The 144,179-nt window shown below is 42.8% G+C and overlaps 2 protein-coding genes and 1 pseudogene across 6 annotated transcripts; all 3 read left to right on the top strand.

The window, feature by feature from the left end:
* Positions 1-35,472: 35,472 nt before the first annotated feature.
* Positions 35,473-105,679, top strand: IL33R (interleukin 33 receptor). Of its 2 annotated transcripts, none has more exons than XM_045771735.2 (13): positions 35,473-35,612; positions 83,081-83,209; positions 84,508-84,617; positions 85,421-85,629; positions 86,393-86,603; positions 87,844-88,018; positions 88,111-88,273; positions 90,891-90,962; positions 92,413-92,554; positions 92,648-92,793; positions 99,245-99,391; positions 100,381-100,548; positions 103,058-105,679. In XM_045771735.2, the coding sequence occupies exons 4-13, from the start codon at positions 85,569-85,571 to the stop codon at positions 103,441-103,443; spliced, it is 1,671 nt and encodes a 556-aa protein (XP_045627691.1). In that variant the 5' UTR covers positions 35,473-35,612; positions 83,081-83,209; positions 84,508-84,617; positions 85,421-85,568; the 3' UTR covers positions 103,444-105,679. The 2 variants fall into 2 exon arrangements, with proteins under 2 accessions (XP_045627691.1, XP_045627692.1); XM_045771736.2 differs by lacking the exon at positions 35,473-35,612 and adding an exon at positions 69,254-69,372.
* A 394-nt stretch (positions 105,680-106,073) lies between these two features.
* On the top strand, positions 106,074-141,284 carry IL18R1 (interleukin 18 receptor 1). 4 transcript variants are annotated; one of them, XM_045771769.2, is made up of 12 exons: positions 106,075-106,779; positions 114,073-114,158; positions 118,024-118,267; positions 122,444-122,609; positions 125,574-125,724; positions 127,565-127,627; positions 130,763-130,883; positions 132,492-132,631; positions 133,789-133,950; positions 138,429-138,587; positions 140,554-140,641; positions 140,754-140,897. In XM_045771769.2, exons 2-12 carry the CDS (start codon positions 114,101-114,103, stop codon positions 140,758-140,760), a joined length of 1,359 nt encoding a protein of 452 aa, XP_045627725.1. In that variant the 5' UTR covers positions 106,075-106,779; positions 114,073-114,100; the 3' UTR covers positions 140,761-140,897. The 4 variants fall into 4 exon arrangements, with proteins under 4 accessions (XP_087719371.1, XP_045627725.1, XP_045627723.1 ...); XM_087863245.1 differs by having other exon boundaries at positions 106,074-106,779; positions 133,792-133,950; positions 140,554-141,284; XM_045771767.2 differs by having other exon boundaries at positions 140,554-141,284.
* On the top strand, positions 128,747-128,816 carry LOC123776088 (small nucleolar RNA U3; annotated as a pseudogene).
* Positions 141,285-144,179: the final 2,895 nt, after the last annotated feature.

The following is a 144,179-nucleotide window of genomic DNA, read 5'->3' as shown; positions in this document are numbered from 1 at the left end:
TAACTGACATATAACATTGTATTACTTCCAGTACAACATAATGATCTGATATATGTACATAGTGTAAAATGATCATCGCAATAAGCAACATCTGTCACCACACATGGCTATGATTTTTTTCTTGTGTTGAGAACTTTTAGGAGCTATTGTCTTAGCAACTTTCAAATATGCACTACAGTGTTATTAACTATGGTCACCGTACATCACTTCCATGGTAGCGTAGCGTTCCACTGGGTGGATGGATTACACTTTATTTAATCCTTGATTTATGGATGTTTCGGTTGTTTCCGATTTATAACTTTGGCAAACATGGTGCCTTCATCTGATGATTTGCCTTGGATAAATTATTAGAAGCAGAATTTCTAGATTAAGACATTGGTACATCCTTCCAAATTCCCTTCCGGAGAGCTTGGACTAGTTGTGACTCGCGCCATGTTGATTGAACATTCCAGAAAGTGAAATAGTCTAAGGTGCCTCAGTGAAAAATTTCAGGCTCATGTTCGAGTTCCTGTGTTGGTAACGACAATGGGAAACATATTTTTGTACATTTCATTTTTGTACATTTCGAAGAAATGGATTGACAAGATGGGGGGCATGTTTTTGATCTGGCAGGACCCAGTAACACACGTCCCCGTGCTGGGCTGTGGTTGTGTAATTCGCAGGCCTGTCTCCCTCTAGTGCACCTGTTGGATGAGCGTGCTGTGTCCCCGGTGACTGCTTCATCTTCTCCAGCAGGATTTTGTCATGGTGGCTGGGGCGCTCCTGCAGGTTTGGGCTCTGCTACTGCTCCATCCAGTTGAGGACATCTTAAAAACCTGACGGGCCACACTACAAGGTGAGGAGAAGCCCAGGCTCCACATGGAAAGAGAGAAACATCCAGCCTCCCACTACCCACTCTGGTAGAGTAAGTGACTTCAACAACAGCGGTGACAAAACCCACCCAGGGCAAAAGAGGCTGATGTTGTGTTTTGGGTTCTTTTGTATTAACGGCCCAGTGGGGAGGACGTCTCTTCCCAGAGAGGAGGAGGATAGAGATTGGAGTCAAGGCAGGCAGGAGGCAGTGGAGAGGTGCTCCCCTGTGGGGATGTTGAGATCCCCTCAAACTGAGAGAGAGTTTGGGGTTTTAAGATATTCCTGGCCCTGCTTTGATGTTACCCTCTTGATTTCATTTCCTATACCATAACTGATAGGGCACAGATATTCTTTTTTTTTTTTAAGTTTATTATTTTTTTTAGTAATCTCTGCACCCAACAAACTCACGACCCCAAGATCAAGAGTCTCGTTGTCTTTCCACCTGAGCCAGGCAGGTGCCCTAGGGCACAGATATTGTTGGGAAGAGATGTTTAAGGCGCTGAGAAGGTCTTCTTAGTAAGCATTCAATGTCTGTTGGAATAAATCTTCAAAACCAAATATCTTGAGTGTGGGTAGCCAAGAGCTAGAAATTCACCCCTAACCTCCATGCTTGAAAATCAATTCCCTACTCAGCTTTCCAACTTTTCTGCTTCAAGCATTACCAGCTAGCTTTGCAAATCCCGACAAAGGACTTTGTGAATGATAGACAGGCTTTGTCTATCTTATTCAAGGTGAAAATAAAGCATCGTATCTCTCAACTCTGATAAGAGACAGTTTGCGACCCAGTGAGTACAGCCCTTGCCTTGCCTGGAGTTGAGGTCTCCCCCCCCCCATGGTGCCGGCTCCTTCCGGTCCCTCCCAGGGGTCTGCCAAATGAATGAGCAACGGGAACATGGGGTCCAGGATCATCCGTGACATTGGATCGAGGTCTCCTTCCTGTCCGAGTTTGATTTGTGAATCCACATACTGGCTTCCAAGCAGAGTAAGGATAATTTGGCCTATTTGTATCTATACTTTGAGATTGGCGTTTGAAGGACAAATATCAGACGGGAAGCAGATTTCTGTTCTACTGCGGCGGGACCTGGTATTTCTTCAGGACTTTGCGCAGTGGGCTCCGGGGAGAGCGGGAGGGAAGCCCAGCCCTGGGGCTGTGCCTGCCGCACATCTCAAGGGTGTGTCCCGAGACAGAGAATCCAAAGGATGTGCTTTACTTGGGTTCCTGGAATTTCTTTAAGACCCGCTGCAGAGGAGCAGCGGGGATGTCCCAAACCCATAAACTCAGTGAGGCCAGAGGCTGCCTTAGAGGCGCCCGCGATTGCTCCAAGTGTCCTGCAGAGGGCGCCCTGGCATTTTTTCTTCTATTTCGAAGGGTTTCTAAATAAAATTGATTTGACGCAAAGCTGTACAAATCAATAGTGACCTCTACCCCTGAAACCAATAATACATTGTACGTTAATTAATTGAATTTAAATAATAATGAAAAAATAAAAAGTACACTTATGCTGGAAAAATAATAAAATAATAATTTTAAAACGATGAATAACTTCTGAGTATCTAATGTATAACAGGTGACCATAGTTGGTAATACCATATTGTATAAATGAAACTTGCTAAGGGATTACAACTTAAAGGTTCTTATCCAAAAAAAAAAATACGTGAGGTGATGGATGTATTAATTAACTCAATGGTAGAAATCTTTTCACAGTGTTTGACAAATCATCACGTTTACTTTAAATATCTTACAGTTTTATTTGTTAATTATACCTCAACAAAGATTTAAAGAAAAATCTATAGTGGTGAATAGTATACAGTGGAGTGGAGACTGGCACCTGATCCTACATTCCTCCTTCTTGCACCAGAAACATGCAGCCTTGGGCTTCTTATATGATTGAACGGGTATTTGGCTGTAAGACTTTTTTAGAGATGTCTCAACAAGGAAGGAAAAGTGTAAAATGAAATCTCACTTTATCATTCCAACCACTACGTAAGGCTGCTTTAGCAGGTGGAAAACAGGGCACCCAGGTCATTGAGCTCAATGAGCACAGTACAAACATATTTCCCCCCAATGCTGAGTCCCCTTTCCCGTGAGGTCCTTTAATGATAATTTGGCTAGATTTTATAGCTTTGTAGTCACTTTTGGTACTTTGGAGAGTCATTTGGGTTCTTTTCCTTTTGCTCTCTCAGAGGAGATAGGAGATGAGCCTCCGGTGGCTGGAGTGAAGGTGGGGGCATGGGGTGCTGTCATGCACCTGTCCCCTTGCTCTGTCTCTCTGACCCTAGTTAGAGCAGTGAGAGACAGAAAAGAAAGGTGTCTATATCTTTGACTGCACATGGTGGCAGCCCCCTCCCTGGGGCATCTCAGCTGCTGTCCTCGCTCATTGCCCACGGGCCTCAGGAGGGCTCTACCTACCAGGAGCTCACAGCTGTCTATTTTTCCCATTGATGAGCCCCGGGGACCTTGTACCATGTAGCTATGATGCTTGTGTTCTCTATACCTGAAGCTCCCAGCTCAGCTTCCTGCCGCAGTCTACTCTCAGAGTTGCAGGTGCATGCGGATTCATCATTCTTACTTCTTGAAACCAGCTCACGGGAGCCAGCGCGGGAGCGTGCAGCCATGCTCTACCTGGCAGCGCTCACCAAACCACCTCCTCTCAAGTCTACTTTTCTCTGGTGCAGAGGTTCAGGGGCAGACACGGCAGGAGTTGAAATCCCACCCCCCCGACCTCTCTCCACATATGGCGCGGTTGTTCTTTGATGAGGGGTGAGGTGCTGGGGCTGGCGAGGGGGTAGGACCAACTCCTCTGTAGTGTCCTTCTCCATGGGCCTTTGGCTGGAGCTCTTTGTACTTAGGTTATGGGGAACTAAGCACATTGTCAGTCTCACCCTCAGCTGAAAATCAGGAGCCAGACAAAAAAATCTTGCGTGGGTTCCTCGTTCCTAGATCTTCCGATGAGAGAGAACGGAAGATTTTAGGTAACATGGTTGGCACTCCCTGAAATGAGAGTTAGGTCCCTTGATCCAGTGTTCTTCGTGGTATCATGCGGGGAGGCACGATGCCAGAGATGGCTTCTCTTCTCCTGCTGTGCACTGGACTCTGGCCCTGCACGCCTACGAATCAGTATCTGGACAAGAAAGGAGATGGAAAGGGCCATGAGGGTCAAGGTTTGGAGGGAGTCCTGACATAGGTGAAATTCAAAGCAACGTTTTTTTTCCTTTTTAAAAAAAATTTAAATTCAATTAGCCAACATGTAATACATCATTAGTTTCAGATGCAGAGTTCAGTTAATCATCAATTGTCTATAACACCCAGTGCTCATCACACCACGTGCCCTCCTTAATGCCCATCACCCAGTTACCCCATTCCTTCACCCACCACCCCTCCAGCAACCCTCTGTTTGTTTCCTAGAGTTAAGAGTCTTCAAAGCAATGTTAATGGGAAGTTTTGGAAAGACACCCACCATAGTTATACTAGTTAGACACAGTAAAGATACAATAACACACAAAACACTACTATGTGTTATTTATGGCTATGCACAAATGTTATGAAATTATGAACGTAGTGGCTACCTTGGGGGTGGAAGATAGTGAAATGGGCCTGAGTGGACCACATGGGGGTGTCTGGTTGCATCAAAAAATGTTCCACTTTTTTTTTTTAAAGATTTTATTTATTTGACAGAGATAGAGACAGCCAGCGAGAGAGGGAACACAAGCAGGGGGAGTGGGAGAGGAAGAAGCAGGCTCCTAGCAGAGGAGCCCGATGTGGGGCTCGATCCCATAACGCCGGGATCACGCCCTGAGCCGAAGGCAGATGCTTAACCTCTGTGCCACCCAGGCACCCCAAAAATATTCCACTTCTTAAAAATAAAATATAAAGAAGAAGGAGGAGGAGATCTGGAACAAATGTGACAAACTGTAATTGGGGGAAACTGAGTGGCAGGTGCATGTGTGTTTGTGATATTATCCTGTGTATTTTCACATGCTTGAAATATTTATTATTAAGCTAGATTTGGATGGGTGCAGAGTTTCAGCTGGGGAAGATGAACACGTCTTCAAGGTGCACGGTGGCTATGGGTTGCACAACAATGCAAGGTACTTAGTGCCACAGAATCACACCCTAAAGAATAGTAAACTCTATCTGTACATTTTGCCATAATGAAAAACTTGAACTTGGTCTGACTGTGTGGTTCTTGCATTCCTATAATACACTGATGAGACCAAACAAAGGGTAATCTTAGTTGTGAGCTTATCGTAATCTTATTCACCTCGAACTCTAAGGCAGAATCTTTTGATTGTCGTATGTCATTGTAGGCTCAAGCTTTTGAGAACAGCACGTCACTGGACACCACAAACCTTTGGCTCTATGCTTGTTATTGACTTGAATGGTCCTTGATGCCTATTACGTAACCCTGTGTGTCAATTAGATCTGGCTTTCTGCATAGGTGATTAGTGACCTAGTAACATTTAAGAGATTCTAGAATGCTGCATTGATCCAGAAACATCCCCATCAGTCTGCTACCACATACCTTTCTGGAACTAAATGAAAAAAAAAAAACAGTAAATGTATGCAATGTCAACAAGAGTAGGGTTTTTTGTTTTGCTTTGTTTTTAATGAAAATACCTCCAACAACTCCATTCACACACTTGCAGGGGTACACTGTGTTACAGTGTGATGGCTAGCTGAGACAGAACAGAGATACAGGGGCGCCTGAGTGGCTCAGTTGGTTGGGTGTCTGCCTTTGGCTCGGGTCGTGATCCCAGGGTCCTGGGATCGAGCCCCACCTCAGGCTTCCTGCTCAGCAGAGGGCCTGCTTCTCCCTCTCCCTCTGTTTGGCTCGCTCTGCTTGGGCTCTCTCCCTCTCTCTCTGTCAAATAAATAAATAAGATCTTTCAAAAAAAAAAAAACCAGAAATATAGCATGGAAGCTTTGTTACAAGAAAAGAACAAAGAGCTGACATTTAATACGGGCCGCTGTGGGGAGAGGGTAGTAGTGGGTACCACACTGGAGGCCGTGTATATGCTCTTTGAAACCAGGAGACAGCAGGACAAGGTTGCGTAAACACATGAACATGTCACAGGGAACGGCACCTGGTGTCCCCAGTGGTAGGGGATTCACATTTTGTTGGGCATTTACGGCGTGCCAGGCACTTAGCATCCGACTCCTCACACCACCCTTCCGAGGCACATTTTGAGGACACATCAGTTGAGCTTCAGAGAGTTAAAGCACCTTTTCCAAGTATACGCTACTATTTGACTCCAAAATTGAATAAGCCATGATGGCCCTAAGTGACGGTTTTCTTCCTATTTTTGCTTTAGCCTTGACAGGGTCCAGGTCTGTGATGGACTATGCTTGGGGTCTGATCCACACATGTTCCTACCCTTCTTTCGATTCCATTAGGAAACTACTTCTTGTATTCATATGGCTCCCATGGGCCATGATCCAGGCTTGATCAGTCCTAACACGGTACGGTCTGCCCATCATTCAACCACAGCCTTGTGCCTCAGGATGGGTAAGCCAGAATCATTCACGGATCTTTTCAGCTGGCCTAAGTGGGGAAATCGTAGGCTTCTCTCTCATTTTCCACCCCCCTCCCCCGCCGCAACACCACTCTCTCTCAGAAGTAGATTTGTCAGTAGCATCTTTTCTTTCCACGAGCTTAGAATTTGTCAGAATCAAGAAAGAATCATCCCCAAAAATGAAGAGCTGGACAGATAAGCACAATCAGAGAAGGAGAGGGAGCGCTAGAAGGAATAAGAAAGCCCTATGACATTGTTGGCGATCTTGAATCCTGCCGTGCCTGAATTCCCTTGGAATTCTCAATTTCAGAAGTTAACTCTTCCTCATTTCTGCTGTTGGGTTGCTGTTTCTTGCAGTTGAAAGAATTTTGAGAAATAAAAGCCTTCTCAGCATTCAGTCTTTCCCTTTAGATTTCCTTTCTGATCAGTATCAACCATCAGCAATGCGGATATTTCTCCAGAATAATCTTGCAAGTTTCTTTTCCCTTGGAAAAGAGATAAAAGAGGCATATTAAGTGTGGGGTTTCTATGATGAACGTGTTTTGCCTTAAATTATACAATGACCCAGTGGCTCAGAAGCAACTTCTTATGTATCTATTTCGTGTAACCTAGTCAAATACATGCTTTTAGTCATCAGTAAAATGAAATTGAAGTTGAACCAACAATGTCATGCTTCCCTACCCCTCCCTCACTGCCCCCTCCCTCCACAAATCTTGGGTATCGGTGATAGAGTGAGGGCTGATCCCTGCTTCCAATGGAGCCTCTTAGAGTAGACTGGCTAGTTCTCAGCGGGTCTCTTCTGGGGGCCGGTGGGCTAGCGAGGGAGACTGGGGAATGGCATATTTGGATGGTTGAAATGATGCTTCGGGTCACAACAGCTTTCTTATAGGAACACGCCAAGCAGCCACAAAAATGGGGCTGAGCAAGGCACACATTGGTGTAAGGGAGGCTTGCCATCACATGCCTACCTTCATCCGTCTCCAGATTGTGAGCGTAGCCCGTCTTGGTACCACCTGGGGCCAGGGGGGACGCTTTTAGGTTTTCCTTCTTATATCTGCTACGTGCAAATGGAAAGAAGTCCTTTTCTTTTTCTCTCTTTTTTCCCCAATAGCTAGTTTAAAGACTCCTAAAGGAGAGAACATACCATCCCCAAGTATGCCATTTTTGGCATATTGATTATTTTGAATTACAGATACTTGAGAACCAACCAGTATAAAGAGGAAACTCTGACCTTCCTTTGTCCCCCTGAAAGTGGGAATTACATTTCCCCTGTGAAAGGTACCCTCTGTGCACAAGGGTAGAAGGCATCCTTACCACCGGGGGCAGGGAATTCGCAGCTGAGAAAGCTCTGTAGACAAACCTTGTTACTGCCGCACGACGTTACCCCTCCAAGCCCAGACGCCTTTGTCTCGTTTGCCTAAAAGGCATAAAAGCTGCTCCCTTTGATCTCTTCTTTGGTTCTCATATTTTTAAGGGGCTCTTGCACATATGAAATCAAATTTGCTTTTCTCCTGTTAGTCTGTCTTATGTCAATGTCATTATTACATCAGCCAATGAACCTAAAAGGGAAGAAGCGAAACGTTTTCTGCCCCCACGCAGCCTGAATCACTCCGCAGAGCTGGGTTTAGATGCGACATTATGTGACAGCAGCTTTTCCATAAGGAGGCCAATTCTGACTGTGGCGGGGGCTTGGTGCTTTGGGTTTTGCTCTGGTTGTTTGAAAGAAGGGAGCCGATAGGAGTGGACTCCTGGGACCGTTGTAAGAATTGTGCCTTTTTAGCTAGAATCAGGAGCTAGAATTATCAGTGCATAGCCAAGTCGGTCTGTCTGTCTTTTTCTCTTTCTCTCTCTCTCCCTTTCTCACTTTGTTTTATCCTGCCACCGAAGACACGTAGGATAGACTATAGAAACATGACAAGAAAATTCTGCTGATGATATCCACTTGTTTGTTCTGTCCAGGAAGCCCTGATTTGCTTACCACCTTACCACCTTTACCATGTGTGAATTCACATGTGGACAGGGAAGTTTGTTTACTCCCGGTCGCTCCTGAACAAAAGAGCTGGTTTTTTCAGTGGTTACAAACCACGGGGCTCACTAATTAGGTGTCCCTCTTTAAAAAAAAAAAAAAAAAGAAAGAAAGAAAGAAAGAGAAAGAAAGAAACAATAAAGTTGACAAGTAGATACTTTAAAGGAGAAAGAAGAACCACGAGGTACCCCTTGGGGGGCGTTCAGAGGAAACGGTTGAAGACCAGAAAGGTCGGAAAGAGATTTGGATCACTGATGCTTGAGATAAGCAGAAGGGCAGAGGCCACAGACTATTTTGAACGATAAAACAGGGAAATGTAGCAAAGGCCACTTTCAGGAACCTCTGTGTCTTAGAAACCTCAACAGAGGACCGACTTTATGACTTTTGAAAGTCTCTGAATTTTAAGTGTCTTTGTGCACATTTTCTAGCAGACTGTTGGAACTGACTGAAGAGCAAAACTCTAAGCATTAAACATCCCTAGTAATAGAACCAGTTTGTGTTTCAAAGGTATTTTGAGGTTGAGATCAATCAACTGGTTTAAAGTCTAAGGATTGAAGGGTTGTAGAATGACCCCTCCCTCCAAACATGCTTCGTGGGCATAAGGATTATTTTGAACTGATTCTTTTTAAGAAACGAGAAAAGGGCTGAACACAGTAGAAGTTACCCTTTTGCACGGAATATCTGCATTTATAAGGGGAACGTTGCTTTGTAAGTTTCCCTCTCTGTACCAGGAAGAGAAGGATGACTCTAAATCATTGGAAACACTCACCATGGGGAAGACCCCCTATTTAAGTCTGCATGGCAACCTACCCTTGTTTACTGTGCTCTTCCTTCTAATCTCCCATAACTGCACCCCACCCCCTGCCGCCCACCAGCCCTCAATATCTATTTTCCATCTTTAGCTGGAGACAGTATTGGGCCATTCAGGGAGTTCTACTCAGTTTCCTGGTATCTCCCATGTTTACACGAGGTATACAGGTTACCAAACTTCTGTTTGCTTTTCTGCTTGGGCTGCATTCCAGAAATGCGATCTATGACATTCTTCTGGTTATGATTGTATTAATTTGGGGATCTTCGAGTTTTGATTTTCATTTTGACCAATATGGTTGCCTTTCTTTTTCCTCAGTGGTTCACTTTGTTTGCATATAACATTGCTAATTATTTCTGGCTTTCTTGCATCCTGGCCAGAACATTTGTTAAATAATCTCTTGGCACTTATCGTATTGGTTTTGGAAGCAAGATGATAATTTTTCTATGACGACTTTAGTGCCCGATTTGCACATTCTCAAATCACTTTACTCACAATTGTTAAGTCTACAGTAATTCCATGTTCAGCCAAACATCCCTGGGACACAGGTCCAAGTGCAGTAGGATACCAGAGCCAGAAGGCAAACGTGAAGGGGACCCTCACCTTTAATGTCTGTGACCCATGCTCCTCACTGCTTAGGGACTGGGAGGGGTGTTGTCACCTCCGGGGCATGAGATGGTGAGGGTTTGGGCTACAAAAAACTGGCATTTTAGGGTCTGGAGTGAGTACAAGGTGGCTGGGATGACTGGATGGTGGAAGACGCAGGACAGCCTTGCAGGCAAGTGAAGTGCTCCCCACGCAAGCAGAGCTGCCCCCTCAGGACGCATCCGGAATATCACAGGGGACGCTGTGGTCACTGTCCTGGCCTCTCCAATGGACGCTGCATCAGGTGTCCTCCTTGTGCAGACCACTGTGGACCACAGCCACCATCTGCTCTGGTCTCTTTGGCCATAACTCCTCCTCTCAAGTGGGGTCACCCTTTCTCCCCCAAGAAAATGGCTCCTCCTTTCCTGGGACCTACTCTTCCAAGGTCAGTGCGTGAAAGGTGACAGGACTTTCTAAATCAGTATGGCCTTGCAGGGAATCCCAGCTGATTTCTTATCCTCCCTTACATTACAACATAATGGAAACGTCTCTCAGTGAAGAGAGCTATTCCTTGCACATACACCCAAGTTTAATTTCTGGTTGGGTGTCCTTCTGGTATGGCCATTTATTATAAAGAAAAAAGAAATATCCCCTGAATTTCTACTTTCTCTCTTCTAAAAATTTCATGTTTTTATCTTTCAGCTTCTAACTGGGTTGTAACTAGTTGCTTTGCTAGGACTCTGTTATCCTTTCATATTGTCTGGGCCTTTTAAATTATCCCTGAACATTTTTCCCCCTAAAATTGACATTCTGGCTCAAAGCCAGCATCCACTGCCTATGAAAAAGTGCCCAAAATAGTGACAAGGACGTCACTTGCGTTAAAAAAAGCCAGTCGCTCATTTTGACAATCAGGCCCTTTCTCGTGTGACCCCATCTTACCTTGTTCTGTTCAAAATTCCCTCAGTTGCTCATGAGTTCGATACCTTGTGATAGCAATAGAAAGAGCATGTGTGACCCGGTTCAGATCCCAACCTGGTGACACAGTGGGTGACCGTAAGAATTAGCTTTTGTTTTCTGCTCTGTAGATAGAATAATGCCTGTCCGTGGACATGTTTGGGGATGAGACCACGAGCCCGGGACACGGTATAGTCTGTCCCACTGCAGCTGCTCGTGGCGTGAGAGCCAGCCAGCCTGCTCTCCCCGTAAGACCGCAGACAACCGCTCCGTTCTCCAGTCTATGCCTTTCGTAGGTGTCCCTCTCTGACGCTCTCCGCACCTGCCCACGTGTAGAGCGGCCAGGGATGCCGCCAGACACCCTACAATGCATAGGACAGCACCCCCAACAAGGAATTACCAGGCCCCAGTGTCAATCGTGCTGAAGTTGAGAAGCCCTCAGAACCAGCTGGGGAGGGTCCTCTGGGTGCGATCACCTAAGGATCCCGATGTGCCCAAAGTTTATCATCACTCCCCCAAAACAGGAAAAGATCATCTCCTGGGTGAAGGTGTCCTGGTTTCTCTAAACACTTAATGGCTTGTTCTTTGGCCTAATTGCTCCCGCCAAGTGGAATGGCTTCTGGGGATGTCACTATTCTTGCTCTCCCATAGGAAGCTTAAGGGAAGTGACAATCTTGCCTGCGCGGTGAGATGTGAACCCACTCTCCCTCCCCGTTCTGTAGCCCAAGCTCTTTGGGTCCCGGCCGGCTGGCCGTGTCTGGTGCCACTCCTGAAGGCAGGGGAGGGGGCACCCATTTACAGAGTTGCTCCCTGATTGATCAACTCCAAGGGCAGAATTCTTTCCATTTCACCAGCGGGAGGGGTAACGTGGCTCTAGTGACAGGCAACTCAGACTTTCAAAACCACAAGCTGTGTATCTCCTGAGAACAGTAAATAACAGAGCGAAAAGACCTTTTCTTTCCTTTCTGAGAATGTTTCCTTTCCCAGAAAAAAAAAAAAGGTGCTACAATCACTTTCTTGTAAAGTGGTAACTGGGAGCAGCCATTGGTCACGATTGCTAATTCAGCTGGTCTCTAAAAGACAGTGCATGTCAGGCACAATTCCTCAGCTCTCCTGCCCATCACACACACACACACACACACACACACACACACACACACACACGCATACACAATTCTCCATGTGCTCACGTCTGCAACAATGACATGTCGCACGGTTTACAGTTCTTTAACTTGAGTTAAATGTAACCTAAAATAAATACAAAATCCAATTGTGCCCTCCTGCCGCTCACCGAAGACTCTTAAAGCCACAAAGCTGTAGTATTCCCCCGCCCCATCCCTCCCCCCCCTCCCCCCCCCCCCCCCCCGGAAGTGTTTTCATTTGCAAGTGCAGGGTTTTGTTTTGTTTTGTTTTCCCAACAAAAAAAGAGTTACTTGACCTGCACTATCAGGGTTGATTTTTGTTTAAAAAATAATTTTTGTGTCTTTTTTTTCTTTGTCTTGACACAAACATATTCACTTGGAGCTTTTGTAAAAATAAACTTTACTTATTTTGTAAAAATAAATTCATGCAGAGTTTAATCTGTGGGAGTCCATGCTCCTTTCCTCCCTTTCCTTTAAGGAGAGACTTTAAAAAATTCAGGTTTTAAAATGAGCAAATGGGGGCGCCTGGGTGGCACAGCGGTTAAGCGTCTGCCTTCAGCTCAGGGCGTGATCCCGATGTTCTGGGATCGAGCCCCACATCAGGCTCCTCTGCTATGAGCCTGCTTCTTCCTCTCCCACTCCCCCTGCTTGTTTTCTCTCTCGCTGGCTGTCTCTATCTCTGTCGAATAAATAAATAAAATCTTTAAAAAAATAAATAAATAAAAGAAAATAAAATGAGCAAATGGTGATGAACAGATTTTGTGAGAATGGTTTCTCCATGGAATGGAAGAAAGATTCGCATTCCTTCCACTCTATGTTTTTTTTTTATAATAATATTTTATATTATATTATGTTAGTCACCATACAGTACATCCCTGGTTTTTGATGTAAAGTTCCACTCTATGTTCTTAACTAGTCTGCAGACTTAGCATAAGATTTCTAATATAAACCCCTAGGGACTACCGCTTCTCTTTTCCGTAATTAACTACAAATGATCATCACTTTATTTCCCATCTAAAAGCAGCATTTTCTTTTTCTTTGTCTTTTGGATACATTTTCATTTTTGTTCTGCCAATGGGTCACTTAAACAACTTACAAACTTTCTCTGACCCTTAGTTCCCTCAAACCTGGAACGTGGGGTTTGGACTGCGTTAGTGGTTCTCAAGCCTGGCTGCTTGGAAAAGTCACCTGGCCAGCTTAATAAATAGGTAATGTCCCGCCTGGCCCCCGTGATTCCAGTGGCAGACAGGGATGAGACCCTCGCCATGGATCATCTCTTAGGTTATTTTCAGCTTTTAAACTCTGTGATCTGAAGCATCCATTTTGGTGAGGGTGGTGAAATTGGCAAGTCATTGATCTCAAATAGGAAGGTGGGGTTGGTATGGTGATTCTCGGGGCCGGTTTAGTTGCAAATATCAAAAGCCTTTAACATGTACCTGACCTTTGACCCGGCCTGTTCAATTTCTAGGCATTTATTCTTAAGAGAAAATTTATGTTGTATCCAATAATTAAGTACAAGGATGTTGACTGCAGTATTACATAAAGAAGAATGAAAGTCTACCTATTTGGAGAATGTTTAAATAAATTATGGTACAATTACCCAGCAGGATACTATGCGGACATTAAAATATTATTTCCATAGAAAATATTTTATATCATCAAAAATGCTCATGATATGCTAAGAAGTAGGTAATGCATAAGTCTCATTTTTAAAATAAATCATCAATATATAATAACATCTATAAAATTATAGAGTGAAATGAGGACAATGGTCATCTGTGGCTGGAGGGATTAGGAGTGATTTCTTTTTTTTTTTTTTTTAAGATTTTATTTATTTATTTGACAGAGATAGAGACAGCCAGCGAGAGAGGGAACACAAGCAGGGGGAGTGGGAGAGGAAGAAGCAGGCTCATAGCAGAGGAGCCTGATGTGGGGCTCGATCCCATAACGCCGGGATCACGCCCTGAGCCGAAGGCAGACGCTTAACCACTGTGCCACCCAGGGGCCCAGGAGTGATTTCTAATTTACCTAGGGCCGTTGTGTTTGATGGCTTTAATTTAAAAAGCTATTTAAAATCGTTCTCTAACCTGGCTCCTTCAAAATGAGCATGTTTACTCCTTCAACTCTGCTCGATCCTTTTGTTTTCCAGATTGTAACCTAATTGTACTTAGCGACAAATTCAGGTTCGCCGGGAATACCGAGCTCAGGAGAGCAAACGAGAATGGGCTCCGCTCTGGGTTTTGCTGTCAGATCAGCCAAAAACAAGTAGAGGAGGTAGATTCCCAGCCAAAAGCACAGTCTAAGCCAGAGTGACATAGTCCCCAATAACTGTGTTACCAGGGTGTAGATTAAAGAGGAAGTTCCCTGTTGGTGGGATGTACAGAGCCTTCCCCGACAGAGGGGAATTAGAGAATGAGCTTTTCCCCAGGTGCACAGTGGGGAACAAATTGCTGCAGACATGATGGAAACACTCCCTGGGCTGTTCAAGTACCTGGTATATTTGGGAAAAATAAGAGATTTGAGTCTGAGTATCAAGTAGCAGCAGGAATATATATGTATTGCAGAAGAAATCTGAGAAGTCCCAGTCCTTACTGAAGCATTGGGGAAATTAGGGAGAGGCTTCTTCCAACCCTGACCAGACTGAGACTCAGACTAGGCCACTGATTTGGTGATTACAGCATGAGTTGGATTTTAGTTTCAACCTGTTCCATCATCTAGGTACACTTGAGCAGTGTACAACCTGAGCAACTGTTTCTACAACAATGCTGTGAGGCTCAAAGAAGACAAATAATTTCTCCATAGTTCTGCCTCTCTTTTGGAGTAGGGACATGCTTCCAAAGTGAAGATTCTTAAGCAATAAACTTGGACACTATTCTGTGGGGGTATGAACCAGTTTTCTAGAAGGAAACTAAATTGAGTGCACTAAGACGACAGCAAACAAGGATAGTAATTAGGAAGCCGGTATAGTAGTCCTGGTGAGATGAGGAAGGCCTGAATCGGGGTAATGTCAGCAAGTACGAGTACTAAAAGAAGTGGGTAAGCACAATGCATATTGTGAGTGTGGCATGCAAGAATTTGCAAGTAAGGTAAAGCAAGGGAGGCTGAGACAAAGGTCCACCTGGATGTGGGCCTTAAAAAGCTGCTGGTATGTGTTGATGGTTGCAGTTAGGGGAACCACGAGAGTCCCCGGAGAGAGAAGTGATGGCAGATCTTGAGAACATGCCTGCATTTGAGCTGTAGGGGGAGAGAAGGATCAGAGTGGGAATCCAAAAAGAGCCATCGGTGGTGGGAGGGAGGGCAAGAGAGGAGTGGGGTGTGGGTTGGAGTTTCGAAGAGGAAGTGGTCACAGCGTCAAATGGTCCCCGTGCAAGGTAGATGAGAATTGAAAGCATGCTACTTGAAAGGTCTTTCAGTTACCTTTCAATTAGCAGTTCACGTAGGACTCTAGAAACCAGAACCTAAGGGTTCAAGGGGTGGGTGTGCAGGGGGGTGCTGAAGGCTGGACTAGGGCTTTGGCAAGCACTTGGGCAGGAAGGAAAGAGAGACGGAGGGCAGCAGTTGCATAGGAAAGTGATTGTAAGGGAAGGCTTTCGTTAGGGCGGGGATTCCGCACCACCTATAGAGACTGGTGGGGGTACCCGTGGCTCAGGGCGTGATCCCGGCGTTATGGGATCGAGCCCCACATCAGGCTCCTCCGCTATGAGCCTGCTTCTTCCTCTCCTACTCCCCCTGCTTGTGTCCCCCTCTAGCTGGCTGTCTCTATCTCTGTCGAATGAATAAATAAAATCTTAAAAAAAAAAAAAAAGAATGAGACAAGGAAGAAGCCTTTAAGAGGTAAGATTGCACTCAGGGCTGGGGAGAGTGAGAGATCACACAGGGGGGAGCACCCAAGCAGAGGGGCTAGCTATGGAAAAAAAAGGACACCTTTCTCTGGGAGGAGAAGGAATAGGGGGAGGGAGCACATGAAAATCCTGGAAATTCTGCGTGGCAAAGACAGGTGGTGATGGCCCATCAGATGGTGTCTGTTTCCTCGGAAGCGGGACCAGTGACGCGTTGTGAGAGATTCCAAGATGGATTTTCAAGCCAGACCGCGGGTCTGGGAAGATGCTGTGGGCGGACATAAGGGAAACAGACTTGGGGGTGAGGTGGGGTGTGGGGTGGCTCCGTCAGCGCTGTGGCAGGCTCCCACCGCAGCTGGGTAATGTGCACATGTGAATGCTGTGAGAAGAGCAACCGCTGTTATCTGGTCGATAAAGAGAAACTCGTGTTTCTCTTACCGTTGCATTTCAGTGCACTTCTGGGATGTAATAGTACCTGGCCTGAGCAGACGCCAGGCAAAGAGCGGCTTAGTGACTACAAATTCTGTCCCTGCGCTCCTCCGAGCTGAGTGCCACCGCGTTGATTCACTAAGCAGTACAGAAAACAGGATTAGGGAACGGGAAGAGGCGTGACCACATGGGAACCCCACCCTGTGTCCACTGCCAACGTCAAGGTCCCTTTGCTGTGGATGCCCATGAACTTCCCCATTATCACTCGCAGAGGATTAAAGAGAGCCATATCTTGCCCAGGGCACACGGCGATTTTCCACGGTCTCCTTTTAGTTGGTTTCCTCTTCTCCAGCCTGTCCACCAGCACAGCGCAACCCATGACAGCACAGATGAGCCCTGTTTACTCCGGCAGTGCCTACCTAGGGCAGGTGACTTGGGCTGGCATAGATCAGGGCCATGGGGCCGCCTGTAGCTTGGCCACGAGTGGAGCCATCTGTCACCCCAGTTCTGGGAATATCCTTCATTAGAGGCTGCAGCTGCTGCCTCTGGCGTGATCTTTTTGCATGAAGATGTTCCCTTTTGATTTTCAGTTCATCTTTAATTGCTATCCTCCAATCACACACCCATCTATTCTCTTTAGCCTCCTTCCTACTCCCTGCACCTCACCCCTGTTTCCTCCTCTCGTCCTTGAAGCCTGAAGACCTTTTTCCTGCCTGGAATCTCTGCCTTGACCCTCTTTGGCTTCCGGCTGAAACATCTGTCTGGGAACCCATGGCCTCACCGCGTGGCTGATGTTCTCTTCTGTCATGACAATTCATGAATCTCATTTTCGGTAATGGGTGTTCTCACTCTTACTCAGTTTCCCTGTGTTGGATCATATATTCATTCCCAAGACCGCTTGCGGGGTGTTATTTTCCTCACTGAATTTCCTGGGTGGCCCCTAATGACACTCTTCCAGCAACTGCTTAGTTCTCGTAGTATCTTCTCTGGATAAGATCTCTGGCTTTCTCTCCCGCTCCCTGAACTCACACTTCCACCCCCAGCTCTCTCTACCCTCCAGAAACTTCTCTTAGGGCCAGCAGCTTCTCCAGACCATCCGGAGGCTGTGTTTTAAAATTTGTAGGTCTTAGAACCAAAACAAAACAAAACAAAACCACTTGTTTTGTTCAAAAGCAAAATGACACACAGATGATGGCACGGGAAAGTGACAATTTCAAATGCAGAGTATTGAAAAGTATAGGAGAAGTACTCTGAATGTAAGGCCAAAGAGTCTCGTCATTTTATGAAGGAGACGAGAACTTTCCTTCCAGGACGTGGAGGCTCATTTCTCCCGCTACACGACACTTTCTCTGTGAGGGTTTTTTGTGTTTTTTTGTTTTTGTCCCCTGCTGGCGTCCCAGAGGAGCAGGCCGTAGGGGAATGAGTCACAGAGCTGGTGAAGCCCTGACGTCTCTGTGGTGCCGTGGGCCTTGGGAACATGTAGCCCTTGGTGAAAATAAGCCTACCGGGGCCACTGAGACCACTGCCACGGGGCCAGGTGCGGTGCTGGCAATGGAACGTGTTGAAAGGTCATCCACCGCCGCTCCGGGGCAGGCTTAGAAACCACATCCCTCTCGGTATGAAACGTAAACGTAGCCGCCAGCAACCACTGCGCTCCATGCCCACAAGTCAGACCGGGGAGGGACTGCTGCCAGCTGGAGGAGGCCACCGTGTGACCCCGGCCCCCCGTGTCTGCAAACACAGCCAGCCATGTCCATATTAGCTCTGGCTGCCATAACAAAATGCTGCGGACTGCGTGGTCTAAATAAACAACAGGCATGGATTTTCCGACAGTCCTGGGGTTTGCAAGGCCAAGATCAGGGTGCTGCCCCCTTTGGTTTCTCCAGGAGCCATTCTCCGTGGCTTGCTGATGGCCGCCCATGGCTTTTCCTCCACATGCATGCATCCCCAATGTGTCTCTTCTAACAGTGACATCAGTCCTACTGGGTGAGGGCCCAACCACATGACCTCGTTTAACCTTATTTACCCCTTTAAAGGCCCTATTTCCAAGTACAGTCACATTCCAAGGTATACTGGGGGTGGGTGGGACTTCAACCTGTGAATTCTGGGGGGACACAATGCAGCCAGAATACTATCTCTAGCAAAAGCAAGAAGTTGGGCTTAAGTGGCAGACAGACACCGAGCAAGAATGCTGGGCCCCTGGGGCGCCTGGGTGGCACAGCGCTTAAGTGTCTGCCTTCTGTTCAGGGCGTGGTCCCGGCGTTATGGGATCGAGTCCCACATCAGGCTCCTCCGCTATGAGCCTGCTTCTTCCTCTCCCACTCCCCCTGCTTGTATTCCGTCTCTCGCTGGCTGTCTCTATCTCTGTCGGATAAATAAATAAAATCTTTTAAAAAAAAAAAGAATGCTGGGCCCCTAACCCAAGGGTTGTGGGATTGAACCCCCCCCCCCAGGCTATGGTTCTGCTTTACCTTGGAGACTTAATGCCCAGTGAAATAAGCCAGTCACAAAGGACAAGAACTGTATGACCCCACTTCTGTGAGGGACCTAGAAGTGTCAGATGCATAGGGACAGAAAGTAGAACAGGGTTGCTGGGGGACGGGGAGGTGAACGGGAAGGTATTGTCTAATAGGTCCGGAGCTTGGAGGTGAGATAATTCGGGAAATGGATGGTGGTGATGGTCGTACAATAGAGTGAAAGGACTTAATACCACTGAACCGTACTTCCAAAAATGGCTAAAATGGCAACTTTTACATTATGGATATTTTATCACAATAACAAGAAAGGCTGTGAGCTGAGGAGACCAGGCTTTCAGCCCCTGTCGACCCCTGCCCCGTCCCTGCCCCCATCATTATTTCACTGGATGAAGCCGCAGCTTGTGGACCTGCAAAATCAGGATAATGTTTCCTACCGCGTGATAAAGGAGATAACGACTAGCTAAGGGGCTAGTAAAGACTTTGTCCTATAACGAGCATTCCGCCAGCGATAGCTAATAGTAGTTATGGTAATAGAAGAATAGAATGTGCCGTGTTCAAGTGGGTGGCGGCATTTACTTTTGAGTGATTCGTTGCAGGATGGGGTCATAGCAAGCAAGCGCCCCACGTGGGCTCGAAGACAGAGGCAGCTCTTCACGTCTGAAGCTTCTGGGCCTGGGTGGCTCTCCAAACAGTTGCGAGGGAGTCATATTTTCAGCATTCTTGCCACTTGATCGTGCATGTGGCGAAGTCTAGCAGATGCAGGAAGAACATGCCAGAATCATAAAAACACAGTCAGCCTTCTCCTTGTTTCTCGGCATCTGGCTTCTGTCATGGCTCAGGGTAGATCCTTGAAGGCCCTGGCCTAGCTGCTGGCTGCCAGGCCGGTCCCGAGGCTGACTGTTCATGTGGACCTGGCCTCCTGCCCGTATATAGCATCCTGCCAGCAATTGTGGGCGTTTGGATGGCGTTTCCCCCCAAGACCTGGGCCCGGCTGTCCCGCTCCCCTGCCCTGTGGTGGCCCACATCTTGAACCCTGGGCTGCTTCACTGTCTCAGGCCTATGCTGACAGCTATTACTGTCACCTCCCCCACAGTTCCCTGAAAGCTAGCCCAGGGCCTAGACACAATTCACTCGTAGACATTTATTGGGATGTAATGATATTTAATTGCTCTTAATGAGAATACAACCCAGAGTGATGGACATTTTCCATTAAGGAGGGCACGTGGTGTAAGGAGCACTGGGTGTTATGTAAGACTGTGGAATCACTGACCTCTACCTCTGAAATGAATAATACGTTATATATTAATTAATTGAATTTAAATTAACACATTAAAAAAAAAAAAGGATACAACCCAGAGCTTCCACCTGGTGCCGGAGGAGTGGTTTCCAAACATGGGTATCGAGCACCTGTAGCAAAGCGTGACGATGGTTGGCCCAGAGGCCAACTGGGGGAGACCTTCCTGGGGGAAGAGCCGTGGGGGGCTGGATTGCGCAGTCGGGCTTTGCTGAGATCTATCTCACGGTTGTCTTCTTAATTGTGGCAGGGATGTGAGAAATCCAGGGGAGCTGGTGGCTGGGCCTTCAGGGCTCAGCCCTGCTGCCCATGCTCAGCCCTGCAGGGGGTACGCAGCCCCCCTGAGCATCACCCCCTCCCAGCTGCTCTCATCTGTCCTGATTTCCCTTCTCCATTCAGGGCACGCTGAGCCCAGCCTAGCCCACCTGTTGCAGATTGGTTGGTCCAGGGGAATCTCCAGTTTTCTGGGTCCTGTTTACTCTGCCTTCTTTCACCTGTCTTCTTCTTCACGCTTCCCAATGCTGCCAGCTTCTCACTTCATTCACATTTTCCTTATTACCCCTTTTGGACTGGGTAAACTGGCAGGGACTAAAAGCACGACCGCTTTAGGGAATACTAGAAGAGGCTGCATTTGGGACTGAACCCCAACTACCACACCTGACAATGGCCCTGACAGCTTCCGCACAGCCTTCTGGGGCAGTTCCTATAGGCCTTTCCACCTCCTGACCTCCTTGGGTCAGGAGTGACCCAGTACCTCAGGGTAAGTGTACCCACCCAGGCCCATTGACTCCCACTGCCAGGGGTGAGGAGGGGATCCATGTGTTTAGAGTAAGACTGTCCCTCCACCTGCCTCCAGGCCTCCTCTGGAGGCCTGGATCCCCCGTCTCCCGTCTCCCTAGTTCAAGGCCTCACCTCCATCATCTGCCTTGGGACCTCAGGTCTCAGCCTCTCACCCCTTTACCCCAACCTGAGTCCATTGCTGGAACACCACGTACCCCAGATCATGCCTTCTCCCACAGTCTGCCTTACCCATGCTCCCCAAACCCCCATAAATCTCCAATTCTGTTTCCATCTCTTGCCCCTCCTTAACCCTTGAAGGCCTTTCCTGGTTTCTCTGGAACTCATTCCCTCTCTTTGTTAAAGAAAAAAAAGTATTGAATGGCGCTTGTTCAAGATGTAAGACAGACTTTATTCAGGACCATCGAGATAGGTAGAGGGCCCAGTGCAGGGGGAGTTTGCAGCGGCGGGGAGAGAGAGATGGCACTTGGCCTCTCACACAGCAAGGGCAAGTGGGAGCTTAGAGCCAACAAACAGCATTGGGTGAGTGGGTGGAAAATTACTGGGAGGAAACATCAGGGCTAAGCGGGGGTTCTGGCTAAGCCCAGCTAACAGGAATCTTGTTGAAGGCAGGCCTGCGGGGGTCAGACATCACTTGGGAAAGGGTGGAGGGTGACAAAGCTGGTCAGACATTGAGGTGATCAGATATTGAGGGTGGGGGTTTCTTGCTAAACTGATGAAGCCGGGTTCTTGCTGAAATTGGATTTTACGGGGAAGTGTACAGACGGGCCTAGGAGAAGGTTCAGGAGCCTGACTGAAGTTGAATCGAACAAAGAGGCTTTCTCAGCCTCAGCGATGTCCCCTGGATCGGAAGCTCCTCTGTGATCTCACTCATCATCAGGGAAATGCAAACCAAAACCACACTGAGATACCACCTCACTCCTATTATGACGGCTGTTACCCCAAACAACAAAAACAAGAGAAGATAGGGGCGCCTCGGTGGCTCAGTTGTAAAGCGTCTGCCTTCGGCTCAGGGCGTGATCCCGGCGTTCTGGGATCGAGCCCCACATCAGGCTCCTCCGCTGGGAGCCTGCTTCTTCCTCTCCCACTCCCCCTGCTTGTGTTCCCTCTCTCGCTGGCTGTCTCTCTCTCTCTGTCAAATAAATAAATAAATAAAATCTTAAAAAAAAAAACAAGAAAAGGTAACGTGTATTGGCAAAGATGTGTAGAAATTAGAACCCTGCGCGCTGTTGGTGGGACTGCAGAATGGTAAGGCGCCATGGAAAATGGCATGGAAGTTCCAAAATGAAAAAAAGCTTCATGACTTTAAGTCAAATCAATAGGCTGATAAACTCCTAAATTTATATCTCTGGCCTGGACTTCTCCCCTGAGCTCCAAACTGTCTACTCAACCCTGCCACTTGGATATTTAATAAACGTTTCAGACTTACCGTCTTTAAAACGGCCCCTCCCCAAACCTCCCCTACCTACAGCCTCTCTTACCTCCTGGCTGCCTGTTCCACCTTTCGGGCTCAGGCTGAGAACGTGGGGTCTCCCTTCTTTCTTCTCGCCCTCACACTCAAACCCAACCCAATGGTGTATCCTGTTGGTTTACTTTCAGATTCTATCTGGAATGGAAGCACTTCTCGTGACCCGTGCCACACCGGCCTGATCCCAGTCTGCCGTCTAGCTGACTGCAGTCCCCAGCTGCCCCTCCTGCTTGCACTCCTGACCCCTCCCCAATCTGTCAGCCGAAGTAACAATTTTAATACCTGGTTAAGAGTTTAGATCACACTCCTCAAGCCTCTAAAGGTCCGCTGTCCCAACCAGAGTAAAAGCTAAGCAAGTCCTTACGGGAGCCAGCAAGACCTCCCCATTGAGCCTCCCACGGTTTGTGATACACTTCCTACTTTTCTCTACCTTTCCCTGCCCCCCCTCCATCCTGCTCAGCCACACTGGATTCCTCCCTGGGGCTTGAGCAGTCCAGGTCCCCTAGCGTCACGGCTTTTGCAGATGCCATCCTCCGGCCTGGGGGGCTCTTCCCCCAGCTCTCCCTCCGGCGTCCTCCCTTCTTCTCTCTGGTCTTGCTCAAATGTCACCTTCTCAGGGGAGGCTTCTTTGGCTCTTGTATTGAAAGTGTATCATCTCTCCCTAGGTTCAACATCCTCTCTCTCTCTCTCTCTCTCTCTTCGTCCTTTCTCACTGCTTATACTCATCTTACTCCTTAGTACTCATCACTTTACAAAATTCCATCTATCTTATTTATTGTCTTTCCACCAATCTATGAGGGGGGCATTTTTGTGTCTTGAATTCACTGGACTCTCACCAGCCCCTAGAATAGTGCCTGGCCCTCAGTAAGTTTTGATGAATAAATAGGTGGGATGGATGGATGGATGGATGGATGGATGGATGGATGGATGGATGATGGCCCTTAACTTGCTACCCATGCACCAGATCTGAACCTCATCACCAGCTTGCTGTTTGGATGCCTGAACAAAGGTTTAGGATGCTGCCTGCCCCATGATTAGTGGAATGCTACTCAGTAAGTATCGAACACAGATTTTTTTAGACCGGAACCACAGGCAGAGTCCTGCAACTAGTTTTGTTCCTCACCCAAGTCCTTCTTCACAAACCAAGACCACATACCTCTGAGTGACCTGCTTTCTCCGGCTCACTCTTCCTTATTCTACCTCTCTGTTCTCTTTTTCTCCCCCTGTTGCCCCCGAGACGAACCCTTTTCACTGTGAACTCTGGATCCCTAACCAGAGAATGATTAACTCATTCATTCATGCCACACATCATTTATTGAGCTCCTGTTATGTGGGGATACCGTAGCAAAGATAGTAACTACATTTCCTAGTCTCTTGGAGCTCTCAGTCTAGAAGAAAACAGATTTTGAACAAACTATATATATGAAGAGTGTCAGAAGAGGGAAAGTATCCCGGGCTCTACAAACAAGGGAATAGTCTGAGTGTAGGATTGCTCAGGAAGTCATTTAAGCTGAACGCTGAGGATCTGAGGAACGAACTAGCCATGGGGTGCTGGGGGAATGGGAGGGAGGGCAGAAAGAAGGGTTACTGTTCCACGGCTGATAGACTGCCTTCCCCCCTAAATACTTCAGAGAACATTCTTTATAGTTCCTGGACTTAACTGATACCTGATTCTCCTCTGAGTACACCCTGTCTCCTGTGGGGGCTTCTTCATCTCCCCCTCCTCATGGCCGCGAGAGAAGAAGATCGTGGTTTTTGGCATTCAAATGGCAATTTACCATTTGCAAGCCATCACATGTTGCACTTCACGTTCTCACTTCCCTTAGCATTTCTTTCCAACCCACTGTGTCCTGCCCATGCCATCCTCAACACCTCTGAAATCACTTTCAACAATGTCATTAGTGACTGCCGGGGTTGCTAATGGAAACCCCTCCGTCCTTCTCTGTCTCTCCCTTGCCTGTGTGAGTGCCATTCCCCCTCTTGCCCACCAGGAGTTCATGCTCCCCAGGGCTCCAGACCTTGTCCTTGCCGCTTGCAATTCTCGCTCTGCGCTCTCTTCCTGAGTGACCCCAGTCATCCCCATGACTTGACTACAATTTATACACCGAGAAATCCCAAGTTCACAGGTCTAGCCCATAATTTTGCTGACTTATATTTCTAACATCTTGATGTCAAGACAACACCACAAAATTAACATATCCAAAGGCAAAGCTACCATTCGTTTCCCACTAACTGGTCTTCCTCCAATATTTGGTATCTCTGTGAACGGTTCTCCACCATCCCACCCTGCTTGAGGAGTATCCCCTAAACCCCTCCCCTCTTTTCCTTCCAATGCAAAATAAATCAATAAACTTAATTAATTCTACTCTTAAACATAGAAATGCAATTTGCTCCTCCTTCCTACTCCATTCTAAAATACATTTTATAAATTCAAGCCCTTACTACTACTTGGTGGGAGTGATTGCAGGAGTCTTCCAGCTGGTATCTCACCTTGTCGTTGGTTACCTCTGATCTTCTATGCTGTTACCGTAAAAATTTAGACCCTAAACTGACTCTTGTATTTAATTACAATAAAGATGGGGTTTCATAGAGTTACAGGATGGTGTGAGAACACTTCCCTGTTTCTCCTTTCTTCATCTACATTTCTCCTCTTTGCACAGCTCCTTCTCTTCAACCATAATTCCTTGGATCACTATTATTCCCCGAATATTCTACTGATCCTTGTGTAAACACAGAAACAAATAATGCCATAGATACGTACCCTCTGAAAAATATTTAAAATCAAATTAAAAGGAAAAAACTTAAATTTTGTGTATGTATTTCTCTCTGTTTTAGATGACCTAACTCTAAAGAATGGGGAGCCATTCCTGAACACGCTAGGATTTGATTTGGGGATGCTGTCAGGCACAAACGTTCAGACTGTCACCTGCCCCTATTCCAATATACTGTTTTCTTTCTTTCTTCTTCTTCTTCTTCTTCTTCTTCTTCTTCTTCTTCTTCTTCTTCTTATTTTTAATATTTTATTTATTTATTTGTCAGAGAGAGAGAGACAACACAAGCAGGGGGAGTGGGAGAGGAAGAAGCAGGCTCCCAGTGGAGGAGCCTGATGTGGGGCTCGATCCCAGGACTCTGGGATCACGCCCTGAGCCGAAGGCAGACGCTTAACGACTGAGCCACCCAGGTGCCCCCAATATACTGTATTCTTCACGTACCTTTTTATGTTTCATTCTTTGTCATGGTATTTCAATATGTAGTTGTGATGTTTTATTCTTTTAACAAAAAAGTGACAATTCATCTAAGTTTTAAATGCTGTCATAAAAAACTGTAAATTAATTTTTCAACATTTCTTACAGTAATTAATTCATCTGTAACATCTTGCCTTTGCATTTTATTCTAAGCATCAAATATCTTGTATTCTCTTACAGCATTGAGTCAATGTATTATTATTTTCTATTGTTCTGTGTTTAAGAAAGCTCAGAAAATGCTGACTTAGAGAACTCCGAGACCTTCTATCATTTCCAAAAACATGTTAACTTTTTGCTTCCAAAAGCGTTTCTTGAATATCCTTTCTGTGGGGTACATATTTATACTTCTCTAAGCATATGTGTTTGCTTTGAGACAGCTTATCTGTCTCTGCAAATGCTGTCAATACATCTGTCTTGCCACAGAAACTTCTAGAGAGCAGGAAGCTTACGTGTGGTCTATTCTCATAACATGTCTAGATCGGTGACCTTTTCAGGGTTACTGGGTGTCAGTTGCAAGCATAAGGCCAACAAGGTGCAGAAATAGCATTTTGTAACTGCTGACATTGCTGATTAGACAACGCCCTCCTTCCTTACTCTATAACCAAAGGCACTTACCTAAAAGACAGGTGAGAAGTGGACAGTAAACACAAAGATTTGGGGGACAGTGTCAGTCATAAGAGCAGAAGTTGGGGCCCACTTGATTGAGTCTTGGATCCTGGCTTTCCCACTTATTAATGGTGTGACTGCTACCTCTATGTGCCTCAGTTTCCTATCCCACAACGGTGTTAATAATACCTTAATCTCAGAGTTGTCTTTAGCATACACATGGGCTCATATATTGTAAAGAGCTTAGCTCAGGGCCTGGCATATAGAAAGGTCTCAAAAAAAAAAAAATGGCAGCTACTCCCTGGCAAATGTTAACATCCTCCTTCTCCGTTGATTTATTTTGTAAGAACATGTGGAGCTATCTTTGTGCTTAACTAGTGCGTGTGGAAATATTGAGCGTATTGATTTCAACAGCTGCTGTGATCACAGGGGCAAGTTAGTTCCTCCCTCGGGGCTCTGCTGAATACTCAGGTGTAGCCTAGGAGCCAGCATCTCCCGTTTTATAGGAGATGCTCCCAATGGCAGTGGATCTTCTCAACTTTCCCTGGAAGGTCCATGTCATGGTTGTCAGTGTGCTGATGGCACAGTATATCAGCTGAAAATTTGTCTTCAAATCGAGGAAGCCACTCGCCCAATTCCCCAGTTTCTAGAAAGACCACTTCCCCGGGTGCAGTGACTGGAAGATGGACCTGTGAGACATCTATACTCAGACCTTCCTTCTTCGCAAGTTCTCAGATGAGTTTGAATCCGTGGAAAGATTGACCTGGTTGTAAATCTCTAGAACTGACTCTTCTAGTTGATCATGAGGTGATCTGTTGAGAATTAAGAAATGAGGACAGCCTTTCTGTCCATTCCCTAGTAGCTTTCTGCCTCCTGGCTTCTGGAATGGTTTGCCTGGTGTTTTCAGACGGATGAGTCTCTCTGAGGCTGGCAAGGAAGAAGAGCTTGGCTTCGGTCAGGTCGGATGCATGTCTGGATACTCTATCTGCAAATGAATGGCCATTGTCAACAATCTTGCTCTAGTAATCTGACGACAGGTGCAAGACTTTGTTGCATAAAGATTCTGAGAGTACAGCATTCCAAGAGGCAATACTCCCCAGTGGACCTCCCGTTCAATGGCTCCACAAAATCACTATGGATTTTTGCTTTTTGGTCAAAATTAGGCCCTTAAATAATAGCATATTTCTCATCATTAAAAATCCTTTCCAGTTACTGCACGTACTATCTGCTTCATCAGTTCAAGGCGGTCTGGAGTCTGATACCACAGGGCTCCTCTCTGCACAGTCACTGTTTGGGGTGCCCATGATGTCCTCAGGATGCACTTGCCAGGAGGGACTGACCAGCCTCAGACAGGCCCTTTTGCAGGTTGCACTCCTCGTTACCCAGTGGACGACCAATGTGTTGAGAACTCTGGTCACCAGTCTATACTCACAACTTGAGGGTCTTGAGTAGGGCCGCCCGACTGCTACCACTATGCCTCTCTACCTTGGAACTCCAGGAAGAAGTCCTGGAACTTCTGATTCAGAGAAATCAGAAATGCTTTCTCTGTAGCAAAATCTATTCCCCCATAGAGGCAGGTATGCGAAGTCCATCAAAAAGAAGTTTCAGGGGCTCCTGAGTGGCTCAGTCGGGTAAGCATCCAACTCTTGGTTTTAGCTCGGGTCATGGTCTCGGGGTCATGGGATTGAGCCCCGCGTCCAGCTCTATGCTCAGCAGGGAGTCTGCTTGAGGATTCTCTCTCTCTCTCTCAATCCCTCTGCCCTCCCGCCATTCTCTCTCTCTTTCTCTCAAATAAATAAATCTTTAAAAAAAGGTTTCAATTATATTGTTCTCTGAGGACAGTGACTGCGAACTCATCTATGTTTCATGCCTAAGAGCACACGCAAGTGACCTGACTCAAGGAAAAATAAAAAGGTCTGTTCCACAATAACTATCCGTCTCGCAAAGGAAGTGGGGCTGGAAACTTCTTAGGAATCAAAGAAAAAAAGGAAAAAAAGAAAGAAAAGAAAAGAAAAAAAAAGAAAAAGAAAAGGCCATGCATTATTACACATAAAACGCTACTATTTGTGGTACTTTTATTATGGACCCAGCAGTTTACATTTACATTTTCTCATGTAGCATTGCAATAACCTTAGGAAGTTGTCAATAGTTACCTCCATTTTACAGATAAGGAAACTGAGGTTTGGAGATACGAAATAACTTGCCCAAGATTACACTGCTGGTAAGCAGTCGGGGAATTTCATACACAGGTGGTCTGGCCTCAAAAGTCCGTTCCTAACCGCTGTGCCTGTCTGGCTTCTGGGTCCCGATGTGGCTAGCCGAGGCCTTGAGTTCCTTAAAACATTTCCTGTTAAGTTCTGCATTGTATTCTGTTACTTGAAGTAACAAACAGGTTGGGCAGTTTGCTGATCTGATGTGATCAGGGGATATGACGTAGTATAATTTGCATAGATAGTGGGGACATTTTTTTAAAAATCTGAAAAGGGGGAAAACAAACAAAAGCTCTCTAAGAAGTTTGATCTGTGCAGGTAAAACCACTCTCCTGAAATTTCTTGGTCTGTAAACAATCACGCAAGTACTATTACCAGCTCATGCAGCTGGCCCTCTAGTGTCTTGACCCTTGGAGGTTAAGGGCAGCTCCAGCCCCGCAAGAGGACACGTCCGTGTAGGAAGGCCTTATGTTCATTGTGCAGTTCAGTGACAGTTTAAATCACTATTAGATGAGGTCAACTCCTAAAAGCACCTTTCCCTACTAGGAAAGGAATGATATATATATATATATCGTGTTTATATACACATACAGAGAGAGAGAGAGATATGGAGTCAAATAGCCCCAATGGGGTTTCAAGTTCTTGTTTTATTTTTGGAGTGCATGTATCACGGAATTCCTTTATTTGAAGGGGCTGAAGGTGTAGCCTAAGGAATTTCTTCTTCTTTCTGCAGGTACATATTGCACTAAAGCAGACCAGCCTTCCTGGAGTCCCTTTGTAGACGGACGCTTTCCAGGACAGCAATGCCGTCCGTGGGGCATGCCGGGACCTCGTGCCTGGTTGCTCTGCTCGCCCCTTGGGGATTCATTTCATCATCTCTGGATCTTCCCTTGAAGACGTCACCCCACTTTCCTCTTGGCATGCTCCCCCAGAGGTCGTGCCATGACCATCTTCTGTGTTCTCTGGTACCATGAAACCCATCAAAAAACATTTAAATATTCTACCCCGACCCTTTAGATCTGTTTATGTGTGCATAAACCGCTTCATCGGTCTCTAAGTGAGGATTTCCCAAACACACCGTTGTCCCCGTCTAGAGTTTAGGAGAGCACCTCTGGCAGGTCTGAGCCTCCTGGGCTCCCTCCTGGGCAGCCACCCCAGTCCACTCTTGCCTCTTCCGTTTCTCCCCTTCGTAGTTGTCTCCGGGTCAAGAGCTCCTCTCAGTCTCCAGGAATTGTTAGGTCCGCGCCTCTCCCTTTCCCTTTTCTAAAGGTCTCTCCTATTCTTCAAGGTCATTACTTCCTTCTAGCAAAATTCCTCTCTTTTCCAGCCTGATAGTCATGTGTCCTCCTTCATTTAAAAAACAAAAATTCTCACACTACACCTGTTTGGACTTAACAGGACCAACCCTTGTTTTTTGTTTGTTTGGTTTTTGTTTCTCTAAACAAATGTCATTCTCTTTGGTGTCAAATCAATAGCATTCTTAAAGATAAGGCATATCTTTTGAAATGTCCTTCAGGATTTTGTTGAAGTTTTGTTTGTTTTTTTGTTTTAATCTCAGTTCAAAAAGGTAGCTGACTTACTCTGTGGTAAGATCATCCATCCTTTTCATAAGGACCCTCTAATAAAAATCAGCCACTCCTTTTTTTGTGGGTTTTTTTAATAATAATTTTTTATTATGTTATGTTAGTCACCATACAGGATATCCTTAGTTTTTGATGTTACGTTCCATGATTCATTGTTTGCGTATAACACCCAGTGCACCATGCAATACGTGCCCTCCTTAATACCCATCACTGGCCAATCCCACCCCCCGCCCCAAGCCCTCAGTTTGTTTCCCAGAGTCCATAGTCTCTCGTGGTTCATTCCCCCTTCTGTTTACCCCCCCTTCATTCTTCCCTTCCTTCTCCTACTGATCTCCCTGCTATTTCTTATGTTCCATAAATGAGTGAAACCATATGATAATTGTCTTTCTCTGCTTGACCGATTTCACTTAGCATAATCTCCTCCAGTCCCCTCCATGTTGCTGCAAATGTTGGGTAATCATTCTTTCTGATGGCTGAGTAATATTCCATTGTATATATGGACCACATCTTCTTAATTCAGTCATCTATTGAAGGGCATCTCGGCTCCTTCCACGATTTAGTTATTGTGGACAATGCTGCTATGAACATTGGGGTGCATATGACCCTTCTCTTCACTACGTCTGTATCTTTGGGGTAAATACCCAGTAGTGCAATTGCTGGATCATAGGGTAGCTCTATTTTTAACTTTTTTTTTTTTTAAAGATTTTATTTCTTTATTTGACACAGAGAGAGAGTTAGCTAGTGAGAGAGGGAACACAAGCAGGGGGAGTGGGAGAGGAAGAAGCAGGCTCCCAGCAAAGGAGCCTGATGTGGGGCTCGATGCCAGGAATCTGGGATCATGTCCTGAGCCAAAGGCAGACGCTTAATGACTGAGCCACCCAGGCGCCCCTCTATTTTTAACTTTTTAAGGCACCTCCACACTGTTTTCCAAAGTGGCTGTACAACTTGCATTCCCACCAACAGTGTAAGAAGGATTCCCCTTTCTCCACTTCCTCTCCAACATTTGTTTCTTGTCTTGTCAATTTTTGCCATTCTAACTGGTGTAAGGTGGTATCTCAATGTGGTTTTGATTTGAATTTCCCTGATGGCTAATGATTTTGAACATTTAGCCATTTGCATGTCTTCTTTGGAAAAGTGTCTGTTCATACCTTCTGCCCATTTTTCCAAGGAAACAGTAAAAAAAAACTAAGAGGCAGCCCACGGAATGGGAGAAGATATTTGCAAATGACACTACAGATAAAAGACTGGTATCCAAGATCTACAAAGAACTTCTCAAACTCAATACATGAGAAACAAATAATCAAATAAAAAAATCAGCCACTCCTCGTGATTGAGCCTACATACAGCCTGCATCCCACACACTTCACCAGACTTGGTGCAATTACTGATCCAGAATTAACATGAAGCTTTGAAGCTGAGAGTCTTTCCCTATGCTTGAGGGATTGCGTGCACGCCCCTTGAATCCAAAGTTAGCCCCGTCAGCAGTAAGTTCCCATCAGCGCCTGGTGGGTGGGCACGAGGAGGGCACGTGATGTGATGAGCCCGGGTGTTACACGCAACTGATGAATTACTGAACACTACAGCTGAAACTGTAGTGTACTATAGGTTAATTGAATTTAAATTTAAAAGAAGTCATTAAGTTCCCCCTGTATTTTATAAAGAGGAACAGAGCATGGGCTGCAAATCTGGTGCTGCCACAGCCCCCCCCCCACCCCGCCCTGGTAATGACACCAGAACAAACCATCTCATGCACACGTGCCCTGGAACTTTTCCAATTTATGCCTCTAGATTTGAAACAGAACGAAGGGGAGAAAAATAGATGGGTTTCTACTTAAAATCCTACACACTTGAGATGCCTTGTCTTTGCCTTCCAGTCCCTGGGGCTCTAGCCTTTAAGGCACCTAGAGACCCACCCCTCATGTTGTTTTTGAAGCCTGCAGATGCACCTGGAGTTAAGAGGTGAGGTCTTGCTAGAGGATTGGATTTCCAGGCATCCACTTAACCAGAGCCCTAGAACGCAGCTCAGCTGAGCGCTGAAGCCAAGTGGCTGCCGCCGAGAATCAGAGGGTTTGGTGTCCCAGTGTTGGACTTTGCCTCTTAGAGGTCATATGGCTGCTGGCCTGGTGGTTTCCTGAAAAACACAGTGTGTGCTGCACATTTGGGAATGTTCCCCCCCAGACCTCCTCCTAGTAGGTTCTATGTGGTGGATAACGAGACCCCAAAGACCCAAAACTCCCTTGGTGAGAAAGCGGAGTACAGAGGAGGATTTCTTTTCCTCCAGGACGTGGTGAACACAGTGCCATGATTATCTTTTAGAGGAAAGCTTCCGTCCACACGTGAGGAAGTTCAGAGGCCGAGGATGCTGAGAGTCACAGACTAGCGGGCACCTTGGTAAGGCTAACAAAAGACTTTCTCCTTTTCTTTGCATTTCCCTGCCCATGCTCCTTCCTCCAGGCAAACTAGATATCTTCTGCGGTCTTTGCAAGGCTACACACACTGGTCTAGAATGTATTGTGTCCTGGGCACTGACAATATGCAGTTTCCCCCTTATTCACGGATTCCGTATTTGTGATTTTGCCTATTCGCTAACATTTTTTTGCAACCCCGAAATCAATACTCCTGGTACTGTTGCAGTGTTCATGGACATGCACAGAGCGGCACAGATTTGACTTACCCACTCTGTATGCTCCCACTTGATGCTCTGCCTTCTCGTTTCAACTCTCGTATTGCAAACAAGGGTCCTTTCCGCGGTCTAGCTAGTGCCAAGATCTTTGCATTTTTGTACTTTTTGTTGGTGATTTCAAGGCTTAAATTGGCCCCCAAGCCTGATGCTGATGTTGGCTAGTGTCCAAACCACACGAAGTATTTGCAAATCAGTGTTCACAGTGACTTTCTAGAACATAATTACTGGGAGAAATGAAAATCAATTGTATTTGATTAGGAGATGAGTTGTAATGGCTGAGATTTGTTTTTCAAATTTTATGACTATCAGTGGGGTTGGTGACGTAAAAATGCTATGACCTTGGAGCATTTTGGGAAAAGAGATGCATGAAGGATACCATCGGATGAAATAAACTCGGAGGGGCATCCGGTAGGATAGGATCAAACTGTTGCTAAAGGAATCCAGGAACCCCTGGCTGAGCATCAGAATAAAAAAGGGAAGTAGAAAATGATTCGGATTTTTGGTCTTCACTTCAGGGCAAATAGACATGGAGGTCAGTTTCTTCTTGAGGTCTTAATAATGGAAACCAATTTAAATTGGGGAATTTTTGTTGCTGGAATTGGGCTATGATTATATTATCATCCTGATTTATTGCTCATTTCCTCTGGTCTATGTGGATGGATATTGTATTTCGCACAACGTAAGTCTAGAAGGAGATTAAGCCATGAGTTTTTGTCCTCAGTTGAGAAATGTATTTAATGTCCTGTGCTGACCCTTGTAGAGCTATTTCAGGGCCTAAACTGAACTTCTTTCTCCTAGGAACAGAGGGTAGTCGAGCAGCCTCAAAACAGGAAGCAAGACTCCCCTAATCAACCACAAATCTCTTCTCCCAAAGAAGATATCAAAAGAGTAAGTCACATGCTCGATTGCTAAGCCTGAGGAGTTAAGAGAACTAATAGCGGGAGGATGTTAGAAATTGTCTTATCCTCCTTTCTTCATGTTTCCCTTAAGGGGTTTCTGTTACTGATGAGACTGGGGTCTAACTTTCTTCTTCTTCTTCTTCTTCTTCTTCTTTTTTTTTAAGATTTTATTTATTTGAGAGAGAGAGAGTGAGCAAGAGAGAGAAAGAGCACATGAGCAAGGGGAGAGGCAGAGGGAGAGGGAGAAGCAGACTCTCCACTGAACAGGGAGCCCTACTCGGGACTTGATCCCAGGACCCCGAGACCATGAACCGAGCCACAGGCAGAGGCTTAACTGATTGCCCCACCCAGGCACTCCAGAGACTGGGGTCTAACTTTCAAGCAGCACCTTATTGAGAGGATGGACCCGTGGCCCTGAAAGTCTGTCAGGGTGGGTCACTTTCTCTCCCTTCTGTCCCCTCCTTCTTATCCTTAATTCTCTCCTGCTTTTTATATAGCAGACAGGCTTCCCTTGCCCACGGAGTCACGAAAATAAATCAGGGTCCTATGGTTCCAAGGCTTGTATTAAGGAAGGAGGTAAGAGGTTCTGCTTCCCCCCCTCCCCCCAATCCAGATTTACTGTTAGGGTTGGCTATATATCTTGATCCATAGCCGAAGTCTTATATGTATTCATCAATGACAAGACCCCAGAGAGCATTAGTATCCTAGAAACCCCATCAAGAAGGAGCACAAGGTTGAGCCAGAACCGTGATGTCAGGGAATGACTCCAAGGGTGGTCTGAGGGGGTTGCCTGCGTGGCTCAGTCGGTGAAGCATCCGGCTCTCGGTTTCATCTCGGGTCATGATCTCAGGGTCGTGAGACGGAGCCTTGTATTGGGCTCCACACTCAGTGGGGAGTCTGCTTGAGATTCTCTCCTTCTCCCTCTGCCTCTCTCCCTGCTCACACATGTGCTCTCTCTACAATAAATAAATAAATCTTAAAAAAAACTAAAAAATCCCAAAAGTCGCCTGAGGAGTCCAATATCACTGGTCAAAGGTGTAGAGGGCAAACTCAAGTTCAATCTGCATCCGATTTAACTCATGAAGACTGTTTGCAGAAGAGGCGGAGCTGTTTCAAAACTTCTGCGTGCCACCTTATTTTCTTAAAGTAGGCCTCTGGGTTAGCGGTTCATAGATATCTGAGAACTAGAATCTAACATGGGAGAAGGGGGAAGTCAGCAATGAAGCAAGGCTCAGACTCCTTGGCCATTGGTGCCCTTGAGGGTTAATCTGAAGGGGAGACCTGAGGAGGTCTCGCTTCCCTCCATTTCTGCAGGTGCTGTGAGGGGTGTGGTCTTGTAGGATGTCAGCCCAACAGGTGCAGACACAGGGAGCTGCTCCCATTGGCATGCTCACCGTGCACAGGGACAGAGATTTTCAGATCCTCTCTGTTAAGGAAGAGATATAGAAAAAAATAGCAATTGAATTAAAAATTGTCAGAGGACTTGATTCTTGTTTTTCCAAAGAAGACATATGAACGGCCAATAGGTACGTGGAAACATGCTCAGTATCACTGATCATCAAGGAAATGCAAATCAAAACCATAATGAGCTATCGCCTTACACCTGGAAGAGTATCTATTATCAAAGAGAAAAGAGAGAACAAGTGTTGCTGAGGATGTGGAGGAAAGGGGGCCCTCGTGCACTGTTGGTGGGAATGTAAGTTGCTGCAGCCACCGTGGAAAACAGTACGGAAGTTCCTCCAAAAGTGAAAAACAGGACTACTCTATGATCCCGCAATCCCACATCAGGGTATATACTTAAAGGAAATGAAATCACTACCTTGAGAAGATACCTATTGCTATGAAGATGGAGATTCATGGGAATCGAGGCGAATGCAGGAGACGGCCCTGACTGTGTGTGCACATGAGAGGCAAAAAGGCAAAGATGAGTACAGGAAGCCAGGAGGTAGCAAAAAGCAGAAGGTGACGTCAGAATTTGAGATATAGGGAACTAGAAATAGAGAAGAACCCATGGCAAGAAAAGTGTATAGGACTAATGTAATTGAACTTTGGGTATGAGCCATTGTTTGCTTCAGCAACAAACTCATCTGCATTTCGCCTTGGAAACAGCCAGAAAGAAAAGCTTGGGCACAGGAAGAAACACCTGGGAGGGAGATGTGCGTCTAGGCCGCCATCTTGCAGGCAGGTGCGCAATCTCGAGGTAAGCGAGGGAGGAGCCGATGGGGGGAACGTGGATATGGGGCCCGGCCTGCGTCAGGGGGATGCCCGCAGGTAAGTGGTGGGTGGAGGAAGACAGCTAAATGAAACACAGAAGAGGCTTTTCTGAGAAGTATATGTTTGCTGAGAAATTTAAAATGTGCTAGAGCAGAGTTATTTTGTTTACACGAGCAACAACCACCACCAGAAAAGGAATGAGATGATTCAGCACTGCGAACAGGACACTGCGTGTGAGTGCTCGGTAGGTCTGACAGGCAGGACTAGAGGGGCTCACCGAGAAAGCCTTCGCTTGCCAGCGTGCCCGTTGCCGAGTCAGGGTCACTTAGCCGACTTCTGGTTAGGGTCTGCAAATCAAGGATTACAAGATTGAAGGACGGTTCACTCTTGAACAACGTGGGTTTGAACTGCTGGAGTCCATTTATATGCAGGGTTTTTTCTGTAAATACAGTATGGTAAATGTATTTTCCTAAAGAGTTGCAACATTTTGAAAAAAATATATATATGTATATATAATCTACAACTAACAGCCTGGAGAACACCGTAATATTGTAATAATGTCGGGGGGGGGGGACAGAAGGGGCCACACCTGTGGCGAGTGCCGCATAATGTGCAGACTTGTCAAATTGTTATGTTGCACACCTGAAACTAATATGACATTGTATGTCAACTATACCTCAATAATGAGAAATATATATAAGTAAGTAAAATTAAAAAAAAAAAGAAATATAAAACGTAAACAAAGAGGGGCCTTCTGTGGTAAAGAGAGATTATGGAGGCAGAGTGATTAATGTGCCAACAGTGGCAAAGTCATTCACTGGATTTGACCACATTGAGGTCATCGGTGATTGTAGAATGAAAGTCTTGGGTATGTCTCTACCTCCATTTCAGAGAGGTTTCTTCCCATTTTCTCTGATGCATCATAACTCTATGGAATAAATCTCACAATTGACAATAATCACCTCCCTGCACTAGGTCCTCAGACCTCTTCTCATCTAGCCTCTCATCAACATTTGACACTGTTGACCACTCTCCTTTCCTTAACTCCCCTCTTTTCTGAGCTTTTGATGTGCAGTCTACTCTTTGTTTTCTATTAACTCCAAAACTGCTCTTCTGTCTCCCCTCCCTGGCTGTTAATGCTAAAGTTGCTCAAAGACTTATGCTTGTCCCTCTTTGCTTTTCACTGTATATTCCTCTTTGATCCCACCTGCATCTGTGATTTCAGTGACCACTGAAATCATAACAACTCCCATAGCCAGTCCCAGTATCTCTGTTGAGTCCATACACTTGGCTGCTTACTTGACTTTCATTTGAGTACCTCAAAGTCCCTCCCAACTCAACATTTCCAAAACCAAACTCAAGTTATTCTCCCCACAAACCAGACCGTGCATGCCCCGGTCCTCTTCCTCTGTTCCACAGCTTATAAGTGGCACTACTGTCCATTCTGCTGTACAATCTGGAAGCCTCTGCTTTTTCCTCATATCCATTCTATCACCACATCCTGCTAATATAACCTCTTAAGGACTTTTCTCCCCCTCTGCTACCACCACATTGGTTTAAGCTACCCTCCTCTATCACTGTCTCTACTGAGATGACTTTATTACTGCTTTTGTTATTTTAAACATTGCCCTGAAGTTCTTTGATGTATCTCTCGTTGACGAGTGAGGTTTTATGTTCTGTGCCCTTGAAATTGGCTGCACTTGGGACTGCACTGACCAATAAAGTCTCATTAAAGTAGCACTGTGTTACTTTAGAACCGGGTCATAAAAGGCAGTGCAACTTTATCTTGCTTGCTAGAATGCTCACGTTGGAGCCCTGAGATGCTCAGATTACCGCTACGTTCTTAGGAAGGCAAGCCACATGGAGGGGCCACATGGAGGCATTTTGTTGGCAGTTCTCATTTTTGCGCTATCTCAGCCAAAGCCCAGACAAGTGAGAGACCAAGTCATTTAGATGATTCCAGACCCTGGCCATCAATTCACTCCCAGTTTTTAGACTTCCCAGCAAAGGTCCTAAGCATCATGGAACAGCGGCAAGTCTCCCTCTGCCTTCTACTCTCTCCACCTCCCACCTCCACCCCTATCTGTACAAGTTGCAGAAGCACTAAATTAATCAGCATAATCAAAGATTGTTCTAGGGGATGAAAGGTACAGCGTAGGAAAGATAGTCAATGGCATCGTAATAATTGCATTGTATGGTGACAGATGTGGTGAACGTAGCCTAATATACAGACTTGTCCAATCACCATGTTGTGCACCTGAAACTAATGTAACATTGTGTGTCAACTATACTTCCCTTAAAAAAAGGCTGAGAAATTTAGGGGTCATTTGTTGAGCAGGAATAGTAACTGAAACACTGATAGAGCCCATCTAGGTCTGCACGTTGCCACTTTGTTCTTGACACTGCAGATTCAGAATAATCTCCCTACTTAAAACCACTCAGTTGTGTCCTCCTGGCTCTTAGGCTAAAGATGGAAATTCTTTTTTTTTTTTTTAAGATTTATTTATTTATTTTAGAGAAAGAGAGAGAGCACGTGAGTGTGCAAGCGGGAGCAGGGAAAAGGGAGAGAGAATCTTCAAGCAGACTCCCTGCTGAGCGCAGAGCCCAACTCAGGGCTCCATCCCAGGACCCCAAGATCATGACCTGAGCTGGAACCAAGAGTCAGTCACTTAACTGAGTCACCCAGGCACCCCTAAAGATGGAAATTCCTAATGTGACCTCAAGGACTGAACCAGGAGTCCCCGTCCCCATCTTGTAGCACACACACAATCTTTGTCCCCTGATTTCAGTTCTCTGTGTCCCCCACCCTCCTTCCTGCCATGGTGCTCTGCTCAGTTTCCTTTGCCCGCCCTGCTCTTCCCCCCTCTCTTCCCCAGAAAAGGGCAATTCATGCTGCAGGTCACACAGCAGTTCTCCTTCCTCAGGGAGACTTCCTTTGGCTGCACAACTCTAGGTCACATTTCCTCATTGCATGCTTTCACCGACCCCATTCCCTTCGGCATGATAGTTCCCACTATCAGAGAGTGTGCACTTTATTTGGAAAATAATAGGAAGCCACTGAATGATTTTGAGCGAGTAATTGGCAATGAGATGTAAAATATATTGAAGTGAGAAGCATGGATACATTTTACATATTGTGTTGTGGTTGTTGGTTTTTGGTTTTGGTAAATATCCCATTGGTGTCTGTTTCCTGCCTTAGACTGTCAGCTCAACTGGGGCAGAGACCATGTCTGTTTCTGCTCCCAGGAGTAGTCTTGCTGCTTTGCATAGATATTTGGTCTTTAATTCATATAACGCTGAGGATATACTCGTAGGATGAATGAACGAACCTTGGGGGTTTAGTTACAAGGTCAGCATTTTTAACCATTATGGTTTATGGCACAGCTTCAGGTTATGGGAACAGTGAAGAGATGAAGTAGTTATCAGTCTGTTCTTCAGAAAATTACAGTCCACGTGGGGAGAGATGCTTTACTAAGATATGTATGTCAATACCTCCATTATAAGAGAGACACGATCCAAGGTGCTTTATATAAACTATGCTATTTATTCTTTACCACTCCTATTTTATAGATCAGGGAACCAAACCTCACACAGGACTTGAACTAAAGACTCTGATTCTAAAAACTAGGCTGGAAACATGAGATTTTTCTTGGTAGAAAATACTTTAAGAACAGAAGTGGGAAATAAAGTAGATTGAATCTGATTTTCAGGTTAAGTGATTTTGGGTCTATTCTGTAAATAGTGGTGATCTACTAAAAGATTTTGAGCAGGAGACTGCTGTAATCAAACTTGATTTTTCAGTACCAAGACAGAGTATCTGGTGTTGGGCTAGCCTTCTTACCACAAATAGAGAAGTGGACAATACCTATTAAAATTTTTGTCCAGACTTTGGACAGCAGGCACTGTAAGCCTTGAAAGAAGGAAAGCTATTTAGGTAACTCCCACATTGTCTGAGATTTTCGCTTGCAGGCACCTTCTGAACTGTGGTGCAGGGCAAGGAGCACAAGCATTACTGTGGTCATACTTAGCTGAGAGGACGGTGATCTGAGTTTGGAGATGTCTTGATGTGGAAAGAATACCGGAGAAAAGGGAGCTATACAGAGAAGCACCGGACTCTGCAAAAGAGTTCTTTTGGGGATTTGGCTAAATACTGAGCTGCACACACACAGAGCGAGCAAAGAACATCTGCTAGGAATCTGTGAGCTAAAAATGAGGTCCAAATCTCTCCTAGACATAGGAGATACTTAAGTTTTAATCAGCCAAGCTGAAGTGGAGAGACCTTGTTGCAACTCTGAGTAGTACGTAGAGCTGGTCTACCATGAGTAAAAGCTACTCTAAACCCACCCAAGTAAGCCTTATAATAAGCTTTCAAAGGATCAAGTGGATCCACAAGTGAATTACTTCTTACTAGAACAATAGTCACAATTCAAGGAAAGTAACAAAATCCAGACACAAAACAACACAGCACCCCAAATATCCAACATATGATAACAAAATCACAAGACATTCAGAAAAGCAGGAAAATGTGACCCCCAAACCAAGAGAAATAGAAACAGATATGAGAGAGATGATGGAATTAGCAAAGATTTTTTAAATAGCTATTTTAATTATTTTCAAAGCTTTAAAGAAAATGTGACCATAGTAAGGACCAAATAGGACATCTAAGTAGGGAAATGGTCATGAAAAAGTAAACAAACAAACAAACAAACAACAACAACAAAAACCCAGAAACAAACAAACAAAAAACCAAATGGAAATCCTATAACTAAAACAAAAAACAAAAAAATCTGCAATGAAAAGGTCTCTCAGTGGGCTTAACAGTAGATTGAATCATGCAGAAGAAAAAAAAATTAGGGAACTTGAAGACAGGGTAATAAAAACAAAGAGACTATAGCATAAAAAAGGGGAGAAAAGGTGGAAAAAAAGAAAAGAGATTCAGGGACTTGTGGGACTGTAAGAGTCTAACACAATATTAAGAGTCTCAGAAGGAAGGAAGATTTAAATACAAAAATTATTTAATGAAATAATCATAAGAACATTTCAAAAGTTGATGGAAAGGGGCGCCTGGGTGGCACAGTCATTAAGCGTCTGCCTTCAGCTCAGGGCGTAATCCCGGCGTTACGGGATCGAGCCCCACATCAGGCTCCTCTGCTAGGAGCCTGCTTCTTCCTCTCCCACTCCCCCTGCTTGTGTTCCCTCTCTCGCTGGCTGTCTCTCTCTGTCAAATAAATAAATAAAATCTTAAAAAAAAAAAGAAGTTGATGGAAAAAAATCCACAATTCTAAGAAACTCACCACCCACAGACAGAATAAATAGAAAGCAATGGCATGCATCATCACACTGCTGAAAACCAGTGATTACAGGAAAATCTAAGCCAGAGGGGAGGAAAATATATTACCTATAACAGAATGATAAAAATGATTGTGTTGTCAGAAACTGTGCAAGCCAAAAAAAATGAAACAACATCTGTAAAATGCTGAAAGGAAAAAAAAAAGGGGGGGTTAACCTAGAATTTTATATCCACGGAAAATATCTTTTAAAAAGGGAGTTAGGTGTTGTGGTGAGTGCTGTGTGTTGTGTAAGACTGATGAATCACAGACCTGTACCCCTAAACAAATAATATATTATATGTTAATGATTTTAAAAAAGGAAGGTGAAATAAAAAATATTTGTATGCAAAGCAAAGCTGAGAAAATGTATTACCAGCAAACCTTCATGAAAAGGCAGGTTAAAGGCAGTTCTTCGGGGTAAAGGAACGTGATGTGAGATGGAAGCAAAACACAAGGGAATGAAGAGTGTAGAAAACGGTAAATATGTGGGGAAATACAAAATAATTTCTTTGTTTGATAGTGGATTTAAGACATCATTTACTGTTTAAAGTAAAAAGTCACTAACCATGTATTGTAGGGCCTTAATTCATGGACAAGTAATAGGCATCACAACAATAGCCTAAAGGGGAAGATAAAACAGACTGCTTTAATGTTCTTTCATTTTATTTATATGGTATAAACTACTGGAAGGTAGACTGTGAAAACTTAAAACACATCTTGTAAACCCTGGGAACCCGTAGCAGCAATAAAAATAAAGAGGTTGAGATAATAAGCCAATAGAGAAAAAATGCAATATTAAAATAATTATTCCAAAGGATGCCAGAAAAGGATGAATAAAGAATAATAAACAAATAGCAACCAAACAGCAAGATGATAGACACAAAGCCAATATTAATATTTACATTAAAATATTTACTTCGCTAATTAAAGGCGGAAATTGTTAGACTGGGTAATAAATAATAAATAATACCAATACTAATAATGCCAGTTTCTGGTGTTATTCAGGTAATACTGGGCTACTTACGAAGTAAGTCAAGTCATGGTTGCACTTACGTTCGCACAGTGCTTCTCTTGAGGAAGGAAATCTCTGTGCTAACAATGCTTTTGATTTCCTCTACAGCATATGGAACTTGCAAATTCAAAACTAATCTCCTGTAATTCAATTCTGCAAATATTTGAAAAAAATTAGGAATGGTTATAATTCCATGTAACTACCACTTCTGTTTTGAAATAATGTTTCAGAGAATGAGAATGTATAAAGCAAAGCATTTGGCTATGGAAACATTGGGAAAACAGAAGTTTAAAGGATGTTGTAAATTCTAGATCTTTATCTGGGAAAGTTAATCATTTTGAGTACGACCTGAATAAACATTCATAGTGGGTTCAATAATGTGGAGCTAGTAAGTGCCTAAAGAAAGGCTTATGGAGGTGGGAGGAAGTAACGGGAATTCAGTTCACTGTGTGCGTGGAGCAAATACAATGTGGACATGTGAGTGTCTAAGATAGCCTTGACATTACCAATGAGTAGGATCCCAATCTACTCGAGATAAAGTAAATTATACTGCAGAATCATAGAATTTTAGAGTTGAAAAGAAGAAAGGAAACGGACTAAATCCCCCAATTAAAAACAGAAAGTGTCAGTTGGGATTATTAAAGCAAAGCCCAAGCATATGGTGTTTACAAGGCACACATTCGGTAAGAAGACACAAGTACAATGAAAGTGGGGAGTATGCCACGTAAACTCTCTCCAAAAGCTGGAGTGGCTCTATTAATATCAGACAACATAGATTTTTAGGATAAGGAGTACTGCCAAAGGAAGAGACATTTTGTAATGTTAAAAAAGGCAATTCATCAAGAAAGTATTATAAAGTATATGCACCCAATAACAGAGTTTCAGATCATAGTAAATAAAAATTGCCAGAGCTAAAGTGAGAAATCACCAAATCCACAATCATAGCTGGAAATTGCTTTGATTTTCTTTCAGTAATGTACTCTTTTTTTGTAATAATTTTTATTATGTTATGTTAGTCACCATACAGTACATCCCTAGTTTTTGATGTAATGTTCCATGATTCATTACTTGCGTATAACACCCAGTGCACCATGCAATACGTGCCCTCCTTACTACCCATCACCGGTCTATCCCAATCCCACACCCTCTCCCCTCTGAAGCCCTCAGTTTGTTACTCTTAACCATAAAACTGACCCAAAACACCCCCAACCTCTTTATGATATAAAAAAAACTCAATAAACACAAGTGGTTGACCCAAACTTACTGACATTTACAACACTTCACCCAATAACCACAGAATATTCTTTTCAAGTGCATATGGACCATTCACCATGGTAGACTATCTTCTGCATCATAAAACAAATCCCAACACTAAAAGCATTAAAATCATATAGAGTGAATTATCTGACCAAGAGAGAATTAAACCGGAATTCAATAACAAGTAGATATCTGAAAAATTCCCACATCATTTGGATATTAAGTAATGCACTTTCATATAATCGGTGGGTCAAAGAAAGAGTTACAAGAGCAATTAGGCAATACAGGGAACAGAATGTGTGCACATGTGTGTGTGTGTTTATATGTATATATTTGTGTGACAGAATTAAAGCAGTGCTCAGAGAGAAATACATAGCTCTGATTTATAGTGCTCATGAGTTAGAGAGGGAAGGATTAAAATCAGTGACCTAAACATCTATCTTGAGGAAGACAGCAAAAGAACAACATTACAGTTGACCCTTGAACAACATGGGATTGAACTGCCTGGGTCCATTTATACGTATTTTTTTGATGATAAATACAGTATAGTACTGTAAATGTGTTGTCTCTAACTCCTGCATTGTTTAAGGGTCATCTGCAATCAAACACAAACTTTAGGGGCGCCTGGGTGGCACAGCGGTTAAGCGTCTGCCTTCGGCTCAGGGCGTGATCCCGGCGTTATGGGATCGAGCCCCACATCAGGCTCCTCCGCTGGGAGCCTGCTTCTTCCTCTCCCACTCCCCCTGCTTGTGTTCCCTCTCTCGCTGGCTGTCTCTATCTCTGTCAAATAAATAAATAAAATCTTTAAAAAAAAAACACACAAACTTTATACTTATAGGTAAAAAGCTGAATATTTTCTCCTTAAGAACAAGCAAGATATCTGCTCTTCCCATTTCTACTCAATATTATACTAGAGGCCCTAGCCTGTATAATAAGACAAGAGATAAATAGACGTAAATATTGGAAAGGAAATATAAAATGATCTCTGCTTCCCAAAGAAATAAGTCTGTATGCAAAAAAAATAATAACTGGGTGTTATACACAAATAATGAGTTATGGAACATTAGATCAAAAACTACGGATCTAGGGATGTACTGTATGGTGACTAACATAACATAATAAAAAATTATTATAAAAAATCACTCAAAGGAATCTAAAACATAAAAGCTTCTAGGGCTAATAAGTGGATTTACAAGGTCGTAAGATAGAAGAGCAATATATGGAAATACTTTTTTTTCTATATTAACAACGAATAGTTAGAAAATAAAAATTTTTTAAAGAAAATGACTTACAATATGTGTAAAACATTTACATTGCTAACTGCAGCACATTGCTGAGAGAAATTGAAGTAGATATAAATAAATGAAGAGATATAGAACATGTTTATAGGTTGAAAGGCTAGGGGGCGCCTGGGTGGCTCAGTCGTTAGGGGTCTGCCTTGGGCTCAGGGCGTGATCCTGGAGTCCTGGGATCGAGCCCCACATCAGGCTCCTCCGCTAGGAGCCTGCTTCTTCCTCTCCCACTCCCCCTGCTTGTGTTCCCTCTCTCGCTGGCTGTCTCTCTCTCTGTCAAATAAATAAATAAAATCTTAAAAAAAAAAGAAAGTCTAAATAATTCTAAAATGTCAATTCCCTTCAAATTGATCTACTGATTCGAGGTAATTCCAATCAAAATTCCAGATTTTTTTCTTTTGCAGAAATTGTCAACCTGATTCTATAACTTATATAAAACCATAAAGAACCTAGAATAAGCCAAAATAATTCTGAAGAAGAAAAAGTTAGAAGACTTAATACCTGATTTTAGTACTTACTATAAAGCTATGGTAATCAAGACTGCATAAGACCAGCATAAAAATAGACAAACAAATGAATGATGAAATAGAGTCCAGAAATAGACCCACACGTATATAGTTTTGACTAAGACACAAAAATACTTTATTGAGAAAAAGATAGCTTTAAGGAATAAGAATACGTATGAACAATGGAATATTACTCAGCCATCGGAAAGGATGAATACCCACCATTCGCATTGACAGGGATGGAACTGGAGGGGATTATGCTGAGAGAAATAAGTCAAACAGAGAAAGACAATTATCATATGGTTTCACTCTTATGCAGAACGTAAGGAATAGTGCGGAGGCCACAGGGAAGGGAGGGAAAACTGGGAAGAAATCAGAGAGGGAGACAAACCATGAGAGACTCTGGATAATATAACAGAAAGCTTGATGTTTTGCATTGTTAAGTTTTGGGGGATAACCCGTTATTTAGCAAGATGTAACTAGTACAGGTGGGCATAGAGGACCTTTCAGAGGTAAAGGAAATGTTCCATATCTTGATCGAGGTGTCGGTTATGTACATGTTAAAAAAACTCATAGTGCCGTACTCTTAACTTCTGTGAATTTATGTAAATTGTAACTCAAGACAATATATTCTGTATATAAAAACATTTAGGTGTAGGAAGTTTCTTCCAGTGAAAGAGTACGTGAAGAGGTGAAATTGGCTTCCTAGAGATAAATTTGTAAAAAGTCTGGCATATTTCAGAAATCTTCCAGAATATGGTGTGAGAAGTTTCTCAAAATATATAATTGAGGGGTGTTTATGTAAATATCCAACAGTCGGGCACAATCCTGGGAGGATGTGGACCTGTTGGCAGACACTGGAGACTCCTGCATAGTAGATACTGTTGCTTCTCGTGGCTTCCACCAGACTCCGTGATATCTGAGCAGACTCTTCAGTTCTCTTCTATGGCTGGAAGTTGGGTGGTGCGACTGTCTCTGAAAAGAGGTGCCCAATATGAGAGTATAATTCTCCAACTGTTAAAATCATTATTCTCCTAGGAGTAGGTAGCATCTGTCAAAATTTAATTAATGGGGGAAACAATAGAACATCAGACTAATTCCGTCAGGTTATGAGAAACTGGAATGTTGATAATATTGCTGAATTGGATACAAAAGTGCTTAAACCATGTCTGTTGTGTTATCTTATGTGCCGGACAGGAACCAAAAACTTGTCCAGCTTATCAGTTTTCTGCAAAGTAATCTCTAACTTTACAGAGTTGCAAAATAGCTGAGCTCTAACCAATTTTGAATCAAAATTACATTTTTTTTGAGAGAATATGACGATTTCCAGACTGGCTTGTTAGAAAATGTTCTAGACTGGTGATGGGTAGTAAGGAGGGCACGTATTGCATGGTGCACTGGGTGTTATACGCAACTAATGAATCATCAAACTTTACATCAGAAACCGGGGATGTACTGTATGGTGACTAACATAATATAATAAAAAAACATTAAGAAAAAAAGAAAGAAAATGTTCTACTCTTTATTTTTTTTACATTATTTTCAATATACCTTAAACACCAGTAAACCTTATGTTGATTTCAGATTGAGGATCTCCAACTCATTTTTGTCTTTTATCTTCAGTGTTCCTTGGAATGAATGTGTTGGGGAACCAGTCAGTTGAGCAGAGGGTGTGCAGGAAAAAGAAGAGGCCCTGGAGATGGTCCAGGTTATGGGCTATGAGTGCCTGAGTAGATATTGGTGACGGAAAGTAAGAGGACACGTGAGAAAGATACTGTGTTGTTAGAATCAGTGAGATCTGGCACCTGGTTGAACATGGAGGGCAAGGGAGAGAGCTCCAACGTGTTGAGCCAGGGGACCAGGGGCCCATTAAACACAGAAACCTTCTGCACTTGGGGGCCGAAGGAGAGGGAGTGAGAGCTGGAAGGAGGGGTCAGTGAGGCAGGAGAAGAGCCAGGCAAAGTAGCAACTTGACTTGGGGCGCCCTTATCTGATGGTTCGGAGCATGGCGCTAGACTCTCCTGCAGATAAGGGTTTACATTTTAGCTCACGGCCTACGCTTAGACAAGTTCGTCATCTCTCCAAGCCTGTTTCCTCTTTTATAAAATGGGGAAATACTAGCTCCTTCCCTGGCTCGTCACGAAGATTAAAGTACAAGAGAGTGTCACTGTTCAGTGCAGTGCCTGCCACGTGATAGCAGTGCAGGAATAACGCCACTGCTGGCACTGTTCTCATGGAGTCCGGCTGCCTAGCTTGGAAGGGGTGTGCCAAAGACGAATTTTGGAGCCAGGAGACTGAGAAGAGCCCACTGGATTTGGTACTTAGGGCACTGCAAACTTCAGTGAGAACAGTTTTAAGAGACAAGCAGGTGGGGGTAACCGGATTCCAGGGTTAAGCAGCGAGTGGGGTCTTGAAAAGTTGGACACAGTGAATGTAGGGGTTATTTATTTTTTTTGGTGGAGTTGAGCACGCAAGCCTAGGGTGTAGATCAGGGAGTGGCAAGGCTGTGAGGAATGTTGTTCGTTCTAGCTCTTCTGAGATCAGGAAAGACCGGGATATGGTTGCAGACTGAGAGGAAGAGCCTTGTGGAGACCACAGGGAATGACAGCTGGCATAAGATTTTGGGGAGATGATTCTCAGAGTCCATAGTCTCTCATGCTTCATTCTCCCTTTTGAGAAATAAACTGAGGGCTTCAGAGGGGAGGGGGTGGGGGAATGGGGTAGGCTGGTGAGGGCACGTATTGCATGGTGCACTGGGTGTTATACACAACTAATGAATCATCGAACTTTACATCAAAAAACCAGGGATGTACTGTACGGTGACTAACATAATATAATAAAAAATATTATTATAAAAAATTTTTTAAAAAAAGCAAATCAAATGATGAAATCAGAAATAAAGGACCACTAGAAGTCTAAAAAAAAAAGATTTTGGGGAGATGAAAACAGAGTGGGTTGAGAGAAATTTTTTCCCTCAGCACAAGGAGGGAAGCAGGAGAAAATGGAAGAAGATAAAGGGAGCTTGAGTTGAAGAAAAGTGCGGTGAAGTATATATCCGTGTTTTCATCATAGCGGGGTGACAGGCAGGTCTGGGGAGACTGTGGAAGTAGGGTGCGCACTTGAGGGAGCTGGGAGCTGCATGGTGTGGGCACACAAGGGGGAGAATCTGATAGGGAGACCATGCACGAATTGAAAAGCTGGCGTGGGGGCTGGGTAGGAAGGAAGGAGGGGTGACATGGCCTATGTGAACAGGGATGACTGAGGACGAGCATGGCTAAGGTCAGGACAAAAAGCAGCTTTAGGAAGAGCGAGTAAGGCATGTGGCAGGCTGGAAGGAGGCAGAGAAACTTCTAAGATCAAGTTTTAAGTCCAAGGATGATTGATTACAGATTGGTTGCAAGGTATGTCTCTGCCTAAGCGTGGCTGAGGACAGTGGAGGTGAACCTTGTTCAAGTGTAGGAACTTGCAGGTGGGAAATAAAGCCAGAGAAACAGAAGCAAGAGAAGTGGGGCAGCCAGCCCAGGGGCTCAGCACTCACCGTTAGTGGGGGCGTCCAGACCAGAATCACCTTGTGAGAGTCCTGTCAAGAGGTCAAGGTGGGACCAGTTCCTGAAACCCAGTCTGTCCCCTGGCCTGTACGCAGAACAGCTTCGGAAGGCCTGTTGGGTACAGGGAACTTTTGGCTTGAGTCAGGGAAGGAGGCTCCGTTCTCTTGTGATTTAGCTTTGCTCGGTGAGAACTCTCTTGAAGGGTCTGGGATACCAAGTTGTTCTGCCAGCTGATGCTCCCCAGAAATAGAAGTCTTTTGTGTCTATAGTACCCAGAAAGCCCAAACCCCGTGTAACCACCATTGCAGTGGGGGCTGGGGGGGGGGGCGCAAATGACTGTGCTTTCCAATGAAACAGTGTGGGTAGGAAGGCTGGGAATTTCTGAAGAGAGGAAGTTGGTTTGGCCTCAGAGTTCCTTTCCTTTTGTTTGTTCAAATTAACATTTCAGTTTGAAAGTCTTAAACCTCCTAGCATTATGATTTCTATTTGTTTCTGACAGGACTGTTTTCACCCTGGAAACAGAAGTATGGGACAGGCTTGAGTCAAGGTTGCCAAGCAGAAGACTGCCAGGAATCTCTTTTTTACTGATAGTCGCAGGAGATTCTAGTTAATTACATATGGGAATCACAATTGAGAAATACTGCTCTAGGTGCATATTCCAGCTAAAACTCCTCTCACCTATGTGATAGGCCAGGAAAGAAATCTGTACTGATTCATACTAGAATGTGAGTGACTAATAGGAAATTACTGCATTCAGCCTCCCGTACCTCAGGATACAGTTACATCTCAGCAGGGACACACACAACTCAAAGGAATGACAGTGGTGGTGGAGTGTCTTCCCAGGTTCTGTGAAGTCACATCACATGGCAGAAGACTATAAAGAAACACGTCCTCATAAAGAATGGAATGTGTTCTATAAATGATGAATGAGTCAGTGTTCTCTTGACTGCGAAGAGTTTATGTGGGTAAAGACTTTTCTACCACACACATTCTTCCAAAAAAAAAAAAAAAGCACATTCTTTGTGGATTTACAAGTCTTATAATGAGTTCCGGGCCAGATAATAGATCAATGAGATGGGAGCCACACCTCACGACTGTGTAACTGTCATTTTTTAAAGTGCTCTTCTTACTAAATCCCCCAACAATTCTATTAGGACCATGATTATCTTTATTTCCTAGGTTAGGTTCAGAAAGCCTGCTTTGCTCTAAGTGGTAGAGCTAGAACCCAAACCATGTCTTCTCACTTTAGCACCAAATCTTTCTGGTGCTTCCCAGTGGCCCCTGACATCATAGCTGACCCCACAGAACCTTCCTCAGACCTGTCCTCCATCAGCGTGGTGCACCTGTCCGATATCTTCTGCTCCCCAGGAGATCATCGTGTCCCCAGTGTTTGTAAATATCCACCCAGATTTGTAGCAGATATCCGGTTTCATGTTGAGAAAGAACAATTTTTTTTTCTGTTAGGAAAATAGATCTCGATGGAGAGCAGTAACCGCAGTGTTCCTCAGTAAAGAGCATGAGGCTTGAACTTGAATAGGAGAAGCCAAGCAGCACAGCTGGCAGGTCTAGGAGTGGAGGAAAGGGGTGCTAAAATGTCGGAGAGAGGAAAAGATGCACAGAGAATGGCGTGTGGGAAGTAGGTGAAAGAGAAAGGAAGGGAGCTAGGAAAGAGGAGTGATTTCTTTCAGGAAGGGGTGAGGAAGTATAACCTGCTGGATGGCAGCTGGATGACTCCAAGGGCTTTAACTACTTCTTGGGGGACATAGTGACCTGGGGAGCGTGATGTGGGAAATGGGAGGTGCTACACCTTTGCGGCTGGGATAGAAGCCATCAGCCGGAGGCACTTCTTGGCAAAAAAGCTTTCAGAACCCTCTTCGTAGTGCCCCTTGGAGCTATGTCACCAAAGCAGATCCTTGCAGTCTGAACATAAATAGTATCCACTCAGAAATACAGTGCGCGTGAACTTCCCCCGGAGTCAACAAGGAAAGATTCATCACTGAGACTAGTAGCAATGCTTTATTTCTATTTTTTTAAAGTTTTTATTTAAATTCCATTAGTTATCATACAGTGTGATATTAGTGTCAGGTGTACAATTTGGTGATTCAACACTTCCATACATCACAAGGGCTTCCTTAATCCCCATCCCCGTCTCACCCTTCCCCCCACTCCCCTCCCCTCTGGCAACCACCAGTTTGTTCTCTATAGTTAAGAAGGAACCAAGGGGCACTGCTGAGCTGTCAGGACTGGTGGAGCAATCCCACCGGTAAATACTGGGTAAATACTGGTGACTTAGGTTTATCTTCGTATTCTTAGTGATAGGAAGCGCGTCCTTTACAATTTTGTCACATGAGTTTTTAAACTGCCTTCGAGGGCAATGTTTCCATGGGCAGAAAAAACGATTCAGAAGTGGTTTTTGGTTTTAAAACTAATATTCAATTTGTCAAAGCTAGAAATTTTTAAAAATCGACTTTATTATGGGTGGAGTTCACTTAAAAATCATATCATGCCACTTGTGAGTCTAGCACATTTTAACAACCTTTAACACCAAACTTTTATTCCCTTTACAAATTTAGAAACCAAATATCTTCAAATATTTTCACACTGCATTTATAAATTTAATGTATTTGATTTTTTTGCTTTCTTTTCTTTGGCTAAAACCTTTCTAAGTATTGAATTCTTCATTACTTCTCATATGTTTAAGTTCTCTCAGGGTTTCCAAAGCTACATATAAACTTAAATTGTTATGTATAAATAAGATTAGTAAGGATTCTATTTAAAATTGCAAGTCTAGGGGCGCCTGGGTGGCACAGCGGTTAAGCGTCTGCCTTCGGCTCAAGGAGTGATCCCGGTCTTCTGGGATCAAGCCCCACATCAGGCTCCTCTGCTATGAGCCTGTTTCTTCCTCTCCCACTGCCCCTGCTTGTGTTCCCTCTCTCGCTGGCTGTCTCTATCTCTGTCAAATAAATAAATAAAATCTTTAAAAAATAATAAAATAAAATAAAATTGCAAGTCTAACTCAATTGCTCAATTACACTTCTTCTTCTTCTTTTTTTTTTTTAAGTAAGCTCTATGCCCAATGTGAAACTCAGGACCCAGAGATCAAGAGGTGTGTGCTCCACCAACTGAGCCAGCCAAGTGCTTCTTAATTATATCTTCTAAAATAGATTTATAAGACTGTCATTCTAACAGGTTGATCTCTTAGCATTCAAAGTACACGATTGCAAACATGCTGATTCCTTAACACACAAAAATCATGCTATGGTCATGATTCTCATTACACTGATGTGTGCATCTTCCTCCCCAGGTCTAAATACCAATGAGCCCAGCATGGGTCCTGCATTTCTAGTGTCTCAAAACTTTTAATGATTATTAAAAAGCGACCCAGTTATTTATGGATACACTTTATGAATGTACCCTGATAGGTGGTCTCAAATCCAAGGTCATTCTATTGACAAATTGTATAAAAAATATGTAAAATAAATTGCATAGACTTCTCATTTCAGGATGTATGTTCAGATTTTGTTAACGAATCCATTTGAATTGTACATAACGTCCTGACTTAGAGAAGCCAGGATGGCTACATAGTGATACTTAGTACTGCCAAAACAGTATTCACATCTTAGGGTCACCATGCTCATGCCCAGAGCAAGCAAAATGAGGCAAGCAGCCTCCCTTGCAGACTGATGTCTGGAGTGTTACAAGCCAATAAAAACATTTGAGGTTTTACAGTGAGGATTAAATGAAATGATCTATAAAGCCACCGAGCCGAGATTCTGGTAAGTAACAGGTGTTCAAAAAGCTAGCTGTAAAAAGCAGGGACTGGACAGAAATTGAAATAGAAAATTAGGGATTTTAAAGTTGTTTTAGTTCCCTGTTATGATCATCTCCTTTATCTCAGTCCTTACCTTTACTCTTTGGGAAGAGATTGTAAACATTCCCAGGCAAGCTGTGTTTCAAAGCGTGAGTCATGATCAACATGGCTTAGTCACTCTGCGTACATGATGCCTTTCGCAATAGTCAGGATGGAAAAAACGAGCTCAAAAATAGAGTGACTCAAACAAGACACGTATTTATTCCTCTCTCATGTAACAGCGAATGGGTAGCCAGGTGCTCTGGGGCTCGCAGATGGATCCACTTCAGGAAGTCATTCAGAATCCTGAATTCCATCCCACCGGCATCCCGGTCATTCCTGGTCTAGTTCTCATCCCCGCGGAGGGAACTGATTTGCCATTCTTTCTACACTGTAGCCCATCGAGAGGAGAATGTATACTGTTTCTGTTCGACTTGTGATATGGATACCAGATGCTTGTCATACAGAACTTAGCCAAGAATTTTGGTATTTATTTTATAGATAATACAGCACGTCTTTCTATAGAAATATTTAGTTTAAAATTTTACTCTGTTACTGTTTAAGCATCAGGGTGAAGGGTTAGTTTGTAGAAACAGGAATTATCCTATGTTTAGGCAAATCATGCCATCTGTGTGTTATAATTGGAGAGGACACCAAGAAGTGATTTCTTCCCTAAAATAGCCCCTCTATATGAATTCCCACCATTAACTGTGTGTTCAATTCTCCCCATTTTTCTTATTGCTCCAATGGAGGCAGTACATGTAATTACCAAGTTATCTTGTATAATCTGTGCTGCAAAGTGGTTAGTCTTCCGTTGTTTGGGAATAATGTTGTTAGGGTTGGGAAGGAAACTAACAGTTAAGTTTCTACTATTGCCAGACATCGTGTTAGCTTTTTTCACATTATCTTATCTATACCATCCAACAATTTGGTACTATCCCCTTTTCACAGGTGAGCATCTGTGACTTATATTAGAATTTAAGTGACTTCCTCCAGATTAGACAGTTAGAAGGTTCCTGGGGGGAGCAGTGGTCCTAGAGAGAAAAGGAAGGTCAAAGACATGTGTCAACTCCTTTGAGTAAAGAGCTCTGCTCAATGGCTTCATTGGGTCTGCCTTTGAATTGGTCACAAATTAGTTGTATATGGCCTAGGACACATCCTATCACATCATCAGGCTTCACTAGAAATGAGAGCTGGGTGTAGATATTCTTTAAATTATCTTTTGTTCAAGATTTCTACTTCATTTTCTCAACTTTGACTTCTACTGAGTGTTTTAGGCACATGTTAAACTGATATAATCCATTTTACTAAGAAAGTTATCTGATGACACTTTAGCTGAGTTTCTAAAAGTGCAGTGTTGTCTTTTTGGCAGCCTTTTTGAAACAGTGTTCAAAATCTCCTGTTTCATTTTTACAGTTGGACTTTCAAGGTTGTTGAGAAGCTCAGAAGCTCTCTTATCTAATGTCACTCAGTTGATGGAAGATTTGGTGAAGGAGACACTAGGCTTCCTCTCTGAGCTGGCCCTCTACCCAACTATGGAACCTGGAGAGTTAACCCGTTCACTCTTAAGCTGAATGTTAAAAAAAATTTCTGATCTTTACCAATTCAGTAGTAAAATGTTCTGGTACGGATCAGGATTCTGCACCCAATTCCAATGGGTGTGTGGGTGGGTGGCGTAGGAGGGGGTGCGGTTCCCATACCAACAAACAATTCTCACATAGCATCAGATCCCACAGGTTAAGGGCTCAGTCCCACCCACCACCACTTCAAACACCAGTTGCAAATCCAGGTGTGTCCCATGCTTCTGACCAACTGGCTATAGATCAGAGGTTCTAATGATCCCCTCCTTGGGTTTGATTAATTTGCTAGAGTGGCTCACAGAACTCAGAGAAGCATTTTACTTACTAGATTACAGGTTCATCACAAAAGGCTATAACACAGGGACATGGTGGTGGGGGGGTGGGTAATGGGAACAGGGCTAGGAGCTTCCATGCTCTATGAGTGTGCCACTGTCCCTGAATCTTCGTGTTTGCCAACCTGGAAGCTCTCTGAACCACCTATTATTGGGATTTCATGGAGGCTCCATTTCCAGCCCCTCTCCCTTCTCTGAAGCCTTGGGAGAGGGTGGGACTGAAGATTCCAAGCTTCTGATCCTGGCTTGATCTTTCTGGTGACCGGTCCCCATCCTGGAGCCCACCCAAAGCCACCCTCAATAGAACAAGAGATGCTCCTACTTTTCCTTTCACATAGGAAATTACAGGGGTTTTAGGAGCTCTGTGCCTGACACCAGGGGCAAAGACCAAAATATGTATTTTCTCTTATCTCACAGATAGATAAAAAATGCAGTAATTCCTCGAATTGCATTTTTCATAGCATGGCTCAAAACCTTTATATGCACTTGTCGGTCATTGGCATTTTTCCTTTGTAAATTGTGGAGTTGATTTTTTAAAAATCACTTTTCTTACTGACTGGTAAGGTCTCTTAATGAATTAAGGGTGGTAAAGACTGACATAGAAACTTAATCTTTTTTCCCCAGTTTTCATTTGCCTTTTAATTTGTTTAAAGATTTATGTATTTATTTAAATTATAGATGAGAAACAGTTAACATTTTCACCATGGAAAGCCTCAAATTTTGGGAGCCATCACTATTCATAAGGTTTTATTGACATATAAAATTTAAAAATTTTATGTGATTATAGCTATCTTTTCCTTGATGCTTTCTTGTGCATTTTATCATGGTTACCAATCTAGATATGTCTCCATGAAGATAGGAAATGCCTGTCATTCCAGCTTATTCTTTTAATATCTAATAGTGACCTGGAATATAGAACATGCATAATAAAAGTTTCTCTAATAAATAAATAGAAGGCGTATGGGAAACAATTGTCCTAGTTGTTTCCCATACAATTCCATACAATTGAATAGTTAGGGTCTGTGTTCATCCTTGTCTTGGCCAAAGTGGGCTTGGACAACCTGGAATGGAGATGGTTGACCACTGGTAGTCAGGTTTTAATTCCATGTGGAGACTGGAGAACAGAGGTTGTAAACTGGTTTTAAATGATTACAGAAGGTTACGGGAGGAGGAATTTCCCAGCGAGAGACAATAAACCCCTTATGCCATTACTGAGGCATGCATACGCCATGATTTCCTTTTTTTGAGTCTTTAAAATAAGGGGATTTGTTGTCTAAATTTAGGCTAGGTGTCATTTTGCCTGGACTTAGAGGGAGGATGGAATATCCTCTTCTGTTTATTTGGGACATGCCCTTCTGCGGACCTTCCACATCTCAGAGCCAAACTTCAGAAATTTGCCAATGCCCCGTCATTGAGAAATTGAGAACATCATAAAAGTGTGTGTGTGTGTGTGTGTGTGTGTGTGTGTGTGTGTGTAGGAAACAGGAACCCTCCTGATGTAAACAGGAGTATCTAGGGTTCTCTCTTGCTTTAGGGTATGTGGTCTTGCATCACCTTTTAATTCATGTGATATCCTTGGCCCACAGCTATATCCTTGACTTTTGAACAGCACAAACTTTTGGATTGGTGTATATTCTGGGGTCTGCTTTTGCAGGAATAGAGTTGTATTTTCCCAGAGTGGAGACCAAAGTTGTTCATGATTACCCTTACATAGACATAATATATAGAATGTAATTTAAAAATTCACAAGTTAAAGTTAGAAACACATTTGCTATAATACAGTCCACAAATAATACATTTCACTGTAGAAAAGTCGAAATCCAGAGGGGAGAGAGGAAAACAAAAATCATTTACATTCCTACTCACGCAGATAATCATTGCCGAGAGCTACTGTCTCATAGAGCTTTTTTCTGTGTGTGTGTGTGTGTGTGTGTGTGTGTGTGTGTGTGCACATATGTCCTTGCTGCAAGTGTGCCTGTTATTACAAATTGAGGTCATAACTTATATTCCATTTGAAACCTTTTTTAGAGCTTTATTAAGATATAATCAACATATATGAATTACACATACTGAAATTGTACAATCTGATAAGTTTTGACGTAGGGATAAACCTTTGAAACCATCATCACAATCAGAATAATTAACATATTCTCTACCCCCAGAAGTTTCCACACGTCCTTGGAAGTCTCCGCCTGCCGCCTATCCCACCCCATCCCCAGGTATCCACCGATCTTTCCGTCCCTGTAAATTAGCTGGCATTTTCTAGAAATTTATATGAATGGAATCATATAGCATGTGCTCTTTTTCATCTAGCTTCTTCCATTCAGCACGATGATTCTGAAATTCATCCATGTTGTTGTATGTATCAATATGTCATTTCTTATTATTCATTTAAAAATTATTTTATTAAAATTATTTTATTTTCATTGTTCATAGTGGTGTCAACACTCTCAATGATCCTGCTATGAGAAATTTGTGTGTTCTTTCATTTTTTTTCCTCCCAATTGGTGTGGCTAGAAATTTTTAGAAAAATTTTTAAAAGATTTTATTTATTTATTTGAGAAGGAGAGGGAGAGTGAGCATGGGAAAAAGAGAGAGAGAACCAGTGGGAGGAGAGGCAGAGGGAGAGGGAGAAGCAGACTCCCCACTGAGCAGGGAGCTGGTGTGGACATCGATCCCAGGACCCTGAGATCATGACCTGAGCCAAAGGCAGACGCTTAACCGACTGAGCCACCCAGGTACACCCCGGTGTGGCTAGAAATTTATCAATTTTATTCATTTTCTCAATGAACCAGCTTTTGGTTTCATTGGTTTTTCTTTCTTGTTCTTCTGTGGTCTACGTCCTTGGTTTTTGCATTGATTTATATTATTTCCTTCCTTCTGCTTACTTTGTGTTTCCTTTGCTCTTCTTTTTTCTAGTGTCTTTGGGTGATAGCCAAGACTATTGATTGGTGGACTTTATTCTTTTCTAATTTAGTGCTGTAAAATTTCCTCTAAGTACCACTGAGCTCCATCTCCCCAATTTTGATATATTGTGTTTTTGCTTCCACTCAGTCAAAATACTTTTGAGTTTTCCTTTTGATTTCTTTGACCTGTGGGTTATTTAGAAATGTATTACTTAGTTTCCAAATATTTGAGGATTTTCTAGATACCTCCGTGTTGCTGGTTTCTGATTCAATTCTATTATTGTCAGATAACATACTTTTCTTGTATGCCTTGAAGCTTTTCAGATTTATTGAGTCTTGTTTTAGAGACAGAATATGGACTCTCATGGTAAAGTACCCATGTAACTTTGAGAAGAATAAATACTTTGCTATTGTTGGATGGAGAGTTCTACAGATGTCAATTTGTTGACAACATTTTTCGAGTTTCCTATATGCTCACTGATGTTCTATCTATTTATTCTGTCAGTTACTGAAATAAGGATATTGAAATCTCTGACTCTAATTCAATTTCTGTATTTCTCCTTGTAGTTTTTATCAGTTTTTCTTCCATGTATTTTGAAGCCCTATCATTAAAAGCATAAATATCTAGGGTTATTGCTCTATTTTCTTGATAAATTGACTCTTACATCCTTATGAAGTAAACTTCTTTATTCCTGGTAATATTTTTTGCTCTGAAATCTACTTTGTCTGATATTAAGATTGCCACCCCAACTTCGCTTTCATTGGCACTTTTATGGTACATTATTGTATATCTTTTTTTCTTCCTTTTACTTTTAGCCAATTTGTATTGCATTTAAAGCTAGATTTGTACAGGTAGTTGTTTGTTTTTTTTTTTTTTTTAACCAGGCTTTCTTTTTTTTAATCCAATCTGATAGTTTAATCCAGTCTGATTCACATTTAAGGTGGACATTGAGTTGGTTAGATTTAAAACTCTCATCTGGGGATACCTGGGTGGCCAGTCGGTTGAGTGTCCGACTCTTGGTTTTGGCTCAGGTCATGATCTCGGGGTCATGAGATCGAGCCCCACATTGAGCCCCCCATTGGGCTAAGTCTGCTTGAGATTCTTTCCCCCTCTCTCTCCCCCTCTGCTCCTTCCCCTGCTCACACATGTCCTCTCTCTCTCTCTCAAATAAATAAATAAATATATAAATATCTTAAAAAATAAAGCTCTCACCTTGCTCTTTGTTTTCTATTTGAGCCAATTGTTTTTTGTTCTTTTCTCTTTTTTCTGACTTTTTTGGATGAATTGCATGCTTTTTATGACAGCAATTTTCCTCATTTTTAAGCTCTTCACTGTTACTCTGTTGTTCTTTTAGTGTTTTTTGAGGGTTTGTAGTATACATCTTTATTTTATTTATTTTTTTGAGAGAGTGCGCATGCGTGCACGAGCAGGTGGAGAGGGTGGGCAGATGCAGAGGGAGAAAGAGATTTTTTTTTTTTAAAGATTTTATTTATTTATTCGACAGAGATAGAGACAGCCAGTGAGAGAGGGAACACAAGCAGGGGGAGTGGGAGAAGAAGAAGCAGGCTCATAGCGGAGGAGCCTGATGTGGGGCTCGATCCCAGAACAGTGGGATCACGCCCTGAGCCGAAGGCAGAGGCTTAACCGCTGTGCCACCCAGGCGCCCCGAGAAAGATATTCTTAAGCAGGCTCTAACCTAGCACAGAGCCCAACGTGGGGCTCAATCTCACAACCCTCGGATCATGACCTGAGCCAAAATCAAGAGTCTGATGCTTAACTGACTGAGCCCCCAGGCTCCCCGTGTATTATATATCTTTAAATAGCTGTCTACCTTCAGGCGGTATTTTACCAGTTCGCTTACAGTATGAGGAATTACAGCAGCACACTTCCACTTCTCCTCTCCTGGTTCTTGTGCTATTGTTTTTGTATATTTCACTTCTGCATGTATTATAAACCCCACATTACATTGCAATTTCTTTTTATTTAAATGATACATACCTTTAAGCGATCCCAGTAGTAAGAAATAAAAATCTTTGTATTTACCCACGTAGTTAGATTTTCTGATCGGCATTCCTGTGTGTAGATTCAGATTTCTATCTGGTATCATTTCTTTCTGTGGGAAGGCCTTTCCACTGAAATATCTCACAGTACTATTCTGTTATTGATGCATTTTTTTCAGTTGTTATGTGTCTGGAAAAAATCTTTATTTCACATTCATTTTTGAACGATGTTTTTATTGGGTAAAGGTTTCTAAGGTGACTTTTTCTTACAGTACTTTAAAGACTTTGTTCTAGTGTCTTCTTTCTTGCAGGAAATCTGATATAATCTTTATCTTGGTTGCTCTGCAGTAATATGTTTTTTTCCCCTCTGACTTCTAAGAGTTTCTCTTTATCACTGGTTTTGAGTGATTTGATTCTGATGTGCCCTGGGGTAGTTTCATTTGTTTTTAATGTTTGAGTTTCACTGAGATTCTTAGACTTAGGGTTTTTATAACTTTCATCAAAGTTGGAACATTTGGGGCCATTATTTCTTCAAATTGCTTTTTCCACCCCCCGTCCTCTTTCTAGCTCCTTTCCTTCAGACTCAAATTATACTTACAATATGTGAGTTGGAATTTTCCCACAACTCACGGATGCTCTATTTTTTCTGGTCTTTTTTCTTTCTGTGTTTCATTTTGTATAGTCTGTATTCCCACATGATGTATTTTTTTCTGAAATATTTCATTTTTATCTGCAGGAGTTCTTTTCGTTGTTGTTGTTGTTGTTTTGATATCTACCATGTCTCTGCTCAACACAGTCTTTCATGTGGTTTTTGAAAACATATGGAATTCAGATAGAATAGCTGTTTTCATGTCTTTTTCTACCGATTCTACCGTCTGTGTGAGTTCTGGGTCAGGTGTTGTTTTTTTTTTTTTTTTTTAAGATTTTATTTGTTTATTTGACAGAGAGAGAGAGCACAAGTAGGCAGAGAGGCAGGCAGAGGCAGAAGGAGAAGCAGACTCCCTGCTGAGCAGGGAGCCCGATGTGGGGCTCGATCCCAGGACCCTGGGATCATGACCTGAGCCAAAGGCAGACGCTTAACCACCTGAGCCACCCAGGAGGCCCTGCTCTAGGTCAGTTTTAATGGACTCTCTTTTCTTTTCATCAGGGGGAGTATTTTCCAGCTCCTTCAGGTCTTGATACTTTTTGATTGGATGTCAGGCTGCATTAGTTTTACCTTGCCGGGTACTAGATATTTTTGTGTTCCTATAGCTGCCCTGGAGTTATGCTCCGGACCACTGTTAAATTGCACAGAAACAATCTGATCCTTTTGGGTCTTCAAGTTTTCTCCTGTGTAACCAGGGAAGTATTTAATCTAAGGTAAATTCGCATGACTGCTGCGACAAAGCCTTTCTGGTAGGCTGTCTGATGTCTCATGAATTATATCATTTTCCATTCTGGATAGTGGGAAGGGGTACTATGCCTGCTTCTGCATGAGCCATAATGATTATTTTCTGTAATCTTCTGGGTGTTTGTTTCCTCGGCTTCAGATCATTTCCCCAGAAGTGTGAGCTGTTCTGTACCCTCTCGAGTAACTGAGGGGCCTTTCTGCAGATGTCTCTATGCAGTGCTCCCTGAACTCCTTCCCTTGGCCTTCCCAGACCCACAGCTCCGACACTTCCACTCAGAGTGACAGCTGGGCCGCGTCTCTTTCCCAGTCGCATGCCACAGCCCAGAAACTGTCCAGGCGATCTGCCAGGGTGACCGTGGCCTTGCCTTGTGTGCCTCCCATCTCTCAGGGTTCATCGCCGTTCATTGCCTGAGAGCTGTTGGCTCATCATTTTGTCCAATTCTTAGTTGTTTAGGAAAGAGGATAAGTCTAGTCCCTGTTACTCCATCTTGGCTGAAAGTAGGAATCACAAGACCTGTTCTTTACACACTTAAAATATGTCACAAACATTTCCTGTTTCTTTAAATATCATTAGTTTACATAAGTTTTTGATGACTACAAAGTACTTTATTAGTTAGAAGTAGCATAGATTCTTCAATCAATTAACATGCCTGGTTATTTCCCCAGTCTTACCCACAACATTGCCTGTGAGAAGCTTAATATTTTTGAATATCCATTTCCTCGAATGTATTAATAGAAAACAAGTTACCAAGTTAAAGAGGATTTTGATTTAAGAGTCCATACTACCCTCTGAAAGGTTGTACCCATTTGTACATCCATCATACCCCTGCACTTTTTACCAGTATCAGATATTGTTAATTTCGTACAGCTTTTTATAAATTTGGTAAGTAAAAATGGTACTTTTATTGATTTTAATTTGTATTTCTTGCTTACTTTTGAAGCATATTTATAATTAGCTAATTGAAAAGTTCTAGAACTTCTTTTTTATTGTCTATTCTTATCTTTTGTCAATTAAAAAATTTAAGTTATGCTTTGTTATTGATTTATAAAATATATTTCTATAGAAAGTATATGTGTGTGTGTAAACCATATAAGCCATATATAAATATCAAATATTTCCCCAGGCTTTTGCTTGCTATTTATAGTATACTCAGATATAATGAAGTTGATTTGACCTTTGCCATTATGGTTTCTGTCTTTGTCATTTTCTTTAGAATATAGCTAATATAACTCCTACCAAATATAACTCCGACCTCATAGCCAAGTTAATATTTTACCTTATTTGTTCACAGCCTAAATTTCTTTTTTTTCTTTCTTTTTTTCTTTTTAAAACTTTAATTCATTTGAAACTTAATTTTTTTCATCGACTGAACTTTATTTTTCTACTGATTACATTTCATAATGTTTATATTAAAACATTTACATTGCTGTGTTAAATGCCTTTAACACTGTTTATTTAAAACCTGTTCTCGGGGCGCCTGGGTGGCTCATTCGTTAAGCGTCTGCCTTTGGCTCAGGTCATGATCCCAGGGTTCTGGGATCGAGCCCCACATAGGGCTCCTCCACTGGGAGCCTGCTTTTTCCTCTCCTACTCCCCCTGCTTGTGTTCCCTCTCTCGCTGGCTGTCTCTCTCTCCATCAAATTATAAAAAAAAAAAAAAAAGATAAAATAAATAAATAAAAGAAAACCTGTTCTTGCCCCCAGAGTTGTTATGCTGTTTCTTATCATCTTGTGATAAATTCTTCTGAATGTTTAAATCTGTTTCTAGATTTTCTATTCGTTCCATTAAACAATTTGTCTCCTCCTGTGGCTGTTCCATATTATTTCAATTATTGAAACTTTATTGGACAGTGATAGGCCCATGAGAAAATATTTGGAAGGATACATCACCCATTCCCTCAACCTCTTACTATTATTTTATTTTTTTAACATTTTATTTTATTTATTATTATTTTATTATTTATTTTCTTTTATTATTTTTAACATTTTCCTGGAAACTGCTATTCAGTTTTTTCAAGTATTCCTGGAAAGTTGAGAAGCAGTACAGTGTAGGCTTCACTTTTCTGGTAACTGAGTTCAAATCCTAGGTCCCCAGCTGACCCAGCAAATTAATTCACTTCTTCATGGCCCAGTTTCCTTATCTAGAAAGTGGGGGAACTAATAGTCGCTACTTTATTATGACAATGATTGCTTGCGTGGTGGCTGGGACCAATGCCTAGAACACATGAGAACTTAGTAATGCTAGCTTTGCTGTTTTTATGTATTCTCTAATTTAATTTTAGAATTATTTTGCCAAAGTCTAAAAATATTCGTTGTGCTTTTTATTCTGTTTTACATTGTTATGTTATTATGATTTATTATTATCTCTTCAAAAACATAACATGACTCTTGTTTTCCTTTTTTGTCTCTTCTGTGTCTGTCTGTGTGTGTGTGTATATACATATCATGTTTATATGTAATTATATATATCTTACACAATTATATCCATACACACACTCTGAGAAGTAGGGCTTAGAAATATATGAACATGTTAGAAATTATCTGTGAGTACTAGAGATAACACTCAGAAATACTCAAAATGTCTTCTCTAAATATCACTTACGTAGTCAGAAACACATGATTTTAAGACGACTCTGGTGCCCTAGTGTTCTGTTGTTTTGTGCTTCAGACATAAGGGCAGTACCTATTAGACATTGTGGGCTAGGTAGTACACAAATACATTGGAAAATAAATTGTTGTGTGGTTTTTTTCTAATATGTTATTGATGAAGGAAGTTGATTTTGGGAGCATTGGATAGGATCCTGCAGAGAAGCAATTCTGAGTGGATGAGTAAAGTGCCTTCCTAAAAACACATGGGGATGGTCTCTGTTGAAATCCTCTTCTTTCCTTTCTTAATCGTCCTTTCTTTCTAAAAATAAATTCTCTTGGAATGCTCCAAAGTATCTGGACTTGATCTCAGAAGGTGACCTGTCATGAATATTTATAGGAGTGAAGAATTTCAGCAAATAAAGGCTATGTTTAAGCTTTTACCAACCCCAGATGGAAGCTTGCTTCGGCATTTCTAGGTTTAGGAGACGTAGGGTCATGAAGGAAAATAGTGACATTTATTTAAATAGGCGGAAAAAATGAGGAGATGACTACAGGTTGGCCTTCCTCTTACACTCTTACAACATGAGACGGTAGGAGAAGTAACTGACACGCCAGAGAACATGGGCCTCCACACAGGGGAAATATGAAGGACATGACCTACAGATTGGATTTTCCTCTTACACACTCACTGTGTTAGAAGCCATAGCATTTGCTCGAGAGTCCAGGGAGCAAAGGCCACAACAAGAGGAGGCATCACAACACAGTAGAACATTTCTGATCATGACAAAGATGGTTTGCCCAAAGTCACAGACCCCCTGCCCAAGGCTGGGCTATGGCTCCCACCCACAGCTCTCATTAAACCCCTCCCTTTCCTATTGCAACTTGTGCTGCCCCTGGCTGTGCTCCTGGTAGCCATGCATGGGTCATCTCACTGTCTTTAGAAACCTGTTCCCATGAGGCCTCTCAGATGCCATTGCTGACCAGTAAGACATGGTACAGACCCTAGATTTCGAGGAAACCACCACACAATATTGCTTTATATGATAAAACAAATTTGTTTCCTTCACAGGGCACCTGGGTGGATCAGTGGGTTGTTTGACTCTTGGTTTTGACTCAGGTCCTGATCTCAGGGTTGTAAGATCAAGCCCTGTGTCGGTCCCCATGCTCAGCATGGAATCTGCTTACGATTCTCTCTCCCTCTTCCTCTGCCCCTCCCCCACTCGTGAGCACACTCTCTCCCCAAAATAAATACATAAATTTTAAAAAATGAATTTGTTTCCTTCTGATAAGTGGGCAGAGATCTGTCTAATACATAGATTGTGCATGTAGATACTTGATCTGATGAGACTAGCAGAGGAGTGCTTTCAAGAACTGTGGAGATATCTCTCAGATAGGAAGTCCTGACAACACAGAGAGCAAAAGGCCTATTAAGTAGGAATAGAAGATGAATTTTTGATACTTTGTAAGGGAAATAATAATGCAAAAACCCATGGAGGTCAAGTGATTTTATAATAGCAAGGACCCCAACTTCTATCTCCTCATTGATAGAACCATAAGGAAAATAGTTGTTGACATGTTATTATCAACTAGTAGTTATCTACTGCTGTATAAAAAATTACACTGAAATTTGGTAGCTTACACAATAAACCTTTCTTATCTCACGCATTTTCTGAGGGTCTGAGATCTGAGAGTGCCTTAGCTGGGTGGGTCTACTTCAGAGTCTTTCATGAAGTTGCAGTCAACCTGTTGGCCAAAAGTTGTCCTCTCACCCAAGACCTGACTGTGCCTGGAAGATTTCCCTCAAGCTCATTCATGTGACTTGTTGGCAGGAGGCTTTGTTACCGCTCCACACGTATCACTCCATGAGCTATTCACCACTCCATGAGCTATTCACCGCATGGCTTTTCTTAGAGTGAGTGGTTCAACAGCGAGCCCTAACCTAATCTTGGAAGTGGCAAGTGCTCACTTGTTCCACATTTTACTGGCCACATAGACCTGCTTGGTACAGTGTGGGCAAGGAATGCACAAGAGAGGCAGAGATCATTGGGGGCCATCTTGGAGGCTGGCTGCCACACCTACTGAGGGTGCTTTTTCTTGGGATCTCGAAATTTCTAGCAACTCAATTGCTTATTCTTTTGTTTAAACTACTCAAGTCTGATAGGGAACACATGAACCTGGTTAAAATGTGGAGCAGTCTAAATGTATTTTATAGAAGTCATTGTAGATTATATTATGATAAGTGGGAGCCAATTATTAAGGGTAATTGCTTCAATAAAATCATGAACAGCCAATTAAAGCCCTGAAGATAGAAAAATGTTTACCTATATATTCAATCATAAAAGATCTGAAAGAACTTTCTACAGTGTGACTATGAAGTAAGGTTGAATTTTTATCTCCTTTTAAATATGATGAGGAGAATGGGTGAGATAGAGACACATAAGGCTAGTTTAACGAGGAAGTAAAGTTTCCCGTTATATATTCATTTGATCTGAGTTTTCTGAGTTAAAACACTAATCCTACAGTTTTCTGGGTTTTTTCCCCATAGGTGCTGAGATTATTTTATAAATTATTCAGATTTTGTATTTATAAGGCTTTCCTACTTTTCAAGTAATTCTCTACTCCTTGGGAGAATCAAGCAGCAAGCCTCACCAGTCAACATATTCAATGGGTTGTAGCAATAAGGTAAGAGGTGAGAAGGTGCTAGAAGGGGGAAAATGGTGCTCATGAGCAGGGAAAGGTGAAACAAAGGTGGATGTGACAGAGAGAAGTGAATTGGCAAGCTATAGCTTCAGCTTCCCTTTTAGCTGCCAAGCACCTGGGTGGATTTGGAGTGTGCTCATGTGAGGACAGGCACCGGGAAGAAGTGAAAGCCTCCTGAGCCCCTCTGGGACAGAAGGGGTGGTGAAGAGCAGACGTGAGAGGGGATGAAGGCGAGAGCGTCTGCAGATGGGAGGAGGCCATGAAATGGGCCATGACGCACAGATCTTTGCTTGGTGCCCCACAGTTTAGAACTGTTTGATGTAAACGGATTTCTTGTGTACGTGCTGGAAAAGGAACCGAATTCTAGGCTGCTGCCGAGCAGAACAGAGATGGGACTTCTGGGGACAACTGTTGGGGACGGGGGGACTCTGACATAAGGAGCTCAGGAATTAGTGGACATCATAGGGAGGATCTGGGTTGTCATTTGATTGTGAAATTGGCAGTGGGGACGAGCCAATGATTCCTAGCTCTCCAAGTGCAAGGAAGGCCAGCTAACCTCTTGGTTTGGGCAGTTTGGTGAGATTTTTGACATCTGAAAACTCATTTTGGTTTGGGTGCAGAGCTAAGATGTTCCCTCCACGTGGACAAAACCCCCATGCAAACACACAAACAAGCACCTGCACACGTGTGTGCACATGCCCACGTGCGTGCACGCACACCCCCCCCCCCCAAACACATTACTCCTCTTCCGGCAGCGCCAATCCGTTGTTCTCATTTCAGATGAATGAGTTTGGCCAATCTGGATTTTTCCTTTCATGTCACCGAATGGCGAGTTACCACAGATGTTGCTCTGCTCTCTCATAGAAAAGCCTCGCCTTCTGTGGGTTCCAGGGTGCTTTCGTTTAGGACAGTCTCCTCTCAGGAGTCCGGTCATTTTCAGTGGCTGTGGCCGGAGGGAAGGCATACTTGGAGTGCACCATCTTCAGGCCTGGGGAGAGACTCTCGAGGGGGTGGGCTCTCATCTCTCCCACGCTCTCCTAGTCTTTCCCTGCCAGTGGGGTGCATCAGCCGCCATTTCTGATTCCATAGTTTTCCAAGCCCTTGCAGATAAAGGAATGGTTCAAGAGAAATTTCCTGGGGCGCCTGGGTAGCGCAGTCGTTAAAGCGTCTGCCTTCGGCTCAGGGCGTGATCCCGGCGTACCGGGATCGAGTCCCACATCGGGCTCCTCCGCTATGAGCCTGCTTCTTCCTCTCCCACTCCCCCTGCTGTGTTCCCTCTCTCGCTGGCTGTCTCTCTGTCACATAAATAATAAAATATTTAAAAAAAAAAAAAAAAGAGAAATTTCCTGAAGCTGCCATGGCTGTGAGGCCCCTCTATCTTCCTTCAAATACCCCTGATGGACCTCGAGAGGCACTGGGCTCCCTGAACTTCAGATTGCTTAAACTGCTGAGGGAAACGTTTGAAAATGCCGTTACTCATCCTCATGACATTAGAGTATGTAAGTACCGATGCCAAGAGACTCTTTGAAAGATAAATTCCAGCAGAGTTGGCCCAAGTTTCTAAACACTGCTGTCTCAACACTCATGTAATGGTAAAGGATATCAAGAGATCTAGAGTTAGGGGAGACCAGTAGCTCCACCAAGCCAGAAAGATTTTTAGAATTCCACTCTTGAACAAAGACGACTTGATAGTCTCTCCATAACCTACCCTACTTTTTTTTTTTTTTTTTAAGATTTTATTTACTTATTCGACAGAGATGGAGACAGCCAGCGAGAGAGGGAACACAAGCAGGGGGAGTGGGAGAGGAAGAAGCAGGCTCATAGTGAAGGAGCCTGATGTGGGGCTCGATCCCATAACGCCGGGATCACGCCCTGAGCCGAAGGCAGACGCTTAACCGCTGTGCCACCCAGGCGCCCCAACCTACCCTACTTTTAAAATATATCCAGATTGTTGCAAATGTCTAATTTAAACTCAAATTTTTCAGATTTGTAAAATGCTATCTCCTCCCCCCGCCCACATACACATCTTATTTTTCCTTCATTAAGTTTAAGTTCCTTGAAGCCCGGAATGAGTCTCACATCTTTCACAGGGCCTGTTACCATGTTGGGTGTTTCAATAAGTATTCTTTAGTTTCGTGTTTAAGCATATTTTCCCCAGGTCTCTAGCAACGAACAAGAAATGATAGATGACCTCATGTAAAAGCATGTTCCATATAAAGATTATGTAATGTGTAATTAGATTCTGCTGTCAATTTTCATCTTTTATGTATAGTGGCCAGAGGTAAGGAGAAGAGGTAATTGGACTCTTTCATTGAGACTGGGTTCTTAAAGCAACTATGAAAAAGTATTTTTTGGAGTGTGTGTGTGTGTGTGTGTGCATACGTGCGCACACGCATGTGTTTACTATAATTGTGGGCGGAATAGGTGGAGTACATGAGAGGGCAGAAGGCCATCGGGTTCCATTAATATGGGCCCTTATATGATTATTCATTTAATATTGATAACAATACCCTTCGCACGAAAGATGTAGAGAGATTAAGGAATTTGTCCAAAGTCAGACGGCTGGTGAGAGGAAAACCAGGACGCATCTAAAGCTCACAGTGGAGAATTCCTTAGCAGATGGTACGTCCTGATTGTTTGAAAGTCACCAACATTTTGGAACACAAATCCTGTAAGTGATTAATGCTGGTTCATCGAGAGCCCTAGTAACGTAATAGGTGTTCCCAGATCTGTGTTACAGCCATCTGACACCGGCTCTCTGGTGGCACGTGGAAAAAACTCAGTTTGCGGGGGCTTTGGGGTCTGGCTTTTCCTTGTACTGCCTGTTGCCTTGGGTAAGGGGATCGTCAGCCTCTTGGAGCCTCCGATAAGGTTTTGAGGAGTGAGTGCCTGGGATTGCATGTGCCAAAGCCCTGCACACAGAGCCTGGCTCCCGCTTACATGCCCGACACATGTTAGAATTCTCCAGCCATTCACAGCGAGGCTCCAGCAGTAAAACTTGCTGGAGGAACGTGCACACCTGCTTTAGGACCTGCAGCTTTCAGGAAGTCACAGCTGCCAACTCACTCTCAAGGCACTGAATGACCTGCCACCTACATGGAGTGGGGGAGGTTTTGCTGAGAAAGTCACCCACAAGGGAAGAAAATTCTACTTAAGGTGAAATGTAACCATCTGGGGAGATAAGGTGAACATCGGGACGGGAGCGTCATCAGAGATCTTTGAAATAGACAATGCGGTGACAACTGTAGTCGGCGTTTGTTAACAGCACCGTTCATGAGTTTATCTTATCAGGAACCTGGTTCCTGTGTCTTCACTGATAAAGAAAATGGGAGGTTTTTAAAGAAAAAGTTGCTATTGTATCTCGCAGAGTTCTGTTAGACAAATTGGTGTTCAGAGTTAAACTCCGTTGGTACAAAGTGGGGCAAGAAAGAGCTCAAGTATGACTCGCTGATGGTAAGTGCCCTTGGGTTGTTTTTTTAAATGCTTTTTATCTCAAAGGGAATGAAATTTTAAAGCAGAAATTTAGGTTAAAAAGAATCCTTGCTATTCATCTTTTATTTGTTGTTGTTCATGAAAAAATAGTTCCACTGATGGGAGAATCAAGTCAGAGATTGATGGAGTCCTTTGTAGTGCTGTTTGTATGCTATGGAACTTTGGCCTCATGTGTTGGAAAGTTCTGGCGGAGGATGGGGAAGCGAGGGGGCCTCGCCGTGTACACACAGAGTGCGCGTTTTCCAGCTCCTCTTTCTGGAGTCCCTGAAAATCCCTATGTGGAATCTTCTCAGATGGTGGCGGGGGAAAGAACTCAGGAAGAAAGGAGCTTCTGGGCAGTGGGGGTGAGGGAGAAGCACGTGGTGTGGGAGGGGAAGCCAGCCACGAGGGAGAAGGAAACACAGGATGGAAAGCAAGTGGAAGGTGTAGGAGGAGGGCAGGGGTGAATAACGGATTTCAGTTCACACTTGTCATGGTGCCCGCTCGGAGGCTCTGCTCGATGGCTCCATTCTCTTTCTCACTGAAGGCTGCCCAACCAAGTGTGTCCATCGAAATACGGCAGCGCTGGGCCCCCAAAGCCTTACCCACTGAGTGTCCGCCTTTCCTAATAATTTCCTCCAGGAGCAGAGACATGGGAGGTGTGTCTCCCCGTGGCTGCGACGGTTCTTTCACCAGCACCTCAGGCCAAACTGTCCACGGGTCATTGTCCCCCCAATATCAGCATGAACACTGCTATCCCATTCCTGCTGTTCTATGTAGAGTATATGAGTCAGAAAGCTCTGAGGTTGTGCAGAATTGCAACTAATCCCCGCTCTTGCACTTCTGTGATGCACGACTCAACGCAACTCATTGAAGTGCTTTCATTTTTGTATTCCTTACCCACAAAACCAACATGTTAGTACTAACGCCAAACTCCGAGAATGGTTTCTGAAGATGAAATGGATGCACAGTACTTAGTTCAGTACCTTGCTGACAGTAAATGCTGAGTAATGTCAGCCCTCATCGTCCTCATTATGTTTTTGCTTTCCTGCTCTGGTAGCTCTTAGGTCTGTGCTCTGCAGACCGGCTGTCGAGATGCTGATTTGGACTTTACGACTCCCCAGCAAGTCATCAGGTTCTCTCTGTTCTCGAACGGGTTGTTTCGATGAGGCGATTGGTTCCAAAATATTTTCCTAACTGACGCCTCTACTTTTGGAGACATGGGCCAATAGCTCAAGACATGGGCCAATAGCTCAAGACAAGGTGTCTGGCTTTCAGACATCTGCTTCTCGAAGGGAGCTCTTCATCTGCGTCCTTCAAAATACTCATCCTGTAATTGGGGGGGAGTCTGTCTTTCTCTGCTCACCCCTCCACACTTTCCAGTTTTCTCTGAATGCAGAGACGGACAAGAGTCTGCAAGGTTTTGGAAGACATTGGGATCCCAGCGTGCACGCCTTGCCATGGGTAGGCACAAGGCAGGAGGCTCCCAGCAGGGGGAGGCTGAAACGGTGTGAGTGTAGCACGCGTGTGTGCACGTGTGTGCCTGTAGTAGGGTCCTCATTTAGGGTGAAGGGAAAGGTCCCTCTGGCCTGGAACAAAACTCTGACAAGTCCAGTTTCCAGAAAGAAGAAGGGAAAAGGGCCAACCAGGCTCTTTGGATTCTAAACAGGGGCCTTTAAATTTTTTTGAAAAAATTGTATTGTGGTAAAAATCCTTTATATGAGACCTACCGTTTTAATAAATTTTTAAGTGTGCAGTCCGGCGTTGTTAACTAAAAGCACAGTATTTGTACAGTAGATCTCTAGAAATTATTCATCCTGCTTAACTGAAACCTTATGCTTGTTGGTTACCAACCCCCCTTCCCCTGAGCTCCGGGAAGCCGTCATTCCACTCTTTGATTCTATGTATTTGACTTTACATCAATGGAATCACGTAATACTTGTTCTTCTGTGACTGGTTTATTTCACTCAGCATAACGTCCTCAAGGTTCAGGCTGAATATTATCCTATTGTGTGTATGTACTCCACTTCTTTACCCATCCTCTCCCCCATGGTCTTACATTGTTTCCACACCCTGGCGATTGTGAAGAGTGCTGTAATGAACATGGGAGGGCTGATATCTCTTTGAGATCCTGATAAATACGCAGGAGTGGGATTGCTGGATCACTCGTTCTATTTTCCATTTTTAACTTGTTCAGGGACCTTTCATGTTATCCTTAGCAACTGTCCCATTTTGCATTCCCACCAGCAGCGTGCAAGGGTTCCAGTTTCTCCACGTGCTTGCTTATCGTTTGTTTCTTTGATCATAGCCATCCTGGCAAGTGGGAGGTGCTGTCTCATTGCGGTTTGGGTTTACACTTTGCGGATGGTGAGCGATGTGGAGCATGTTTTCCGGTACCTCTTAGCCATCTGTAGGTCTTCTTGGGATAAATGTCTATTCAAGTCATTAGGCTGTGTTTTAATTGGGTTATTCTTTCTTTGCTATTGAATTGTAAAGCTCCTTATATATTTTGGAAATCAATTCCTCAGGAGACATGTAGAAGGCAAATGTTTTCCATGACCCCATAGATTGCCATTTTGCTCTGTTGATCGTGTCCTTTGCTATGCAGATATTTTTAGTTCGATGAAGTTCTCCTATTTCTTTCTTGATTTTTGTCTGTTTTACTATGCTTTTGGTGTCTTATTCATGAAATCATTGCCAGGACCAATGTCATGAAGCTTTTCGCCTATGTTTTCCTTTAGGAGTTTTACTGAGAACTGGGAGGAGACTCAGGAGAGACTGCAAATGTGGGGTGATGAAGGGGAGCTGGGTCATGGCCGGGGAGGCTCCAGCCTGTGTGGGACCCAATTGTCTTTAGCGCACTTGTAATAACATAGCAGACACAGCAACGATAATTATAGATTGAGGGTCGGCTCTGGGCCACCTACCATATCCTGTTGTCCTTATGGTAATTCTGTGAAGTAGGGGTGAACCCCAGCTCTGGCTGATTCAGATCCTGTGCATTCAAGTCCTCTGCCACCCCAGTGCTGGTGAGAGCTCGGGCTCACTGTAGCAAGACTGACTATGAGCACATGAAGGGTTGGGTTGAGTCTGTGGGATTGGCTTTGGTGCCATGTGTGGCTGAGCCCCAGGTGAAAGGGGAGAGGGCCCTGATGGAGAAACAGAATAAAGATGGTGTCCACTACAGTGTAATTGAGATTTAAACTAGACCTTATAACTTATTCCCTGGGTGGATGGATAACTTTGAATTTCAGTAACCACAGACACTATCCAAGACCACTTCTGACAACTTCCTTCAACGTGACTGAAGTGTGGATGTTAGGTGCCCATTTGAGCCCACTTTAAGCTGGCAATGGAGACTTCCTCCATGTTCCTCCCAGAAGCCTTGTGGTCAAGGTGCTGAAGGGACTGGGGTGAGTCACTGGTCACTAGAGCCTCCCCACTCTTGGCCCCACTTGCCCAACTGAGGATCCCAGGATGGAGGCTTATCCCTGAGGAAAGGGAATGGAATGATGTGAATGGATCTGAGGTTGCTGGTCCCTCTCCCTTCTCCTCACACTCTCGGCCCACTCCCAGGATCAACCAGCACTTTCTAAAGTCCTCTTCACCCTGAGTCCTTAGGTAGCCAGAAAACATCAGCCGCTCTCTGCCGGAACCTTGGTTTACCATACACCGGTATCTAAAGGCTTCAATTCACCATCTGATCAGTAACCTTACATGCTCAAAAACATCAGTCTCTTGACTCCCATGTTCAGGAGGAACAAGTTTCCTTGGGTTTCCTACTCCGTAGGAATGATAAGCAGAGAAGTAGAGACAAAGCATTCAGTTATGAATTCCCTTATCTTTTTTTTTTAAAAGATTTTATTTACCTATTTGAGAGAGAGAGTGTGAGCAAGAGAAAGCACGAGTGGGGTGAGGATTGGAGGGGAAGCAGACTTCCTACCAAGCAGGGAGTCCGACGCGGGGCTCGATCCCGGGACTCTAGGATCATGACCCAAGCCAGAAGCAGATGCCCAACCAATTGAGCCACCCAGGTGCTACTCCCTCATCTTTTTTCTCTCCTTGTGCAGGGTTCTGATAGATTCTGGTCTGGAATATTCAAAAGTGCCTTCTCTTCATTTTGATTTTTGGGGGTGGGGGGCATTGTTTCCGGAAAATTTAAGCATGTCACACCAACAAGTCTGTTAGATCACTGCTGACATAAATACCAACTTTTCAAAGACATCAGGGAAATTACTTTTCAAAAGATCAAACAAAAAGTTAAGGTTTTCAAAAAATGATCAACCTTAAGCTTTATAAAATGAAGACATTTTAAAATAAATCATGGCAACCAAGCAAATGACCTTAGAATGACTTTGCCTCCTCTGTTGTTAAGGAGTATTTTGAGCAGATCAGAGATCGAATTCAAACATGACTCCTTTTGGCTCTTCTTTTTCCTCTCTCCTTTGGTATATGTGTGTTCCCACTTTAATTCTCCCTTTCTTCAATCTGTTAGTGACGGATTGTGCCCCTGGCCTCTGAGCCAAATGCAGAGCTAATCCACCCACCTCCTATTTCTCCTCCCACCGTTATAATGAAAACACCCTTAAATATGACATCCTTATAAACAAAAGGATTCAATTCAGTAACAATCTATTTGGAGAGGAAATCATGCTTACCTAACAATGTTTGTTCATTTGTTCATTCAAAAGCTATTTAATGGGGACCTACTCTGGGATACCTAAGGGAACAAAACAGAAAAAATATATATGTGATGCGTGAGTCAAGGATTTTGTGTGTTAGAAGGTTATAAAAGTCGCGGAAAAAATGGAGCAGCATAGGGAGACTGGGAGTACAGAGTTAGTTGAGGCTGAGGGTGGATTTCATGAAGGAGAAAGTGAGGGAATGAGCTGAACTGATGCCTGGGGGGAGGGAATCTACGACACAGGAGCCAACTGGTGCAAATGCTCAGAGGTGGTGGCAGGTGTGGGGTGTTCAAGGACGAGGGAGGAGAAAGGTGTGCATGGCGTAGAACGAGGGTAGAGAGCACTGAAGAACCCGACCCAGAGAGGTGTGAAGGGTGGCAGACCACGGAGGGCCTTTTTGTCCATTTCAAAGACTTCGGGTTTCATTGAATAAAAGGGAACGTGTGAGAAGAGGAGTGATGGACAGGGTCATGATGGTTTCTGCTTTGAGAATAGATTATAAGAGGCAAGGAAAGGACCAAAGAGGCAAATTTGGAGGCCACTGCAATAATCCAGGCAAGAGACGGAGGTGGCCTGGGCCACCAGTGAGGGCCATGACAAGGGGTCATGTGCTTGGGCCTTGAATATACCTAGAAAGTAGACTCAGCGGGACTTGCTGATGGATTAGAGGGAAGGTATTGGAGGAAACGAATCAGGGACTCTTATCTCTGCAGCTGTAAAGGTGGAGTTACCATCAACCAGGATGTTAAAGGCTATTGGAAAAGCAGGTTTTGGGGGGAAGAGCGGGAATTCAGTCCTGCCGAATTAATTTTGAGAGACCTAAGCCGTGGTGAGGTGTCAAGTCTGCAGGTGAATACTCGAGTCTGAAGTTCAGGGGCAAAGTCTGCCCAGCAGGTTTACCCATTGTAATCAGAGAACAGGTGATGTTTAAAACCAGGGAACTGTTGGGGGAGGTCATCGAGAGGATGTGACTGTTGGTTGCCCCTCAAGCTGGAAGTCAGAGGCGCCTCCCCTCCTCCCCTATCTTGGGAATGTGGGTCCTGCTTGCTTTCTCCACGCCCAGAGGCTGCTCCAAGGACACACACTTGAGAGAGCAATGCGGTGCTGAGACCACTACTGAACCCAGCTGAGGCCTCTACACAAACTGTTACGATTTGGTGGGCAGGTGCACGGATCTATTCGTCATGCTGTTACCTCTCACATAAGTTCCCTTGCTCATTAGGATGGCCACCTACCTATCCGGGGTGGCCTGCCTCTTTCTTCAGCCTCTCCCTGCCTCCCACATATGGGGGTCAGTTTCAGATGATGCCTGGAAAGCACCCGAGGAGGTTGGGAACCAACAGAAACTGGATGACATCACATGAGGGATGAGTGCAGATAGAGAAGAAAAGAGGCCCAAGGACTAAACCATGAAGTAGAGGGGGGAAGGGAGGGAAGGCATGAAGGGACAGCCAGTGAGGGTCCTGCAAGAAGATGGAGAAGTCGCTCACCTGTGACCGGGACACCTTCAAGGGAAGGGGAAGGCGGGGGACTGACCCTGGCTTTAGCAAGGACGTGCGGGTAATCAGTGATGATGACAGTAGCATAATGCCATTACGATCGTACCTATTTATTAACAAATTGAAATTTGAAGAAACAAGTAACACAGCGTTCCCAAAGTGGGTTCAGAGTCTATCAAGTTATTTAGAAAACAACCAAGAAAACAAACCAAACAAGAAAAAGAGGGAGAGAAAGGATTCTAAGTTACCTTATTTTAACTTATGCTGAATTCTTAACACTTCTCCAGTATTTTACACAAAGAGATCTAATTTTATCTCTTAGGGAAAGCTGAATACTTCTCTGCAGGGAAGTTTTGCAGTGGAAATAAGAAATTGTTCTTCTGCGCCCTCATGGCCTGTTTCCTTCCACTCTTGAAGATCTCATTTAGTCTCCTGGGCTTAATTTCATCTACATACACAGACATCTCCCAAGTTTGTTTCCTTAGCCTGACGCCCCTGTCGACTTGACATCTCCAGCTGTATGTCTAATAAATACATCAAGCTGAATGTGCCCCCCCCCCCCGCCCCGAGCCAATCTTACTGGCCATCTCAGGGACTTAGTAACCCCTTTGGCCAGTTGTTCGGGTCAAACCTTGGAGTCACCTTGGGCCACTCTCTTTCACTCACATCCCAGATCCTATCCATCAAGAAATCCTGTCGGCAGTCTGTCAACGTATATCCAAACTCCTGCCTTCTCTCACCACCTACACTACCATCTTCCTCTCGCCTGGATGACCACAGAGCCTTCCGACTTGTTCTTCTCCTTCATCCTTCGTCCTAGTTAAGGCCGTTTTCAGCTCCCATGCCATTCCTTGGCTTGAAATCCTCCAACGGTTTCCTTCTCACTGAGTAGGAGTCCACGTGCTCAAGGTGACTCGTGGAGCTTTACAGGCTTGTCGCCAGACCTTTCCAACCTGCTCTTACTTTTTTGCCATTTCTAACTCCACTCAAGCACGTGGCGCCCTGCTGTTCCTCCCACCCACCACGCCCGCTCCCCTTTGGGGCGTCCACACTGGCTGCCCCTTCTGCCCGGGCTCCGCTTGGGCTGTGTATCCAATGTCCCCTTCCTGGTTGGCCTTCCCAGGCCCCCCTACTTAAAATTCCATTTCTCCATCTCTCTTTCCCTCCCGCCTGTTTGCTTTTTCTAATATAACACTATCTAAAATAGGTTATAAATATTTTTTACTTCTTTATATTGTGTGTTGCCTTTCTTCTCTGCCAGGAGGTAAGTTCCACGTGGGCTGGTATTTTCGTCTGTCTTTCTTTGGTGCACTGCTGCACCCCCAGGATCCGACGCAGTGATAGACATCCAAGAGAGGCCCTCACTGGGGCGTCTGGGCTCAGCGTTTGGCGTTTCCAAGTCCTATGGATGCAGAACTGGTGTGCAGGACCACGCTAATTATTAAAACACTGAAATACTTCCTGACCCATGAGTCAGCATCCCTCCGCCCACCACAATACCCTCCACTGTACTCCCCTGGGACCTCCCCATAATCCAGAAAACACAGGGTTAAGCCCGGCTCCTTTGCAGTGGCCGGTGTCCTTGTCATGGGTCAGTGCCCACACAACGTTGCTTCTGTCAGGTATTTCAAGCATCGCCTTTGCTCTCACCCGAGAAATGACCAGTAAGCCTCGCTGGTTGCTCCTAACCCAGAAAGGAAATTTACCTAAAAGGTTTTTTTGGGGAAAAGGACAGACCACAGGATTTGTTCTGGACAACTTGTTCCCGGAATCGTCCCCCCTGCCAAAAAAAATAAGTTTTCTCTACATATCATTTATTTTGGGAAGTTTGGTGACAAAACACTGGCATGACCTCCTGTGGAGACTTCTCATGGTATCCCAGAAATGAAGCCGGGTCTCTTGACTTCAGTACGGTTGCTGCTCCTATTACATACGTGGGAAAAGAGGACTTTATTTTATTTTACTGTTTTACTGGGAAATAACTAACACTCGGTTGAAACCGCAGATCTTAAATGTTGAATGAGATTTAATGATTATAGTCACTCACGTAATCACCATACACCCAAACACCATAGAAAACATTTCTTCTTCCCAGAAAGTTCCTACCCACCCTTTTCCCACTAAATCCCCACAATTTCAAACACATGCTTTCTGATTTCCAGCAAAAGTTAATTAGCCTGCCATTGAGCTTCATAGAAGTGTAATATGTAATATATTCTCTTCTGTGTTTGGAGTAATTTGGGGGCGGATGGGCAGTTCTTTGTTATTTTTATTTTGCAACAAACTGGATGTGATCTTTTCAAGACTCATCACGGTGTTATATCAGTAGTTCGTTTCTTTAAATGCCTTTTCTTTATTCATTCTTCCGCTGATAGACATTTGAATTGCTTTCTGTTTCTGGTGTATGAATATGGCATTCATAAACATTCTTTGGAGATGTTTTGTGGACATGTGCTTTTAATTCTCTTGGGGAAATAGTAAAAGTGGAATTGTGAAGTCACGGAGTAGATGTTCCTTAACTCTTGGTTTTGTTTATCGACTCACCAAGATATACATGCGATAAAATGCACTCATTTTAGGTGTAAAGTTCAGTAAGCTGCGACAAATGCATACCTTGTGAAACCATCATCTCAAATTCAGATATCATCCCATCAATGTCTCTTACTCTCCTTTACAGTTAATTGACTCCCCCAAGCCCCTTCCCATGCCCTTTGCAGTTTTAGAACATTATAGAAATGGAATCATACAGTGTGTACTCTTGCACACCTGGCTTTGTTCACGCAGCCCAATGTTTCCGAAACCCATTCATATTGTGTTCTTTCTTTGTTTACTGCTGAACAGTGTCCCATCATGAGTGTAAAATAGCTTATTCATTCGCATGTTGTCGGTCCCCAAGATTCTGTGAATGTTAGGGTACGAGTCTTTTCGAGGGCATAAGTTTTGATTTCCTTTGGGTTAATTCTTAGGAGAAGACTTCCTGGGTCACATGGTGAGCAGTTACCAGAAGCTTCCAAACTGTGTTCCAAGGTCACTTATCATTTTACACTCCCACCAGGGATGCATGGGGGTCCTAGTCACACTACAAGCCTTGTGCCAACACTTGGTATTGTCAGTCTTTGTGATGTCATCAAATAGGATCTCATCATAGTTTTAAGTATTTACATTTCTCCAATGACTAGTAATTTTGAGCCTCTTTTTTTATGTGTGTGTTGGCCATCAGTATATTTTGTGAAACTGTAGTTTGAGTCTTTTTCTCATTTTTAAAAATCAGGCTGTTTTGTTTTCTTCACATTAAATTATAGATATAGGTCTCCCATCAGATGTATAAATTGTATCTTGTCTGCCTGCAGCTTGGCCTATTCAAATGTTAGTGATGTCCTTTGAAGAACAGAAGTTCATTTTGATACAAAGTTACTTAGTTTTCTTTCATGATTACTGATGTTCATATCTAGTCTAAGAAATATTTGTCTTTGGGGCGCCTGGGTGGCACAGTGGTTAGGCGTCTGCCTTCGGCTCAGGGCGTGATCCCGGAGTTATGGGATCGAGCCCCACATCAGGCTCCTCCGCTATGAGCCTGCTTCTTCCTCTCCCACTCCCCCTGCTTGTGTTCCCTCTCTTGCTGGCTGTCTCTCTCTCTGTCGAATAAATAAATAAAATCTTAAAAAAAAAAAACAAGAAATATTTGTCCTTGCCCGGCAGGAAAACTATGAAGATTTTCCACTATTTTATTTTTTTACAAATATGATCCGTTTTGATTTTTATTTCTGTGTATATTGTGAGATAACGATATGTCTTCCATCCATACAAATAGCCCATTTATCCATCATCACTCGTTGAAAACTATGCTTTCCCCATAGACTTACGTTGGTGCTTTTATCAAAAATCAATTTTCTGTATGTTTGAGTCTATTTCTAGACTCTTTTTTCTGATCCTTTGATCTACATGTCCATCTTTATGCCGATACCACACTACTGCCATTATTAGAGCTTTATATTAAGTCTTAAAGTCAGGTTATGTAAGTCCTCCAACTTTGTTCTTATTTTCAAACAATCTTTTGGCTATTCTATGCACTTGAACTTCCAGGTACATTTTAGAATTCTCACAGAAATTATAGATGCTGATTCTAATGTTGGGAAAATAAAGGCCAGACGGAGCCCCAGAGAAAGGAAGAGATACATGAAGTAAATGGAGAATGACAGAGGAGGGCTGCAGGTTATAAAATCTACGTAAAGTATTAGTCCGAAGGGGATCTTGGTTATAACTTAGTCATTGCACATATGCAAACACTTAAGACTGCTGGCTGGTTTTCAAATGGCCAACACCTCTGTTTCTCCCTTTTCTCTGCCTTCAGTCCACAGAGCTTCTTCTGGCTTGCACGACACTCTCTTCTTGGCCTCAGGAGTTCCCATGGGATGTTCCAAGAGTGACTTAGGCCTCACCTTACCATAAGATAGAACATAAAGCCAGAGTTTCAAGGAAGAGCTGTAGGAGCACAGCCCAAAGTACATTGCTCCTGCTCAGATTCGTGTACAAACCAAACATTTTAACCCCGAGTTGGTTGTACCAGTTCATGCAACAAACATTTCCAAGCACCTACTTTGTCCTGGGCACCCTTCCAGGCACGTGAGCTGTATCCGTGGACAGAACTCACAAAAATGACCTCCCCTTCTGGAGCTCAGAATCTAATGGTAGAAAACAGAATACACACAAGAAACACAATTCATAAGTAGAAAATAAAAGCTGATGGGTGCCCCAGTAAAAGGCCAGAGCTAGGTAAGAAAATAGGGAATGGGGGAGGAAACATCGCCATTTAAAGTCAATTGATCAGAGACCCGAATGAATGCTTTGACCCCAATGTCCGTGACTGCACTATTCACACTAGTTGAAGGTAGAAGCGACCCAAATGTCCATGAATGAACGGGTGGATAAACAAATTGGACTATATTCATACGATGGAATATTATTCAACCGCTAAAAGGAATGAAGTACTGATACATTCTCCAACATAGATGCACTTGAATGTTCTGTGCTAAATGAAAGGAGCCAGACATGAAAGGTACTTACCAGATGAATCCATTCAGGTGGACTATTCAGAAGAGGCTAATCCATAGAGGCAGAAAGCAGACTGGTGGGGGGCTGGGGAATGACCGGAAGGGGGAGGAATTACTAATGGGAATGGGATTTTATTTGGAGTGATGAAAATGTTTGGGAACTAGATAGAGGTGATGGGTCCACAGCACTGTGAGTCTACTAAATGCTGCTGAATGGTCGCTTTCAACTGATTCATTTTATGTTATGTGAATTTAAGCTCAGTAAGAAAAAAGCTACTCAGAGGCGGAAGGAAGGAAGGAAGGAAGGAAGGAAGGAAGGAAGGAAGGAAGGAAGGAAGGAAGGAAGGAAGGAAAAGAAAATGATGTAGCCAGGGTAAGTCTTTTTGAGAAAGTGCCTCAGAAGCACTGACTTTCGGGAGGTGAGAGTTAGCCTGGTGGGTAACTGGAAGAAGCCGTCCAGACAGCAGGAAGAGCAAGCTTACAGTAGAAACTGCTTCGGTGTGTTCGGGGTTGGAAAGGAGGAATCAGGAGAGTGACGGGCAGCCTCAGATTGCATGGGCCTTCAGAGCCACTGTCAGGGGTTGGCTCTTCTAGGTGAGGTGGGAAGACATTGGAGGCCTATATGATCTGACAGGTTTTAATAGAATTTCTGGAGCCTCTTTATTGGGAAGAGTCTGAAGAGGGGGACTGGTGGAAGCAGGGATAACTATTATAAGCTCTTTTGCAGTCGAGGCGAGAGGCGATGGTGGCTAGGGAGACGAAGCTGGCAGTGGAGGTGGGGAGAAGTGGTTTCAGGTAGGATGTGTTCGAAGGTGAAACCTAGAGGATGTCCTGATGAATTGCGGGTCAGATGTGTGAGGAAAAGAAGAGGTAATCGCACATGGCGAGTTTAGGCTTGAGCAACTGGAGGGATGGAGTTGCCATCACTGAGATTGAAGAAGACTATAGGAGAAGTTGCTTTTCTTAGAGGGGAGGCAGGGAAGGAGCGTTAAGAACTCCTGGAGTTTGAAGTGAGGCAAAGAAGAACCGAAAGATAAGTGCTCTGCCCAAGGTGACATAGTGGATGGTGTTGCCCCCGGAGCCTTCTCCCAAGACCATCCACCACCACACGGGATCTGCCCCCCGTCCACTGCAGGCTCTACAAACACCACATCAGGAGAAATGGGAGGAAAGTGACACCCAAAATGCTCCCTAATGAAATGGGGAAAGATTTCCCCTTCGCTTATTCTTGTGAGAATTATTGAGTGAGAACCTGACCCACTTGGATTCATGTATGTCTAACATGACAAAAATGTCCTCGCTTTTGATGTGGCTTGCAGTAAGACCAGGCCATACATGCCAGCTCTGCAGTATGATACTTACATCTTGGTTTAGTTAGGCAAGACAAATGGAGAAGTTTTGCAGGATATCTTCTAAGTTATGAAATATTTGAGTGCCGCAGTCCAAATGCAAGTTGCTAGCTGTTACTCCAAAAATAAGGGCTTTTGGTTTTTGTTTATTTTTTGGTAGAAAGGTCAGAGAATTAGATTATAAATAGGGACACGCTAAATTTCAAAACTATAACTCCAAATCAGAAGAAAATTATGGCTGAACTCAAAAATCAGAACAAAGTTATGGCCAAATTAGGTGAGATTAATTTTTTAAATGAAGAGTAGTTCTGAGAAATCTTAAAAAGAGGTTATCTGCTAGAGAAACAAGCAGACAGTGAAAGCTCTCTGCTTAACTTGACAGAAACTCACAAGTGCTCAAAATCTCTGATGTATTTCTTAGTTAGAAGCCCTTGCCTTTCACATTTTGTCTAAGTTATTATGAACCATTATACGTTTATGTTGGATGGTGTCATAGTAGTGAGAGGCCAAAGTGGTTTAGTTATTTATAAAAAAGAAGCTTTCGGGAAATTAGGCTAGCTTATTTTGTTTAATAACCCAGCCCACAATTATAAGAAAGAAAGCTTGACTGCTCTATGGTTTTTTTCTTTTTTAGTTGATATTTAAGGAAAAAAAAAAGAAAAGAAAGCTTTGGCTTTGAGGTTCAACAAGGCTGGTTTCAACCCTAGCCGCACGTGAATGAGCTTGGTCTGATGCTTTCACCAGTCCCATCCATGGGTTTTATTTTAATCTGTAAAAGTCGAGTGGTGTTGATGATAAGTACTTCAGTACTTTGAGTGAAGGGACTTAATCGTAGAATGGATTACTGGATTATCTTACCATAATCATTAGATTTTACTAAATGCTTCTGCCAGGTTTCAGGATCCTGTTAACATTCTAACTGAAACCTTATTTTTAACTGAGAAATCTTATTTGGAACTAGGAAACCCATGGAAATATAATGTGGTCTAGTCTCATGAAGAAATGCCTATATTTAACCAAATTTTTTGAAAGGTATTTTAGTATGCAAAATGAAAGTTCATATTCAAGTATAAGAACATTCAAGCTTATATTATTTTATTTAACAGAATGCTATCTAGAGTTTAACCATGCCCTGGGCACTGTGCCCAGCTCACCTGCTCCTGATTCTGTGGTCTCGGCATGAAACTCCTATGATCTTGATAGTAAGAGCTTGGACAACTAAATTGAGACTAGAGGTAAGCAGACCCAATTCCTCCACTTGACACCAAACACCTCATGGTAAATCTAGCCAAGAGAGGACTATGTATTTCTTCCTCTCAGAGCACATGACTGATGTCCAAACTATGACCGAATCCCCAAGCAGATGGACACACCTGCTAGCCACAATGGGGGGAATGAAAAACCCACTAGAAGAACCCTTTGTTAGCAGCACCTCCTCTCTCTACCTCACTCACCCAGTGGTAGTGTGGCCTCGTGATTAGGCATCTAGCTTTTGGAGCCAGCCTGCTTGGGTTCTGTCTCTTAGCAGTATGCGACTTGGCCAAGTTGTTTAACTTCTCTGGGCCTCAGTGTCCTTATCTGTAAAATGGGCATTATAACAATAGTGCCTGTCTCTGTGGGTGTTGTGACAATGAAGGAGTTAACACATGTAAGTCACTTAGAACTGGATCTGGACATAGAGTGAGTTCTAGATAAAGCTTAACTATTATCATTATATTATTGCACTGGTCTGCAATGAGTCCCTGAATCCTTCAGAGATATGGTAAGTTTTAAAAGTGAATTGAGTTTACTCGCGGTAGAGTCATTCCAGCTATGCATGGCTAAAATCTAATTTTGCAATTGACATTCATTTTACATGGGGTCCAAGAGTTGAAGGTTATGGTCTTCCTATCGGTCCCCTTGAGGAAGCCTTCTTACTCATAGTTTCCCTCTACGCTCCTGAGCTCCTTAGAAAAACTGCCCTTTTCCATCCAAACTGACCTGAGTCCCTACAGGGACTTATACCCGAGGAGCTGAGATGCTGGGGGAATCTGGTTTTGGACGAGACCATGTCACATTCTGGACCACAAGCAGCGCATTTACAAACCTCCGTAAAGTCTGGCTTACTTCTCATTGCTTGTCCCCTCATTCGTTTTTGGAACTCTCAGCACCAACACTGCCAAAACTTGAGGAGCTCGCTTAGCTAGTGTTTGCCAAATGAAGTGTCGAAGGATATCTGGAAAGGCAGACTCAAGGCTCCAGGACTTCCAGATCATTGAGAGCAGAATGAGTAATAATATCGGGGCAAATAAACAGCAAGCATCATTTAGCTTAAGAAACGGACACTAAAATAAGGGGAGATGGTTTGATTACTTCATCTGAAGGGATGTTGTCCTTATGTTTAAACATTTATGTACCAAGGTCAAGAATTCTCGGTACATGATGCACCGATATTTTTGAACAAGTCATGAATTGTGACTAAAAATAACATTTCAGTGTGGGTGGAGTGGTGAATTGCAGGATGTCTTTGGGTGTCTCCCCTTCAAAATAAAAGACAGAGTGCGTGCACCTGCGGTGTCTTCAGGGCAGAAGCCAGAGGAGCTGAAAACGATTCTTAGCTCGGCCATGGACTTGGAGTTCATTCCCTTCGGTCTTCCAGTTTGGGTAAGCATCAATTACTTATCTCAAGTTTATAAGAAAAAGTTTTCCATACAAGTAATAAAAAAAGTACCAACAATTGATGTTTAGAGGAAATGTGTTTTCTTGAAGTGTATTAGGGTTATTGTGTCTATTGTTCTATTTGCTAGTTTCTGTATTAATTCAACCCCTTCCCTGACTTTTTAAGAAAAACCATCTAGTTAAATGATTCTCTTGGTGAAAGGAAAAAGAAAAGCATGTAATATTTTTCCCAGACCTCTGACTGTTCTTAGAAAAACTGGTGAATCTTGGGGACAAGTTGAGGTGGGGACACATTTTTGAGGGTTTGGCATTGCGTCCAGGGCAATTACTTCATTAACGGTTGACCTGTCACTTTCCTATATTTTTAATTGCTTTGTGATGACTATTGGCGCGTATGCCTGCCTGGGAGCCCCGCGTGCGTGCAGGCTGCCCCCAGCCTGTGTGCATAGCTGCTGCTTTACCCTGGCATTTGTAACATTGTATTTTCTAGGGTCTGTTGAATTTAGTGGTTTTAATTTGCTTTAAAAATAGAAACTAGTTCCTCCTAATTCAGCTTCTTCCAGTACATTCTCATGATGCTATGAAATAGTACGACTATTTTAAGGCCTGTGTGGCCCAAAGTTTCGGAGGAATAAATGCAATGTTTCATGTCTGAAACCCTGCTGTTATACATATTTATACCTAATAAATACCCATTGATTGATTACTTCTCCCAAGGGGGGTATTGAACAAGTAAAAATCATGACAGTAAATACTCTGCTTGTGATTTTGTATGATTTATGTTTCAGTACAGACACTGAAACTCTATCCTGCTGTGAATCTCAAGGGGGACCATCAAGCTCCTGGACGAGACCTTCACCATCATATGTCACGGATTCGCCTTGAATAATCTCAACAGTCAGTTACCAACACTTGCTCTGGCTTGATAAGCTGAAAATGAGACTTCAGCTCTTGGCACTTCTAACACTTCTCATACATTCCACAGCAGCTAAGTTTAGTAAGTACCCCTTTTCAACTAAAATTGTAAAATTTTAAAATGAAGTCATTCCAAAAATATTTGCCTTGTTTTTTTTCCTTAAAGATTTTATTTATTTATTTGAGAGAGAGAGAGAACGATTAGAAAATTTTAAAATTAAGTAATTCCAAAAACATTAGACTTTTTAAAAAATATTTTATTTATTTATTAGAGAGAGAGAGAGAGAGAGAGAGAGACAGCACAAGCTGTGGGGAATGGCAGAGGCAGAGGGAGAAGCAGACACTCCGCTGAGCAGGGAGCCTGACGCAGGGCTCGATCCCAGGACTCCGAGATGATGACCTGAGCCCCCCAGGCGCCCCATCATTTGCCCTGTTTTAAACTGCTCGCTTCTGGTTGTTCCTGGAAAAATCATTTATACTCTGTAGTCATTCTTTATTACAAATTTATTAGGACAAATTCTTCACGGCAAATATATCCTAATTTAAGTTTCATGTATTTAAATACATCAAAATTTAACATGGTGCCGGCACGTGGGAGGCTCTGGAAGCATTGTTGTCCCGCTGGCTGGACAGCGGTGTGGGACCGTTAGCTCCAATTAATGCATTAATCTGTGGTACCCATTAGAACATTTCATAAAAGATCTTCATTATTTACTAATCTTTCTCAGTGAAAGTGTCACAGAAAATGGTCCATTTCTATATTTAATCCTAGAAGGTTGGTTCTATGTTGTTCTGTGATCATTTCAGGATCCTATTTATGTCTTGTTTGTTTTTTGCATCTGCAGGCAAATCATCCTGGGGCCTGGAAAATGAGGCTTTAATTGTGAGATGTCCTAGGCAAGAAAAGTCTCGATACCCTGTGGATTGGTATTATTCAAAAACCAACAAAAGTATAACCACCCAGAAAAGAAATCGTGTGTTGGCCTCGGGGGAACGTCTGAAGTTTCTCCCAGCCAAAGGCAAAGATTCTGGAATTTATACTTGCATTATCAGAAGGTATTAACCAGGCAGCCACCATAATCTTTGGGCTTGCTCCCTTTTCTTTGATAATTGATGGTGTGAGCTGTCCCCCCTTTCCTTTTCTTTCTAGACTTTTGTGGGACAGCTAAATTTGTAAAGGGGTTTGAATAGAGGCGTACTTCTAGGAACACCATCAGGTTGGGGGTTGCGGGATTATGAACTATTTAGAGGTAGAATTGCAAGAATTAGTTTGTAGCCCAATTGGGAAAAGACCTAGCTTTCCTAGTGACCAAGAGAACTGAGAGCGATCACTCACTTTGGCTGGAAGTAAGAACAAACCGGCAAAAAGACCCAGTAATCTAGACGTTGGGCGTCAAGGAAGCTTACGGTGGGTGCAAAAGGGCTGTTACCAGTGCCTTAAACCTGAGAGATAAGCTGAAGAGCGTTGTGTAATATTGTGTGCCTGCAAATTACTTACCTTACATATATATTGTTAGATGTTTTGATCTGGTGCCTGTATTTGGTACCTAAAATATGTCAGATGAACTACATCAACATGCAGGATGTGCATATAGTTAGGTGCCTAGGCTCTGAGGTCAGACCAGTTTTAGTTTCAAATCCGTGTTCTGTCACTAGTGGACTGTGTGATACCAACAAGTGACTTCTCTGTCCCTCCCTTTTCCTTATCTGTAAAATACATATGATAGGATAGCCTACTTCAAAGCATCCTTATGAGAATAAAATAATGTAATGTTAGCGCCATGCATGGTACATAGTAAGCTCTCAATAAATACCACTGATCTTTATAATATCCCGTGGGCATGACAGCACATCTAGGGTCTAAAGAAATTGCGAGGGAGTCATTTTCAGGGTTTATATTTTATCTCAAATGCAACACAAAAAGTATTTAAAACTCTAGATTTTTATAGATGTGTTTAAGTAAGAAAACAACCCCCGTGGGGTGCCTGGGTGGCTCAGTCGCTAAGCTTCTGCCTTTGACTCAGGACATGATTCCGGAGCCCCGTGTCGGGCTCCTCCGTGGGAGGCCCGCTTCTTCCTCTCCCACTCCCCCTGCTTGTGTTCCCTCTCTCGCTGGCTGTCTCTATCTCTGTCGAATAAATAAATAAATAAAACCTTAAAAAAAAAAAGAAATAAAACAACCCAGGTTTATCAATTGTTTGAAGACAAAAAGCAGTATTAAGTAAAAGCTTAGAATTGGATAAAGTCATTTCATAGTCCTGAGTAACTTCTTAAATCATCTGACTTATTTTAATAGTCCTACCTCCAATAAGATTGGATATGTAAATGTCACCATATATAAAAAACAACCAGACTGCAATATTCCAGATCATCTGATATACTCAACAACATCTGGATCAGAAAAAAATTCCAAAATAAATTGTCCTACAATTGACCTCTACAATTGGACAGCACCTGTTGAGTGGTTTAAGGTAAAAGGACATTTGGGGGAAATGGATGCAAATTACACAAAACAGGTGCAAGTAAAGAGTCGCTAGAAATGGAATGGAATTTTTCATTTCAGAATTGTAAAGCTCTTCAAGGACCAAGGTATCACATACATAAGAACTATGTGCTGATTGACGATGCAACTAGCAAAGACACAGGTGATTATACATGCAAATTTATGCACAATGAGAATGGAGTCAATTACAGCGTGTCGGCAACCAGATCATTTGTCGTGAAAGGTAAGCTACTGAATTTAACAAAATATAATATTTGAAAAAAAATAGCGTGGGAGGAGCTGTGCTCTTCTTGTTGATTTTGCTAGACTGTAGACCCCCCTTCTCTGCAGGGGATACCTTCCAAAGCCCCCAGCGGATGCCTGAAATAGGGGATAATACTGACCTTCCATATACTATGTTTTTTCCTATCCATACATACCTATGATAAAGTTTAATCGATACATGGGGCACGGTAAGAGATTAGCAACAATAACTAATAATAAAATAGAACAATTACAACAAAATACTGTAATAAAAGTTACCATAGATCTTAGCGAACTCAGCATACGATGTTTTTGTCTTTCCTTAAGACAAAATTAAGCCGAGAGCTTTCACCTTTTCATGTCCAGGAAGGGTTTCATGACCTTTCTCTGGCTTCTCTGCATTTCCAGAATCATTACTCTTGTGCTTTGGGGACACTAGTAAGTAAAATAAAGGTTACCTGAACCCAAGCAGAGGGATGCCATGACAGTCTGCTCATAACCAAGATAGCTCCTAAGTGACCAAGGGGCATGTGGCAGATGGAGAGCGGATCTGCCGGACGAAGGGATGATTTACTTCCTGGGTGGGACAGAGTGGGGCCTTGTGAGATTTTATCATGCTACTCAGAACAGTGAGCAATTTAAAATCTATGAGTTGTTTATTTATGGAATTTTCAATGTAATCTTTTCGGACCGAGGCTGACCGTGGGTAGTTACCCTGAAAAACAAAACCAGGGACCAGGGGCACTGCCATACTTCATGGTCCTCCCTGAGATGTCCTCCACCTTCATCTTACCTTGCACATTCTCTACAACAGAGCAAAGAGCTTTTCTAAATGTGCTATCAAGATTTCAGGAATTTTTTTTTTAAAGATTGTATTTATTTATTCGACAGAGATAGAGACAGCCAGCGAGAGAGGGAGCACAAGCAGGGGGAGTGGGAGAGGAAGAAGCAGGCTCCCAGCGGAGGAGCCTGATGTGGGGCTCGATCCCAGAACGCCGGGATCACGCCCTGAGCTGAAGGCAGATGCTTAACCGCTGTGCCACCCAGGCGCCCCAAGATTTCAGGAATTTTAAAGGAAATTTATGCTACTGATTGAAAGCCAGATCTGTTCTCTCCTCTGTGACTTAAACTTTTCAAAGATGGCAGGATCTGAATGCTAACTAAATAAACTTTTTTTGGATGGCAATACAAGTATTTGCAGAGCCAGATTAACTTTCCTTCTCCCAATTTGTTGTGAGAAGTTCTGTAAATAGAAAAAAAAATCTGTTTAATCTCTAATATAACTGGATTAGAAATTTAGTGAGAAGTTCTATAAAGGGATAGAGAGATATTGTTGGGTGGTTTGTTTTTTTAAATAATTTTTATTTTGTTATATTAGTCACCATACAGTACATCCCCAGTTTTTGATTGTCAACCCCAAGTTTTCAGGAGGCAATAAGTAGGCAAGGGTGTTTATTTGGGATCAAAGAATTGCAACTTAGGTTACCCAGATTTGGGTAACAACCCAACTAATGTCCCACTAGGGAGCAAAAGTCAGGGGATTTTAAGGCTAGGAGGGAATGTGTGTAGACACTGTTTACAAAGAATTCTGATGTGTATTGGCAGTAGAGAGCTAACCTTCACTTTAGTACAATTGGTGACGGAGATTACCACAAGCAAGTCTCTTACTGCACCAAGTTGCAGATGTTTGGGCTCAATCTTGGAATATTTGTAGTCTCACTAGTTCAAAAGTTCATGGTTCCACCAGTGAGGACATGGGACCCACCTCCTTAATGGCCTCCTGGCTCCAATTCAAAGCCCCTTGACCTAAGCGACACCATTCCATTTCACTTTTCACACAATCCTGGTTTGCAATATTTTCTACATTATCAATGACCTCAAGTAGACACTTTGATTCTAAAGAGTGTTTTTCAAATGTGAAGGTCTAGAAAAGCCTATTCAGAGGAAATACCTCACCACCGACCGTATCAAATCTACAAGGAGTCAGGGTTTCCTTAACATCACACATCATGAAATAAAGGAGAATCAAGGGGTGGAGGAATGCAGCAGTGCTCCAGAAGACCCCTTTCACGGTCTCTAGGCATCAGTGCCACAGCAATGAGAATTTCCACCATGGTGGAACTCTGTGAGCGGAAGTGTGGACTTATGTGTTTATCATTGTCATAAGGTTTTTTTTTTCCCATTCAACAAGCATTTATTAAGTACCTTATACATGCTAGTATTTCATGGGACTTTTGAATTTTTCCTTCCTATAATGCTGTGCTTATGCTGTAGAATTGTGGTTTTCTAGCAAATACCAGGTTATGCAATTATTTATTGTGTTGGACTAACATTGTTCTAATGCTATAAAAGAGAATAGGAAATATCAGAGTATCGTAAGTGGTAAGGGAGAGTATTACTTCAATGTTTTCTTTTTCATTTGTGTGTGTGTGTGTGTGTGTGTGTGTGTGTGCATGTATTTGTTGCTGTGGGTCATTGTCAGAATAATTTGAGAAACATTGCCATGAAACAGGATAGAAATATGAAAACACAAGCTATATATTGATCACCATCCAATGTTCTCCTAATATTTATATTTTCTTTGTCTTTCATTTAAGAGGAGGAAAGCGTTTCTTGGTTTCCAGTAATTATAGCCCCACCACAAAATGAAACAAAAGAAGTGGAAATTGGTAAGAAAACTTCAAGAATGCTATAAATGTTGCCTGGAGAATCCTTCCATATGACCCTTGGTCTAAATTCCCCAAGCATGGGTCAGGCAGTTAACACAATGAATCTTGAGCATTAAATGAAATGTCATGTGTAGATATACTCACCTCAGTACTTGCTAATATTAGGAATATTGTACTTGTAACTCATGGTGCTTTCACAGGTGCTGTTTTACTTCATTCTTACTTCTCTCCAGGAGGTAGACATTGTTCCCAATATATGCTTGTGGATACTTAGGCTCAGGCGGGATCAGTGACATGCCCAAGGTTGTGAATAATCAATGATAAAAGGATAAGAACCCAGACTTTCTGACTCCGCCTGTGTTTGCGTTCTCTGGTTCCCCACCAGAAATGAGATACAGCTCAATGTTCTTGGCCTATAGGATAAGTTCCTTCATGAAGTGGTTCTCACCGCATCCTGGCTCATCCACAGCTGTTAACCCCACCTGCTCCTTGTCCCTACCTCGCTGACCTCCTCACAGTTGTTATGCTGATAAGACAGCATTTCCGCATTCTTTCTTGCTTTTGTCCCAGTTGTTCCTCCTTCTCATCTCTCAACAGTGAGCTCAAATACCATTCCCCAATGTCACACTCCTTACCCACCAGCAGGAACCACCAGAGCCTCCATCGAATCAGGTCCAAGGAAACCATTTCCGTGTACAGCATGGCAGTCCTGCTCCCTGGAATGACTTCTCCCTCTATATTCCCATGTCATTTGTCAGTCTTTCTATAGAAGACTAGACTATCTTGTGTTTTCATCATTTGTGTGTGCTGTTATCGCCTTCTGAGACACTCATTATTCCTCATCCCTCTGCATACTTCTTGACCCAGGAACAGAGGGCTCAGTAAGGGATGGCTGAATGCATGTCGCCAGGTGGGAGGGCACCCCTCAAGCTTTCAGCTCAGGGCGGAGGAAGCCTCAAGTAAAAGGAGTTATAATAATGGAGAGTGCTCTTGAACGATGAAATACTGGGATTGTAGCTGGGTCAAGCAAAACACAGTTTTACCAACCAAGGGGCTTCCAGAGAGATGAAGAGAATTCAGTGAAAGGAGAAAGATTGGAAGAAAGGAGTTACAAAGAAATTCCAACGTAGAGTAAAAAGAAGCCCCATCTCATAATGTGGGATTGATGAAGCCGAAGTTACTCATCTCCGTAGTTTACACTGCAGGTGAGGTGGGGTGGGAACAGAGCTTCCTCCAAACTGTGAACGAAGGGGGTGGAGGCAAGGCAAGGGCCCGGGCCACTTGCCCCGACAAGGACAAGGAGGGAAGTGCTTACGATAAGGAATGGTAAGGAAGGGGAGCGGCATCAGTTCCTTGCACACGCCAGGTGTTCAATGACTTTTTTCACATTGAATGCAATACTACTGGCAGAACTGAATTTTACTGGTGAATTCCCTCGCTTCTCATCTAGGAAAACCAGCAAACATACTCTGCTCTGCTTGCTTTGGGAAAGGCTCTCTGTTCATGTCTGGCGTCCGATGGAAGGTGAATGGAACCATAGTTCAGAACTTCAGTGAAGCAAGAATTCAAGAGGAACGGGAGCAAAATCAAAGGTATTTTTATATTGAGGTTAAAACATCTCCTTTTCCTGCTACACAATTTGCACCAGCAGAGTAAGCATTGAAAGTAACATGTGGCCTTTTTAGTTTTAGCAATGAGCTGACTTGTCAGAACACCATTTTAAGAATAGATGACGTGAGAGAGGAGGATTTGACGCTGCCGTATGAATGTGTGGCTCAGAGTTTACATGGGCAGACACAGCACACCGTAAGACTACAGAGGCGAAGTCCAAGTAAGGAGTGTTCCTGAGACTTCGGTCACCCGAGTTAGCTGCATCAACTGTAAGCTGAAATCCTTTTCTTAGAGAACAATGTGTTGGAGTGTGGTTCCAGGGCCAATCACCCAAGACAACGGAAGTGGCCCATCTCTTAAAATGTGCTTCTCTTAAGAACACTGAGTATTTGTAGTGTGGTAGCCCTAGTTGCCTCTCTACAACTTTACTTCCCCTTCCTCCTCCCCTCCCCCATCTCCTTTCTCCCACCCCTTCTCCACTCCCTCCTCCTCTCTTCCCTCCCCTCCCCCTCCATCTCCTTCTCTCATCTCCCCCCTACCCCCCTACTCCTCTCCTTCCACTCCTCCCCACTCCCTGTTTCTCCTCCTCCCATCCTCCTCCTCCTTTGCCTACCCCCTCCTTCTCCTCCCCTTCCTCCTCCTTTCCCTTCTCTCCCTCCTCCCACCCCCCTCCTCCCTTCCTTCCTCCCCCCCTCCCCCCTACCTTACCTTCTTGTGTTGGTTCCTCTTTAACACCCAACTGCTTCCTTGGCCATCCTTCTGCTTTCATTAGCTCTCTCTGTCTCACTGTATGTGAAAGACGACACACTAACAGCAAACGTGAACATGTTCTTTGTTACCTTGCATGACTTTTATGACACGTTATAAACATGTTCCCTTTTATAATTCTTTTTTATTTTTTCAGTCCTAAAGAACGCACATTTTGTTAGTGAGGCTGGCAAAGTAGATGAGAAGGTGGAGTAATTAATTACTGCCCATTCCAGTAAGAAGATCTTAAATGCTGCTTTGTAATAAGACATCATATGCTATCATTGTTAAGCTTTATAAAGTATTAAATGTATTTATTTATTTATTTTCTCTACGTGCAAAACCTAAAGTACTTACTATCTGGTCCTTTCCAAAAAAATTGTGTGACCCTTGCGTTCTGTCTCTTTAAAAAAAATTATTTGTGCACTAATGTTACACAGTCTTGTTTCCTGTAGCTGTACAGGCAACCTTGATTTTGGGTAGAGTAAGTCTTCCAAGTTCGCTCTTCATCAAGACTGTCTTGGCTATTCTTCGACCTTTGTATTGTCACATAAATTCTCTTCAGATATATTTGAATTATAAGCATGTTTTGCTACAAGTTACATAGAAAATTTTATAGCCTGTTCTGTAATTACTTAATGTATAGTAAAAATCTTTCCATGATACTAAACGTTCTTCTACACCATGATTTTTAATGGCTCCATAGTATCCCATTATACGGAGAAACCATCATTTATTTGACCAAATACATCGTTTGGCTACATGTCTTTCTTTTTCTGTCTTTTTAAAGATTCAATGTATTTCAGCTAAAAAAAGAAAGCACAAGCAGTTCACCCATTACTCTCACCCCCACCCCTACCCCTGGTAACTACCAACCTAAGTGTAGGTGAAAGTCATGGGAAGTCTGGGAGTTCAGCTCATTTCTTTACTGTAATTGTTAGTCAACATGCAATTCGGGTACCACTTTTCTGAGGATACTTCCTTGGCCAGCAGTTTGCAGTCTATATTCCTTCCAGGTGCTCCTGTAGGGCCCTGTCTCTATCTCTACACTCATCACACACAAGTCTGCTGAACGTGACTCTAAGCTCCATGAGGGCAGGAATGGCGTCTCATCCGTCTTCGTGTCCTCCATCTGTATTGCAGTGCCTGGTACCGAGCGTGCATTCAATAACAATTTTTTTGAATAAATAAATGAACGAATACCTTATTCATAATCTCCAAGACTTAGAAGCAACCGTGACGTTCTTCAATAGGTGAATACATAAGTCAGTTATATCATACAATGGAATATTGTTCATTGGTAGGAAGGAATGAGCTATCAAGCCATAAAAAGACATGTGGGAACTTTAAAACGTGTTGCTAAGAAGCCAATCTGAAAAGACTGCATACTGTATGATTTCAGCTATGTAACAATCTGGAAAAGGCAAAGCTATAGAGAGAGTAAAAGCTCAGTGGTTGCCAGGAGAGAGGGTGGACAACAGGATTTTTAGGACACTCAAATTGTTCTATATAATAGTCTAATGGTGAAGACATGGTATGATGCATTTATCAAACCCCATGGAACTGTACAACACAAAGTGGGAATCCTAGTATAAACTATGGACTTTAGTTGATAGTAATGTATCAGTATTGGCCTATAAATTGTAAACAATGTATTGCACTAATTCAGGATGTTCATAATACGGGAAACTGAATGCTAGGGCTGGGGGAGAGTATATGGGAACTCTCTCTACTTTCTGCTCATTTTTGTTCTTGTTGTTGTAAACCTAAATGTGGTCTGAAAGATAAATTTTATTAATTAAAAGAAATAAAGGATTGTGTGTCTACTAGGAAAACAAGGAGGGGCGATGGATACAAGCGATGACAGTATTTCCTGCTAAACTCGGAGCAAGGAGCACGTAGACATAAAAAGCCTAGGGAAGAGTCGCAGAAGAGACTGGTTCAGTAAATTGTGACTCTACAGTAGATCTGTGATGTGGGTTTCAGCCCAAGTTAGGCTGTGGAGATGAATAAGACAAAGTGGAGGGAAGAGGCAGAATCTAAAATACATTGGTTCTGAAACCAAAATGAACACGCAGAACCAATGAGAATTTATATTTCTGCTTCTTTCTCTCCTATTCTGTGGATTAAAATAACAGCACACCTTAGCTTCTGGGTATTTTAAAAACCTACTCAGGAATTTGTTACAAATTGAAGTTTAAGCATTTATAAATTATAGAGCTTATAGTAATTACACAAAGTGTTATTAGTGATTGAAGCAATTATATCCTTTTATTGGAATAATTAAAACTTAATTTAAGAATGAAAAAATACTATATCAAGGAAAATGATCTTTGGACATTTCCATTGCTCTAGCTCTAAGGCTTAATTATTCAACAAAGCAACAGCTTACATTTACGTTTGTTAGGGTTTACATTTATGTTCCCACTAACTTGGAAAGGCCAAATTGTTTATAAGTTCCCTATAGTTTTATCTGAATCTAGCATGCCTTTAATGACTTCATTATACTTTGATGCAATAAAATATAACAAAAATACGAAACTGACTACTCTTCAGTAGATCACATTCAGACACTATATATAATCTTTTAAAATTAAATGGAGAGAACGATCTGTCTTGGGTATAGGTAACAAGAGGACACATTGTCTGTAAAGAATCCGAAACAGTAATAAGACCATCTAAGAGTCATTGTGCTTCTTTTTTTAAGATTTTATTTATTTATTTATTTATTTATTTATTTATTTATTTGAGAGAGAATGAGTGAGAGAGAGAGAGCTAGAGAGAGAGCACAAGTGGGAGAAGGGGCAGAGAGAGAGAGAGGGAAAAACAGACTCCCCTGCTGAGCAGGAAGCCCGACACGGGGCTTGATGCGGGGCTGGACCCCAGGGCCTTTGGCTCAGCCCCAGGATCCTGGGATCATGACTTGAGCCAAAGGCAGAAGCTTAACTGACTGAGCCACCAGGGCACCCCAGAGTCATTGTGCTTTTAATCATGACCTTACCCAGACATCACTAAAAATGTCAGTGATGACCCACTCCTCCTCAGGGGGGCAGACTGCGTCTTCCTCCCACTCCCTTGGTATGTCGTTGCACGCAATGATGTCAGCAAAAATAGTTTTACAAACATTTCCTTCCTGAGTACCTGTCAACTTCCTCCCCTGCTTGCATTTCCAGGCAAAGACGTCTTGTTTGTTAGATGAAACATTGAATGCAGTATAAATGGGTGAGGAGAAAAAATATGTTTTTTTTTTACACTTGTCACTCCATGCACAACTACGTGGAAATTACTTAACGTGTTTGTCACATAGCCAAAGGGAGAGTTAGGCCCTCAGTTTATACCTCTAAGTGGGATATAGCCCAGATTAATTTGGATAAACACAGACACACAACCTGATAAAAAAAAAATTGGGGCTGATAGATAAGCAGACCACCGATTTGATGCGTTCGTGGTTAAGTCTCAGCCTGAAGCGGTGCTTTAATTTTTGCTTTAATTAGACTTAAACCACCAATTTGTAAGTTTTTATCAAACCAACAGAATCATGACATTAAGTGCGATCCAGTTCCATGGGCCACCAGGTTTCTACCAATAATAACGGAGTCACCCCTGGATATATGAACCACATCACAATGTAATATCAGGGCAGTCTGGTGGTGGTAGCCCGCACAGTGGACCCCCAACGAGAGGGGAAGCTGTGCCCTCCCCCTCCCCCTGGGGCTGCCATTGCCTCGCTATCCCCATGCCTTGCTTATGTTGTCACTTTATGAATGTTCTCTGATGAGCTGTGTATTGGAATTGTTTTCGTGTTACATGTACTTGGTGACTTTTTTCCTTCCAGTTTATTTGTATGTGCTAGCCTTCCCCTGTTTTTCTGCAAATTAACATGGCTACACTCCGTTTCGACAACAGTGTATGTTAAACAAAAACTGTTGCTACAGAAGTTTAATTGTCACAATGAATTCCTTTATTTCTCATCACAAAATAAATTACAGCATTGTCTTGAATTTCAACAGCAAGAACTTAAAAAGCTTATGTTCCCTATTATTTGATGTGATTAAATAAATATTTGACTCTCCTAATAATAGTAGTACACATTTATTCATTGTTTCCTTTGGACCTGTCTAATTATTTTCCATTTCATTTCTTATTTATTTGATCAATATTCCATGAGGAAGAGACTGTTACTATCACCAAATTTTGCAGATAAGGAAACCGAAGCAAGAGGAAATTGAATAACTACCCGGCTGAGTATTAGAGTTTGAGCCAGGACTCAAACTTAGGCAGTGTTTTCCTGTTTATAAACGTTTTCAGAAAGTATTTAGTGTTTAGTCACCACATACGGAATTATTTACACAGGCATTAAGTCATTAACCGAAAGACATTGAACTTCAACTTTCTTTACTGTCTCAGATTAACTTCTTTCCTCCCAGCGGAGGCGACCAGCCACAGATGCAGTTACTTCACGGTCTCTCCAAGAAATGTAGGTTCCCAGAGGGTATCCAGATAGCACTTTTAGAGAGAGAGACCTGGAGGGGAATCCCATTGAAATGCTTTCCTTAAGGCGCATTTATCATTTAAAACGATGATAGTGCAGATAGTAGGCTCTCCGCCAATTTTCAGCAACACGCCTCCTCCACCGCCCCCTGGTTTTGAATCTCTTCCCCTTGGCCAGTCTTGATTTTGCAGTGCTAGATACTCAGGATGCTAATGAGCTACGGGAGGAATCTGTGAATATGGATGAATGATTTTGTATGGCAAGACTGGGAACACATGCTTTGAGACTTCAGACAAAAATGCAGGGAGAACGCTGTAAGAGACGAATCTCCTTTGAGATTCTTCTCACGGTCATCTGTAAGTGGGACTATTTGTAAATAGTTAATTCTAAAGAGAGAAGTCAACTTAAAAGAGCCAAAAATACCATTAATGAGTACAGTTCTTATATTCAATTTGTACGTATCTAAGTCCTTGAAATCGGGAAACTTTTTGAGTATGCACTTTGTGCAGCAGTGAGTACAGGGCACAGTTCAGTGATGAGAAAAGTTAGGGGTGTGTTTGGAACCTAGAACCCCAGTAATTTGACTTCCCCATCAATTACGCTTTAGAGACTTACATGGCCCTTGTCTCTTCACTGCTTTCCTATGCAGTAAGACCTCAAGACCTTTTGATTAGTTTTCCTTAATGTCCCAACACCAAGCATATCCGTTCCTTTCTCATTATTACGTGAGGGTTCAGACCTTCCTTATCTTTCACAAGTATTGCAGAAACTTCCTGTCCATTTTCCTCTAAGTACTTATGGTCTCTTCCCACAGAAACAGATTACCTACCTTCAGATTAATCTTGCTTGTCAACCACTTTCATTGTTAACACCCCACTTAACACTTAGTGGCTCCTGTGACCTTCCCGAATAAAGGCAAAATGCCTTAACGGGAGCCCCAAGTCTGATCAGAACCTAGCCCTGACCCACATTTCTCAATGTGTCTTCCTCCGACTGGATTACTTCAGTTCCTCGGAGAACACACCACATCTCCACCCCTGGGCTCACTGCATCCCCTCTCGCCAGGAGGACATTTTCCTTGTTTTGCAGTTCTCTAAACCCTCCCTCCACCTGCAGGAAGGCTCCATTGCACAGTCCAATGTGGAGCGGGCACTCCTAAAGACCTCTGCCAGCTCAAATTACACGTTTACCTCCTATCTTAGTTACGTTTACATTTGAGAATCCCTTACAATGCCTAGCCTGCTGCCTGGCACAGAGTAAGCGCTCAATAAATGTTCATTTACTGATTCGCGGCCATGGCAATTGCAGGTAGGCATCTCTTGTATGCATCTCTTGTACTCCCAGTGGAGGTCAGCATCCACGTATTTGTTGATTTTACCTTGTTCTAGTAATAATAGCGATCACTTTTGTCCTCCCCTTATCTTTTGAACAGATGACGAGCAAAGCACCCACTACCTTCTGGCGGGATTTATCACCTTGTTAATGTTAATCAGTGTCATGGTGATAACACTGAAAGTGTTCTGGATTGAGGTTATTCTGCTCTGGAGAGACATAGTCAGACCTTACAAAACTAGGAATGGTAAGTGGCAAGTTTCACATTTTTCTTCAAAAGAAAAGGATCCATAATGGCTGATGGTTACTTGTCTGTTGATCTCTTAATAGCTATGCTACTAAACCGAGATTTTGCTTGCTAGCATATTGTCAGTAGATCTTTTTTTCAGTCCACTCAGAGGCCATTCTCTATCCTTTTTTGTTTCTCCTTATGGTTCTGAGATTCATCTCAACAGCTCAAATTTCCTCCCCGATAGGCTTACTCTTCCTACTAAATCAAGAACAGAATTGGCCCAAACCCAGAAAAGTTTAAACATTTTGGAAACTGTGTATTGGTAAAACTTTATGGAATTCAAAACATTAACAAAAGTGTTCCTGTTTTCCAGATGTGAACAACTAAGAAAGGGCCATCAGAAGGCAGATGTATTTCACCAGAAAGCTCACTCCATAGACTCCTACCTATGTGCATAAGTTACACATGAAAGGATATATTTATCCCTGCTAAATCAGAACACCATTGTTTCCTTTGGGGACAGATATACTTTACATTTTCCATATGGTCCCCTCAACTAGGGCTAATTATTTGATTTGTGGGAAATGCAGATCCCTTAAAAAAAATCTTTCACATTTTCACTTCCTAGGATTAGGGGAAAACAACAACTAAAACTGAGATCTACTCCAAGCAACAGAAGACTCCTTATCCATGACAATAAATATTTGTCAATAAATTATTAATTACATTTGACAATATGGTGTGTGCTAAACTGGACTGGCTCTTGCCTATTCTCTATCATTCAGTCTGAGGCAGTAAAGAGGGGCACTTTGGGATTAAGATCGATTTTCTGATAATATTTTGTGGCAGTAGGTTGTTGTCACCATCTCTGAATTCTGGAATATTGGGGGGGGGGGGATCCATGCACCAACAACAATAAAATTCAGTGAAGAATGTCTCGTAAGAGTCAAATGGGAATTTTCAGAGCCAAGCAATAAAGTTGTATTTCTTGTTCTCATTTTCAGATGGAAAGATCTACGATGCTTACGTTATCTATCCGCGGAACTATAAAAATAGTCCTGAGAGGGCCAATGCCGTGGAGCACTTTGTTCACCAGATTCTGCCTGATGTTCTTGAAAATAAATGTGGCTATAACTTATGCATTTATGGGAGAGATCTGCTACCTGGAGAAGGTAAAGCTATCAACATACATCAAGGACAGAAAGTCACGTTTATCAGAAGGCCAGGGGTTGGTGGTCTTCACCCTGTGTGGGATACGGAATTACAATCATTATTCCCGGCCTTAAGACCAGAGTTTTGAAATCTTTCTCCAGAAGAAGGAGATACTTATTCTTTGCTCCTCCTGGCCCCATGGCCAACCTGATCATGACGTCTTCACAAGAGTATCAGTGATGTGAAGACACGGCTAGGCGGATTTAGCAAGGCACTGCCCCTACTTGACTTCCCAGGTCCACCACGGGGGTAACTGACATATATCTTAATTCTCTCTAGAAGAGCCGAAAGAAGACTCAAAAAACAAAGAATTTTGTTCTAATATTCAGAGGCATTGGTTAAAGTTTTTGCAAGGATTCCGGAGTCTTTATGATTTTCCTTGTATTGGAGAAACATTTGCAAATGTATATTCTCACAAGAACCACTAGAGCCGTCTCCTGTTTCTTAATCTTCCTAGTCGATTCCATATCATTTTCACAGTTTGTCACAATTCTGGCCTCTCAGTAGCTGTTCTCCTCCTCCCTCTACATTTATGTCAAGTACCCATGAGCCATCCTCATAGCTCTTCTCAAATTCCTCAGAGAGCTGGAAGTGTTTGGAATGTGAATGAGGCAGGAACACCATGAGGGTAAGTCCAATAAAGTTAATGCCTAGTAGACTCCGAATTTAAACTGGCATTTCCACTGCAAAGAGGGATTCAAGTGTCTATAGATTTAAAGGAACACACAGCAGGTGCATCTGGGGCGTCCTGGAATATTTGGGCAATGTTAATCACCTCACAATGGCGTGGGAGACTTGTAAAATGAACAATTCAAGAAAATGGAATCCAAGTTTTCTCTAGAGGCTTTCTTCCTCCTCCAGCTCTCCCGTGGGCTACTCATTCCAGCAAACAGAAACAAGTCAAGGTGTTCAAATGCTTTTTTCATGTTACACATCTGGTCAGGAAGCTGCCGGGAGCCCAGCTGTTTGTGACGTCACATCACCTGCTACATCTGGCTGCAAAGTCTTCATCTCTTTTGTCTCGGATCCATCGACCTCATTTCTAGTTCTACCTCTCTCCAGCCCAACATGAACGCCAGCTCACTGAGCCTCAAGCTCGCGTGGCCTGCATTGTGCTGTTTTTCACCTGGGAACGTTCCCAGTTCCCCTCCAGCAAGTATGTCCTCTGACCTTACTTTAACCGAAGTAAGATCAGATCTAACAAAACAACACCAAACTTCACTCATCCCTTAGGAAAAGTTCATGACTGACTGCATCAGTGCCTTTCTTCCCATGCTAGTTACCTTCTGTTTGCTCCTTCAAATCCACTCGGTGCTCCAGCCAGTGGCCTTGGGAGGCTGGTCATTATGGACTCCATCATGCCCCTACCCTCTGCTCCCTGCTGGGTTTGGCCAATGGAAGCCCTGGCAGGAGTTCAGAGGCAGGCAACCCATGAGGTTGCCTGGGTAGCTGGGCTCTTCTCTCCTGGAACACAGGCTCTTGTTAGTTGCCTTTATACTCAGCTTCCATAACTGCTCCCTCCCCTTCACACCTGGAGGGGGGTAATGCCTCCCGGTTATTTCCCATGCTGGGGTTCTGACGCATCTCTTATTGATTTCTTTTGGCTCTGCCCACATATTTTATAAATTGTCCTTTCATTAAACTTTCTTAAGTCAGTCCTTTTGAGTGTGCCAAGTTTTCTGTTAGGACCCTGACCAACACAAGGTCTCTACCTGGCATTATTCAACATTTATTTCCGTAGTTCACACTGCATGGATTGGCAGTCTGTCGGCTGCCACACTCTGAGAATATCTGCAGTGGTTTCTTTCGTGGTTGCATTTCTTTGTTTTCTCTGTTCCCTCCTTGCCATGAGAGCTGAGTATTTTATACCCTCTTTCCAAGTCTGCCCAGAAGTTACCTGCTATCACCATGGAGCTGATGCTATAAAAACTCTAACTTGATAAGGGGATCTGGTCTTCCTTAAGAGTTTTCTAGTCTGGATCAAATCAACTTCTCAAACAGAGATATTGGGGAGTGACGTGAATCCAGGACTCCCTTAGAGGCTTTAATCAGTTCAGAGGAGCAAAGGATCCTAAGAGTTAAAGTACTAAGCCCTCATAAACACATAAGCTAATATCCTAAGAAGATAATATGTAGCTAATGAACTTGAATTCTAATTCTCCCACTAAAGATCTCTACCTACCATTTAACTCAAGGACTCTGCTTTTTTAGATCAGTTAGGACTGATCTACCTGGGAAAGAAGAGGGGCTTGGGACTGATGTGCTCACAGTGGGAGCGATAACTCGAACACAACAGGTGTTGTCCATCCAAGCACATTCCCCCTTTTCTGAGTAAAGAACTGATCAGCGTCAGAATCTCATGCCAGATTAAAACCATAACTTTTTTTTTAAGTTCAGAACATTTATGATCAAAGCATTAGACTTAAAAACGCAGCAACAGGAAATGCGATCCGTGTCTTTTATCCCCAGATGCAGCCACTGCAGTGGAAAGCAACATACGAAAGAGCAGGCGGCAGATTTTTATCCTGACTCCTGAGATGGTGCACAGCAGGGAGTTTGCCTATGAGCAGGAGATCGCCTTGCACAGCGCCCTCCTCCAGAATGACTCCAAGGTGATCCTTGTAGAATTGGAGGCTCTGAGCAAGCCCAGTGGACTGCAGTTTGGGGACCTTCAAGATTCCCTCAAGCACCTTGTAGAAGTGCAAGGTACCATCAAGTGGAGGGAAGACCACATGGCCAACAAACGGTCCCTGAATTCCAAATTCTGGAAGCACGTGAGGTACCACATGCCTGTGCCAAACAGACGACCAGGGAAGACACCCAGTTTGGTTTCCCTGAGTGCCCAGGGGCAGTAGTGCTGGCTTTGACGTGCTGATAATGCACCCAATTTCCATCTATCTGAGCTCCTCCTTGCTGGATGAGGCCACGGGACCAGACACCAGGGCAGAGGCGTGAGGACCGGGGATGTCAAGAGCGTGCGGGCCCCCGGTTTCATCTATCAGCTTTACTCCCATTTGCCCAATTCTGGGGGGATGCAAAACACCCGGAAATTTCTATCCTCGATCCCTCTCTCTTCAGCTCATCTTTCCTTCCTTTTCTCCTTTTGCTGGTCTTTCTCCATGTGGCCTAGGATCTTTTCATTAGGCTTTTTTCCTCTTTCTCTCTCTTTCCTGCTCTCCTGCTCCTTACTCCTTGTCAATATTCTACACCTTGAACTTCAAACTGGAAGGGTTAGAGCTAAATTTTCATGTAACCTTGAAGAACACTCGGATTCCCACAAGCAGAACATTAGCAGCGCGTCTCGCTTCCATTGTGTGTCTACACACAGTGTGTTTGACCTCTCCCTGGTGAGGGACACACGGTTGTTTCACAGGGTACCTATCGTGAATATGGACCCTGTGAACATTCTTGCGGACATGTGTTCTTCTTTGTCTTGGCTCAATACCGAGGCGTGGTCCTCTTACGAAACTGTCAAATTGGCAAACTGTACCATTTTACATTTCCTCCAGTTTTGTACAAGACCGCTCTTCTTCCACCTCCTCGCCGATGATTGGTGCTGTTAGGTCTCTTTGAACTGTGTTGTTTCTGTTCATGTTGTTGATGTGTGGAAATTTTTTTATATATTCTGGATACAAATTCCTTTTCAGACAGATGTAAGGTGACAATTTTTCCAGGCTTACCTCCCTACCTCTTCATTTTTTTAATGGTATCATGGATTAGCGGACATTTTTAATTTTGTAACATTCAGTTGGTCAATTTTTCTTATATAGTTAGTGTTTAATGTGTCTTATCTAAGGTTTTGTTTTGTTTTGTTGTTTTTACCTCAAGTTCAGGAGATATTTCTCCATGTATCTTTATGAAATATTCATGGTTCCAACTTTTATAGTTAGGTCTATGGTTCACTGTGAGTTGATATTTGCATATAGAATGAGGTAAGGGTCAACCTTCTTTTTTTTTTTTTTTCCATAGAGATGCCCAATTGTTCCAGCAACACCTGTGAAAGACTTCTCTCTCCCTATTGAACTGACATGGTGACTTATTCAAATATCAATAGGCTATGTATGTGTTGGCCTACTACTCTACTTTCTATTATTTTCCAATTATATGCTTATGCAAATATCACACTGTCAAGATTAGCATTTCCTTATTGTAAGCCTTCAAGTCAGCGTAAGTCCTCTAACTTTGTTCTTTATTCCCAAGATTGTTCTGACTATTCTAGATCATTTGCATTTTCATGTAAAATTTTAGAACCAGTTTCTCAATTTCTTTGAAAATTCCTCCTGGGATTTGGATTGCATGAAATATATAGACTATAATCTATAGATTCTAAAAATGTATAGACTCTATAAACTCCACTGTTTGTGCAGAATAGATACCTTAACAATGAATCTTCCAATCCATAAACATGGTATATCCCTCCATTTTTATGTCTTTCATTTCTCTTGGCATATTTTGTAGATTTCACAGTAGACATTTTGTACACATTTCAAGGGATTTATACTTTGGTATTTGATTTTTTATGGTATTGTAAATGGTATTTTTAACAAATTTCATTTTTCAAATTTCCATTACTGGCATATAGAATTACAATTGATTTTTGTATATTAACTTTTTATTCCATGATCTTGCTAAACTCACTTATGACTTCCAGCAGCTCTTTTGTAAATTTCGAAGGGTAACCTACATAAAATTATGCCATCTGTCAGAACGAGTAGTTTTATCTCTTCCTTTACAATCTGTATGCTTTCTATTTTTATTTCTTTACTTTTTACAAAGGGATTGCCCCAGGTGAGAGACGACGTCCTTATCTTGTTCTCCTCTTTATCAGATTAGGATTGTTACTTTTTATTTTCAGTATTCCAAGTGTTATTAATGAAGAAAGGCTGTTGAATTTTGTCAGATGCTTTGTTCTTACTGCATTTATTGAGATAATTGCATGATCCTTCTCTTTCATTATATGATGAACTATTTTGACTGAATAAAAAGGATGAAACGGTCTCATTAAACCCTCTCCCTGTCAGCCGTGGGCTTCATTCTTCACTTTTGTTGGAAAGATCCTACTACAGACCAGTCTAAAAACGTATTCTGAGTTCTACCACACTATAAAAACTTTGAAACACATGTTCTCCTTTGGCCTCCTTTTCTTCTAAACAATTTAAAATCTCAATTCAACGCCTCTACCCCCTCTCTACTACTTCCCAAGGGAACCCCCCCCCCCCAGCCTAAACAGAAGGCCTCAGCACAGATCTGAAACTTGAGTGCTTCAGACAGGAGACAGTGGCCTCCTCCTCACTTTGGATGACCTCAGGGAGCCGTCCAGTGTCTTTGGGGCTCTTCCTTGGCCTCTTTTCCGTCTGCAGCCCTCCCCAGCTCCTTCCCCTTAACCGAAGACGGTGCTCCTCTAACCGGTGCAGGTGCAGGCTGATATCCTTCCCACCTGACTCTGACGCAAACCTCTCGGCGGCCTGTAGGGTGCGCAAGGAGCCCCACCGAGGGCCCCGGGCCCTGCCGGTTCCTCGGACACCGCCCACCGCCCCGGAGCTCCCGAAACTCGCCGCGCGGGGCTGGGACCACAGTCGACCTCGGCGCAAGGGCGAGGCGCAGGATTTTCCAGCTGCGTGCGGTCGCGCCCTCGATCGAGCTGCTCCCGGAACCCAGAGGCGGGGCGCCCAGGTGGAGGAAGTCTATATCCCTGGCACGCTGCGAGGGGCGCCCCAGACCGGGAGCATCCCGGAGCCCAAGCGCCCGGAACCAGGCGTACCCTCCACCGAGGAACTCCGCAAACTGGGAAGATTCCCGCCCCCAGCCTATCACCGGGAGAAAACCCCGACGAGGAGCATCTCTGATCGGAGCATCCCAGACCCGGGACACTCCGCGGGACCCAGCAGCGCCCCACCTAGCACTGAGGACAGAAGCTGCGTCCCACCCGCGAGCTCCGCGGCTGCCAGACGCCTTTTCTTTCTTCTTACTCTTTGCTCCTTTTTTTTTTTTCTTTCCCCAACCTTCTCTAGCTGCCTTACATCTTTGATCACACTTGCGGCTCCTCTCGTTCCTTTCGTGTTTCCCAGTGCTAGGGAGGCAGCGGATTGCAGTTTCTCACCTGCTTTTGGAACTCCTGCCTCCGCCGTCGCGACCGGAGTGGAGGAGGGACGGCCGCCTCCGCCCCAGCCTCGGGGGACTCCCCTCTAAAGGTAAGGAGCGGCGCCCCGCCGCCCGCCGCACTCCCTCCCCACTGCCCTCTGCCGCCAGCCCGCCTGGCTAGGGGCAACCCAGCCTCGGCAGCGCAGGGGTTCTGAGAACAACATCAGTTAGGAAAGTTAGCCATTATGTGTACAGATCTTCCTTCACTTATGATGGGGGGAGTTCTGAAAATCCCAGCCTACGTTGAAAATATCGTAAGTCACTGGAACGTGCATTTAATACACCTAAAATCCTGAACATCATAGCTTAGGCCGGCCTACCTCGAAGGTGCTCAAAACACTTACAGTAACCTACAGTTGGGCAACATCCTCTAACGCGACGCCTAATTCATAATAAACTGTTGAGTATCTCGTTTAATTGATGGAATAGTGTACCGAAAGGGAGAAACAGAATGGTTGCATGCGTACAGAATGGTCGTAAGTGTATCTATTGCTCACCCTTCTGATCTTCAGGCGGACTGGGAGTTGCAGCTAGAGAGGATCATAGGGCATATCGCCAGCAGGGGAAAAGATCCAAATTCAAAATCCAAAGGATGGTTTCCCCTGAATGTGTATCTCTTTTGCATCATCAATCAAGAAATCCTAAGTGGAGTCATGATAAGTAGGGACTGTGTCTATATATGTATACTTCCAGATATAGATAGATAGATAGATAGATATAGTTTTAAATATTAAGCATATATATATGGATGTGCATGCGTCCGCATATATACACACACATATGTACACACATACGCACGCATGAATAATTAGTGAGACAGCATCATTAACTTTCCCTGATAGTATCATTTCAGACGTTAAAACTTGCCCAATATTTCCTTTTTTTCTGAAGAATTGAGAACAGCTAAAATAATTGGTAGTCTTTACTAATTGAGCACTTGTCTGACGTGGTGTAGAAAACTTTTACATGCACTATTTTCACTTAATCCTCCTGTAGGCCAAATGAAGCAGGCACTATCATTACGCTTAATAAAGGGAGGAGAACCAAAGCACAGAGATGTTTAGGAATTTATCCAAGGGCATCCAGCTTACTAAGTAATAGATCACAGATTCACTCAAAATTTCTCTGATTCCAAAACCTTTGCTTTTAATTCAAGGTGCTTCCAGGAGTTAGAGCCCTGAGCGAGTTGCACTGCAGGCACGAGACAAACTAATGACTAGGTGATCCCAGTCAGGTCTAGACACCTGAGGTTATGGGATTAATTTCACCCTCTTCCCTTGCTCTATTCTTTGGAACCTCAGTGAACACTCATTTGGTGCCATGCAGTGCTGGGATTTGGGACGACACTTCTCAACCCGAGGTCCTTGAATGGCTTAGGAGGGTGTAAATTTGGAAGAAACTGGGTGTATGCAGGTTCTGGGACAAGGTGACTGCTCCCCCACCGCCAGCATGAAAACACATACAAAGGCTAGGAACAAGTGATCTGGGAACACGGAAAGACAGGGTCTCTACCCTCAGGGAGCTCCCAGAGAGCGCGGATGGATCCAGGAATAATGGGAATGCAGTGTGGTGCAGGTGTGGACAAAGGCTGTTTGGAGTACTAGCAGTCGGAGAGTTTCCTTGAGAAGGCAACCATCAAGCCAGGTTGTAAGGACTGTAGGGACCCCGCACTTAGAAGCGAGAAGGGTAACCTCCATACTGTTTTCCAGAGTGGCTGTACCAGCTTGCATTCCCACCAATAGTCTAAGAGGATTCCCCTTCTCCACATCCTCGCCAACATTTGTTGTTTCCTGTCTTGTTAACATGGAGAAAGGAGAACCCTCTTACACTGTTGGTGGGAATGAAGCTGGTACAGCCACTCTGGAAAAGAGTATGGAGGCTCCTCAAAAAGTTAAAAATAGAGCTACCCTATGACCCAGCAATTGCATTACTGGGTATTTACCCCAAAGATACAGATGTACTGAAAAGAAGGGGCACATGCACCCCAGTGTTCATAGCAGCAATGTCCACAATAGCCAAACTGTGGAAGGAGCCAAGAAGCCCTGCAACAGATGAATGGATAAAGAAGATGTGATTCATATGTACAATGGACTATTACTCAGTCATCAAAAAGGATGAATATCCACTATTTGCATCGACATGGATGGAACTGGAGGGAATTATGCTAAGTGAAATAAGTCAAGCAGAGAAAGACAATTATCATGTGGTTTCACTCCTATGTGGAACATAAGGAATAGTGCAGAGGTCATTAGGGGAAGGAAGGGAAAACTGAAGGAGGGGAAATCAGAGGGGGAGACAAACCATGAAAGATTATGGACTCCAGGAAACAATCTGAGGGTTTCAGAGGGGAGGGGGGTAAGGAGATGGGGTAGCCCGGTGATGGGTATTAAGGAGGGCTCATGTTGTAATGAGTACTGGGTGTTATATGCAAATAATGAATCACTGAACACTACATTAAAAAAAAAGGAAATTTTATTCTTTATATAAAAAATAAACACAATGGCATTCTTCTCAAAGGAAGAAAAAAGAAGCGAGAAGGGTTTGGGGAGCAGGACTGGCACATGCACAGGAGGGAATGGGGGAGGCATCAGGATAGCATTCCCAGGAAGTGGGAATGATGCTCCCGGCCTTGCAGATGAAAAACCTAATTCAGCATAAATTCTGCTTTCCTTAGAGCGGAAGCGTGTGGGTGTGCACACGCACCTGTGTGTGTTTTCTGTCCAAGATCATTTTTTCCTCTTTGCATTGGTGGTTTTATCATCTCAGTTGGTGGGTGAGTGAAACACGTAGGCACCGGGCATTGTAGAGAGGGAATTATTTTAAAAATCACCGCTGTTAAGATTTTCATCGAGGCTGTTTATCTTAGGAGGTGCTCAATTATGTTTTGCTGGTAAGAGAGATTTACATTGAGGCAATCTACATGAATTCGTGTGTGTCAGTGTCATTCTCTATAATCTGGACCAGTTCGTCTAGTCCGGTCCCAGCTGCCTTAGCAGAAAGAACTTGGAAGTAGCCTCACAACTACGGGTTTCTGTGAATTCCTTTTTTTAGAGGATGGTCACTTTGCTCAGCGTGGGGTCTGTAAACAGGGCAAGTGGGCGGAACAGGGGCTCAGGAGATAAGCATTCAGACACTCTGCAGGGCCGGACTGTCCCACCTCGAGGGTCAGAGAGAACAGTTGGCTTGTATCTGACCCTCACCCTAGGTCACACAATTTTTAGAAGAGAACCTTTTTCATTTAGAGAAAACTTCATGACACCCGGTGATCGAGGGGAAGTTTATGAGTGTTCTGTGTATGTGTATGTATGTGTGTGCAGACACATACATACCCACATATATGTACATGCGTATATATGCATATACTTAATATATCTTAACCAGTAACTTATTATTAAATATATATACTTATAATATATTAAATTTTCTTTTAGGTATACAAGTAAGTCCCCTAGATTAGTGTCTTCCTACCGTCGTTGCATATTAGAATCACCTGGAGGATTTTTAGCCATCAGGATGCCCAGCTGTACCTCGGGTGTCTGGCTGGGGACCCAGGCATTATTATTATTATTATTATTATTATTATTATTATTATTATTATTATTTAAGCTCCAGGGGAGAATGAGTGCCCTAGACTTCACATCAATTGTTAAAAGATATTTTCCAAAATGTCATGATTTAAGAAGAACGTCAGAGGTAAGATTATGCAGATGTTACGGTGGATCAGATGATCGCCTAAGACACCAAACTCTACATATTTATTGAATTGAATGCATTCATCAATTCAACAAATAATAAACATAAAATAAAGTATGTCAGTTAGGGATAAGTTCTATGGATGGAAAAATAAAGCACAACGGAAGAGGAGAGAGCGCACACACACACACACACACACACACACACACACACACTTGCATACACACACACGTGCATTTGCACCCAAGCAATCATGCTGTGAGATTTCCATAAAGCGCTTACAGAGGCCCATACGTTATAACTATGCTGTCAGCACACTTTAAAGGAAAGGTAGGACTCTTTAATTCATTATAAAGAAGTAATTAGTAGCTCTGTGAGAAAAACAAGTTGAATTAGACCTATCTTCATACCAAACAAGAAAAATAATTGTTAATGGGTAAAGCAATTTTAAGGTAAAAGAAACCCTAAGCCATAAAAATGAAGAAAGTATACCTTGAGTATACATCTGACCACTGAGGGGAAAGGAATGTCCAACAATGTAAAAATAATGGAAAAATCACAAAGGAAAAGCATAGTGGGCTTGACTCCATAACTACAAAGTCTCCCATATGTTCATCAGGATCCTTTGGAGAAGAGATTCATGACCGGTTAGTAGGTTGTCCTTATGCTTTGGAGGAGAAGGTAGGACACAAAAATTGACAACAAAAGAGGAATTTGAAGATAAACTCAACAAATTAAAAAAAAACACTAAAAGATCTAAGAACTGGACCAATGCCATAAAAAATAGTTCATACACATGGGAATAAAATAGCTACAAACTATATGCTTACTATTCTGCCTTATTTATATCAGTAGAAATGCAGGTTTAAGAAAACCATGAGACGCCATTACCAATCTGAAGAGTGAATTACATTTAAAGAATGAGAATGCCCAATGCTTATGTGGGTGTGGAAGATGGATATTATCTTGCTCAGCTGAGGAGTATAAATTATGACATTTCTGGAATGCAGTTTGGTAGTATGTGTTTATCAGGTTTAAAATGTATTCTTTGACCTAGAGATTGTATTGCCATTGTCCAAACACCAAGAAAACAACGAGAAAGGTAGATAAATAACTAACATTGAAGTGATAGTTATTATGCACCTGATACTTTGCAATAGTAACTCATGAAACCTTCACATCACTTCCCAGAGGCAGTATTGTTATTCTCTTTCCTGGGTAAAGAAACCGAAGAGCAGGGAGGGTAAGTGACTTGTCCGCAGTTATTCAGCTGGTAAAGAGTAGGATGAGGATTCAAATCCAGCCAGTCCTGGCATCAGACGCCCTGCTCCACAAACTGATCTCTATCCCCTAATACAAGAAGACAGTTATGCAGGTTATTTTGTAATAACATATATCTTATAAATTACAATAGATGCATATCAAGGATATATGTAGCAATTAAGATGATGTGAACAAAGAGATTTTTGGGACACAGGAAAGTGCTCATTGATTAAGTGGAAAATGCAGGATATGAACATTTTTTAACATCTTAATTATTTGAAAACCATGCAGAAAAAGTACAAGAAAACATGTTAAAGTATTGTGCATATTGAGGTAATTTTCTGCTTTTCAATCTTCATTTTATAATGCCCTATATTGGGCATTATAATACTTTAGAAATAAAAAACAATTTTTGAGAAGGAAGGAAAGAGAAAGAAAAAGAAAGAAAGAAAGAAAGAAAGAAAGAAAGAAAGAAAGAAAGAAAGAAGGAAAGAAAGATTTAAAAATTATGGAAAGGCAAAAAAAATCAATATCAAATAGAACATTAAAAAAACACCCCCAAAATTCCTTCATGCAAGAAATTTAATATTTATATTCTCCTATGTATATGTTAATAATACATATCTGTGACATTTCCCAGAATAGCTTTTCTTTTGGAAATGAGTTCCATTATTTAATATTTTAATCTTTCAAATCCATGATAAGTACATTAAAATTTATATATATACACACACAGAGCAGTGCCAGTGTCAGCTAATTTGGGATGTTAACATGTTTCATACCGAAACTCAGAGGTAGAATGCTGGATTATTTCATAGAAACTTTATTTCTCAAAAGACCTTGAAAATTCACAAAAACCCAAGCCAAGAAAAAAACCGCCGTGCCCTTTACGAGGCCGTGTCAACCTTAACCAGAGGAAACAATACTTTTCATTCTATCTGAGGTAAGAGAATAGATAGTTAATAATAAATGTGTGTATGTGTGCGTGGGTGGGGGGTTGATTTCAAACCATAGAACCATAGAAATATTCTAATTTGGTTATGAATACTTGGTACTTTCCATACGTACTTAACTCTTTTGTCTTTATTGATTGTTATCTCTTGGAAATTACAGCAGATGCTTTGTGATGTTATCCATAAAGATTGATGTAAATGGTTTGACAGCTTAGCCATTAAACTCCATCCAGGATTTGGGCATTAGCAGTCTTTTTTTTTTTTTTTTTAGTATGGGCCCTTGTAGTGGCAGTTTTAACAGAATTATTTGGGACTGGCAGGCTACCACGCATCCAGAAAGCCTTCGTTATATTAGCTCATCTAATCACTCAATAATTTTAGTGATAGACCATGAGCAGATAGGATCTGAGACTTTTAAGTAACTTGCCTAGGGTCGCACAGCTAGTCAAAGCTCTAGCTGGAATGCCAACCCAGGTCTGTGTGCCCCAGAAAGCAAGCTCTTCCACCATACTCTGCTCCCTCCCCCAGTGGAGCTCAGCATGTGCTATGCAAGGAACATGGGATTGCTTACGAAATAGTCACACTCGGTGTCAGAGACCCACTGCCCCCTTCCCCCGTTCTACTCTCTAAGTCTGTAATTCATAGGACAAAAAGATGGATTGGAGTAGGACTGAAATTCGACACGGATTTGAGTTCTTTGAGTCCATGTAGATTAGGCATTCGGAGTGTAGGAGACTCCTGTTTCGTCTCTCCGTTTCCCTAAAACAAATGCACGTGGGCATGTGTGTATTTCACACACATACATACACCTGTTCCTCTGTAGAAAGTATTAGTGCTTACTCCGTGCTAGGCATTGTTCTGGACTCTAGTGATACAGTAATGAACAAAATAGAGTCAGTTCCTAACTTAGGAAGAACTTAGTTCTGAAGAAGGAAAATGGATATTTAAAAATTCAAGCCACAAATGAAGATCATGATGAGGATTTTGGTGTGATGAGAGAAACACACACACACACACACACACACACACACACACACACACCCCTACATGGGCAGACCTGTCATACCTATGTCGGTATATCACAGACTGTCTATTCATAGAACAGTAGATTTTCTGGAAATATTTTTGTTCTCAACCTTTGAGGTAAGATTTAGGAGACGAGGCTTGAAATACAGCAGACTCTCTTACATTAGAAAATTGCATTTTTAGGATTTTTTTTCTGGATGCTGAAATTCATTACCTTGAAATTTTATGAATTCTAGGTGGCTGAAAGTTCTGAGAATACTTGGTGACTATATTAAGGGATATGAAAACTTACGGCACTGGTTTTTTTTAAAAGTCTGTGTGCCAGAAGATTTTAAAAAATCTCCTTCACGAGGCAGGTGTACTTTTGTTTGCAACTTCTGGCTGACCCTGTCTTATTCTGTTTTCCAGAGAAACCGTTGGAAGCAGAATCCTCAGTATGCGTCATACAGAGCTACTCTTGACAATTTTGGTGCTTATGTTTACAAGGACCTCCGGTAAGTAAGTACAATCACTCACAAGCATACTTACTGGGTAGTCCAGAGGGCATATCAAGGTTTTACTTCTTTATGTGGAGATGGCTATTGACGATGCTGAATTTATTAAAATTAGTGGTTTTAGATTTTACTTTGAAAGTTACCAACCATTTGGTGTCCCTGCATAGAGAATAAAAGGTTCATAGAAATGAAATCAAGTAGAGAATCATATGGGAAAAAGAAGAGGGAAAGGAAAAGATGTAGTCCTCTGAGTTTATGGAGAGAGAGCAGGATCGTATCTGGAAACAAATTACATTTGTCCGAGATGAACATCTGCTTTATGTTACTGAAAACTGAAGAGTTCCCAGCCATCTTTCTTATTGATTTTTAGAAGTTTTACACGTTATTTTTCTCCCAACATGAAGGCCAAGAATCATCTTATTGTTTAGGTAGTGAAGACAGTGAGTGGGAATGCCTTACCGGTCTTGAGAGAAATATTCGCGTTAGAAGGAGTACATAGGGAAGACTGCATAGATTGGGGAAAACGAGCAGGCTTCGTATCAGGTGGCGGGCACCAGTTTTACCTGATTAGCAGTGATGACTTGGAGACTTTTATGGAGAAGGATTCTGTGGGTCCATCAGGATCCTTTGGAGAAGAGATTCATGACCGATTAGTAAGTTTTCCTTATGCTTTGGAGGAGAAGGTAGGACGCAAATATTGATTTGCCTTGATCTGTTCTCTAGGAGAAGGCAGTACATGAGCCATATCCCCTACTTTGAGAATTACTGCTGAAGAGATAGGGAATTTAAGTTATTGATACTTTCAAATAATTTCAGTCCAATATTTACTTACGTGGGCCCATTTTTGTTGAGATCCAAACAATGCCATTACTACCCAGATGGGTGTGATGAGAAATACAGCAGACTCTCTTGTATTAGAAAACTGCATTCTTTGCAACATCGTACTATCCAGATGAAAGGAAGGAGGGAGATCTGCTCCTCTTGCTGCCAGATGACTAATCTGTTAGAACCTGCAGAGTGAAAAAGCAAGGTGCAGGAACTTGTGCGTCGTGGGTACCTTGCTCTGTAGACATACACTGATAACCTTGCTCCCAAGTTACAATGAAACATGTTTCAGGCTCAAAAATGACCACACAGCCCATTCTATAAGGTTACTAAGGTCCCAGCTCTTTGTCCTTTTAGGTATCTGAAGAGCACCTTTCATAAAGGGTTCACTCTGGGCAAACAGGACAATATTCTATGTGAGGATTTATTTAACCTAGTCGAAGTTGAATGACGGTATCCTACTTACTGTTCAAACTCAAGACGTTTCCAAACATAGACATCATTCCAAAGGGGTAGGTTGTTGATCCTATTGGATCCTTACTCTCTGTTCGTGTAGGAATGGGAGTTTCTGCTCTGGGCAGTCCATACACCTTGAACTCCACTCATTTTTTTTCCAATCAAAAACCATTTCTAATCAACAAAGCCTATCCTGTGAAGTATAAGATTAGGTGGCTGAAGCCATTAGCTGCCAGGGGAGTGTGAACTTTCAACTTCAACCATCTACCCCTGGAAAGTCTGTAAGCCAGGTTAGGTTTCTGCAAGTGGTAAGTCCTCCCACAAAGAAATGGTGAATGTGTCTATCACCACACAGGTGCAGGTGTTTATAGAAGTATTTTTGTTTTTTAAGAGTGGCTGAAACCTAGAAATAATCCATATGTTCAACACCATGGAATAGATACATTGTCAAATATGAACACAACTGCATATAGAGGACTATGAGAAAAAGAACAAGTCACTGCTCCATGCAGTAACGTGGATGCCTGTCAGAGACATGATGATGTAGGAAAGAAACCAGACAGAAAAGCACAGACTGTAGGATTTGTGTCCTTCGTTCTAAGTATATTATATCCCAGAAATGGGACAATAAATGAAATCGTTTTTTGACGTGCCATCCTTTTGGATGTCAGTTAAAACTATCACCAACACCTACACATGGATCACACGTCCTGTGTTGAGGAGTGAAATGTAAGATGGAGTTTCTATAACAACCACCAAACACAAGGTTGGTGTTCATTAACACTTGTACTTTGAGGCAGATCTGACATCCATATTTTCAAAGAATACTATCTTTTGAGCCACTTCCTCTTTACACTGTGGTTAACAACATCGAGTTAAAACCAGACATTTGCTTTGAGAAATAGACCCTAACTATAGAGAAGGCATTTTCTTCATGCCCTCAGAGAAATGCTCTACTTAAATTAAGGATTCTCATTCTCAAAATTCAGTTGAAGGGCACTATTGGTGGGAACGTAAATTGGTGCGGCCCCTGCAGAAAACAGTACGCAGGTTCCTCAAAAAGTTACAAATAGAAAGACCGTACGATTCAGTAATTTCACTACTGGGTATTTATCCAAAGAAAATAAACACACTAATTAGAAAGGGTACATGCACCCCTGTGTTTATCACAGCATTAATTACAGCGGCGGCGATGTGGAAGCAGCCGTGTCCATTGATAGATAGATGAATGGATAAAGACGACGTGGTGGATATATTTACACACGGTATAATATTACTCAACCACAGAAAAGAATGAGATCTTGCCATTTGGGACAACAAGGACGGACCTAAAGGGCATTATGCTAAGTAGAATAAGTCAGAAAGAGATAGACAAATACCATAGAATTTTGCTTATATGTGGAATCTGAAAAACAAAACAAATGAATAAACAAACAAATGCAGACTCTTAAAATACAGAGGACAAATTGGTGGTTGCCGGAAGGGAGGTGGGGGGAGGAGTGAAACACATAAAGGGGATTAAGAAGTACAAACTTCCAATTAGTTATAAAATAAATAAATCACGGGGATGAAAACTATAGCATATGGAGTATGGTCGATAATATTGTAATAACATGGTATGGTGACTACACTTATCATGGTGAGCACTGAGTAATGCATAGAATTGTTGAATCATTATGTTGCACACCTGAAACTAACGTAACACTGTATGTTAATTATACTTGAATAAAATAAAAGGGCACGCTGGAGCCACTGGAGAACAGGATATGGAAAGGTTCCATGAGGGCTGACTTTGAACTACCAGAAGTTCAAAAGGAGGGGAATGATGCCCCTGTTAACTGAAAGGATCAGAGAAGTTTCCAGAGTCAGAGTATGTGGGTTGATTGTGAAAGAGGGAGGAAGGGACAGAGAGAGCGAGCTTGCAAGAGCACTCAAGGAGGGAAGTAACAGATACCTAGATTTGGAGTGATATTATTAATCAATTCTTGATGATCCATGTGGTAACCCAGAGAGATAATGAAGTCCCACACACTCTAAGCCACATAGAAGCACCTTCACCATCCCCCTGCCTGCCCAGGGAACGGGCAGGGAAACTGATGGAGAGCACACTTCTGGTGAGACAGGGGAGGAACTCTGAGGCCTCTAGATCTCCGTCTTCATTTCCATGGGGACTCCCCAGCTAGGGATGCGTGGGGTAGGTGTGGCAACACTGTCACTTCTGTGGCTTTCGTTAGGAGGAAGCCTTCATGTGTAACATTTTCTTTGAAAAGATGTCACTGCATTTATCTGTCTTCTAGCTGTGGTCGGTTAAGTTTTGGTACTGTCCTGTTTGGGGAAACCTGTTGGAAATTCTGTCTTCCTTTATGCCCTGAGAGCATCCTAGTGTTGGAAAGATTGACCCTCTGTCTCTTGGTGTTGGAAAGATTGACCCTAAATGAGAACTCACAAGACTGAGATGTTGAGTTTGTTCAGGACTTCCTTACTCACCTGGCTTACTCGCCTCATGTGGTAGGAAAGAAAACATTTACCTTTGTCATTCTGTTTTTTTTTTTTTCCTTTCTTTTACGTGGCTAATCTTATGAAGAAACTTGTACTTCACGTTTTAACATCACTGCAGTCAGAGGGGAACCTTTCTATCTGAGATATTGCTCATCAGGATCTGAGCGCAAGGATGAAACAGTCGCCATCAGATGGTACAAGGGCAGCGGACCACACGCGCGCACTGAGCTCCGCTCAAGTAGCTCACCCAGAATTTCTCTGCGCGATTACGTTCTGGAGTTTTGGCCAGTTGAGTTGGAGGACAGTGGCTCTTACTTTTTCCAAATGGGGTGAGTACAGCTTCTCTTTGTGTTAGTATATTTCATAGCGCCCTTGGACTTAGTTCAGCAAATCGGATATACAGCAGTCCGAAAGGATAATCCATGCATTTACTCTCCCCTACCCTTCCTACCACATGCAATAAATACTTCATTACGGAAAAATTAAATTACATATTTGTTTTTATCTGCTTGTGTTTATCTTCTTAGTGATCTTAACAAAGATTACCTTAATATTTCTTTTGGGGGATGCTTACCAAAGATAAGTGGGTGTCAAATGAAATTCATTTTAAAATTCATTAAAAAATTCCTGTTGTGTCGAGTTGCTGGTCGAATGGAATAAATGAAGACTCCATAATGAACATGTGGTGGAGGGGGGCAATGCCAGCTTCCTCGGTGGCATCCTCGGGCTGGAGAGAGGGGTTGGAATTGGGGTAGACTCATCCTGGTCCAGTGTTCCAGGGTCTGTTGAATATCAGGTGGTAGCGTGAGGGAAGGATGTAGAGGTCTTGCAGCCAATCACAGACCTACAGCCAGGGGCAGTGAGAGAGAGGAGCACAGAAAGGGCTTTGCATGACCTTTGCGGGACAGACCCATATAGTCTATGCCTGGACAATCATAATCAAGAGTCATAAATTCTATGAAATGAGAGAAACCAGCTGAATGTTTCCGTGATTTTCACTGAACTAGGTTGTCTTTATTCTTTATTTGGTGAGCTGGGAAGGAGCAACTGGGACAAGCGATGTTCTATGTGGTGGATTATTAGTCTTGATGAAATGGTGTTTATCTGGCACATTTGTGGTGCTCTGTGTGTACCTGCATATGCATGTGAGTATGTGTGTATTTTTATAGAGATCTGAGGCTGAGCTGGGGAAGATAGTTCAGGGCCAGGTGAGGGAGCGGCGGTGGCGTGCTCTCGTATGTAGTAGATTTCTGGGGTGGGTCCTGATTATTATCAACAGTGCTATTGAGAGCAGAGTGAGACATCACGGTGAAACCCTGTTATCACTCATGTGGTTTTGCACAAAATGAGGTCATTTTGGTTTGTTTCTATACATAGGAACTCCCAGGAGTCAGAAAGAAATTCAAGAACTCTTCTCCTGTTGTTTGTTTTGACCTGTTTGAATTTTATGTGTTCCTTGAAGAGAGACAGACGATTCTAGAAGTAGGTCACAACTGGGTCTTTTCACACTAATGTAGAATGAATACTCACAAATGGGGTAAAAAAAATCTCCCCAATCCGGATTGAATAAAGGCATGATTTAAATGCAGGAAGTACCCCGGACAGGGCAGGAATTGCCCATTGAGTGGAAGAGCCAGTTGTCCACAAGCGTTGCTTGGAGACAAGGACAGAAGGCATTAACTGTCTCTCAGATACGGAGGGTGGAGAACACAGCCTGGGTTACAAAAGAAAAGTGGAAGCATCAAATAGAGACAGGCTGTCGGAGAGGTGTGGAGAACTAGGAAGAAAATCCACCAGGGCAGGAAAAACGAGGTGGCTCAGTGGCTGTGGTGGTGAACTTCGAAAGGTGTTGGAGGCTGAGGAATAACGTGAGACTAAAGTGATGGAATGAGGAGTGGCCTTGACAGTGGTTTTGAAAATCACTGGGTGGGGAGGGGGTGGCACCTGGGTGGCTCAGTCAGTTGAGTTCAGTGTCTGCCTTTGGCTCAGGTCATGATCTGGGGGTCCTGGGATTGAGCCCTGCATTGGGCTTCCTGAAGCGGGGAGGCTGCTTCTCCCTCTCCCCCAGCTTGTGGTCGTGCACTCTCTCTTACTCTCTCTCTCAAATAAATACATAAAATCTTAAAAAAAGAAAAAAAAAGAAAAAAGGAACCAAATGGGAAACGACACAGGTTGTTTTGGACACCCAGGGGCATTGAAGATGGGGAGTTTTTCAAATTTGGTGCGCTGGTGAAACGTATCCTGTTTGCCTCAGAGGGGTGTGTGTGTGTACGTGTGTGTGTGTGTGTGTGTGTGCAAAGATTCAGGTGAGGGAGCCTCTGTAATTTCACGTGGAATCTGTCCATTAGAACCATAATCTTTTCATTTTTCAGGAGTCCTCTGCTAGTAATCAAAGGCCTCTGGAGACTGATACTTGAATCCTGGAGTCAGATCAAATTTTAAGGAGGAAATCCACCGGAAGGGAGGGGATGCAGGAGGGAGGGGTTGTCGATGAGAGAGGGGAGGGGAGGGCACGAAGATAGAGAGAAAAGCACATACAGAAATCCTACAGTCATGTTCTAGATTGACAAGCAGCAGGATTGACCTGGGAAGGGCCTCCCAAGAATGGGCTAGAGCTTTTCAAATTCCCTCTTGTGTGGCAGTAGTGGCTCCTGCAACCCGGAATGGCTGTCCTTGTAGGAGAACAGGGATGGTGACAGCTTTGTGTCAGTTGGCCTCAGCTGCACACTGGCCTTCAGTTTCCTCAAGCTAGGATGGTGTCCCCTTGCTTCCGTATTCCCAGTGCAGTGGCTGGGACGTGGGGGCATTCTGCCAGTCAGTACTTACTGTTAGGAATTGAGGATTGCAGAGGGAGAGAACAATATGGCCCGAGAAGATGGAAATATGCATGTACTCTCTTCCTTGTCAGTGACAGGGCAGAAAGGTCTGGAAATAAATCTCTGTCCAGCTCAGCGGGTCCAAAGTCGGGGAAACATTAGACACACTTGAGAAGAGGATGATGCCAGTGGGATTCTGAATCCTTTCCAAGGGCTGCGTAGCCCTATTATGTTCCATGGCCGTTGACCTACTGCCTTTAACCTATAGGGCAGCTTGTCGGCGCACCCACCACTTCCGCCCAGCCCGGACCCAACTCGTATGAATGCGCACCCAAAGGAGGGGCCAGACGCACCTCGACTGTGAGAGCATAGTATTGGGCAAATTTGGTGCGCTGGTGAAACGTATCCTGTTTGCCTCAGAGGGTGTGTGTGTGTGTGTGTGTGTGTGTGTGTGTGTGTGTGTGTGTACGTGTGTGTGTGTGTGGCCTTTAGCCCCAAACCGATGTGTGCTTGTGTCCTGACCCCCGCACTGTCCGGGTGCAGGAACTTGGGCCCAGCGCTCAGCTTTATGGGACGTTTAGCTTTCTATGCTCCCGTAAGAGAAAGCGCCATCCCGTGGCGCATGCGCGGTGCCATGCCCGGAGCTCAGGGAGAGCTGGTCTCCTTTCCACGCTGCTGTAGGCTTAGCGGGGGGACTCCAAGAGCCTGTGGTGGCTACAAAAGGCACACGGGACAACTTAACACACATCTGTTGTGTTTAGTATGGGGATCCATATATCGCATGTGCAGTTCAAACAAACATCAGGACGCGGACATCTCCTTGTTTAGAAGCTCCTTTTCAAAAACTATGTTCAAGTTGTTTCCTCTTGCAGATTACTAGTTTCTTTTTTTTTTTTTTTTTAAGATTTTATTTATTTATTTGGCAGAGATAGAGACAGCCAGTGAGAGAGGGAACACAAGCAGGGGGAGTGGGAGAGGAAGAAGCAGGCTCATAGCGGACGAGTGTGATGTGGGGCTCGATCCCATAACGCGGGAATCACGCCCTGAGCCGAAGGCAGATGCTTAACCGCTGTGCCACCCAGGCGCCCGAGATTACTAGCTTCTAATCAGAAGGAACAACAGCAGTAAAACCGATTCAAACTGTTTGCTTGGTACAGTGCAGGGATAGCTATGTAGCCACTCCAGACTTGGCTTTACTCAACAGGAAGAGAAGAGGATCGGAAGAAACTGCCCAGAAAATATAAAACACAATGCATGTATACAAACTTCCAGAAAACAAGTTCAGGAGTTTGTGGACCTCATGAACTCACTGCTACTGTCCCATTCAGGGTTAAGAATCTTAGAACTTGTCCATTTTCAAAGATCACTGAGGTTTTAAACATTTCTGTCCAGACACGCATAATATATGGTCTGTAGTAGAGTGTGTGTGTGTGTGTGTGTGTGTGTGTGTGGTGTGTAGGACCGCTCAGGTTTTTCTCTTTCACTGCCCCTTACCCTCGTCCCATGACAATTGTTAAATTTCTTGCTGCACTGAACCAAAATAGGGCAGAGCAGGGTCTGGGCATCAGAGAACGAGTCTCTTTATACAAAAAAAAGGAAGATTTTCATTGGATGGATTGGTTACTAAAAGCTGCTATTTGCAAAGTCTCTCTACTAATTATAAAATATCTTTAAACCTTTATTTCATAGAAATGATACACATGAATGGAAATTAAATGTCATTGGAAAAAGTAAACACAGCTGTTTTGCTGAAAAACAACTAATTAGTAAAACTGTGGAAGTTCAAAAATCTTTGCATATAAACTGTAAACACCCATACTATGAAGAACTGGCCCATAGAATATCACTGTACAAGGTAACACTTTTCAAATATTTTAACTTAAGGGGCACCTGGGTGACTCAGTTGGTTAAGTGTCTGACTCTTGATTTCAGCTCGGGTCCTGCTTTCAGGGCCGGGAGATCCAGAGGCATCTGGCTCCGAGCTCAGCAGGGAGTCTGCTTGAGATTCTAACTCTCCCTCTCTCTCTGCCCCTCCCCCCATGCTCTCCCTCTCCCTCTCTTAAATAAAAAAAAATCTTTAAAAAAATATTTTAACTTAAGACTTGAGGAAAAAAAGACAAAAATCCCAAATGAGGATGTGTTGGCTGTGAAGCATGCTTGTCACATACAAGCTGCATGACCCCGCGACAGCTCCGCCAGCCCATCGGAGTAAGGGGCCCCGGCAGGGCTGCTCAGACGAGCTCCTGCCCCAAATTAAGCCTTTAATAGGTGGTAAGAGCTTCCTCTTCCTTGCCCCTCCTTCACTGTACTTCTCTTTTGACAAACTGATTTTTAGAAATGGTAGCTTAGGGATTTTCATTTTCTTCTGCCACATATATTTAAAATTTTAAATTCTAGTGTATACACTATTTTTTTCTAAACACCCGAGTTCCTTTTATAAAAATGGAAGATGGAAAAATGCACAATGAAGGTAGCAGAGCTCACTCAGAATTCTACCAGCCAGAGACTTTGGGATTTGTGTGTGTGTGTGTGTGTGTGTGTGTGTGTAAGTGTGTAAATATCTACTTTTAAAAAGTGATATCTCAAAAAAATTTTAATAAAAATGGTATATTAATGGCTTGTATTTTTCCTTTATCCACTAAAAATTATATTGTGATTATTCCCCTACATCTTGAAACATCCTTCCAAACATGGCATTCCATTATGTATTATGTCTAACTAGTCCCCTGGTTTGGGGCATTTGTTAGTTTCCTACTTTCCACTATTATTTACAAGACTAAAATAAATATCATTCTCCTAAGTGTTAGGATGTATGTACGATTTTATTCTTCAATCACATCCCTAAAAGTAAAATTATTGGATCAAAGGCTATGAGCACATTTATGACTTTGCTGCACATTATTAAACTCCTCTCCGGGGAGCTGTGCTAGTTGAAAACCCTCTTTTCAGCCACCACCACACACTGTGAAGTCATACCGTTCGAACATTTAAAAATCTGAACGCAAAATTTCTGTGATTTTTAGTAGTTTGTTCCCCATTTCTTTTCTTAATAATAAATTGAACATTTTTCTATTTGTATTGCACCTTAGTATTACTTCTTTTGTGGATTATCTATTTTCTTCAGCTGGTGTACCTTTTACTTGAATTGCAAAAGCTCTTTTAGACAAAACTATGGCGATTACATATACATTCACCTATGTATCCTATATAAACTTATAGTATACACATATATAATACACATACATACATGTAAACAGCCAACACAAATTATATTACTTCCATAGAAGAACAAACCTGAAAAACGTGACTCCGTTATGAAAATTGTAAAGAGCTGGATGAGAGAGTGAGCCAGACCGAAGCCCTTCAGAAAGCTGAAGCCACAGATGCTTTCGTAGAAACTTTTCTTTGCACATTTTTGCTTCACCACTGTTTACTTGGGATTTTTCAAGGAGAGCTCTTATCCAAATGTTTCCTAAGTCTGAGTCAGTCAGGACTGTCTGAGTCAGTCCTGAGTTGACTTGACTCTATTTCCTGTCAAATGTGCAAATATTTGACAGTACCTATAAATTTGTGAGGTTTGGTGTACTAGGTTTCAAGAAATCTCAATGTGTGGATATTTAAATTTAGAAAATAGATCTATTGAGGATGTTTCCAGCTAGATGATTAAACACAGGGTCCAGTATGCTCAGCCTATTTACAGATCATGGCCTACCTGAGGGGAGGAGAGCAAGGAAGCTAAATCAGTAAATAAATGATTGGAAATAAAAATGAAGAGTCTTTGATATAATGTGCATTAGGAAGAACAGTTTGGGGTCATAAAAGTTTGACATACACAGAAACAATTTACTGAAGTGAGGGACACATGTGAGTGCTTTACAAACCCATGCTAAGCACCCTCTGGGCCTAACCCCAGTTGCTGCCAGCTTTGCCACCTTCGAGAGAGGTCTATGGGCAGTACATTCTCCTTGTTGGTGTTTGCAGGAACTGTGTAGCATAGTCAAGGTTAGCAATTTAGTTCCCATTTTCCATATCTGAATCTTAGATCACTTCAGAACCTCTTCTATGGTTGACTGATGGCTAGATTGAGGAAGGTGGCTTTTTTGTTATTCCTTCCTGTGACCTATATGGAAATTTGTGATGGAGAGACATGTTTGTGTGTGCCTATGGATTTGAATATTCTTGATACATTTCTGATCAGTCCACTGTCTTCTGGTAGAAGGCATCAAGGGGGTGGGTGGTCTGCTAGGTACTCAGGTCTCTGAGTAATTCTGCTTCCACCTCCGCTACCCACCCCCAGGATGGGTAGTCCTGAATAAATGGATTTAGACTAAAAGTGTTACAAAATAGAGTTGTGCAAAAAGTTTTCACCCAAGCAAGGATTTTTTTGTTGTAGTGCTCGCTCACTCTCTCTCTCCTCCTTTGCCTCCATCCTTCCTCCCCTCCCTCCCTTCTCCCTCTCCCTTTCTCTTTACCCTTCTCTCCCTTTGTGTGTAAAAGGGAGAGATTAAAAGAGAATGACAGGAGCAGCTACAGCACCTCCTATATTCTATTTCCCAGCACGTATTAATAACAACAATAATAACAGTAATGGGACTATGTTTCATTGTTGCCCCAGAGGCAGGGCCAAATCACTGGGACATCAACTCAGAAATTGCCAGTTTTCATTCTATATCCCTTTTTAAATAAAAGTCTTTTATAAATTTGAATCGGTGTTATATGATATTGCTTTTACTTAAAATATTTTAACTTGCTTTTTCTTCTTCTTCTTCTTCTTCTTCTTCTTCTTCTTCTTCTTCTTCCTCTTTTTTTAACAAAACAGAACTGTGAAAAGATGGAGAACAATAAAAACCCAGTTTTACAGAAGAATGCAGAGTTTGAAGATCAGGGATATTACACCTGTGTGTTTTTTGTTCCTTATAATGGAAACCTATTTAATGTCACCAAAACCTTCAATGTAACAGTAGTTGGAGGTAAGAGGAATTTTGGAATCAGGAAGAAACAAATGTATCTTTGTCAAAACAGAGTTTTCTTTGTAATGCAGCACAGGAATCCAGAGGCAACTTACTTGGAATTGTGACCACATCGCTAGCTCAAATGTTTAAGGGTCAAATCATTTGGGCATCATTCACCCCACTGGATAGATTGTTTTTAGAGGGAGTAGTAAACGACCTTTATATAGGTGAGCCTCCCAGGAGCCAGCACTCTTATTTCACACTTGAATAATTGATGGAATCTCTTGTTGTTTAGCGTATGCTTTCACTCAACAGATACTCATTCGTCGAAGTTTCTGTATTCAATAAACCATACTGAGCATCAGGAGGTAAAAGAGGCAGGGAAATAGGAAATGAAGTGAGTAATGTACTAATCTTGAGGAATTTGATTATGGGCAGGAGAGGCGATAAGCCACGTAGGAGTACCATAGTATGTGAAACTGGATTCATCTGTGAGGTGTTGAGGGTGCAGAGAGAGTCCAGGGGAAGACCAGAGTCAGGAGACTCCGAGCCGAGTTTAGAGGTTGAACATGATGGATGGGCAGGAGGGCATGCCGGGGATGGGGTGCTCAGGGTTTTCGATGATATACTTCAAGGTTTAGTAGGTGGCACAGTCGTAAAGATGTCCTTTTACACCACCTCTCCCGCTGGGCTCCCGCTGACATTCCGGAGTCTGGGGCACGTGGATCCAGAGAAATAAGCAATAGAAATGTTCCACAAAACCACCTCTTGCCCCTTTGTCCTTGAATCAATGGCTATCCCTCAGTATTCTCCAGACCTGAGAGTTCCTTCTTTCTCTGGAGGTATCCCGGGTCCTGCTGTCTGCCTGTATGGATTCCAGGCTTGCCCAGAGAGTCTCAATCCGAGAGGAACCAAAGCTGACTCTCCTGGAGTTTCCCTTTGCGAGTTTCATTCTCCGGTTCTTACCCACACACTCACCACTCCATTCTCTACCCTTCACTCTACAGCACCACACTTCCTGAGAGGGCTTACGTAGGTTGAGGCGTAGTGCAGGAGAGCTCCCCAGTCTCCCCTTCACTTCTTGTGTGCAGGCATTGTGTTTGCTGAGCACCAGTAAGTCCCAGGAGTTTGCTGAGCACCGGTCATGACTGCTCTGTACATTCCTTGTAAATGCCCCGGAAACACCGGCTGTACTAGAAGGGAGAGTCTCGGTCATGAGGAAAGTTGCCGGTGCTGATCGTACGACTAACAAGAACCTGACACATAGCAGGTGCAGTGTATGCTGTCAGTGTTCAGCAGTTACTAGCTGCCCTAGGGTGTATGACAGCATTCAGAGGGAGGCCGAGGCAGAGAGCATTAGGTGCCTCCAGTCAGGGTCAGAAGTCACTCAGGAGCAGAGGCAGAGCTGAGCCCGCAGGTGTGGACACCCCTGCAGGGCTAGGACTAAGGTGAGGCATGTGAGGCATGTGAGGTGTCCAGAGCACAGAACTGAAGGGGTGTTCCCCTCAGTGCTTGCGTGGGAAGGGTCTACACCTGAGAGCAAGTGCCTTGCCTACCGCACAAGTAGAGACCCTGAGCCCAATAAATCTATCCTTGAGGAGTTGAGGAGGGCAGACAGGTGGAATAAAGGCAGAGCAGAAAGGCAGTTCCCTGGGACTTCGCATCTAAGCCCTGCAGGGGGGCTTGTGGGCCCTGGTGAACATCTTCCTCTGGCTTTTAGCTGCAGGAGCCACAGATCGGAGCTGAGGGAAACCCGATCAGTGTGTTTTCTCCGGTTACAAGCGTTTACAGCAAATACTTGTCTTAGAGAAGCTCGATGCAATGCTGACACATTTTTCTTTTCTTCTTTCACTTTTAGATCGCAGCAAAATAATTCCTGTTCTTCTTGGACCAAAGGTTAACCACGTGAAGGTGGAATTAGGTATATTTTGACATACATATATTCTGCATTTAGGAATGGGGGTATAACTGAGTCTTCCAAGGCTAAATCTGATTCGTGATCGATCCATATTGTGTGTGCATCATACGTGCCAGGTTTAGTGAAGAAAGTTACAAAGGGAAGAAAAGCCTGTCATTGTTTGAATGTTGCCATTTTTAGGCGATGAAACCGAATAGTCTGTTGAAAACATTATAGAACCACTTATGGTTTTTAGAAAGGATTTTGGTCACCCTGCTGTGACTTTTCTCTAACGGTCTTTATGGTCCTTTTAAATATGAAAACTCTGTGAGAGATTCAGACTTAGTCTGTGGTCTGAATATTTGATTGATGAATCAATGGGCTTTGAATCAATGGACTTAATTGACGGTACATTTAATATGTGTCTAGACAGGGCTTGAGGAAATCAATGCATCCGGTCGTGTAAGTAACTCCTTTCCAAAAGGAAAGGAAGGAAGGAAGGAAGGAAAAGAAGAAATTCACATATGCTAAACCATGTTTTATATTAGGTGATTGAAATATATTCTTTGAATTAAATCCTCCAGACAACTCCAAGGGGTATTATTCCCATCTTTTGGATTAAATGACCAAAGTCCAAAAGGGTTCAATAATTCATCTATTGTTAAACCAATAAAAAGTGGCAAAGATAGGGTTCAAGTTTCTGTTAACTGTTTCCTAAGCCCACGCTTTTGGACCGGCACCTGTCACAATCATTTGCGGGACCGCATCTGCCCAATGTATCTCGGATGCTTGGCCATTTGCAGCTGTGGTTTGCCTGCTTTTTATTGATTTTTATTGATTTCTGAACTTAGTTCTATTATTTCTTTCTTCTCATTTTGGGCTTAATTTGCACCTCATTTTTCATTTGTCAACATGGAGACATAGAGGATTAATTTCAGTTAACCTCTCTTGTAGCACATACATTTTAAAATCTCAAGTTCCTTCTAATCACGACTTGAGCTGTTTCCAACAAATACGGGTATGCCATATATTCATTACTATTTGGTTCAAATGTTTAAAAAAAAACAAAAACAAAACAAACTTCCCTTGTGTTTTCTTCTTTCTTCTATGGATTATTTGTTCTTCCTAATTTCCAAATCTTTGAAGACTATACTTTCAGGGATCATTTCTATAGTTTGTTACTAATTTCCAAATCTTTGGAGGATTTTCTAATTGTTTTTTTGTTGTTGTTATTGTTGTTGTTGTTGTTGCTGTTATTGATATCCAGTTAAATTCCATTCTGGTCCAAGATCATACACTGTATCCTTTCAGTCTTACGAAATTTGTAGTAACTTGATTCAGGACCAGGAGGAGGTGTGTCTTGATGAATGTTCCAAGCGCATTTGAAACAAATATGTCTTCTGCGGGTTTGGGTTTTATCATTCCGTAAATATCACTTCTGTGAAGTTAACTACTCGCATTATTCAGATCGTCTATATTTTAACCAAGCTTTTGTGTGTTGTCTTTATCTGTTACCAGGAGATACCAGGAGATATTAACATCTCCACTCCGATGGTCAATTTATCTCTGTAGGCTTTAGTTCTGTTAATCTTTGCTTTATATATGCCGAGGTTATCTTATGGGCACGTATAAATTGATGCCTGTTGAATTGACACTTCATCATTATAAAATTTCTCTCTTTATCCATCACACTTCTTTCCTGAGTGCTTACTTTCTCTGATAATAGATAGACATATCCGTTTTCTTTTCTTTGAGATTAGCAAGCTCTATCTTTTTTACATCCTTTAACTTTTAACATTTCTTTGTAACTCAAATACACATAAAATGCATTTCTCGTAGATGGCAAATATTGGATCTTTTTTGAAATCCAGTCCGTATAGTGTGTGATCCATTTATATTTCATGAATTACCGATGGGGCTGGCGTGAAGCCTCGTATCTTGCTGCCTGTTTTGTAGTTGGCTTACGTGTTCTTCATTCTTGTTTTTCCTCCCTTCCTTTGGATTCATAAAGTTTTTTTCTTTCCTTTATTTAATCTGCTTTGTTCTCTTTTGAGTTATACCTTTTTGTATCCTTCATTAGTAGTTCTAGAGATTACATTATGTATCCTCGTCTGACTGCAATAAGACAAGCGCACGTCTCAGTACATTCATCACTTCGGCATGTGAGGACCTCGCAACAGTTCATTTGTCCCTCCTACTTCAGGTTGTGCTGTGATTTTACGTATTTCTCTCCTGCATATGTGCTGAAACTCATGATAGGATGGGCATTATTATTGCTTTAAGTAACCCACAGTGTTATATATTTACTCAAATATTTGTATTTTCTTGTGCTCTTCACTTGTTCCTGTCACTCCTTGCTTTCAGCTGGGATAATTTTTCATGAGTCTGAAAACTTTCCCTTAGGATTTCTTGCAGCGTAGTTATGCGGGGCTGGGGGTGGGGGCGCTCGGGGACTTCAGTCCTGCGTGTGTCGCATATCGTTTCCTATATGGGGGACTTTCTCTCCTAACTACCCTAAGACTGTAGGAGAGACCATTCAGCCTTTGCAGCCTTCTCAACACTCGTTCTGCAAGCCTGTGCGGCTGTCAGAATTTCCACTGGGCTCTGTGTTCTCTGTGAGGTGCCCTCTAGGCCGTACAAACTGAAACAAATTTCTCCCAAGAATAAGATGGCTGGGTATCTCAGCTCTCCCCAGGAGGGCTTTTTCCTGGCTGCGTTTCCAGGTTTCCAGCTCTGCTGTTTCTCTTTGTTTTCCCTGCACTCCGGAGGTCTTTAATTTTTAGCTAATTTCGTGTTTTGTGTGATCTATCCATTTTGTTTTTCCAGGAGTTGCCATGGGAGTGTTGTCTGACACTCCCTACTAAATCGTATGTTGAAAAGAAAGTCCACTGGCCACTCTACGTTTTTATAATTGATTTAAAGATAAACATTTGAAGAGAAACCAATTCATATTTTGGTGATGACTTATAATTGCTACCTAATTTCTCTGCTTTATACATTTTTTTAAATTTAAAAGCAAGGCATATCTGTTTTGTTTCTGGAATGTAGCACCGTATTTGCTTTACATATTAGGTTAACATATATTGATTATATTCATTTTAAACTTTTGGGAAATCTGAGCTTCTAAGACCAGAACATTGGTTGTCAACTTTTATGTAGGGAAAGATGTAGAACTCAACTGCTCCGCTTTGGCGAATGAAAAGGATGCAGTTTATTGGAATGTGTGGGAAGAAAATGGAAAGGAACCCAATGTACATGAAGAGAACATAACAAGAACTAGGTATGTGCATGTGACGTATCATTTATCACGATATATACAAATCACATTCTGTTGTAGATACACGATATGAAAAAACACCAGAGTCCTGGACATCTGGCTCTTTCCATAGTTTGGCTACTGTGGACATTGCTGCTGAAAACATTGGGGTGCATCTGCCCTCTTTGAATCCATATGTTTGTATCCTTTGGATAAATATCTAGTAGTGCCATTGCAAAAACAAAAAACTAAAAAAAACAAACAAAAAACCCAGAGTCCTGAAGCAGTGATTGAATGTTTAAGTTTAAATTTTAACGAAATTTACATATAATTACTGTGCTCTATGTTGACGAGTTCTGCAGAAATCTCTTGCCAAGATCTAAGCTAGAAAAAGAGGGTCAGTGAGGCTTTTTCTCTTCACCTCACAAAAGTAGCTTTTGGGGGCGCCTGGGTGGCACAGTGGTTGAGCGTCTGCCTTCGGCTCAGGGCGTGATCCTAGCATTATGGGATCGAGCCCCACATCAGGCTCCTCCGCTGGGAGCCTGCTTCTTCCTCTCCCACTCCCCCTGCTTGTGTTCCCTCTCTCGTTGGCTGTCTCTCTGTCACATAAATAAATAAAATCTTTAAAAATAAATAAATAAATAAATAAATAAATAAATAAATAAATAAAATGTATCTGAGACAATTGGAGGCTACCGTGGGCACCGTGCCCAAGTACTAGAAACACCTGCTGCGAGGGGTGCGGCCGGTGAGTGACCCCACCTGGGGAAGGCTTTCACGGGTTGTCACTGGCGGGGAAGCAGATACCACACGCAGTTGCCTTGCTTCAACGACAGCATAACTTGGATCTTGTAAGAAGAGAAAGACAGCTTGCTGCTGGCAGTTGTCTAAGTCATTTTCCGACACTCCCTGAGCAGCTTAATTGGTATTTCTCACGTGCCTGTGGGTGTGTCTGAGAATAGTGCCTTTTTTTTTTAAGATTTATTTATTTATTTTAGAGAGAGGGGGAGGAGCCGAGGGAGAGGGAGAGAATCTCCACACTGAGCCCAGAGCCCGACACAAGGCTGTATCCCAGGACCCTGAGATCATGACCTGAGCTGAAATCAAGAGTTGACTTCAACAGACTGAGCCACCAGGTGCCCTGGATAGTGTCATTCTTCAGTTTATTTTCAATGCTGAACAAAATACAAGCGATCTTTAGGATCCCGTGGAGAAGCCTGATAGGAATCTATATTTATGCCAAACCATTGGCAGCCTTGTCACGATCAGTGGAGACCTCCCCGTGGGAGGAGCGCTAACTAGTTAGGAGAAGAGAAATAGGGGGAGATAATTGAGAGAACATTTTCTCGTGTTTTCAACTCAACATCATTTCCTTCCAGCATTTTCATTCTGGGCAGTGCACAGCATGGTTCCCCAGGTGGTCTCAGGACGCCGTTTCTGTCTGCCCTGAGGCTCCCTGGAAGAGCTGAGGTTCATGGTGGCCCGGACTCTGAGTACCCATCAGAAAGGGAGGGCTCCCCGGAGCCAACAGATCCAGTGCTTTTGTGTATTTGCATATATGAATTCCTCTTTTGTGGGTCATGTTGCTGGCAATGACCAAAGCCTATCACTGGATTAGTTCCTCTTTTACAGGACTCCAGATGGCAAATTGTATGCATCAAGAATATTGAGAATTGAGAATATTAATGAAAAAAATCTGAACTTTTCATACAATTGCGCTGTGGCCAGCGAGGGAGGCACAGACACCATAAGCTTTGTCTTGGTGAAAAAAGGTATGAGAAACTTTTATTTTGGAAGTTTGTGGAAGCTTAGAACGTTGCTGCTGAGAGACCCCCTCCCCCAAAGATCACCACTCCTTCATTTTACAGCCCAGGAAGCAAGCTTCCGAGAGGTGAAATGGTTTACCTTGTGTCACAAGTATTTGGGCTAAACTGGGGCTCGGTCCCCTGCTGGAGTCTCCTGTGCATTGATTTCATGCAGAGAAGGAAAACACGAACTCTAGTCTTTCATTCTCAATCATATTGCAGACCCAGGTAGAAACCAGGGGCCCTGGACAGGGAAGCAGATGCAGCCTGGAGCAGAGATATGTGGCTGGGTGTTGTGGGGCAGGCAGGCAGCTCCAGCACACCCACAACAATGGGAGATAAGCTTGCAGCTCGGTGTAGGATGAGGCCATGATACTCGGTGTACTGCCGTCTCCAGCCTACCTGAGCTGGGCACTGGGCACGGGGGGCCCGTGGCTGTGGTCATTCATTCAACAGAGATTAACCAAGGCCTCCCTTCCTTGAACCCATCCCTGCACCTAGCAGGTGGGCACTTGCTGGCTCACATCAGTGGACTCCTAAAGTTTTTCATTGCCTACCTGATGGAGCATTCCAGAGCCATCCCCCTCCATCCACCGCCAATACAGTACAACCCAGGGCCATTGGCCCAGTAGCTGCTCAGAAGTGGCTTCATATTATGGATGAAGACACTAAGAGTTAAGGAGATCAGTGATGGACACAGAATAAGTGATGGAGCCAGGCAGAGAGCCCAGACGATCTCAGGTCAGCACTCGCTCTCTCAAGACAATGCAGTTCCATTTATGTTCACAACATACTATCTGAGACGTAGGCTTGGGTCCCTCTGCATTTCACCCTGGTATCGTATCACCCTAGAGACTTGCCTTCCCCAAGCAGGGATAGGCTATATCACAATGTTTTCAGTTCTTGTCTCTGAATATCCTTGTACACATTTTTATTCTTTAAAAATTGGAGTAGAAAGATCAGTACTCTGGACTAAAGGCAGGAGTGTGGACTAAGTCGATGGGATGTGTTGGGTAGACAGCTGGATTGGTGTTCATTGTAAGCACTGACAGCCATGGTGTGATGGTGGATGGCACTGGTAAACTGACTTTCACTTATTATTCCCATTTTCTTTTTCTTTCTAGAAGATATGGTCGATATCCCAGGCTACGTCTTCACCAGAGGAATGATCGTAGCTGTTCTGATCTCAGTGGTAGTTGTGTGCCTCGTGGTTATAGGTGTCATTTATAGAGTTGACTTGGCCCTATTTTATAGACATTTCATGAGAAAAGATGAAACATTAACAGGTAACGAATATCGTAATACTGGGATTTCTTATCTAATGGTTTCATTAAGAGAACAAATAAAGAAACATTAATCTTCATTTCATTTTTGATTCTATTGTTGTCTTCAAGTGTGATAGAGGTTTTCCATAGGAAAAATTGATTTGAACGTATCATCCATCACGAACGTTGTCTAGTATCATCTTTTTTCGTGCTTACTTGTATGTTGCCAGAAATTGTTTGCCAAGCAATTGTTAATTGTTTTTTACATGTATGTCATGTCCTCCTAAATGCATTGTGAGATGCTTGTGCCCAGGGGCTGTCATTATTCACACACAATCTGGGGACCTCATACAAAGTGCACATTCAATAAACTTCATTTAAATAGAATTGAATTGTATTATGGTTCATTATTTTGACCTGACAAAGGAGACTGCCTGTTGTATCTGCAAGAACCCTGAACTAGAAGCCAAATGATCTGGGTTCTAGCTTCCTAGATCCGTGTTTTTCTCTACAGCTGTTTCTGTCTGGTGACTCTGTGTCTCAGTTTCTCTATTTTTAAAGGTAACTTGAAGAAGTCCTCAGGTTTCCAGACAATTGCTGAATTGTGTCAACTATATTTTAATAAAAAAGATAATTCTTGAAGTAAAAAAATCAGTCTAATCCATTGCACTTGCTGTGTGTGTGTGTGTATGTGTCTCTGTGTGTGTGTGTCTGTGTGTATAGTTTAAAATGGCGAAAGTCTAATAAATGATACAGTACAAAATCGCCCTGTCAGCCTGTCCCTTGTTTGTGTTCCCCACTTCATCTGCCACTGATAGTATATCCAAACACATATGAACATAGGGTCAAATTCCACTCCTGTGTTAAAAACAAATCTTGGCGAATTATGTACACCGAACTTGGCTTTGCTATGCCTCGGATGCACTTCGTATCCGTTCATAAAGCCTCCTATTTGTTAGAGTTGTACAGTGTTTTATGTCTGCAGATGTATCCCTGTTTGTTTGGTCACCTTTTGGGTTATGCACGACCTTTCGTTATTACAGGAATGATGTGACAGAGAGTTTTGTAGAGTCATTGTTTCATCGGTGCAGTGCAACTGAAGGAAAGATCCCCCGAAGTGGAATTGCTGGCAATATTAAAGGGTAGATACAGTTGTTAATTGGATAGACATTGCCAGTTTGCCCTCCCTACTACTACACTCCTACCACCTTCAAAGAATGGGGGTAACTCTTTTCCCATGGCCTTACCCACAACCTTTTGGCTATGTGCCAATCTGATAGGTAAAAAGTTACATCTCAGTGTAGTTTTCATTTGCATTTCGCTTACTATGCAAGAGCATAGTAATTTTTCATTTGTTTAAGGCTCATTTGTATTTACTTTCTCAAAGTACCCATTCATATCCTTTGCTATTTTTCTATTGGATTGTTGGCCCTTTTTTTTTCTTGTTTATTTCTAGGAGCTATTTATATTTTAAGGAGGTTAGTCTATTGTCTATAATATGAAATGAAAATATTGTTCCCAGATCGTAATTTGTCTTCTGACTTTGCTTAGAGAAGTGTGATATGTGGAAGATTTTTTAAATTATTCTTAAAGTATAATTGACACAGCGTTATATTAGTTTCAGGTGTACATTTTTATCATTGTGGAAGATTTATTTTTAATGCACTCAAGTTTATCCTTTTATGGTTTCTAGATTTGTGGTCACAAATAGAAAGACCCTCCTGACCTCAAGTTATGAAAGAAGTCTCATGTTCTTCCTGTGAGATTGTTCTAGACTCATGATTCACATTTTTACAGCTTTTAGTTAATAATATCAAATTAACAAAGCTAATTCATTCAGCTTTGAGCCTGCGTGTGTATGCAGTTTGGGGGATGGAGAGAAATGCTACAACCAAGAGGTCTATTTTTGGTACTTTTTGAACAGGTCTCTACTTGCACGGACCAGAACATATCTCAAAATGGGCATTCACTAATATCTTTCTATCTTGAAAGAAGGTTTTTTTCTCCTCTCTGCTGTGTTTGACCCAAGTCACAGATAATTTTTTCAGTTCGCACTTCCTGCCTCCCAGTGTGGCAATGCATTAGCAAGCGTGCCCCGTGACAGGGATCAGTCATGAAAAAAGCAGAAAGAGAGACATAAGTACAAAAACGAAAACTTTCATAGCAATTCGATATTGCTGCAATATCCAGGAATGTTTTTAGTATTGGTTTTTGAAGGATTGGAAATGAAAGAAACCAATCAACCCAAACCAGTCAAATTAAATGAAAACACGGGCATTCGCCAAACACAGTTTGAGAAGCGCTAGCCTGACTCCTTAAAGTCCTAAATCCCCACTCACGTGAGGGTTTCGCTCATACAGAATCCAAAATAATTATTGTTAGCCTCCAAATACCTTATCTTAAACCCTTCACTTTGTCAGATATCAAAGCCCCAAGCCATTCAATGACCTGGGTGTAAAGTAAATTGTAATATAAATTACAAGATTTGCTAAACCAAGAAGAGAATTGCTTGAAATTAGGCATTTGAAAATTAATCAGTAGTTTAAAAAACCATTTTTCATTTCTCGTGGGTAAGAGTAAAGCTATATTATTTGTCCATCACCATATAAATTTGACTGAATGGTCTGCCTGGTTTATTGCAATTAGTAACATTGTGATTCCCCCCAAAAAAGTACCCTTTAAAAAATGTACTTATTATTTCTTACATCTTTCTTGGTGCCTGTTTTAATCACTGACATAATGACTGCGAGTGTAAGCACCATGTCTTACACTATTAAGTAGCTGTATTTCACAGCCATCTAACAGAATTACTCGGGAGACCCACTTACTGATTAAATTAGGAACTGGCTCTGTTTTTACCAACTTTTTCGACCTTCGACATGAATGTGAATTCTGCAGATTTTACCAAAATGTCCTTGCTTTTGTATGCATGAAATTCTGCAAAGCAATTGCTTTCCATCAACAATAGGTTCGCACTTGAACTGCTGGAGCTGAATGCTCTAGGTAGAATTGAAGGAGCTTTGCCAGAAACAGAAAGTGTTGTTTTGTGAGCCTGGGTGCCGCTGAAGATTAGGGGCTGAATTGTTGAGCATACGTGATATGGCACCACAAAGAACATGGACCTAGAATGGTTTTGTCCTATTAGATTTTAATAAAGGATCCAATAATATTTTGCTTTCAGCTCAGTAGCAAATTCATAATCCCAATAGTACAGGCAAGGATAAATCCAACCCCTGTACCATCTAACCAGTTATCACGGGATAGGGATAGACCATCCCCCCCCGCCCACTTCCCCTTCTACCTCTACCAATCCCAGTTAGCATCAATTGTATCATTTAGGACCTAACTCAAAATTTCCTTTTTTCAGCAAGCGTGTTCCCTAGAGATCACTCTTTGGTTTCTGATCACATTGATTCTGTTTGTTTTGCTGTTTTGTAACAGTCTCGCTTCTGTAAATGTGTTATTTATAAACGTTTTCAAGTTGTTGCATTTGGCTGCTTTGTCTTCTCTGATAGGTTGGGTGAAGGTAGAAGAGAGAGGTGATACAGTTTTGTAGTTACCCGGTTAGTACAATGGTCTTTGTTATTTAGGTAACTCTTTCGACTTGACTTTGTCCCGTTAGCCTCCTAAACACTGCTTCATTATCAGGAATTAAATAAGAGCAGATGTTATTATCAATGAAAACCTTTCAACAGACCGGAAGTTTTTATATTGGCTTCGAGGAGCATATAATATTTTTAAATATTGTGATAGCGTGGTGTTTAAATCACCTCTATTGTTTCTTCCCTCTCACCAGTGTAAACTCAGCTTTGTTTCTGTCTTCGCTTTCCAGTGGGTCATTTTGAGCGTAGGCATATTAAGATGTTGGTAGAAGTAGCTGATACGAGAAAGTCAAGGTGAGATTTGCTTTCCACTCCGGCAGCAAGGAGATAGCTGGGCTCCTTGACCTTTTATTGCCTTTAGATTCCTTTAGTTCCTGGATCTTCATGCTTGTGGTTCTCCCCATCCCTCTATGGAGTCAAACAGTGAGAGTCTTAATGTACGTGCTTAAAAAACAATTTGCTAATTGGGTGCTTGATTAGCGTTTAGGTTTGTGGAGGCTATTTTTTTGTCTTTAATAATAGGTGAATTTATTTCTTGTCTTTGACAACTTAAAAAATCAGAGATAAAGAATAATGCCTAAAAAGAATCATAGAACCAAAAAATATTTGATGGACCTCACAAGTTACCTGTTTAAACATTCTTGTTCTATTTTTAAATTGGTTTTCTAGCAGAAATACTTTCTGTATTCTTTTTTTGAAGGGCTTCATTGAGCCCTAACGATGTACAAGGGACTGCACATATTTAATGGGGATGATTCGAGGAGTCTAGACAGGAGGGTGTTTTATTTAATGTTTTCCTTTACAATGGTTCTGCTCCCATTTGTCACGACTTTCACCCAAATTTGTACTTAAACTTTTATTTGCACTGTAATTAAAAGAGTAAACCTTATTTCCTAGATGGGAAAACATACGATGCTTTCGTGTCTTACCTGAAAGAATGTGGACCCGAGAATGGAGAAGAGCACACCTTTGCTGTGGAGATTTTGCCCAGGGTGTTGGAGAAACACTTTGGGTATAAATTATGCATATTTGAAAGGGATGTAGTCCCTGGAGGAGGTAAGAAAGGGAATACCAGATAGAAAACTAGGGGAAAGATTTTCTTTTTAAAAGCCGAATAGTGCAGCCTTACAAAAGGTAATCCTGTTTCGCTTAAAAACAAACGAATGAACATGACCCTTTAAACCGGAAATAATCAGCTAAATCAGTATACTCGATAGTGAGAAAACAAGCCAACTAGACTGCTTCTTAGAGTGGCCTCTCTGGGGTCCGGGCTCTTCGTCGTGCTTCCTAGTTCTCCGAACCTTTGGGGAAAGGACATTCCACTTTCAGAACCAGACCCAGAATCGGCATTGTCCTGAGGCATTTATCTGGAAACGCCCCACAGTAGGAATACCCCTCTTGGTAATATTTTGTACAACAGGACCTGTTCCTAATTTAATGCGTGATCCTCAGGACTATAAACATGATTCATTCTTACCAGAAAATACTTGTTCTTTAGTGGGTTGACCCTGGTATGAAAATTACAGTAGAGGACAGGAGAGTCGGAAAAGGATAAATTAAGGGAGACTGGTGATACATGTTGGATTTTAGTTACGCAATTCAGTATCTGAATACAAATGACCATAAAAGATATATTGAAGTGGGGCGCCTGGGTGGCACAGCGGTTGGGCGTCTGCCTTCGGCTCAGGGCGTGATCCCAGCGTTATGGGATCGAGCCCCACATCAGGCTCCTCCGCTGTGGGCCTACTTCTTCCTCTCCCACTCCCCCTGCTTGTGTTCCCTCTCTCGCTGGCTCTCTCTATCTCTGTCAAATAAATAAATAAAATATTTAAAACAAACAAACAAACAAACAAAAAAAGATATATTGAAGCAAATTCCAGTTCGAAGCCAAGAAATTTAGTAACACGTGCATATTTTCTCTGAAGTCTTCCAGAGCAAATATTTGAAATCTGGTGTCAGAATACTTTGGGTGCTGATGCATTACCAAAGATACAATATACGTGTTTCTACCGCCACCATCATTCACTCAGCCAGCATACACTGAGTGCCAGCCTCGGGCCGAATTCTGAGCTGGGCATGGAAGACATAGCAGTAAATAAGGAATAGCTGTGGTTTTTTTTTCCCTCCTAGATTACAAATGAGAAAGGGAAAATACTACCAGTTAGAAGGAGATAATATACTACTTTTTAATAAATAAATAAATAAATAAATAAATAAATTAATAAAATAGATTTCTTCTTTGTTCTCAAATGAAAATAAAGACTGTATATTTAATTGTAAATAGTTGGGATCAAAACCTCTATTGGAGAAGGGGTAGTTGACAGAAGTTGACAGTCAATCACCCGTGGGTCAAATCCAGGCTATCAGCCTTGTAGAAACACAGCAACGCACTGTTTGTTTGTGTGTTGTCTGTGGCTGCCTTTGAGCTAAATAGCAGAAATGGGTAACACAATGTCTACATAGTCACTCTCTGGCCCTTTACAGAAAGTTTGACAACTTCCGGTCTGGAATCATGGTGGGGGATATATATATATATATATATATATATATATAATCTTTAAATTCGAATTTCAGTGTGGTCCTCCCTGCCTGCGGAGAGGCAAGATAGCATCACGGGACTCCAGAAGCAGACTGCCTAGGTCCTGATTCTGATTCTGCCATTTACTGGCCGTGTGACTCTGGGCGAGTTACTTAACCACCCTTACTTCGGCTTCCTCATCTGTAAAACGGTGGTGATAATGATACTTTCTTCATAGGGTCCTTGTGATGCTTTAATGAGTTGATATACATAAAACATCTAGAAGAGGGTTTGGCGCAGAGTAAGCGCCAAGTGTTCATTATTGCTGTTACCTAGATGATTGTTTTTAACAGGTGTATAAAGTTGAGAATAGTGGTTTGTCTTGAAAAACTTACTAGTGAAGTAGAGTTAACTAATACAAAATTGGACCGTGCAAAATGAATTTCGTTTCCTGTCTGCCCTTTTAGTTCTCTTTAATGACTATGCCACATCTTGCATTTTCAGCTATTGTTGATGAAATCCACTCACTGATAGAAAAAAGTCGAAGACTGATCATTGTTCTAAGTAAAAGCTACATGTCTAATGAAGTCAGGTATGAACTTGAAAGTGGACTCCATGAAGCACTGGTAGAAAGGAAAATTAAAATCATCTTAATTGAATTTACACCTGTCAGTGACTTCACATTCTTTCCCCAATCACTACAGCTTTTGAAATCTCACAGAGTTCTGAAGTGGAATGCTGATAAACCTCCATCGTATAACTCAAGGTTCTGGAAAAATCTTCTTTATCTGATGCCTGCAAAAATGGTCAAGCCATGCGGGGCTGAATCTGAGGTCTTGCCTGTTCTTTCACGGTCCTGATCTTTAGGAAAGCTGAACGTAGGCAAGAACTCTCACCCTCTGGACCTGAAGTGGACAAGCCTGTTTTTTACAAAGAGAACTTACTAAAACTATTTACCTCTCTGAAAATCCTACTTACGGTTTAAAGATGACAGTCGTCATTAGGTTGCCAGAGATAAGACTGAACATTGAGCTGTGGTCATGTGCTCCCAGAGGAACCTGGGATTCCAAAGCGATGGATCTCCTGTTTCTCCCTCCTCCACAACCGGCTACAGGGGCTCATTCTCAATCCATGTTCAGCCACTGTGAAGCTGGGCACGATACCTTAGGCCTTATAAAAAGGGCACATCTTTACGTTTTTCATGCTAATGATTGAATTAAAGGATTTTAAGTTCATGAAGCGGCATTTTCTATGATCCAGTAGGTGATGTAAGAGCAGGAATGGTGCCTTCGCTCTCCCACAGTGCGGCCTGCCTCTAAGCACCATGGACAGTGCCTGGGACGGGGCAGAGGGCTGGTGTGCATAGGGGACCGAGGTGTGACAGGGCCTCGGCCTCAGGACACGTTTAATGTGTCCCGGCCACAGCTGCAGGCCCAGTTATTGGAAGCCCCCTAAAGCACTGCACAGGGCTTGCTTAATCGGGCCTGTTTGGAGGGAACTTCCTCCAACTGTTTTATCTTTCATATGAGGCACACATTTGAATTCTCTGGGTTCTTTTAAAATGGTCCAAAACTTTTGTTGCTTTAACAAGAATGTTTATAGACAGGATGGGTGCCAGATCATATCATCCTTATTACCCATTAGTCACTATTATCCATTAGGCACAGCAAAATAACGATAGTTACTTGCTTCATTTGTAAAAAATGACATATTTAAAATGCCTTTAAGCTGGAGGCAGCATGGCGCGGTGGTGGAGCACAAGCCATGCGGTCAAGACACTTGAGCTCGAACCCTGGGCTTGTGACCCCTGGAAACTTTGAACCACTCTGCGCCTCCATTTCCTCATCTGTAAAGTTAGAATTTATAGTAATTGTACCTACCTCACAGGGAACTAAATGAGTAAGTACAACTAGAGTACTTACAACTGTTCTTGGCACAGACTTAAGAATATATGTGTGGCTATTACTACTATTATTCTGAATTATTACTATTAACTGTTAATTATTAATTGTTAGATGAGTTATTTAGCAGTGAACTAAAACGGAAGGCTGAGAGCAGGAAAGAGAAAGAGATCTGGAAGGAAGGCAGTTTTGACTTGAGGACATTTGTATATAGAGAGAAGCATATCAGGGGCGAAAGATATTTCTCCATTAGATGCGTGAAACTTCGACAAGGTGAGCCCAGCACTTTGGGTCTTCTTGCCGACCTTGGCAGTCATGGCTGTCCGTGGAAATCACTGAGCGAGTGACAAATATCTGCCTTACACAGAAAGGAAAGAGTTGGGTAAACCTGGAAGCCTGGTTAGAATATATGGGTGCAATGTGAATGTTCCAGAAAGGTTTAAAGCAGAGACTGTTTACAACAGCTGTAGTAGATATTGCTGAAAATCAAAAAATTGAGATTTTATTAGATTTTCGGTGTGAGAAAGTGATATGCTTTTGTAGAGCTTAAAATTTTGTGTGCTACTTGGGTGGCTAAAAAAGTATTAGAATTTAATTACCAACTTAATGTTTTATGTGTGAAGACATACGGTCTAGAGAAACTTTATTGCTCTCATCAGAGTCTCTAACACAGACTGACTTTACTTTTCTCTTTTATTGTGTGTGCTATAAAATACATTAAGTGTATTTTGTATTAAGTGTGTTAAATACATATATTAAACATATGCTTTAAAAGACATTAATAAGCCATTGGTCTAGTGCTCTTAATTTTGGAATGCCTCTTGATGCCTTTTTCACTTACTTGAGGATTCCACTTCCTCATTCTCAACATAGATTCCCACTTGTTTTAATAAGCAATGGTCATTCAAAATGGACTCCTCCATCTATCTTCTTCAGCTTTTTCTAATGTCACATGACTTTGTGCCTACCTTCTTTGTTGTACCCTCCATCCAGAGCAACAGAATTCCCTTCTACAAAGCCACGAAGCCACTCAACACACAGCAGGAGTGTTAGCTCCTCACATGCCAGTTAATTCATGTGTATATTTTGAAGCTTAAGTGCAAACAGTTCCAACTAGGACCAATAAACAACTATTATTGATAGAATAACAGCGTTCTCTTCTGTGGATTCAAGTGTCTTTAAACTGTGGGGGCCATTTCAGAGAATCCGTAACCAGCCAGCTCTCTAAGATGTATAATTATTCCATGTATGTCTATTGTGTACCGGAAAGATTTATAAAAATAAAGTTATGATCTCTTAAAACAAAGAGAGAGCTTATTACCCACATAGTCCAAACCCAGGAACCTGAAATGTGTTAAGTCTGGGGATTTGGCCCAGGTCACATAACTAGCGGGCGTGACAGCCGGGGCAGAGAGGCATGACGTCTCTTCTCTTTGGGGTTACCTGTCGGACAGTGAGTCTTGAGACAAGTTTTTGGAGAGTTCAGGCACTTTCCTGGGTGGGGTCACCATACACTACGGGGTCTAGGGCAGAGTCTACAGAGAGGAAGCACAGCTACTTAGGACGAGCTCAGAGGAGAATGAAAGAGTATAAAGGATCTTCAGCCTTTCTTCTAGGCTTAAGGGTAAGGATAGAGGGGGGAAATAGCCCTCAAGTCCTGCACAGGATGAAAATGTGTACTTGACCAGAGCATGTCCGCTGTGGCACCTGCCATGATACAGGGAGTTAGACCTCTGACGGGTACTAGGAGCTCATGTTATGTTGACACCAATGGCTGGCCAGAATGCTCAGCGAGGCGCAGAGAAGAGGAGCTTCCCTGAAGCTATCTTGTCTAAAGCAAGGACACTGGCAAACCAGTGCCCAAGGCCAAGTTGAATCATAGCCTTAAATTCTACGAGGAAATACCTGAAGTGCCCCTGCGGGAGGAGACACAGCGTCTGAGGGAAGCCATCTTTCTGAGCAGAAGCTACTCTGGGAGGTGGGCTCAGGAGTAATGGAGGGCTCTTCAAAGAGTGAGCAAGCCACAGATCTAACAGGAAACCTTGTGTGTGTGCTGTGGGCGGGGCACACGGTCTTTCCTGAATGCTACACCAGTAATAACCGCAGTCCGGGCTGGGGGCTCAGAGATCAACATCTCAGTGTGAGGCTTGTGACAGCAAGATTTTATCTCTACTATCTTTACCTATCTTATGGTTGCTCATACACACCCAGGGAATGTGATTTGTGTTA

The sequence above is a fragment of the Ursus americanus genome, chromosome 7 (assembly GCF_024610735.1).
Source record: "Ursus americanus isolate L20-20 chromosome 7, mUrsAme1.1.p, whole genome shotgun sequence".
NCBI classification, from domain to species: Eukaryota; Metazoa; Chordata; class Mammalia; order Carnivora; family Ursidae; genus Ursus; species Ursus americanus.
Note: the sequence above shows the minus strand (reverse complement) of the source record. Positions and strands in the feature narration are given on the sequence as shown.

Excerpts from the sequence above, each read along its gene's own strand:
- IL33R (XM_045771735.2), top strand. The coding sequence starts at position 85,569 with ATGAGACTTCAGCTCTTGGCACTTCTAACACTTCTCATACATTCCACA. Across the intron at positions 85,630-86,392 it reads TTCCACAGCAGCTAAGTTTA|GCAAATCATCCTGGGGCCTG; the intron begins GTAAGTACCCCT and ends TTGCATCTGCAG. Across the intron at positions 88,274-90,890 it reads CAGATCATTTGTCGTGAAAG|AGGAGGAAAGCGTTTCTTGG; the intron begins GTAAGCTACTGA and ends CTTTCATTTAAG.
- IL18R1 (XM_045771767.2), top strand. The coding sequence starts at position 114,101 with ATGCGTCATACAGAGCTACTCTTGACAATTTTGGTGCTTATGTTTACA. Across the intron at positions 114,159-118,023 it reads TATGTTTACAAGGACCTCCG|AAACTTGTACTTCACGTTTT; the intron begins GTAAGTAAGTAC and ends AATCTTATGAAG. Across the intron at positions 118,268-122,443 it reads TCTTACTTTTTCCAAATGGG|AAATGATACACATGAATGGA; the intron begins GTGAGTACAGCT and ends TTTATTTCATAG.